This window comes from Falco rusticolus, chromosome 3 (assembly GCF_015220075.1).
Source record: "Falco rusticolus isolate bFalRus1 chromosome 3, bFalRus1.pri, whole genome shotgun sequence".
In the NCBI taxonomy this organism is placed as follows: Eukaryota; Metazoa; Chordata; class Aves; order Falconiformes; family Falconidae; genus Falco; species Falco rusticolus.
In genome coordinates, this window is record NC_051189.1 from 101,899,546 (window position 1) to 102,021,441 (window position 121,896).

The 121,896-nt window shown below is 49.0% G+C and overlaps 1 protein-coding gene across 3 annotated transcripts; it reads left to right on the forward strand.

The window, feature by feature from the left end:
• The first annotated feature begins 9,068 nt into the window (after positions 1-9,068).
• Positions 9,069-120,705, forward strand: NFATC1 (nuclear factor of activated T cells 1). Of its 3 annotated transcripts, none has more exons than XM_037381382.1 (10): positions 9,069-9,229; positions 17,926-19,024; positions 28,001-28,160; positions 52,754-52,956; positions 56,056-56,228; positions 58,565-58,705; positions 74,182-74,237; positions 75,505-75,637; positions 89,063-89,749; positions 118,136-120,705. In XM_037381382.1, exons 1-10 carry the CDS (start codon positions 9,100-9,102, stop codon positions 118,183-118,185), a joined length of 2,832 nt encoding a protein of 943 aa, XP_037237279.1. In that variant the 5' UTR covers positions 9,069-9,099; the 3' UTR covers positions 118,186-120,705. The 3 variants fall into 3 exon arrangements, with proteins under 3 accessions (XP_037237279.1, XP_037237280.1, XP_037237281.1); XM_037381383.1 differs by having other exon boundaries at positions 9,075-9,229; positions 89,063-89,442; XM_037381384.1 differs by lacking the exons at positions 89,063-89,749; positions 118,136-120,705 and adding an exon at positions 78,288-79,796 and having other exon boundaries at positions 9,075-9,229.
• The last annotated feature ends 1,191 nt before the right edge of the window (positions 120,706-121,896 follow it).

A 121,896-nucleotide genomic window follows, 5' to 3' on the forward strand; every position in this document is an offset into this window, starting at 1 on the left:
GGTGCTGGGAGTTGTGCAGTTCCATGACACTTGTAGTTTCACTGTTGCATTGGAACGTGGTTCAGAGCAGAGGAGTCGTGAGGTGCTTACTGGCATTTTTCTTGACGATGAGGAAAATGATTCTCTGGCTTGCTGAGCTGAGAGTCTCATGTTTTAACAGTTGGGACCAAGGAGTTCATCCTGAAAAACTGTTGCATGGTCTTTGAAAAGCCCTGCTCCACAATGCGTGCCAAGCAACTGCAGTGACTTAACACATTTGGTTTTCAGAGACTTGACTGAGCGATCCAAGACAGAGGTTTGACCCCGCTAATGTTTGCAAATGTGTCTTGTTCTAGTTGTTAGTGAATTTGCACTCTCACATACAACAACAGATGCAAGAGAAGAGATGGGGTTCTTCCTGAGACTTTCTGGTTCTGCATACTCATTCAGAAATCAATTTAATGCATTTTAATTGCCTATTTTTCTCCTTGGTTTTCTCTTTACAGCTACACACCAGCAAAAAATAATAAGGTAGAGTCTAGCCAGGCAGGCTGCTAATGAGGAAGCTTGACTCAAGAAGATTTTAATTTTCAGCACTTGTTCTTAAAGATACAGCTATTTCAGCAAGCAGGGATGTCACAAAACAGGAAAGCTGCCATTAGCTAATGGCACAAAGGCATCGAGCTCGTACATCATTTTGTTACATGAAGAACCAAACACATCACTGGCCAAACGATAGGAGTCTGTCAATCCATTCGGGATGCTGGTCCCCTCAGCCACATCATCCCCAGAAAGAAAACACCCATTGTGCATGAAATAGTGTGAAAGGAACATGGGGGATACAGCTCCAGCTGTGAAGAAGAAAAGGTGTATGTTAAAAGTCCAATCTCTCGCCAGTCTTTCGTCGCTCCCCTGTTAAAGAGAAACTTCTAGCTCTGCCAGGCTGATCAAAGGATTTCTCAGAACCCCCTCATCCATGGGGCAATTCTGCGGGAAACAGGATTCTGATGAGGCCCATGGCATCCCTGGGCAGCCAGAGCAGGCAGGGTTGCACAGCGTCAGGCTGGGAGGTGGGATCGAGCCAGCCCACCCTGAGGTGCCCAGAGCCCGCAGCGGGGGCAGTTCAGCTGTTTGTGCACTGCGGGCGGCCGGGGGCACCCGCGTTCACCATCTCCATCATAACCCTTCAGTTCCAACAGCACGCAGTTTCCTATTGTTTTATCTTTGAAGCTGAGAAGCTCCAAGTTTCATCCCTGTCCAAAGCCGCTGTCGTCAGAAACACTGAGCAGCTCAACGTTTGGTGAAAATAAGAGAGGAGTAGAGTATATTACTTTACACCATTGGGCTGTAGCTCATTGTTACCTTTGTTACATGAAATGTAGAGGATGCTCCTCAATACTGAATAGCTATGAGTGACCGAATAAAACCCTGGCACCTCATTTCATCACCTGGAAAATATTTCCTTTCTCCCTCAGTACCTCTCATCCCCTGGGCTGTCCAACCATGCCAAAAGTGCTGGGGAAAAGGGGAAGCCGGGATGGGTGTTTGCAGGCATCTGGCACAAGGGCCATAGTCAAAATTGCTGCTGGAGTAGTCCAAATCCTCTTCATAAAGTTTGTGAAGGTGAGCCCAGAAAAGTTTAAAGCAATGATTTTGGGTTTGCTGGACTTTAACAAGGTTACTGACTGTGCATCAGAAAATGAGGTCAGTAAAAAGTATACAAGCGTTGGAGTATCGATATTGGAAGGATAAACTTGGGTTAGAGAAGAGAGAAGTGCAATAAATAGGACTGTGCACAGGGAGAGAGCTAACAGGCTGGATCTGCCGGGGCTTGGTGCCAGGACTTGTTCTGTTTAAGAGTTTTGTACAAATGAGCCCGAGGCTGGCGCAATACTCTGGGTGTCCAGATGCGGATGACATCATGATAGGAGGGGAGGCTGCTGATAAATTTCAGGAATGCACCAGACTACAGGAGGATTTGGAGGCACTAGGGGAACAGGCTAATACAAAGGAATTCAATATTACTCAATGAAACGTTATTCATTTAGGGAGAACCAATAGCACATTTAAATGCAAGTTTAATGAACTAGAGCAGGAGGAACCTCATGAAGGAAAAGACTCAGGCTGGTGCTGAGGAGCAACCCAAGTAAATAACAGTACAGCTGCAATTTTGGAAAAAGGGCTCATGCTGCAACCAGAGGGTCCAGGACTTCACAGCAGGTCACTCATTTCATGTGGCAACCAGGGTGCTCTCGGCATCGGACTTGAGTCCCAAACGGGCCAGTCCCTGGTTATGGAGAGGGAGGCTACACAGGGCACTTCGCCGCTGCTGGACCTGCGCATGGGGATGCGGAGCCTTGGATCCGAGGGGAGATGCTGCAGTAGCATGTATCTTGGCAGGGACAGCTGAGTTTGGGCCACCTGGGCACGTGGCTGTGAGCACAGCTCAACAACCCTGCTGCCTGTGGTGTAAATCAGATGGGCCTAGGTCTCCTCTGGCTGCAGCAGGAGACGCGCTCGGGGACCAGCTAGCGGCAGAGGGGAGAGGACAAGGAGTTACAGGCGCCTGTCACTAAAGGCAGGCTTCCCAGGGGATGTAGAGCTTATGGGCTTGTCGAGTGGGAAAGGAGCCCCTTTTGCAGTAATAGAGCCCCGCGCAGCCGTTCCTAACTCCTGAGCATCCAAGGCTGAGCCGCTGGCCACTGGGCTGCCGGGTGAAGCAGCACCGCCACACCTGCAGCCAGCCCAGGCTCCATGTCCGTCCCCCTGGGTCACCACTGCCACAGAGCCTCCTGTGTCAGCTCCACTCCTGCAGGTGAAACATCAGCATCTGGAAAAAACTGCTGTGCGCTGCTGGACAATGAAGGTGCAACCCTGCGGCTCAGAGGATGGATGAGGTGGAAGCCGCCGTCCCCACAGTGTGCAGGAACCGATACCTACCAGGGTCCCGGTCTCCCGCAGACATCGTAAATCTATTTCCCTTCCCCTTCCCCGTGGAAGGGTCTGCTCTGCTGCCGGCTGGTGTCCCTGGGTACCCAACCAGCCTCTCCTTCATTCAATCCTAAGGCAAAAAACTTGTTACCACCCCCTGTAACAGCAACTGGGGAAGTCTGAAATGTAAAATATTTCTGGAGCTAAAATATATTGTCTGGTAGAAAACATTGTCACTGCTCCTTTGCAAGCCTGTCTGTGCTGCACAGGCATCAAAACTGGCCAGATCTTTAGTACTGTTCTACAAACGGAGCATTATACGTGCTCTCATTTTTTAACCACCCACCGTACCGCACATTTCACTGGTGGTGCCCAGGAAGAAACGTGGAGTATCGGTGTTTTCATTTCTGATGGTTTTGCTGTGGGAGAGGGTTGCCTGAAGCGCCTTGGTGGGACTCGGGGGTCACGCCACGGAGCTGGGGTTCAGCCTGCTGCTGGCACCCACCAAGCAGCCGTGGAGGGGAGATGCTACAGCGGCGAGGGGTCTGCCCCGAACGCCGGGCGCCTGCCTGCCTGAGATCCAGGTTTGTGCAAGGGGCAAACCTAAGAGGAAACAAAGCGGCACCAATGCAGCGTGTATCATTATGAAATTATTTCTCTGAACTAATGTCTTGGTTTAATTCAGTCGCAGCTTTCTGTATATGGGTCTGGTGTGGCTGTTTGATGTCTGTCTTGATTTTAAGAAGTCGGTGTCTGAATGGGTGACTGTAGCTCCGAAAAGGCTTAAGGTCCTTTGCCTGCAGTCCCTGGCTGCATTCCTAAATAGTCATTTAAAAAGAGTCCACTAAATCAAAAGCCAGGTAAATCAACAGAGCACTCAGCGTCGTAATGAGACCGGTTATAAGGTAAATTACAACATTATTCAAGCACACAAAATTCCTCCTCTGGCATTTGTCCTGCTAAGTGCAATGCACCTTAAAAGTGGTGAAATGATTTCTGGCAGGCTGTGAAAGAGGCTGTGTCTGGGGGATGGGAGGCTGAGCCCAGCCCCTGCCTTTGCATCGACTTCTGACTTTGGGGGGGCTTCTGGCAGCAGCTGGCCACCCCTCGGGTGTGCTCCATGCTCTGTGTGAGGTGGTCATGGGTGTGTTTGCAAAATGGTCCGATGTCGGCCGTGAACACTGGCCATGTGCTCTCTCACTTCCCAGCAAACCTTCTTACAATTTTCAAAGCAGGGGATTAGAAAGACTTTAATTAGGGACTTGGTTTGGGGGGCTTGAGACTTATAAATCTTTTGTTACAATGACTGAAATTCTGAACAGATGCTGATGCTTTTGAAGCTGCCAAGACCCAAAAGATGGGCGGGCAGACCCTAAGGAGGTGGTCGTTATTATATATATATGTTATATATAAAAGGCTACAAGGGCAAGAAGCCCAAAACAAAACAAAATTTCTGTGCGGAGCATGGGTGGCTTTTTCTGATCCGTATCTTGGATGGTGGGATTCTGTGTGTTTATTGTAAGAAAATATGTGATACTGGTAAACATCAGAGAGAGGAGTCCCCGCGACCCTGCTTTCAAAATACTTTTGTACAGACACAGCTGAAAGATTCTCATTTTGCAGGACACGGCGTGGAGAAGCAGTTGGCCTCGAGCCTTGCAAGCCTGTCTGTTGTGCCACGCTACTTGACTATATCCCCTGGTGAGGCGATAACAAAGACATTTTGGGTTGAATTAGGGGTTCTCCGAGGAATACTGTAGCTACTGTATACAAAGTTCCATGCAAACCCTCCCTCCTAGTCCGCTGAGACCCAAGGGAAAGGAGAGAAAAGCAAAACACAAGAGGGAACACATGCACTCACACGACTTAATATAATGTGAAACTAATCTAGTCAGCATGAATCAAACTCTTGGTGATTAAAACATCCTGTATAAATACCCCTCAGGTTTGGGGATGCTTTTTAAAGGATAGCACTACATTTACATGCAAGAGCTGAGGGCAGAGGGAGTATTTATAGCTTTGCTCGCAAAGATGAACAGAAGGGGTAAAAAGCAACCCAAAAGTGCCCGTTGGAGCTCGCGGTGTTTGGCTCCTTCCTGCAGCAAAGGAGCAGTGCCTGCAGCTCGGGGGCTGCGGGTGCTCCAGCAGCGGAGGGCTGCAGCCCGGCAGTATCCCAAAGTCCTGTGGTGCTGCAGCTGGGTGGCAAGAGGGAGGGAAAGCTCCTTTCCTACTCCTGCCCTCCTTCCTTCGACGGTATACAGATATTTTTTTCTTGTGATTTTTCCAGTACAAATTGCTTGCTGTCAGGGCAGTGGAAAATCCGTGGGAACCCAGAAAAGGCTGTGGCCTAAGACAGAGGCTCTGTGGCCTGCTCTGTTCCCTGCAGTGCTTCACCCCCTTCATCCCAAACTCTCTCCCCAGTCCAGCCACTTCCCATGAGGGAGAGCCGTGCCGTACCACCGCCCAGGAGCATCGCCATGCTGTACCACCTCCCAGGAGCATCTCCTCAGCCCACAGCCACACGGACAAGCTGCTTAGCCTGACCCAGGCTACACAAGCCACTGTGTGCTCTGCCTCAGCCGAGGTGGAAAGGTAGAGCGGGGCAGCTGAACTGTCCCTGGAAAATAACCTAATTACTGGCTATCCAGGGGGCTACAGGCTGGTGCCAGGGAAGGTTCCAGAGCAGCTCACCCTGAGTCCCACCATGTGGCACATGCGGGGCAGCCGGGGGATCAGGCCCAGCCAGTGTGGAGTCATGGAAGGCAGGTCCTGGTGTGACCTTCTGTGACAAGGTGACCCGCTCAGCGGATGGGGGACAGGCTGGTTGTGGTGCCTGCTGGGGCCTTAGTACTATCTGCTCCCAGGGAAGGAGCGACAGGAGCAGAGGGAACTGCCTCGAGCTGCGCCAGGGCAGGTTAGGGTGGGGGTGAGGGGACATTTCTTCCCTAGAAGGGGGTGTCAGCACCGGCACAGGCTGCCCGGGGAGGGGGCACCGGCACTGGGGTGTTTAAGAAACACGTAGATGCAGCACTCAGGGACATGGTTTGGTGGTGGGCTGGGCAGGGCTGGATTAAGGTTGGGCTTGGTGATCTCAAAGGTCTTTCCAAACTGAAATGATTCTGTGATTCTGAAAGCAGCAAGAGTGGGACGGGGAGCACCAGCTCACCCCCTTCTCCTTGCTGTGGGACACATGGATGGAGACAGACGGCCCAGGGAGCCCATACAACTCTTTGCAGCAGAGATGGACAGTGGTAGAAGAGGAGCCAGTGGAAGCACTTGCGTGGAAAGCTGGAGACGGTTGGCTGCACGGTGATGAAGGCAGGTGAGACACAGCCTGGCACAGCAATCCGTGCCAGGGGAGGACTCCTTGCCGGGGTACACATGTGCTCAGCCCTTGTGTGAACGAGGCCCCCCCAGCTCTGCCGTGAATTACCCACAAGGGGTTAGGGAGCCTCATGTCCAGTCTTGGAGCCCGAGCTGCCAGGCGATTCCCACATGGCTGAAGGGTGCCAGGGAGCGAGGCAGAGGGCTGCTCCATCGCCCCACTGCCCCGGGACTGCTGAGCTGAAGCTGAATGCACAGACCTTCCTCCTCCGTGCTGCATGCGGGAGGCTGAGGAGTCCTGGCGCATGCCTCAGACAGCGAGGGGCTGCTGCCTCTGCTCCTGCTGACCCAGTGCTGCAGGTCCAGGTTGCCCCACATGCTCCAAGACTTTATTTTTTCTGTCCTTTTCTTTTTTTTTTTCTCCATTTTTCTTCTGTGGAAAGAGTTGTAGGTTTGTGTTTGGGAAAGTCCAAATTAATTAAGACCAATTGTAGGCATAGCAATTACAGGCAGGGTTTAGGTAGTAGATGGAGGGAAGCAAAGCAATCAACGGCAGGCCGTCCGCACACCTCGGCGGCAGCACGGGAGAAAAGCCTTGGCATCTGGGAAGTGCCTTTTGAAAGTGGCCAGGGTGCATTTGCTACAATAATCCACTGAAACAACAGCCGTCTAAAAATAAGGTTGTTTTCTGTACTAAGCTCCTTTTAACTTCGTTAGTCATCACCAGCTCCCAAAATAAGCTCCGTGTAACAGTCTCTCCTAGTAGCGGCTGTAAACAAACTTGGGGAGGCGGGAGGGGAAGGGAAGGGGAGCAGCGGGCGGCCCCGGGGCGCGGGGCCGGGTCGGGGCCGGGGGGGGGGGGGGGGGGGGGGGGGGGGGGGGGGGGGGGGGGGGGTGGGCCGGGCGGGCCCCGCCCGCGCTGCGCCGCCGCCTCTGCCTGCGCCGGCTGGCGGGGCCTTGGAGCGGAGCCACGGTGGTCCGGGCAACGGCATTAAACAGGAGAAACAGACGGGGGATTCCGTCATTTCGGGGGAGCGCGGGGGGGCGGGCAGGAAAGGAGAGTCCCGCTGAGGGAGCGCGGCTGCCGCCCGCCCCGCGCCTCACCCCCGCTCCGGCGTCCCGGAAGGCGCCGGGATCCCCCCCCCCCCCCCCCCCCGCCCGTCGGGCAGCGACCCAGGCCGGGGCGGGGGGACGGACACGGGACACCCCCACCCTGCCGGTAGCGCCGAGCGCCGCCCGGGGCCGCGCCGTCGGAGGGGGGCGCTGCAGCACCACCCCGCGCCCGCCCCGCTCCGCAGCGCCCCCTGGCGGTGCCCGGCGGTGCAAGGCCGCTCCGCGCCTCTTGCGCGGGTGGCGGGCGGCGAGCTCCGCGGCCGCGGAACCCACGGCGGGGCGCCTGGGGGAGGCGTGGGGGCCGGGGCCGCCGCGGGGGAGGGGTCTGTCTTTCCCCCTCCCGATTCGGTTTTCCTTGAACGAAAAGCGCCGCCAGTGCTGGTCGGGTGCCGGTGTTTCCCCCGAGGGGCGGCCGGGTGGGCTGCGCCGCGCGGTGGGGACCGCCGCCGCCGTGATTTAGTGGAGGAGCTCGCCCCGAGGAGCCGCCGCGGCCTCCCGTTCCCCAGGGCAGGCAGGATTTCGTTTATATTGGATTTATTTCCAACCACATATGGGTGTCAGGCACTAGATTTAGATTTTTTTTTTTTTTTTTCCCCCTTCATACACCAAATATGCTCAAACCCATCCCGCCTCGCCGCATCCAACCCCCCAGGAAAGCGCAGTCCCCTGCTCCTGCCAGCGCGGGGCGGGGGTGGGGGCGCGGAGCGGGCGGGGCCGAGGGGGTCGGAGCGGCGGGGGCGCCCCCCGCCCCGCGGGCAGCCCCGCCTGTGCCGGTGTCACGGCCACGTCGGAGCCGGGACGGGGCATCCCGGAGGTGGGAGGCGGGAGAGGAGTCGCGGTGGGCTGGAAGCCTCTCCTTTCACCGCTACGGAGCGATGAGATACAACTGTGTTGCTGAGATATTTACAGGATAATAATAAATAAATAATAATAATAAAACTGGAGCGACTGAGACCGAGTCCGCCGGTCTGTTAGCAATTTAGCAGAACGGGATTTTCCTTTCCCTCGCCTGCCAGTTGATGCTCTTTTTCCAATTTCCACAGCGGGGGAAGCCTGCGATTTTTTACATAATGATTTCAGCATGCGAGCTGCCTGCCTCGCTTTTTTTTATTTATTTTATTTCCCCCTCCCCGCCTGCCCCCCCGCCTTCCCTCCGCGACCCGCCTCGCCGCGCTCCCCCGGCAGGGGGGCACCCGTCCGCCGGCTGCCGGGACCCCGCGGGCGGCGGCGGGACCGGGCTGGGCGGACAGGGGGGTCTCGTCGCTGCCGCCGGTGCCCGCCTCCCGCTGGCCGCCCGCCGTCGGCGTGGCCGGGGCCCAGCTGACATCACGGGCCGGGCGGGGAGAGGGGCCGGGAGGGGAAGGGAGGTGGGGGGGTGTTTTCCAGCTTTAAAAGGCGGCGCCGGGCGCGCAGCCCTGCGTCAGAGCGAGACTTCCCCGCTCCGCACACCCCCTCGCCCCCGGCCCCGCCTAAGGCACCGGGCGGGCGGGCAGCGCCCGCCGCCCCGTCGCGGGCAGTGCCGCCGAAGTCCCCCACGCCACCCGCCCTCCCCTCCATGCCCCGGCCCCGGGGGGGGCGGCGGCGGCGGCGAGCTCGTGTGCCTACCGGCGCGGCTCCCACGCCGGGGGCGGCGCGGCCCCGGCCTCCGGGGCGTGAAGGCGGGCGGGGGGGGGCGCGGCAGCGGGGCAGGCGGCGAGGGGCCCGACAGCGGCCCGGGGCGCGGCGCCGGGGCTCCGCCGCCCCGCCGGGTGGATGCCAAGCGCTGCCCCGCCGGCCGCCGCCGCGCCGTCGCGGGACCCAGGCAGCGGGAGAGAGGGGCCGGCGGCGGCCCCGCAGCGCGGCCCGCGCCCGCTCGGCAGCACCATGAAGGCGGCAGAGGAAGGTAACGGGCGGGCGGGCGCGTCCCCCGGGGCTCCCCCGCCGCGGCACGGAGGTTTGCCGGCGGCCGCTCACTGAGCTGGCTCCGCCGCCTGCCGCCAGGCCCGGGCCCGCTCCCGGTGGCCGGGGCAGCGCCGCAGGGGCTCGGAGGCGCCGGCGAGGACCTGGGTCGGGCCGGGGGAAAAGCCGCGGAGGAGATCGGGGATTCCCCCCCGGAGCCGGGGCTGCTCGGGGGAAGGTCGCGTTACAGCCCACAATCGCGGCCGTGCCTCGCGTGGCGGGGGCAGGAGGGACCCCCCGGGAAAGCGGCTCCGGGCAGCGCCGGGCGCCGGGCGAGGCACCGGAGCGGCCGGGCGCGTCGCGGCCGGGCTGCGGGGCTGGGCCTCGCGTGTCCCCCCGCGCCCCCGGGGCTGCCGGCCCCCGCCGCCGGCCCGGCTCCAGGCAGCCTGGCCCTGCGATTCCGGCTCTGTCCCGACTCCTTTCCATGCCCCGCAGTACCTCCGCAGTAACCAGAAGTGCGCCGAAAACACGGCGGCAAAGTTTCTAGGGAGAGGGACGGATGGTGGGCGGGGCTGGAGTAGCTGCTCGCCCGGGCTGAACTTGACCTGCCAGGAGCTGGAGCCGGGACCGGCTTCTCCTGCGCCAGTCGGGCCCCCCCCCCCCCCCCCCCCCCCCCCCCGCCGCGAGCATCGCGACCCAGCACCGCTGCGCCCCCCGGGTAAAGCCCCGCTTGCCTCTGCCCGCGCCCCGGGAGCGGGACCGGCACCGGGCATCGCCGCGGCAGGTGCGGGCCCGGGGGCAGCCCCGCTGTGCCCCGGCCCCCCGCCCGCTGCCGGGCTGCCGGGTCTCCGCGGCCGGGGGGGGTGGGGCGGGGCGGGGGGCGCCCCGGGCCGCGCATTGTGGGGGGACGTGGGGAGGAAGCGGAGGGGGGGGGGTCGCGCCCGCGTGCGCGGTGTTTATTCCGCGCGAGGGACGGGGGGCTCCTTCCGCGGGGCGGGCCGCGGCAGCTGGAGGGGCGCTCAGCGCCCATCTCCTCAGTTTGCTCGGGGCTTTGTTTTTTGGTTGTGTTTGGGTTTGTTGTTGTTTTTTTTTTGACACAGATGTTTTCACTCCGGGGGTTCATTTCACTTGACAGGATCCTGCCAGCGCGAGAGCTGCAAGCGCGGCTGTGACTGTGGCTCCGCTTTTGAAGCATGCGAGCGCCTTTTTGGATGAAAGTTAATTACGTTTTATTTAATAGCATTGGCTTGCGTGCCCTTCGCGCGCGGGGACCTCCGCGGGCTGCAGGGACGGCGCGTCCAGCGCTCGGGGCTCCAGGGGCACCAGCGCACCAACCCGCAAAACCTGCGCCCAAAGGCAGCTGATACAAAATCCGTACCGGAGCGTCTTGTCAAAAAAAAACCAAAAACCCCCCAAAAAACAAGCCCCCCCCCCCCCCTTTTATTTCTCTGGCGTTTCTGATGCCTGTGCTAAAATGTCGCCAGCCCTCGTCAATAGTTCTCTTCCATGTTGATGTATTTTGTAAGGGACTAAGAAAACGAGGCCAGCCAGAAAGTGTGACCCAATCAAGGAAACACGCAGGGGAGCCCTGCAAGGCAGGATTGCTGCCGCCAAATTAAGGTGCCCCTTGATTGCCAAACTCCGGCAATCAGAGAAAATACTTTATTTCTTGCTTAGTCGGGGAAGAAACTCTTGCAGCGTGCCCCGGTGGGAGGACCCCGCTTTTTTTTCTTTAGGTGGGAGCGAGGGGTCCTTCGGCGCGGGGACCCCGGCGGGTTAGTGCCGCGTACGAGTGAGACTCCACAAGCGGCACAGGGACGGGGTCGCCGGGGCACACCGGCCCCTTTCGCTCTCCCGTTTAATGGCACTGTTTTAACTGGATTATTCCCTGGCGCCACGCTGTTACTCTGTCCCCACGTGTGACATCGCTTCGGTTGTGCCTCTCCGCCGCATATCTCCCCCCTCCCTCCGGCGGGGTGGGGGGCGACCCACGCGGTTCAGGGCAGCGCTGGTAGTTTATGGCACTGGCAAATCAAAGCCGCCCGTAAACAAGTTCGCGGCGACGTACCCGGCTCGCAGGTACCAGATGTGGGAGAGGCAAAGGGGCGAGAACAGCAGGGCCTTGGGAGCTCCTGCTCGGCTCCCCGCCCCGGGGGGAGATGGCAGGAACCCGGCGGGGAGGGGGCCTGCGCCCCGGGGGTCGGGGCTGTCCCGCCTGCAAGCCCGGGACGGGTGGCGCGTCAGCCCGCGCCCTCGGGGCAGGGGCTGCGGGAGGCGGCCGGGCAAAGCGGGTGCTTGTCCCCGCGGCGCAGCCCCTCGCCCGGGCTGGGGGCGAGCCTGCCCCAGCATCCCGGGGAGACCACGGCCCTGAGGGGCTGGCAGCCGCGGGCGGAGTGGCTCCGCGGCTGCCAAGGCCTTTTGCGCACTCGGGTGACTCAGCCCCGGCGCTTCGGGGAGGCGGCTGCGAGCAGGAGACCGAGGGCAGCCCCACGGCGGCCACCCGACGGCTGCCTCGCCTCCGCCTCAAAGCAGACCCTATGCCCCCTCGGTGCAGAGCCCGGCCCCGCGGCGGGGCCGCCCGCTGGCAGCACCCCGGGGCCAGGGGTCCTGCGTGCCGGGGGCTGCCCCCTCGGGTCCCGGTGCACGTCGGTGCCCGCTGGCTCCTGCAAGAGACGGGACGGCAGCGCGGCTCGTCCCGGGGAGGAGCGAGGAAAGTGTAACAGGCTCTGATGGAAAAAAATGAGGTTTTCCTGGCACTTTGTAACGGAGATTTCAGCCATAAGCCTGGAAAATGGTATTCCCTGAGTTTGTAAGGGAACACCATTTCCACTGAGTTTAAAAAAACAACTTTCCTTTTGAAATCTGGCCTGGAGCTCGGGAGCCGGGGCGAGCCGAGCTGCTAGGGATCCTTTGCCTGGCGGAGATTCCAAACGTCCGTAATCTGACAGGAGTGCGTTTCAAAACAGAAACAAACTAGTTTAATGTATTTTTAAAATTGATTTTAAACGCCGCCGCGCGCCTGGCCCCCGCCACTCGGGAGCCCTTCGCAGGCGCTGCCGTTTGCTCGGCCCGGGACCTTCCCCGTGCCGGTGCAGGAGGCAGCGGGAACGCTGGGGTCCCGCCTTTTAATGCGCTTTTTTTTATAGCAGTTGGCACTAGTGGGTGCTGCAACTAAGCAAAATACATAATAAATAAACGACAGCGAAGCTCCTGCCTCGCAGAGGCGGCGCGGTGGGACCCTCGGGGGAAGCCCTTAGCGGCAGGCAGCGAAGAGGGGGACGGGCCGCTGTTACAGCCGGGCGAGCAGAGCCCCCCCAGCCCCCCCCAAGCCCCCCGGCCGAGAGCGGGAAGCGCCGCTCCTGCCCCGGAGCCCTGGGGCAGGTCGCTGCCGCCGGGCGGGAGCAGGTGAATGTCTCGCTGCCCGCGGCCTCCCCAACCCGCCCCCGCCAAGCCGGGGGTGTGTGTGGGGAGGTACTCCCCCCAGCCCGGTGCCGGGACCCCCGCCGAGGGGCGCAGTCGCGGTCCCGGAGGGGGTTTCCCGCCAGCGCGCAGGCTGCGCGTGGGGGACTGAGCCCAGACCGGTGGGGTGCGGGGCGGGGGTGTGCGTGTGCGGGGCGGTTGTTTGCATCGACCCGGAAACATCAGCAGCGGGCGGGAGGCGGATCAGAGGCGGTGGCAGCGAGATAGGCCGCCCGTCGGGGCCGGGGTCACGTTACCGCCCGCAGCCGCCGCGTCCTGCGCCGTGCCGGGGCTGCGGCAGCCCCGTGAGCCGGCCGGCAGCGGCTGTCCGGGCGCAGCGGGGGCGGCCCCGACGGGGCGGGCCTGGGGTCGCGGTGCGGAGCGTGGCGGGGGTCGCGGCGGAGCCATGACGGGTCGTGGAGGCCGAGCAGGAGTTTGATTTCGATTTCCTCTTCGAGTTCAAGCACAGCGATGAGGGCGGAGGGTGGTGGCGATGGGGCACCGGGGGGCGCTGGCGGACGGGTGTTGCGGGGATCCTCCCCCCGCACAGCCCGGTTGGAAAGGGGGGAAGGTTTTCCTCCCTGGGGGGAGGGGGGGCTGGTCCCCGCCGCAACGTGGGGGAGCGCGACCCTGCCCCTGCAGCACCCGGGTGAGCGGTGGGGGGGGAGGAGAGCGTGGACGGTGCCTCAGTTGTAAAACTTCGGGACTTTGGCGCTATGCAGACCCCTGCGCTGCCCGCTCCATGGCTGCCCCCACCTGCCCGCGGCCCCCGCGCTGCGGGGGGCGGCCCCGGCACAGCCTCAGCGCCCCGAAGCCCTGGGGGTGGCGTGGAGGTTGGGTCTTGCCCCTTACAGCGGCGGGCCAGAGCCCGCTCCTGCCCCCCTGCCAGCCCCCGGGAGCCGGAGCTAGTTAGGCTCGGGGTTTAGCTGAAGGTCACCCGTAAATAAAAATAACGGGCCTGGATTTATCCCGGGTCCACACGTTCATAACGGCGGTGTCTCGGTCAGGGCTGACTCGGTTTATGGCTTGGAACAGCCCTGGCGGTGGAAGGGGGCGGCGAGCAGGGCTGGGACCGACCCAGGGAGGGTGAGTCCACCCCGTGCTGGCCTCGGTGGCTGACTCACCAGGAGCCAGGCTGCCCGCCCCCCCGGCCCTGCTCTCCCTTCGGCTCTGAAACTGCAGCAGGTTCCCAAACCCTGGCCCGCCAAGATGCAGGTGGAGGTGCAGAGCTCCCCTTCCTGATGCTCTCCAGTTGCCCAGCTCCCTGGCACATTGGTGGTGTCCAAATAGTTGCTTGGAGCTTCTCAGATTTTAGAAAAACCTGCCGTTTGTTTAAGGTTTCACTCAGCTTTTCAGCCGAGTGTCCCAGTAGTTAGACACCTGGGAAGTGGAGGGGCCTGAGTGTGTTAAAGTGTTAAAGTCCTAATGAGAGAAGTACCTAACTCCATTAGGCAATTTTGAAACATGAATTTAAGCATGGACCTAGTCGTGGCTTTGTCTTTAGAAAGGTAAAATAGCCCTCACCTCTGCAAAGCCCCTCTGAGCTGCAGGTGGTCAGCATTCCTGCTTCAAGAATGTGAATAAAACCTGATGGTGCCCTGTGCCCGGTGCCTTGCAGGATCAGCCCATTAACAGTAGAAAGGAATAAAACCTTTGCTCTGCGAAATTAACTGGAGAAAAAAAAAATCTGAATTTTTTATGTTGTCACAAAGTGAAATGTAAGATGTGAAGGTGTGCTCGCAAATCAAGGGGTCCAGTTTCTTGTCCTAGTTACACTTAATGCAAGTGTGGATTTGCTGGAACAGAGCTGTTGCAGACCTGCGCTGCTCTATCCGATACTGGGTTGGGCTCAAGATATTAAAATACACTACTGGAAGTGACCTTGGTACTAAATGCACGTAAGCGCTGGGGGCCTCTGTGGCTCAAGGTCGTGGCAGCAGCCCCAGGTTGAAGCGTACCTGCCTCTTGTCCACGCCGTTGCTGTCAGGTAACCCGGCACAGCTGCGTTAGGCGATGCAGTTTCATGCTTTTGCACCCTCCTCTCTCCTGTCCCTCAAGACTGGCCCTAATTCCCCCTGGTGAGGAAAGCATCAGCATGTTACGAACGCTGACTCTGTATGTGTATGTGATGAATTTTGTCAGTACAGAAGTTATGGAGAAGAACGTGCTTTTCCAGAAATTATAGCTGGTGGGTTTTAGCTCACAAGCTGAGGACTGGGTCCCGTTCCTAGTTCTGGCTTCGGGGCTTTTGTATTTGGTGGGCATGCTTTCTGTGTGCTGCCTGGAAATGTAAGATACCTGAGTGTATTGGGAAGTCTTTGGATCTTGCTTCTCTCAATTTTGAGTACTGTTATGTGAGAAGTTGTATGACACAGTGTATCTCTTGGCCCTTTAAAAGGTCACTTAAAAAATACACATAATAACTCTAGAGAGACTATTACTTGCCACCTGCGTTAGGGGAACTTGTTTCTTGGAACACTTGAGGCTTTCTTTTAAATTATATATATATATATATATATATATGAATATAATTTTTTTTTAAACTGGATTCCGAAGGCTGGTCTGAGCTTTTATATTGCTCAGCCTGGGCTGCAGATCTCCAGCAGACTTTGGTGTTTGAATTTCACCCTAGTCGTGCACTAGATTTTAAGAGAACTGCTGGGCTCACAGCGCTTTTCACGCCAGTAATAATTATCCCTGTTATTTTGTTTCTTTACCTATTTATTTTTAATAAAAGACCTAAAGGCACTGATTCTACAGCCAGCGGATGCTGCTGTTGCCTCCCGCCTGTAAAGCCCACCTGGTGGGCGCGGAGCCGGGGCAGCCTGCGGAGCCCGTGGTCCCCTGCCTGGGGGGGAGCTGTCTGGCTGTGTGGTGGGGACAGACTGGAGGTGCCACCCAGCTGTGCCATGTCACCAGTGCCATCCATCTGCATGCCAGGCCAGGAGGCCGTGGAAAGGCCCGGGGGATGTATGTGGAAGTGCCTGGCCAGCGTCCTGGCAGCAGTGCAGTGCCAAGGACATCACCTTCCTCTGGAGCTGGAGGAAGCAGGGAAGGCACTGAAGCTGCCTTACCGGCACTGCTTAGACCCTTTCTCTGAGCTGATTTCTGAAACGGAGAAGATCTTACCACTGCTGTACCACTTGGTTATATTTTTTTTTCAATGCAGGTGGTGGTGGTTGTGGTGGCATAGAGCGGCCATGTGGCCCGGCAGCAACTATAGGGGACTAATTTTGGGAGGAGAGGACTGTGATCTCTCAGGCAGGTCTGCACCTCGCTGTGACCACTGCAGTCGATTACCCCTGTCAGAGTAGCACCTCTTTCCCCATAGCTCCTGCCTGCCTTGTTTGAATGGAGCGTGAAGCTGCAGCATATTTTGAATAATCCGGTTTTATTTGTGGCATGCTCCGGTGTAATTTAATGACCCTTCCTCAGTAAACGGGCGGTCTCTGAAGGCAGGCGAGAGAGTGAGTTCAAAAGGTGGTGTTGCTCATCGTTCCTGACTGTTACCTGACATGACATGCATCAGCTGGAACATCACAGAGTTGCTGTGGAACTGCGACAGCACAATAATTTTTCCTAAGTACCGTTTGCCTTGGAGTCGTTGCCAGCAAGAAAGGCGAGTGGGATCGCCGGAGGATGACACCAGAGAGGGCTGAGCTGATAAACAAAAGAAAGACAATAGCCGGCTGCGCTGCTGCGGCCAGCGTGGAGGCTCCTTTGCATTTGCAGCGCTCCCGGGAGCGGGTCGTGTTGGGAATAACAGCTGCAGTAATTAACGCAGCTTTTCCCTGTCTCCTAGGGAAGGTGGGCAAGGGGGGCGGCCGAGGGAGCTTGCCCCCCGCGAGGGGAAGGGGCAGGCTCCCCGTGCGGACCGGCTGTGGCTGGGGGGATGCAGGGTTTCCCCTCTGTCCTGCAGGGAAGTGCTGCTGCCGGAATGAACCTGGGGAAGGCGGGTGTGCTGCAAGCGCAGCGTGGGGCTGGGGGCAACCCGCAGAGCGGCGTTAGCCAGGCTCAGAGTTCAGTGGCTGTTGTCTCTGATAGAAAAGTTTTGCTGCCTTGTCTCAGTAAGGCAAGACGAGCCGGTGCAGGGGCTGCAGAGCCTCCCAGCATCAGGAGGGTGGGTGGCTCCTGCTCCCATCACAGCTCGCAGCACCAGGGGCATGCTGCTCCTGGTTGTGGGCTCCCCACGCGCAGCCCACCAGTGTCTCCGTCTGGCAATGGGAGACACGCAGGCGGCCCTGAGCTGGAGGGGCAGCGCTGAAGGAGTCCCTTCAGCAGAGTGGCAGCAAGGCGAGGCAGGGACAGTCTCCTGTGGACCAGCTTTTTGCTGCTGGTCCCCGTCGCGCAGCAGGTCTGGAGGCATGCGAAGGGCAGGTTGTTCCCCTGCGTGTGGGCAAGGAGCCCGTTGGTGCAGGTCTGTGATGTGATCTGTCACCTTCCAGGTTTCCACGCCAACCATGCAGCTCTGCTAGTGCTTTTATACACCCGGAGCTGCTCAATGGTTAGACCGTTGGCCGAGTGTGCGCTGCTGGCAGCGCTCGACGTGGCGTGCACAATAACCAGCAATTTTAGTGGAATTTCAGCTATCGCAAAGTAGTGAGACATCCATGTTTATCCTTCACCTGGCCTCTGCCAGTTGGGCTGGAGGGATAAGTGGTCCCAGAAACCAGAGCAGGTCAATAGATCCATCTTGTTCCAAAATCCTAGTTAACTGGAACCAGTTGGAAACTTGCTGTAATGGAAATTTTGGTTGTGCATAGTTTTTTTAACAGGATGCAGTTGATCGCGTTCTTTGCTTTAGTCTGCCTCCACTTTTGTTTTTCGTCTTGTGTTTTTTGTGTATTCCAACTTCTCAGGGAGGCAATTAGGCCCACTTACATAAAAGCACATCTCTCGAGCAGCACTGCAGGGTGTGAACGCTGAAGTACCGTTGTCTGAAGACTCGATTATTTGCTCTGAAGGTTTGCATAGGAAGAGTGTCCTCGAGACAAACTCAGTCTGCATACATCGCCCTCCCAAGATAGCTTGTCTTGTGCTGTTCGGCTACCAGCATTGGCAAGGATGCTGGTCCACAGCTTCTCCGCTGGCGCGGTGTGCCTGTCGGCTGGGTTGTTATGGAGAGCTGTGCTTTTGTGTGTTGTGCCATGTCCCTCCACTCCAGCGGGGTATGTTACTGAGCAAGTATATTTGTGCCGCACCTCATATCATTCTTTTTTTGTTTGTCTGTTTGTTTTCTAGAACACTATAATTATACATCTTCAAATGTAAATGCTGGCTTGCCTCTAAATGTGGCACATTCCTCATTGTCAACTCCATGTCATGGCCTTCAGGCATCAAATCCCGTCATTTCAGTTGTCCCATCAACAAATCATCCTTCTGGTTACGGAGGACACATCGATGGTGGGGCCTCCGACTACTACCTGCCACCAAACATCAGACCTAATGGAGCTCCAGCGCTAGAGAGCCCTAGAATTGAGATCACTTCTTACATGGGACTTCATCATAACAATAACCAGTTTTTCCATGATGAGGTTGAGGAGGCCATCCCAAATGCCAAGCGGTCACCTTCCACTGCCACTTTGAACTTACCGAACATCGAGGCGTACAGAGACCCGTCCTGCCTGAGTCCAGCGAGTAGCTTGTCTTCCAGAAGCTGCAACTCTGAAGCGTCTTCCTACGAGTCCAACTACTCGTATCCGTACACGTCACCCCAGACCTCCCCGTGGCAGTCGCCGTGCGTCTCTCCGAAGACCACTGACACAGAGGAGGGCTACCAGCGCAGCATGGTGGCCTGCACTCTGCTCAGTTCCCCAAGGCACTCTCCGTCAACGTCTCCCAGGACGAGCATCACAGAGGAGAACTGGCTGGGGGCTCGCAACTCCAGACCTCCTTCTCCCTGCAACAAGAGAAAGTATAGCCTCAACGGCCGGCAGACCTCCTACTCCCCGCACCACTCCCCCACACCTTCCCCACAGAACTCACCACGAGTGAGCATCACCGATGAGACGTGGCTGGGGAACACTAACCAGTACACCAGCTCCGCCATCGTTGCCGCCATCAACGCCCTCACCACCGACAGCACCATAGATATGAACGATGGGATTCCCATCAAGTCAAGGAAGACTGCCATCGACCATACCCCGTCCATGACTCTCAAAACTGAACCGGCTGGCGAGGATCACGGGACCATATCGCCAACCGCCGATTTGTCACCAGAAGATTTCTCCAGCTTTCAGCACATCAGGAAGGGAAACTTCTGCGAGCAGTACCTGTCTGTGCCACAGCATCCCTACCAGTGGGCCAAACCAAAGTCTCTGTCTCCAACATCCTACATGAGGTAAGGAACCCCAGCCTGGAGGGCAATCCTGACAGTATCTTTATTGCATGCTTTTTTCCCCTCCTTGCCCTTTCTGTCTCTGTCTCCTGCCAAATCTGCCCATCTACCCATTGCGCGTAGCCCTGTCTTGTGATGCTGCCTCCGCTGTTGCCGTGGTGTGACCACGCGTAAAGCCTGCGGGGGTTAAAGAGGCTGTTCTAGGAGCTGGCCACACGTGGGTTGTAACTGGTTATCTGCTTCCTGGGGGACGAGCCCCAGCCCTGGCAGTCTGGACATGGGGCACTCAGAAGCTTGTCAGGCAGCGAGACAGTTCGGTACCATCAGACCTCTGGCTTTACTTGAAATGGATCATCCTGTCTTAGGTTTTGTTGCAGGACAAGGAGCTGGGCTCGTTATTGTGGCTGTTACAGGGCTTTTTACATTTACGCTTTGTAGACAGTGAGTACAAATGGAATAGGAGTACGGTTCTTTTGTGCATTATTTCAGCTTTTACTTCACTACACCTGAAAGCTGCTTATCAGTTGTCCTTCCTTCCTGCCCTTGCTGGACAGTGATTTTATTTTTTCCCTCTTCCCCACTGCTTTTGTGTTGAAAGAAGAAAATCGTGTTTGTCAGCTGATCATACTTAATATACTGGTCGCATTAATTTATCGCAGGAGGACCCTGGGTAGGGAGAACTGCAGAACAGCCAGAGTCTGAGTTACATCCATTGCTTTCTGTTTTGATCTCGGTGTTGGTCTTTATTTTGAGGTCTTCTGAAGGCTGTATAGACAGAAGCACATGCTGCAGGAGGACAGTTTTGTTTTCCAGAAGTTTGCAGGCTGTGCTCAGTCGCTGGCTGTAATGGCCACCCCCTCTCCTCTTCCAGCCACTCCCACCCCCCCGAACACCTGGCCTCCTGCTTTTGCATTTTCTCAGAATGAAAGAAGTGGGCTGAAATGTTTGAGTTAGGGATGCGCGCCCTGGCTCTCAGCCTTGGCAGCCTCACTCTTCTCCAGCCAGCACCTCTCTGCTACGTACTGGCTCCCCAAACTGAGCCTGAGCAGCCCACAGCCCTTTGCGTTACAGCATGTCGTGCTGCAGTCCACTTCCTCATCATTCTCCTCCTCCTCCTCTCCGCGTTGCCCAAGCTTCTCACAGGACCCACGCTCGGTTCCACGTTGGGAAGTGTGGCAACCCCTTTGGGTCTGGCCACCTGGAGGTGGGCACTGGCTGCCTTTCAGCGCTGGGATAGAGGCTTCTAACACCGGGCGACTCTTTGGAGCCTTCCCACGTACTTCAGCAAAGCCTTCCACGTGCTCCCACTGCAGTGCTGAGCAGCCCGCGCTGGTCAGAGGGGCCGCCGGCCGGCTCCTGCGCCGGGGGGCTGCTCTTTGCCCAGCGCTTCCAGGGCACTGGTAGGACCAATCCGGCTTGTGCCCTTCAGTGGCAGCGGGGGCTGTGGGTGCTGTGCTGCTGTCCGTCGGGGGCAGCCGGCATGCCTGCGCGCTGACACAGACAACAAAGGTGAAGTGTACAAAACGGAGCCCCACTACGTTGTGTACTTAACATTTTTTTCCACTGTTTTGGTCTTGTATAAAATATGTTTCCTGGTTCACAATATGTTTCCATGTGATCTCATTAACTCGTGCTCTAGGGCAGTTGGAAGTTACTGGTGAAATGTGATTTTAAGTTATTTTACCAATCAGATACACTGACCGTGCTTCCTTCCACCGAAAATACCTCCCGTTTTATGTATATGAAAGCGCTGGGCAAGTGAGCACGGACGTCAACAGGATCACAGCCTACGCAACAGAAACTGTTATTTTAAATCTTTCCAAAAAATTTGTTAAGAATTTGTCACAACAGAGCTGGATTTTTTTCCTGTTATGTTACACATCTGTTCTATTTCAAACACAAGGGCTGGAGGGGTGGGTTCCAAAAAACAACTTGGGCTCCAAAATCTAGCCGGTCATAATGATTTTGAGATAACCAGATTTGATTACCTCCTCTGTCTCTTCCTGAATATGCGGTACAGTTTTCATCAAAAGCCAGCGTGCCTTGGAAAATCACTGACGCCTTTCCCTCCCTCTCTGGCATTCCCATCTCTTTGGGGGCAGGAGGGAGCCAGATCGGGCATACCCTCAGCCAGGTGCCGTCGCCCTTCCCAGGGTTTTGTGGCGGGCATCAGCCTGAGAGGGAAACCACTTTTTTCTGTTGTTTTAAAAATTGATTATGTTTTTCATTTGGTGTAATTAAAGCTCTACCCACTTTAGGCTTTCCAAGTCCCAGAGCAAGGGAATAACGAGTCCATAATAAGGTATAATACATAATAACGCCCGCCCTAACAGAAACACTTTCTGTTCTTTCTGTGCCTCGTGCTTCCCTCGGGTGCTTGCAAGGGCTGTGAGCCCAGCGGCTCAGCCGGGTTCTCGGGCTGCGGGCTCTGGGAGCAGGACCCCCGGGGCTGCGGGCTCTGGGAGCAGGCTGGGGCTGGCACCCCCCGGGCTGCGGGCGCGTGGCTGTGCTCCTGTGTGGGGCTTGGTGCACGGGTGCTGAGGCTGCGAGGCAGGGTGGGCGGGCAGAGCCAGGGCTGAAGCCACATGGGGTCACCCAGCTGTGCCGGGGGGTTGCCCATGGTGCTTTGGCTGCAGCCCAGGGCCTCATGCCAAACCTTTGGATACAGGAAACGAGACGGGGCAGAGATTGTCTGAGGATGCTTCAGAACGAGCCCTGAGGTAGCGATGGGGACCGTGCCTTTTCCAGACCAATAGTTCAGGATTTGTGCATTGTGCTATCTCACTCAAATGTGAGAAGCTTCTGCCTGTAGTCCTTTTATAGTTAACGTGGCAAATAGTTTCAAAAGAAGCGCTCTAGCAGGCAGTGATGGCATGAGCAGGTGATGCTGTGCTTTCCCAAGCCCTCGCTGTCCCAGTCGCGTTCCTTTCAGTGACATTCCCTGCTGCTCTGCAGTGCTGTGCAATGCAGAATCTCTCACAGGCAAAAATGCCAAAGCCGAAGTGGACGTACATGGCTGGGCTTCTGCCCTTGGGTACTGGGGCACTGTTAGTAGCTGTTTCCAAAGCTAAAATCCCATTTTTATTTTTTACCTGCTCATTAGCATGTCCCAAATCATCCTATATTACAACCAAAAGTATAGGCGCTCATGGAAGTGCTGGGTTTCTGAGTATATTACACATTTTTTAGGACTTCCTCTTTAGCCTCTGTATTTGACCAAACACAGCCTGAAATTTCCTAGAGACAGTTCCATACTCGTTGAAGAGCAATGTGTTGTACTTCTTTCAGGCATCATCAGTTTAATCCAGGAAGTATGTTGGCCTGTAACACTTGAGTTTTCATTAAATGTAGTGTTTTGTAGGGGAGGGGGAAGAGAAATGGTGGGGTTTCTTGGTTGGACGTATGGCATGTATGAGGTCTACCACACCAAAAAGGAGCTTCCAGAAATAGACACCCAGCTCCAGGTGGCTTATAAAAGCCCCCTACTGTATCTTCTTGTACAGTTTATATTTTTAACCGTTGAAAGCCACATTTTATTTAGCTGGAGTCTCTTTTTCAACCTCAAAAATATACCTGTATGTCCTTGACCTCACAGGCACAGGGTCATGCCGTTTTGCAGAGGGAGGCTGCAGTGAGGGCTGGGTACCAGTCTGCCCGCTGCCAGAGCACGTTTGGCTTTTATCTGCATCACTGGGCTAGTTTAGTTTTTGTGGATTTTTTGGATTCCACTTTTGTGACTGTGACAGTATTAAACCCAAGCATGCAAAAATTGTCCACTGAGGCCCCAAACCATATGATTTCCTTAAACATCATGATTTTAAAATGTCACATGTGTTTTTCCTTCTTTCTTTTGATTTGTGGACCTTTGTTGCCCTTTTTACATTTTTTAAAATTTTTTTTACATAGATGTTTTGTTCCAGATCATGAGATAGGGGGTCGCCTTACTTGGGAGAAGCTGAGTTTCTCGATAAACTGGGACTTTCTGAAGATGGGAAAGGGCACCAGCTATCTTAAGAAGACATGGTCCCCCGTGCAGCAGCACCGGATTTGCTGACCTGCGCATTCATGGCCAACTTGCGTGTTTATGGCAAGCCAGAGGAAGTCCCTCAGACAAAGCAAAGGCAGGGCTGTCTGGGCAAGACCCAGTGAAGTGGGGACTGGTGGCTGTGTGTCGGTGACCATCTCCTGGGGCTCATTAGTATTAATTGAGGGGCAGGGAGAGCAGGCAGGGCAGAGCCCACAATGCCTCTGTTCTTTTCCTCTCTCTTGCCATATTCGTGGGGATGGGGGTATTTAGATGCTTTAACAAGTCGGGTTTGCCCCCACGTAGCAATTGATTAATTGGTTGCATTAATTGATTAATTGATTGCATTAGGTTGCTGCACCATAGGGCTGAAGACTGCTTGGAAGCCTGTCTGAATGAACTGATTTTTTGTTGGTTGGTTTGCTTGTTTGATGTAATCCTCCCCACGCTTTCTCCTGCCTGTTTTTCAGTTCATTCAAACACCCCTGTGAGCATCTTATTAATGGCCTTCCTTCACCAGCTTGTTTTAGCACCATGTGATTCTAAATTCAGAACGAGCAGAAATGCGCTGCCAGCCACTTGTTATCTCCATTCCCCCAGCAATAGTTTCTTGTTCTTTCTCTAAGCCAACAGATGCAAAACTTCCCATGCAAATCGATCTCTGAATGTGAGATTGTAGGACAGTAGTATTGTCTGGGCGTATGACGACAGCGCTCATTCTCAGACTGCAGCATGAGGAAATCCAGTGCCACATGCACTCCACGGAGGAGCTACTTGCTCCGCATGCCAGCAAAGCCCAGCCAAGTCTGGGGTGGGACGCAGCATCTATTTTAACAGCTCGCAGCCGGATTGCTCAATTGTCAGACAGGAAATTAAAAAAAAAAAAAAAGAAAAAAGAGAGAAAAAATCTACCCGCGTTAACTCATAGGTGAAATATAAAGTGGGTATGTCTTTCTGACCACCGTCAAGTTGGTGGACATATAGGCATCACCGTTGTTTTCTCACTTTTCCAGAAAACACCCAAAGGTCTTTAACAGGCATCCGCTTCAATGTGAGACATGGGTAATAAATAATAAATTGTAACCATATTTGCATTTGGTGCACAGTTGGAGCAGGGGCAAGCTGGCAGCCTGGCAAAAGTTTCAGCAGCCCTGTGGTTTCTCTAGTTTATGTTTTTGTTTCTGAAGGAACACTCCCTGTTAGAGAAAATGGGTCGAGTGCAGGGCACTGAGCCTCAGCCATGCTCCTGCCGAGTCCCTTGCTTTGCTCTGGGTGCTGAGCCACGCTTGCCAGCCGGCTTTCCCAGGGTGGCAGAGCCGCTGGCTGGGTCGTGCCCCCCGCCACGGACTAGCCCCCGCATGGGGCTGGCGAGCCCTCCGACGCCTGTCGCACAGCAGCCTAGGTAAGGCCAAAGATGCTCGCATGCCTCTTTTTTCAAGTGGCCTTGGGCATCTAGTAGCTTAGAAAATGTAATGGTAATTTAATTCCCGATTGCATAGCAGCCATGTGAAAATGGGGCTTAAACACCTTTGCAAAGGTCAGTAGAAGTTTTTGGCTTTGTTTCCTCGCTGTCTTTATTCCAGTGTGCTGCTTAGTATCTTTCCTTTTTGCTTTCTGTAACTTGATAAATCTCTCTGCTAAAGGCAGAAGTCAGCCAGACTGGATAATCTGTTTTTGATTTAATCATACTCTGTATCTGGTGGATGCAAAATAAATCACTATTCATCTGTATTGTAATCTGATTTATGTAGGACCCAGTTGCATTGAGCAAGTTTTCTGCAGCCCAGCACCGGGTTTTGCAAAGCCACCTCGCCGCAGCGTCCCTCTGCGTGGCGTTCGGGGGGCGACAGTTAGATTTATTGCAGCGTGGAAAGGCATGGGACAGGTTTTCAGCTGGTGGAAAGTTGGATCCGAGGGGAATGCGGCAGCGCGTGCTGGCCAGGCATCCTGCGCCAAGACCTTCCCTTTCTCCTCTTGACCCTGTGGAGGGGCTCTGCTCCCCTCCCCGTGGCGCTGCCTGGGTGAGGTGCTTTGGGCCTTTTCAAGTTGATAAGGCTTGTTTGCAGCTACCAGATTTTATTTTACCACTACACCATTCGCTTGGTGACTTTTTCCTTTAACCATGTTTAGCCACAGGAAATTAAATGCACGATGAAGATAACCTAACATAGGAAATAGCTCTGACAGCCCCAGCCCATGACACTGTTAAAGGCATCACTCGGCTTCCTTTATCAGGAAAACTGCCATTAATTGTCAATTTATAATCGGGCAGGTGGTATTTTGGAATTTCAACAATAGATTGCAGGCTAGCAGCAAACTATATTTTTGTTTTCGGGCTTTATTTGAGAACATGAATTGTACAACTTAATTATATTGACATTTTCAGGTGCTGATTTGAAGGGGGGGTTTGTGGGTTTTTTTCTTTGTTTTTTTAAAGAGATGTAATTAGTTTTGGAGCTATTACTTACTTCCACGCATCTTAAAACAAATCCTTCTTCACCTGAGGGCTACCTGCTGCCAGTCAGAGTTGTCCTTTTTAATTAAGTGTTAAAAATTTCTAATCTGATGGATGTTGTGTCCTCAGAAAAAAAGAAGATCCAGCAAGTGAGAATTTACTTGAAACTAGAAACATCTGTTTAAAAATGTGTGCTGATCATCACCAGGAGAGACACAGCTGTTTTGCTCTTCTGTCTGTCATTTATCATTAGTCAAATGTGGCTTATCCAGAATTTTGGGTTTTTTTCCAGACATTTTCAAATTAAAGTATGTGTACCTAGTGTGGTAGGCAGAGTAGCGGCTATATACAGTGGTTGAGAGCCTGTAATTTTTTGCCATCACCTTGCGCTTTGTACGAGCGTCTAGCAGTGGAAGACTTTCTCCTCACCCCCGGGATGGGCCCTGGCCGCTCTGGGGGAGCAGCGTGCGCAGGAGCTGGGAAGGTGCAGCGTCCTTGGAGCTCCTGTGCTTGGTGGGGGGGCAGCCAGGTTCAGGATTTGTGCTTGGCAGGGTCTTGCCTCTGCAGAGGGTGCCCCACGGGCTGCTGCTGGGCCCAGATGTTCGTGGAGCCCTCACAGAGGAGCATCTTTCTGTTGGCCAGGCTTCCGTCTGGGCTGAGCTGGGAACTGTGTGGATACTTTCTCCCCCTCTGTTATTTGTGAGGTTGCTCCCTGTCCTGAGGGCTGGAGAGCAGAACGGCTGGAGGTTTGGATCAAGCTGGGCTCGGGTATCAGGAGTGCCCACGCAGGGCGGGTGGTCCTGTCCGCACCCAGGGCAAGGACTTGGTGGCTTCAGCTGAGCCCTGTAATGCACGTAGTGCGTGTCTGTAGGCGTTCAAATCACGTGGCTCAAACTTAAAAGCAGCGAAGAAAGATAGTGTAGAGAAACACAGCACCGTCTGAAGTCCCACCGGTGTATGTGCACTGATGCACTAGCAGATGCATGTTAGATATGCTGGTGATAATGGGCTGGATAAGCACTAAAAAAAATAAATAAGGGAAAAGCAAAATAAAAGCCAGTGGAAGTGGTTAAAGTCTCTGTCCTGCAGTGGGCGGCAGCAGGGACGCTTTGGGGGATGTGAGGGCTGCGTGCCTGAGGAGCTGCGAGCACATGGGTCACTGGGGTGGCAAATGGAGTGCTCAGTCTGCAGCTGGATGTGTGCTTGCAATGCGTGGCCAGCGCGGAAGCTCCTCTGCATCCTTTCCCCCCGCCGGCTCATGTGGGCTGTGATGTAGCAGGGGCACGGGGGTCCCCCAGGGCCAGCCCCCACCAGGCTCGTCAGCCTTCCAGCTCCCTCACCGCTGCTGCGGCCGGAGGAGCCCTCTCGCTGTGGCAGGTAGCCCTGCTCCGTGGGACGGGGACTGGGATTTGCTGTTCGCTGGGCATCTTCTCCGGGGTGGTGGAGAGAGGATGAAGTTTGGTGTAGGGAGGCAGGGTAGCATGTGGGGTTGTGCTGCGTAGTTCTTTGTCAAGGCTCCTGAAGGGCACCTGGTGCGGAGAGTTCGCCAAAGGGAAGAATATATGCTGAACATGAAATCAGTGTTTTCATTGTGAAGCTTTTTGCTTCAATTTCAAGATCAATACATTTGTCTCAGGCCTGCTGTTTCTACGGTGCTTGTTTGCCTCTTTTTTTTATTTTTTTTTCAACCCAAAGCATCGACTTGGCGTTCCTCACAGCCAAGCTCTCCTGACTATTTCCTAGACTGGTTTTACACTGGAGTTGGGTTTCTAAGAGTGACACTTTCCCCACCATTGCATGATGTCAACCCTGCTTGCTTTTGCAGTGGTAATGAGTCCATAATATTTCAGTTAATTGAAGACTCAATACGGGGCCAGAAGAGTGAGCTGGGTTTCCTTCGGGCTTGTGCGTCACCGTTGGTAGGACTTGTGAGTTCTGACCTCAGAGCTTGCTCCCTTGTGTGCATGGACCAGAATGAGATTGGCTTCACTTTGAGACCCTCTGACGTGTTTTCTGTTGGGAAGGAAGCTGGAAACGGCTTTTTTTCTTCTTTCCACCCCCTGCAAACTGAGCAGATTTGTTGAAATCCATTAGATTCATTAAATGTAGAACCCCTCCAGAGCTGGTTTGGCATTCACTTTCACAGCAGTGAAAGCAGTAGGTTCCTCTGCATCTTCCTGCCTACCTTTTTTTTTCTCTTTGGTTCAAGAATCAATATATTAAGATCTTTGTAAGCTGTGTCTTAACATTTTTCCATTTTGGTTACAAATTGGGTAGCATCTGGGCCACCAGCTATTCTTGACCTGTAAATCTTCATAAAATAACCATTGCCTTCTAAATTACTTATGTTGTGGCATTACCCATATTGATGAAATTTTAAATGTAAGATGGTGAAGGATGAACTGCGAAGCACGGTCTCTAAAGTAATAGTGCTGGATGCTTGTGGTTTGTGATAGTGTACTTGATGTTAATTTTTAATATGTTTTCTTTTCCATTATAGCCCATCCCTGCCTGCCCTTGATTGGCAGCTGCCATCTCACTCAGGACCTTATGAACTGCGTATTGAAGTGCAGCCGAAATCCCACCACCGAGCTCATTATGAGACAGAAGGCAGTCGAGGGGCTGTGAAGGCATCTGCGGGGGGCCACCCTATCGTGCAGGTACCAAAACTTGTAACGAGCAGCACAGGTTGTTTGTCTTGGTGCGCTGCTGTGCACACCTTTTCTTCTCCAAAACTGAGAAGCGATGGGAGGTTTTTCCTGTCCTCAAAGATTCCTGCGCCTTAAAGTGTGTTTTAAATGGGGTGGACCAAGCCTTCGTTAAAAGCAAGGTGAGAGCATCTACTCGCTTTCGGCAGCATGAGTACAGTGCAGGCGGGGTGCTGCTCCGTCAGTGTGCAGCTCCACAAGCGTTCAGCTGGCAGGCGGTGACTGGGGACCTATCTGTGCAGCTGGATTCCAGGCATGCACTGTATGCTGAGATCAGCTGGGGACGTGCCTCAGTACATTTAGTCCTGAACTTGCGGTTGGGTCTCATCAGAGCTGCGAACACATGTTGGAGGGCAGAGCTGTAGCAGTAGTGTGGAACTATGTTGCTGGTCTGGATGTTGCAGCGAGTGCTGAGCTTTTGAATTTCTTCTGTTTAGTCCCTTAAACGCTTCCAGCCACCCTGGAAAGCCTCTGAGGTCTGAATCTAGTTTCATGAGTTCTACCAAACTCTTCAGTTACTGCATATAAAGCATTTAATTTAATAACACTGTAAACTGACCCTTAATTCATTTATATGACTAGTCTCATTCATTTTTAAAGGACCCTTCGCAGGGGTAGGAAGAACAAGATTTCATTGTTTAACACACACACAAAGAGAAAAATAGTGGGAGAGAGCCAGCTGTGCCTGTCCCTCCCTAGCTGCTCCTTTCTCCCCCAGAAGTTAAAATGTCCAGTGCCTTCTGGCAGGGCTGTGACCTGCTGTGCAGCAGGGCCCGCGTTGGACCCTGGCCGGTGGCCACGGACCCCCGGCTGTCAGGGGGGCAGGGGCTGCCACCGTGCTGGCGCTGCCTGGCTTTATGCTGCAGCTTTTCCTGCAGGAGCAGCGGCTTGGCGAGGGAGCGGGCGCGGGAGGCAATGTGCAGGGAGGCGATGTGCAGACCGCGTGTGTAGGGCTCAGGGGCACGTGTGTTTATTTGGTGTAAAACCCTGTTAGCAAACACAGTGTTTTGAAGGAGTGATGCGAGTCAGAGATGATGCCGGGCAGGGACTGCGCCTGAAGAATGTGTGCGCTGCTGCTGCTGCTGCTGCTGCTGCTGTGGCAGCTGGGAAAGGAAAGTGAAGGGAGTTGTCAGCAGCAAACACAGTTCGCTCTTTAGCTCTGCCAAAACTCATCAGTGACATAGGATTATGAAGTGATCTGCTGAAAGACGAAAGGTTTTAGCAGAACATTTGTAAGTGATATTAAAGAGGAGTTTGTGGCAGACACGCTTGATGACAATTAATACCTACGCTCTTTGTGGCTTTGATGCAAGGAAATGTAAATGGGGAGGCATCAATTCGCAGCGGCCAGCCTGGTGTTTAAAGTTTCCTACGTGCTTTTTGAAAAGACTGAATGTGATGCCAACATTTAATTGGACTAAATGTGTCCAGACATTTCCCCTCTCATCCCCTGTCCTGGTCTGTTGGGAGGGAGCGTGCTGCTTCCAAACACAAACAAGTGTCAGAAGAGAGGAGAGGAAACTGCGGAAGGGCATGGAGGGAGAGGGGAGGAAGCAGCCAGTCCTAGCCCTGTCAGATGGCTCTACCGGTTTAATAAGGATTAATGCATTTTTCAGTCCTTTCATTACAACCTGAACACTCTTTCTCCAAAAAGAACAGAAACATAAAAAGGGCCAGAAGAGGCTTCTCCACACTGCATTGCCATCCCGGCTTGAGTTATCTGTTTGAGGAAATACTTTAAGGCTTCTGGCTTAGACCAGAGTTGGGTGGATGGATGAACAGTACTTCCAGAAAGAAAGAACTTATAAATACTTTTTATGAGAGAAGTAGTAAGCACTTACACACAAAGAAGGACTTAAAAAACAAAAATGCAAGGAGGAGGAGGAAATCTAGGGAGTAACTTCTGATAAACTGGTGACTGACAAAAGCTGCAGTCTGCATCTGTACATCGATGTGTGTCCAGATGTTGCAGGTGTTTGGGCTGGGTTAGATTCAGTTCACTCTGTTACACAGAAGGGAGCTCAGGCTTCAGAGTTCACACTTGGGTGTAAGCTCAACCAGTATCTGAGTGTGTTCAGCTGAGAGATTTCAGATCAAGCTTTTCCCTCTGATATTTCCTGCTGTTTTCAGTGATGCTGACTCAGAAAAGCCCCTCATAAAACTGCTCTGACCTCTCGCACTGCCCTTGTGTGTTACTCTTTTGCCCTCTGTGGGCAGTCAGAGCTTTCTTATGTCACTGCTTTGGGGGAGTCTGCTTAAATTCTGCTTTTGTTAAAGCTCTCCACCTTTACCTTGGGCAAAAGGAGAATGTGGAAGAGGTCTCTTCCTCCCTCCTCTGTTTCAAACCCCCTCTCACTCGCATCCTGCTTTCCAAACCAGGAGATTTTCTCACGCTGATACCTCCACATATCTGTGCAGCATGCTAAGGCAGAGGAGAAGTAAATCCAGAAAGCATCCACTGCTCAGGGCACAGTTCCCCAGGGCACAGTTCCCCAGCAAAACTGCCGGGAGGTTGCTTTCCCTGCAGCCAGAGTGTGTTTATCTTTTTTTTCCAAGCAACATTAGCTTCCTTGGTGCTGCTCCATCTCTTCTTGTAGGAGGTGGAACATCTGAGAATCAAAGGTTTCAGAGGCGAGCGTGCTGGACGAGGTGGCACAGGAGGACAGGAGTGTGGTGTGTCCCACCTTTTGGGTGTGACATGAAGCCCAGTGTTAGGAGAAAAATTGGGAGACCCCTTTTTTCCTTGGTTCTGGTGGCTCCCCCAGGCTGGTAACTTTTCTCTGGAGCTGGAGAGGGCCCCATGTGGGAGCTTTGCACTGGGGCTGGGCAGCGTGCTGAACACCCGCCAGTGCCTGCGATGACTCTTTTCTCCCAGACTGAGCCAGGGAAGGGCTGAGCATGGCTGGCTGCCAGGGGTTCATGCCGACCCCCCGAGGGGCGAGCCTGGCAGGTGCTGGCAGCTGCCTGCGGTACCAGAGCCTTGCCCCAGCCCGGTGCTGGAAGGCACCGCTCGCTCCTTATCATCTCGCTGTCATCTGCCCAGAGCTTGCTCATGGAGGCTCCTGCCGGCTGTCCTGGGCGTCTTTCATCCACCAGGATTTCCTATGGATTTCCTTCTGTGGGGTGGCTGCCCTGTCCCTTCTGCGCTTTGGAACGATACAGTTTTGGGTGCTTCAAGTTGTCTGTGAAGGCTAATGAGCCCGATAATGCAATATTCCCCTCTCTCACATTGCGCCATTGCCTGTTTGGGTGTTGGGCTGCCGTGGCAGCCCGAAGCTATTGCCGTTCTCGATTGCTAAACGTTTTGAGAGTGGGCTGAGCCGGCACACCTAGCCAGCTGAAAGTGCTGCAGCAGACTGGCAAGCCAGCGGTGCCAGGGAGCGATGCTGGTGAGCTCATGGCTGGCACCGGCTCATACCCCTTAGCCGGGGGAAGTATTTTGCCGGTTGTCGTTGCCTTCGGTGAGTGCAGGCTGGGTCCTTCCCTCCCTGAGTCAGAGCAGGGCTGCTGCCCCAGCTGGTATCAGGCGCGACGAGGCTGCTGGCTGTGCCAGGTGAGGGTGAAACTGGGGACCACTTTGGGGAGCAAAATCATGGTTCGTAGCATCCTGCTGGCACCTCTGCACTTGCAGGAGCTCACGACTCAGGTGAGGTTTTCTCTAAATGAAGCAAGATGAAGTCAGTGGTGGCTTCAGGAACCCCACAGGGTTAGATAGCTACAGCCATATTTTAAGTGAGGTGAATTTAATTCAAGGGGTTTACATCCAGAATGCCTTAAAAACGTCCTCTGGACCTATCTCCCATTCCTCATTCAGAGCATGGCGGTGAGGAGTTGCTCAGGATGGGGTTTACATTCCAGCCAGTGATGGCTCTGTGTCAGCTGCAGGTAAGTAATCTGGCAGATAAAAGTTTGGGCTCCCTGGGGAGGGATGGCACCAGATTATAAATATATGGTCTATAGATATTCTAATTAATAACTCATCTTTGGAATAAGTCAAACACGTTGGCTGCCTGAGATGGAATTTTTACAAGCAGGGTGCGGTGTATCTGTGAGATAAAATCCAAGTACTCAAGAATGTTTAATTAAAGGGTATGATGTACTCCCATGGAAGACTGGACTAAATGGTGAAAGAAAATATTCAAATGCACAGAACAGTCTAGTAAGCACTTTCAAGAGTCATGATGATTATTCAGTTTTTTGACACAAAATATGCCAGGAATTTTCTTCAAGATCATGCTTGATGTGAGGTAGATAAATTGGTTAGAAAAAGGGAAGAAAAGGAGTTGTAGGGGTTTTCCTTTTTTATCTAGGTAATGGGGACTAAGCAGAATTTTTTTCCCTCTTGGAAAAAATAAGTTAACATCGATGAGACAGTGAGTGCTGCCTTGCCTTCCCCTGTACCGCCTTGCCACGAGGTGGTGGAGGCTGTGCACGGCTGGTGTGCTCCAATGCAGAACTTGATCTGAGCCTGTGAGCAGATGCATAGTCTGAACCCCCTCATTTTACAGGCAAAGCACAATAATTTGGCTGCTGATTTGCATTGTCAAAATGTTGTCTGTGCCAGGAGACTTGCTCACAGGAGCTGGCTGTGTTGTTCCTCAACAAGATCTCCAGTAGGCACTTTGGGTCTGATTTTCAAGGGCCTTGAGGCATACGTTGGGATTTTTAAATCCCCTTATGACTAACAAGTGTTGAAGCCTCCCCTAAAGCAATTGCTGCCTCAGTGGTTTTGTACCTTTCCGCATCAAGATAATGAGGCAGCAGCATGCCCCTGGGCTGTTTGTGCACCCCGGTAACACACTCCACGCGTTACTGTTTGCTTGCCATGGGTCAGCTGGTTTTGTTGCGTTTGGATAATGAGCTCAAGTAGCCCAGGTCCAGGTGGTGGCCACCGCAGGTATCTGTCAGAGCCCTTTCATCTGCCAGACCCAGGAGCCATGAATACCTTTTGCGAACCCCTCAGGGAATAGAAAGCCTTGCTGATCAAACCATGGTACATGGAGGGGGGCAGCAGTCAGTCCAGCGAGCTGCAGATGCTGTCAGCTGGGGGCTGGGTGTGTGTGCCCCCGGTCCCACGTGGCACCTCTCGTGCACCCGGCTTCGGAAATGTCACTGGGCTTGTGCTGTTACACAGCAGGCAGGATGGGAAGGAGAGAGAAATGCAGAGCTAAAGGCAAAGACTGGAAAGAAGTTGTTCACCACTGATGCCAGGGAGGAGATAACGGGATAAGGAAGCCGAGAGAAAGGCTCTTCCAGACAGAGTGGGGCGAGCCCTTCACAGCACTGCTCTGGTGCTGCACAGCAAGAGTGAGCCCCTGGTTAATTTAATGAAGTACAGGGTATGAGACTAATCATATCCTTGCAGTGAGTGTGTAAGTGCTTTTCTTGGTAGGGGTACCACAGTGCTGCCACCATTGTTGGGGGCGTCAAGGGAGTTGGGAAGAAAACAGTCCCTGGTGGGTCCAGCTCATGGCCATCTGACCGGGAGGAGTGGATGTGGAAAAAATCTTGTTAGTGGCTTTCCCCTTCCCCCTCTGGGTCTATCGCCAGAGAAGAGGGCATATTCTCGTGAGTAAGCAGTGATTCAACTCATCATGCCACCATAGACTTCCTCTCTGTGCTGCTCTTGACTTCTTTGTAGAAGACAGCATCACCCCTTTATCCAGATGGAAATACAATCCTTTCTTATGGTGAGGATATAAAGACATTGGCAAGCACCTGTTAGCCAGGTTGCAATTAATAGCACAAAGCCATGCAACCATACAACAAACCAGACAGGGAGCCTATGTTTTATAGCCTTGTTTTAGACAGCCGGTACTTCTTAAGAATAAATCTAACCTGAATGGCTTTCTCACTTCTTGCATCTGTATAGTTAAAGCTAACCTCAAACTGGCAGACAGATAATCAAAAGTGAAAAGTAGAATGATTTGGCAGATGTTTTAAGGCTGCTATTGCTTCTCTAAATCCAACAAATGGAAGAAAGCCCACTGAAAGCTTTCTATCATGGTTTTTCATCATTAGAGGATCGTGTTTTGGGAAGGGGGGAGTTTCTCTCTTTTGTGTTTCACATGAAGCCGGTCCTGCAGGGTAGGCGCAGCCATAGGGTGGCTTATGGCCCCCTGGGAAGGGCAGAGCCCAGGAGGGCACTGCGCTGGGAAGTGTGCTGCTGTCAGCCGGTAAAGGTTTCACAACCCTGAAAACGCAATTTCAGCTCTGATTTCTGAGCGGTCCTGGGGACAGGCCTCTGCTGTTCGGTGCAACAGCCCCTTCCAAAGGCAAAGCAAATTTTCCCGCACCCAGCGCTGGGGGGATGATCTCTGCTCTCCTTCAAACTGATCCCTTGCCCACGCTCAGCCTGACCGACGTGATGCACATCCCGGCTGTTGGCATGCCAAGGTGTTCAAGCTTTCCAGCCTGAAGGATTTAGCCCCACATCCTGGCTTTGCCAGCGGTTTGGGCTCACTGGCTGCTGGCAAAGCATAAGTTAGTGGTGGCCTTGTGGGAGGAGGGGATGGAAAGTGGTCCCACTCCTCCGCTGTCTCTGTCTCCGTTCCCTTGGGAAAGGGGGTGATGGTATCAGCTCCTGGTTTTCCTCTTCCTTGGCGTCTCCCGGTTTCCTTTCTGCCTCATACTTTGTGACAAGGGAGTCAGTGGCATTGCTCTCGCTGTGTGGGGTGTCTTCTAGCCGTCCTCTGGTGGTGGCTGATAAGGCAAAGAGCTTCTAGGTTAGACCTAGGAAGGAAGGAGATGAGTCATCCTTATCTCTAGCACTGCTCGCAGAGCCGTCCTTTCTGCCTCCCTGGGCAGGCTGGTTTTGGTGGTCAGCAGCACACGCACCCGGCGTGGTGGCAAGCAGCATGATGGAAGGCTCTGCAAGACCAAGGCAGAACATGAATGCAGTAGCCTTTCTTCTCTTACTCCTCATTTACTTTGTCCTTGGGTCTCACACTGCATCCTTTCACTTGGTGAATTTTTTGCAGTGTGGACAGGGTTTTTCCTGCACATTGTCTGAAAGGGCGATTGATTGTTGTTTTAGAAGCATACCTCAAAAACGTGTATCACTACTTTCTGGGGACGAATCAGGACTCATCCGTGACTGTTTGAGTGCTGTGCTGCTTTTTGTCCTGTGCATCCCTTATGGCACCTACTTAATAATTGCATCACTCCTGCTAAAAGTTGCAGATGCCCTGTCTCTTGCTCTGTTTGAGTTTTATTTCTAGAAGCTGGCATTCCCCTCTCCTGCCAGCGGTCAGGTCCCAGGCAACATAAGAAAAATCTTCCTTGCCTTGGTTTTTTCTACATACCTAAATAAAGTGTGAGTGTGTCTGTACGCCTGGGGAGTATCCGTCAGTGGGTGGTGCTCAATGAAGGTGGAAAGAAAGAAATTAATATAATAGGCAGGTGAAATAAATAGGTGATTTCTTTGCAGCGGTGTGCTAGGAAGATACCTGCATGAGCTGCAGCAGCCAGGCAAAGAGGTGTTTGTGGTACTGCTGGTGAGGCTGCTGCAAATGTGCTTACGGAGCTAAATGTTCCCAGTTCCTTCCTTTACACACGCTGTCAAGATCTGCTAGAGCTCAGGAGCCTGTCGAGTGATCTGTTCACTCTTACATTTCTTCTTTAAAAAAAGAAAGAAATGGTTCAGCTTGATACAAGAAGAGAAAAGCAACAGCCAGTGAGATTCTGGAGAGGTTTGGCACATTTGAAAGTTTTTTAAATGGTCATAATGTAAAAACAAAAATTGCCAATTGCTTAATGCATGTTCTAATAGGTCTTTGTCTTTTGGGAATGTTATTCGAATGCCCGAGCTGTTCGTGTTAAAAAACGGCCCCTGCATCTGCATGGTGATTGCTTTCTCACAAGGCCAGTTGATTTTTCCCCAGTAATCTGTGGTGGAAGCACCTTCCACTGAAGATGCTTGCAGCAGGGGGAACACCTAGAAGTGATGAGAGTCTCAGAGTCCGCAGGCCAGAGTCCTGCAGACCTCTCTGAGCTTCACCAGCTCTTCTTCTGCCCTCCCTGTACCAAGAGGGAGCTGCAGACGCTTCTGGTTAGCCAAAAGAGGCTACCGGTAGTGCTACAAATGGGTACCTGCTTTTCTAAGGGAATTTACAACATGGGTAGATCTTTTGTGTGCCCCAAATTACCAGACCTCAGTTACAAAAAAAAAAACCCCAAACCCAACAAACAACCAAAAAAACCCCAAACCCAACCACATTCAAAGCAGTACTGGGATATTCCTGGGGTCAATCGGCTTAGCCTGCTTAATTCAAGCACATGCTTAGGAGTTTGCTGACTCTTAATCAGTTTAGCTGTTTTTAAGAAAATAAGACTGTGGATGGGTAAGATCTTGAGGACTGGGTTTAAAACAATTTTACAGGGAGGTTCAGATGATACGTGAGGCTGTGGTCTAGGCGTGAACCACGGTTGTTACTTGACTTAGTTTTGGTGGCAGTTGAGAAGACCTACACCAAAGTTACCAATCAGCAAATCTGCTCCAGACTTGTCAGATTATTGCACGTTGACATGCGCCCAAAAGCTGAAATGAAACACAGTTAAAATTAAAATGCAGCCTTACCAAAAGCCAGATGCTTCATTACGAGCTGAGCTAACCTACCTGCCAAATACTGCTAACCTGCATGAGGCAGGTGATTAATTTTTTACAAGTCTGCTTTCGTAACTAGACATCTGTCCTCTATTCCTAAAACTAATATCTCAGGGCAAACGATATTTTTTTTCTTCTGGGTACTCCAAATTACATAAAACTTATATATCATGAAAATTATATTGTGTGCATTCAGTATGAAGGTATAAGGGGGGGTGGGGCAGTTCGTATTTCAGATTGCTTTCACACCAACGTAACTCCATTGGAATAATTTCTGGTTTTATACTTTCTTATTTTTATATGTAAGAAGAGTAAAAAAATCACATCCATAATGTACCTTGTAACCTGGAATGTCAGTATATGTGGTTATAATATAGATTTTCCATTTTAATCAGTCATTGTTCCAAATAACAGGCTGAATCAGTGGAAAATGTGGTGTCAAATTACTCAGTTGCTCTCTCAAAGTACGTTGCAGCTTTCATTATGAGCAGGGGTTTATACTTTCTTTCCTTGTGAAGAATAGCTCGAGATATTCTCTGATACGTGCCGTGAAAAGGAGATGATCCATTACAGCATCTGCTATATACATACACATAAGCAAACTACGTTGCTTGCTGTTGGTGCAGCAAAGTCAAATAAACTTTCTCCTCCCTCCACATGTTTAAGAAATAATTTAGCAAGAGTTGCATATTTTCACCGAAACAGTTGAAACATGCTAGTGATCAATTTACTTGCGCATGGTAAAAATAATACAGGTTGCAGACAGATTTGTAACACAGTTTTTAAACACCTGTTTTTAATGTTTCAGTACCCAATAAAGCGGAGGAACTCCTGCTCTTGGTTTGCACGCAGACATTCTGTGCGCTGGGGTTTAGAAGCCTGCTGCCCGGGTTCCAGATGCAGCCCTGGTGGAGCAGTCAGCAGCCCCTGCGGGCACCGCGTGGGTACGGTGTCGAGAGCTCCTCGGCACTTCGGTTACAGACACCAAAGTGCCCCTCAATGAGTTTTGCTCTTTGACATGATGCTACAGCCAGACAGGCGTCCTGGCAAAAACCCATCGTCCTCACCAGAAAGCGAGCTCCCCCCTTGCCGCTTGCAGGGAACGCCCCTCGTGTGAAAATACTGCTGGGCCAGTCCTGTGGAGAGTAAGGGAAAGGACGTGAAAGAGATTGAGCAAAGTGATCCATTAACAGAGCACTTAAGTGATCCTTACATTTTCGTAAAGTGGGATTAATTGTTGAACATGTGCTTTAAGTTTTCTACCAAGTAAGGGTACATGGATCAACTGGCAATTAATCATGTAACTTGCTGTTGCTTGGGTTACTCAGTGGCAAAATCTGGGCTAAGACATCTCTCCCCGCCGTGCACGGGCGTTATGAGAGGTTGTGTCACACGCGGGCGTGTGGGCTGCCAGCTGCCCGAGAGAGCACGAGAAAGGGAAGCAAGCGGCAGAATCTGCGCTCTGTTCCTGCAGAGCTCTTCGCTGCCTTTCAGGAGATCCATTAAGCTTTCCCTCGTAAAAATCAGATGCACTTTGGGTATCGGTTGTAGTGGCTCGTATGCCGCTGCTTCCTTCTGATGGTTTTCTGGTGAATGCTGTTAACGGGATCCTCCTTTGCCCCTGTCTGTGCCTTTGGTCCCTTTGATTTTGGGATCCCTTGGGATGATGGCATCTTCTTTTTGCTCTGCCACCATTACTCCTGCCCACATCTAACAGGCATGAAGCCCCCATGTTTCTGAAGCTTTTACTGGATGTCTCAAGAGCAAGTCGGGCGTAATGATGCTAGAGCCAAGCTTCCCATCGCTGTCCAAAATCTGCCCATTACTTTCCTCTGTCTTTAGGCAGACCATACCTTTCTTCACGCCATTTAAGTCTGTAAGTTAGCCTGGTTGCTGAAGTGTGCTATATTTAGCTGTCCCTGTGCCTGTATCAAAATAGCAGTATCAGCGTATCATACGTGCCCTGCTCAGGACATGGATGCGCCCATTCTGCTGTACCTAATAAGCCACACGTTGCTGTCCCCTGGGCTGTCTGCCTGTGGCAGGGCAGTGGCTAGCATTCGGGATGCCCACAGCATGCTGCGGCGGTGCAAACAGAAATAGCCAGAAGGGAGTGGGTCGAAAGGGAGATCACGTCTGGGTTCTGGAGAGCTGCTGGGAGCTGAGCTGTGCTTGCAGCCTGGGTATGGTTCAGGCACACGGGGCTTAGTCCCAAGTTTTCGACCCCCTGCTAGCATCTTCACCTGAGCACTGCAGGGAGAGAGACCTGAGCCTGACCGAGGTGGTTGCGACATGTCGGGATTAAGAAACTGGAGCAGGGGTGCTTGCGGGGGCCAGGACTGCCAGTGCCGTGGCTCTGCTGCTTGTGCGCACTGGGATGCAGCGCTTTGGTTGTGAGCACGTGGTGCAGGAGGGATGCGAGTGCCTGTCTCCAATGAGCCCGACTGTTGCCAAAGCCAGGACCGTGCTGGATGCAGCCAGGGGGCGAGGGTACGGGTGCTGCGTGGTGGGGGGGCCGAGGTCCCACCGCCACCCCCTGTCCTGTGGATCCTGGCCTGGCGTGTTGTTGTTATGATTGCTATGGAAATAATTTCAATGTGTTTTGTAGTTCTGAGATGCTGTGTCTTGCATTGTTTGGCTGGAAAGCTGCTTGACTGGTTTTAGAGGGTGGCTGTACGTGCACAAACACTAGCTGATTTTTTTTGTGGTGGAAAGTAGGAGATTCACAGCATGGTTTTAATTAGAATCGCTCATTTAGTCTTTCACTGCAGTGTGTTCTTTAGTTGAAAGATAATTTAATTTTCTTTGTTTTGGAAGATTTCCGTGCTTGTCTGTGTGAAATGTCTTTATTTACTGTGCCTCATTGTGCTTTGTGCATAGCTTTGACTGTGAGGAGAGTCAAACCCGAACACTTCCCTAGGCTGTATTATTTTTCACCTGCTGTGGCTTTTAATACAGTCTCACTGCTATACATGTACGGAGTGCCTGCGTTCCAGGAGAAAAAACACCGGAGAAAATTGGCAAAGCCTGCAGGGTTAGATTTAGCCGTTAAACACTCATTGACTTGAAGAGGAATAGCACGCCTAAGAGTTGTGAAATGCCAAAGAAGTGTAACTGGTATGGGGTGGGTTGGCTTTTTGTCTCTGAGAAGTCTGCAGAAGCAAACAAAGGCAAAATGAAAAAAAAAAAATATGCTGTTGCTCTTTGCAGAACTCTCTATCAGGATCCTGTAACACCCCCTGTGCTACGGGGAGTATTTGGTGTGGCTGAAACACAGTGCAGCACAGAGCTGCTGTGTTCATACGTGTAACGAAATTTAGGTAATGTTTGTCATCTTAGAGTAGAAAAAAAAAGCTACATAAGGTATGTATGTCTTTCCCCATATATGCAGGAATTCACAAAATGGCTTGGAATGTGCAGCTTTTTTTAGAAAAAAGATATAGACAGCCTTTATTCATCAGTAATCCATAATAATCCTGCAATAATTTTCCCAGTGACTTTCAAATTAATTTTCAACCACTTCTCTTGCAGTGGTGTTATTTTCTTTACGTGGGCCTTATGTCTCGGTGCTTTTATTCTGCAGTAATGTAATATTCCTCAATATAGACACAAATATTGTTACCGAACATAGGTTGTAGAGTGTTATGGACTACGGAATGGCTTACAGTTACAGATTATTACACAAACTCCACCCACAGCTGCAAACATCAGCTTCCAGGGACAAACAAATCTAGACCACAACTTGCAGGCACATGTGCTAGCAGCGTCGAGGTACACAAGTAATCTCAAGCACATGTCCTGAACACATCAAAGCCCCATTTTCTAATCCCTCCCGGTTGTGAGGAAAACCTTAAAATATGCGAACTGCCGTGGCCCTGCTGCTGGCTGCAGGCGCCCTCGCTGGGGTGGCGGCGGACTGGGGCGGTTGTGCAAGGAGCAAGGCGGCACGGTGGCGGTGCTGGCGCAGGCTGTGGCTCTGCGGGATGCTGGTGTCGGTGAAGGTGCTGACGCTCTCAGCCCAGGTAGATGGTGTATGGGTAGTTACTGTAATCACAGGGCAGCATTAACTGAGAAGCCTGGCCCGAATAGCAGATGCTTTTAGGAAAACCATCTGATGAGTAAAAGCATTATTCTGTTCCTCCAGTCTTGACTAAAGTAAATAAAATAAAGAAAAATATGATGAAATTTGCCCTTTAGCCTCTCGTATCTCCAGTTGTTAGCAAATGCACTTTTCCCTCTTTGTAGCAGAAAAGCATGTAATACGTGTTCAAATTTAATATAAAAATGAACGTTAGCAGCAATAGTGCTCGGGGCTGTATTTTTGTTGTGATTGCAACATGCACCCCAGTTTTGACGCAACAGCAAGGCCACTGAAAATGCACGTGGTGCTGCTGCAAGATTGCCCGTGTGCTGCAGAGCTGAGGTTGGGCCGGGGGGGTTGCTGCAGTCTTTGCACGCGAATGAGTTGCCCCTTGCTGCACCGCTGTGCTGGGGGAAGGGAGGGACATCAGCTGCGTCTCAGGCATGGGCAGGGAGGCTGGAGGTCTCCATCTTCCAGCTGCAACCACCTGCTGCCCGCCCTGCGTTGTTGGGTGCGAGGTACCTGAAGTCAGGGTGGAGAAGCTGAAGCACTGAAGCTCAGCAGTGCTGGAGCTGAGCCTGCCCTTCCCTGCTGAGCGAGCAAAGGGCTGCAGAGCAGCCATCTGAGCGGGTGGTCCCGTAGCCCTGCGGTGGAAGCCGTAGGTGACCGCCCAAAGTGCGTGCTGGTCGTGGGACACCCCGCGCTGGAGCGTGGCCTGGGCTGGCACAGGGGCACGTCTGCGTTTGGGCTGCTTTGGCTAACCGTAGGTGGCTGCAGGTGAGCTCATTGCCTCAGTTTCTCTCTGTAATCAGGGGAAGGCTTGTTGGTGTAGGGTTCAGGGAGCTATTAATTTTGCCTTGATGTGAACTTCTGAAGCAGCCCAGGCAGGTCACACCTTCAGAGTGCACGCCTTGCTGTGCTGGCTGCGAAGGCAGTCAAAGTGACTAGACCCTGTTGTTGTCCAGCCTGTGCATGTTAAAGTTAGGTGGCGTGAATCACCTCGCTTTTCCCTGTTTCTTTTTGACTTGATGTGTTGTGTGTAATTACGCGTAGCTGGGCCCAGCAGGCTTTAAGATCCTACCGGTTTGCCAGGACCGAGGTTTACTTCTTAGGTTAGACACCCTGGCAGGGCGTGAGTGTGGCAGGAGGAGCAGTGCCTGCTAAAGCTCTGCTGTGCCTACTGCTGGCTGGGGGCTTGACATGTGCCAGAGCCTTTGTGTCTGAGGTCAGCAGGTCGATAGAGCTGCTGTCTTGGTTTGTGTGCAAAAACACAGGGCCTGGCCACCAGCACTCACCGTACCTCCCTTCAAAGGAGAAGGTGCTGCCCTCAGCATCCTCCTTGCATCCTGCTGCGGCAACTGCAGCAAGGTGTCGTCCGTTTGCAGCAGCGGATTAAGCTGCTCCGTAAAGCTCTTACTGGCAAGTTCTGCCATTAACATTTGCAACATGTTATTTGGCTGTCTTGCTAGCTTTAAGCAGGGCTGTGGTATTAGCTTGTCAGTATTTGGATGAAATTCTAGTGCAACAGCTGTTGCTAAAGAATGTTACTCAACATGACAATGTTTAGAATGATCAATTGAAAATAGTCTGTATATGTTGAGAAAGTTTATCTAAGAGACTTTTGTGCTTCTTTTATTTACTTGTGGTTGGAGATCACAGGCCTTTCAGTTCACTTTAGTCCCTGTGGCCTGCTGGGCAGAGCTGCTGCGTTATGTGTGTTGGTCAGAGCCTGCTCTGTTGCATCCTTTGATTTTTTATTTTGGTAAAAAAAGTGATGTCAACCAGTGGCATCACCATTGCCCTCAAACAGTTTACAGTGTGGAATCCAATCTCGCTGGATTTTTCACAGTTTAGTCAGACTGCCTTGGAGGTCAAAACCTTGAAGCTGAGCTATAAGATATACCTGACCTATTTTTATGGCTGCAGTAAGATGTTTCCGTGGCAGGCACGCTCTCAGATAAAACTGCAGCGTAATCGGAGCTGTAGGACCAGGTGGATCAAAGGTGGCTTGTGGAAGGAGAGTAGGACTAGAAGTGTATAGTGACCTGGCAAAATGCACTGCCCTTCTCTGCTCCCAGGCAGGAGTCACAAACAGCCTCTTTATGAATCTTGTGCATGTGGCGACAACACTTTTTTGGAGTTGGGATGCAGAACCTGTCTTGAGGGATATACACATGCAGACAGCGCTCTTCTGACTCCAAAGAGTGAGGGGGTTGCATTAAGCTGCTTTACTCCCCAAGGAACACGGGTGTAAATCATGTGAGGATTGGAACCAGAGCGCTGCATTTTCCATCGTGAAGAAAGAGTTACCCGGCCACATGGCACAGTTACTGGCTTTTATTTTATAAGAAGGCTGAAGCCCAAATTGATTAAACATAGAGCAGGCTGGAAATATGTAAAAACTTGTTATGAAATTTTCTCTGCTCTAATCAAGTCATGTATCCATGATGAAGCAAAAGCTATCTGGCAGAGCTGGAGACGGGAACTCGATCAGCCTATGCCCCACTCACTGCTCCTTCAGCTGTGAAGCCATCCTTGCTCTGCACTTTTATAAAATGTCTTGAAATGCTCTCCTTCTTCAATTAGTTTCTGCATTAAAAAAAAAAACACCAAAAAGCGGACAGAGTTACCAGGAAATTTGGAAGCCATCGGTATTCATGTGACTTGCAGAAGCAGTGAGGAGGTTTATTTCAGCTCTCCCGCCAGCCTCCCTCCCCGCTCCCTCCATTCCCCAAAGGCAGAAGGCAGGCAGGGTTTGACTCATGGGCTGCCTATTATAACAAGTCCCACTTGGGATGTTGGGCTCTGTAGCGTGCTAGTGCACTATGTGCTTTGTCTGCCTCTATCACTGAGTTTTCAGTTCCTGCTCTGTGCTGTGGCCTTTGACTCCGATGGCTAATTAAATAGCAAGACGTCTTACATAAGACTTTTTTTTTGTCTTTTTAAAGGAGTTCTTGGCAAATCCAAGAAATTAAGAATTGGAAGTATATTTATAGTAATTTTTGTGGCAACAGAACAGTAAGTCCAATTTTCATGTTATGAATATGGCTCAGTATTTATAGCTCTCCAAATATTTACAGAGATAAAGCCTTTAAACATAGCCCCAGCTTTCTGTCTTCAGTAGCAGTTGAAATAAATGTCGTTTGGATAGGAGTTAAAATTTCAGGGGAAAGCAACCATTTCTGGTCTAATACCGCCTCACTGGTGTTGCTGAACCCCAGATGTGTTCTGCCTGGGCTGTGTTGCCCCCGTCCCGTGCAAGCCCGCGCAGATCTCAGTGTGCAGGAGCGGCCCGCCAGGAGCCTTGGCCTGGAGCAGACAGCCCCAGCGGAGCTGGGCGCCCCGCTGCTCTCGGCTCTGCAGGGGCGGCGTTCCAAGTGCCGCAGATCGTGCCACGCTGGCGGGCCACCGAGTGACAGCACGGCGCTCGGGCCTGGGGGTGCCTGACGTCTGGGGGAGCCGCCGGTGGGCACGGGCAGCAGGGCTGAGCGGCATCAGTGAGGGCATCGCGCCCGTCCTGCTGGCGCTGACGGCACCTGGCACACGCCTGAGCATCCCGGCCTGTGCTCAGCCACAAATGGGAGCGTGCTGGATGCAGGCGATGTGTCAGCGGCATGACGAAAGGCAGGTTCGCAAGTACAAGCTTGCCTGGGGTATCTGCTTGAGAATATGTAATAAATTCCTGTTGCAGTGCTCCGGTGATTTATTTTTTTTTTAACTGTTACATGGCTGTGGGTGTGACTGTCCAAACTGACAGCTGTTACAGATGCTGAGGGCAAATGTTTGAGTGGCAGCTGAGTAGATCGAGGGGTTGGGTAGTTCAGGGAGGGCACTAGTGCACTGGACTTACCCCCAGACCCAGAATTTTAATCGTGGTTTCCAGAGCCCCTCTCTCCGTTGCCAGCCTCCATTTACTTAATGCAATTTAAAGCCTCCCTGTGCTTCAGCTTTGTTCTGCTCAGGATCGCACCCAGCTGCAGGTGCGCGCGAGCTGCCGGGGGCAACCCTGAAGGCTCTCACACAGTGGCCATGCAGTAGGGCAAGCTGTCCGGGGGAGCAGCTCTCCTCCCCTGCGACAGCCAAAGGAAAAGGTCTGCATTTAAGTGGCCTGCCTGGCATGGGTGTCCTCTGCATCCCTCCGCGGGGAGCAGCTCTCTGCAGCCCTGTCCCACGGGGAGCTTTGGGAGTGATGGTGGGGAGGGGGCTGGCTGCCAGGCTGGGGAGCGTGGGGAGGCAGCAGGGGTTAGGGGAAGGACGTCTCTTCAGTCTTCTGCTAGAAGATGGCATGAGAGCAGTAATGACTTCCCGGTGTCCCAGTGAATAAGGTGCCCAGGACCTACACGTTCATTCTCCTTTTCTGATGGGCATCCCTCTTGTGAGTCTGACAGTTTCAGGAGCGGTGTGACTTGGGCTGGTTTCTAGGTACGTGTATTTTTGAGGAGGAAAATCCTTCCTAGAAATAGGGACCAGCGTCTTGCGGCTGTTTAGACAAGGAGATTGCATGGTTGTGCTGAGAGCCAGCAGCCACGAAGCCTGTTTTTCCCTGGATAGAAACCGAAATTACTTGTGAGCCAGTGACTGAGTGTACAGCATTCTATTACATTAAGATTAATAATTCCTCGCAGCGTATTTGCAGCTGGAAGTTTTATATAGATCTTTATTCATCATGATGTGAACAGCTGCTCTTTTGCTGCACTGTTGAATTAAAGTCCAAGTGGCAGCACTAGAAAGTGCCACATAAAACACACTCCTGCTGTTTTCCATTCACTCTTCCTGTCCAGCTCTCACCCTCTGCCCAAGCTTAGCCCTTTGCAGGAGCAAGCCATCTTATTTTTATTTGTGGACTGACTACACTTGGATCTTAAAACAGAGTTTGAGTGAATCCAAGGAAAATTAGTTTTAGAAAGGAAAAATAAATCTTGAAAGCAGCACAAAAAAACCCCTGTAGGAATTCCTGTTACATTTTTACTTGAAGTAAGTGAAGGACTAAGGGGCAGTAGCATGTATATTAAGTCAGAAAGGGCATAAATTAGACACTTTTATTGGTTAACTGTGTCAGATAAAGTTCAGCAGAAGCTGCAGAAGAGAAGAGGGTCACCTCAGCTCCTAAGGAGGTGTTTTATTTTCTGGGTTTATTTATTTATTTGTTTAATTATTTCTTAGTCTGAAGTCTGTCTGCTCTGCTGCATCTCGAGTAAGATGCTCCTCTTTTTTTGTTTTTGGTTTGTGCTCTCACAAGAGAACAGAGTGTACAGGAGCATCCCAGTGGGCCAAGTTTAGCACCTTCATTTTGACTCCATGCCAACAAGGAGTCTGGGCCTGAGCTTTGCACCTCATCCGAAAACTGGAAGGGGTACTGCTCAGGACGATGTGCCTCTCTCAGCCCCAGGTATGCTGTGCTGCAGCAGCCTGCATCCTTCTGGGTGGCCAGAAACCTAAAAAGCGCGAAGGGCATGTGTGTGGTACGGCAGCGGCTGAAGCACGTGCACCTGCAGAGCGTGATGCTGAAGGTGGAGAGAAATGGCTCAAAAGAAGCGGGGATGATGCGCACCGCTGTGGTGAGTGGGTGCTGCAGCGGTCTGCAGATACTGCATGCCTGGCTGTGTCTGCAGTGCCAGGGCTGCTCTGTGTCCCTCAGCGGGGGGTTGCCGGACCTGGAGCCCACCCTGTAGCGCAGGGGCAGCTGCCTGCTGGCTCCCTGCAGCTGCCCTGGCCCGCAGCGGGGGCGCCCGGCTTCCCCCTCCAGCAGGGGGGCCTGAGTCCCTGTTAGTCAGCGAGCCACCGCGCGTGGCACTGGGTGCTAAGCCCTTTGGTTTGGGGGAGGAGGCTGAGTGGAGAGCATCTACAGCCACCTGCCATGGGCACCTGAGATGTGTGTTTTCCTGAAGCCTCCCCTAGCAAAGGAGTTTGGAGCCAAAAAGGGGCAGAACAGGTGGAGGGAATTTTGCAATGAGGAAGGCAGCCTTTTTGCATCTTTTCCACCAGCGCCATAGGCTGCTGGCTCCCTCAGCCTTCAGTGGGAGGCTCTGGGTGTCAGCCGGGGGCACGGAGGCAGGTGAAGGTCGGGCGAGATCTCTGCGGTGCACACCAGAACAGATGCCCAGACTCCTGACTTCGCCCTCGGTGCCTTCGCTTCACATCACAGTCATTGCTTGCAAGACCAGCTTTTCCCTCTTCCCATTTAAGCCCATGGTGCGATGGCTTACGTCTTCTAGTGCTTCTCCATGGTAGCTGAAAGTACATTCTTTTTCTTAAAAATCAGATTGATGACCCTATTTTTATGTGTGCTTGGTGCTCGCAGCTGAAATCAATACCCAAAATGTTTGTGTATTTTCTTTGTAGTTCAAATAGTTTGATGTTCAATTTGGTTTTTAAAAAAATCAGGATGCTGAGCACTTGCTGATGCTACTTTTTGAGGCTGTATATTTGGTACTTTTTCAAGATGTGACAATTTGTTTCATTTTATCATTCACTTGTGCAGTTACAAAAAAGACCTGCTGCTTGAGAAAGTTCGCAATCAAGCGATTTAGCATGTCGCTCCCAGAGCTCTGGCTGAGAGAGGAGAGCAGCAATCACTTCATAAATTTCACTGTTTTATAGATTTTATCCTGTTTGACCTTTTTGAAAGCATTGGAATTATGTTCAAAACACTGATGGGAAAAAAAGGGACGGAAGCCCCCTTTCCCCAGACTGGGTGTTTAGTCTCACTTATGATTCTCTCCAGACCGACTCCGGGTGTTCCCTGAGCAGGTCTCAGAGTGCAGGTGGGATGGATGGATGTGTAAGGCAATGCTGAGCGTAAGCGCTGCGGTACCTGCTGCAGGCAGCGTGGCCATCCCTTACATGGTTGGATAAGAAAATGTCAATGTTGTCCTTACTATTTTTAGAGGCATAAGTGGGTGTATTTACTTGTTGCCTTTATTGTGTACTGAACGTACAAAGAACAGGCACACGTGTTTGTAGATGCATGGCTGATAGGGATGTTACCTGTGGAATTTTTGGGCACATCCTTATCATTAAGGATGCAACCCCCAGTAGCTTGCTGCCTGGCTTAGAGGGTCAATGTGAAGCCCCTGGTCATGCCCCACTTTGGTATTTGTGGGAGCTCTGCCCTGAGCGCCCTGCGCGGGGCTGAGCCCTAAATCAGCCGCTGCGGTCATTTCATGTATTTACAGAGTCAGAGTGTGAAGGAGTGGACTGCTGTTGGGTGTTTGCAGCCTTTTCCCAGAGCTCCCAAGGAGTGCGCTGAAAAGCTGTTCTGTGGGGCAGTTCCCTTTTTTCCTGGCGGCACGGGTGGGTGTGCAGGGTGTACCTGGCTGGGGGGTCCCGTCGGAACGGGGCCATGCTTTCGGTGGCCTCCCGGAGCCTCTCCAGGCACAGAGGGCTCCCTGTTATGACAGGTAGCTTTCTGAGCATTTAAACAGATACTTCGGCATGCCAAAAGCATAAAGCGCTTGGAAGGGAGCACACAGAATATTTCAACCATGTTTCTTAAAATAAATGCCGTGGCTTAAATAATAGAGGTTTTCTCACAGACTCTAGAATAACCACTGATGCTGAAATAGCATTTGAGTTATTGGACGTGACATTTGCAAAAATTCCTCAAAATTCAGTAACTATAGTGAGGTTTGGGGAGGTTTTGCTTTTTTTCACTAACGCTGGTGTTAAAAGCTCCTCACCTCCTTCTGCTCATCGTTTTTCAAGTCTGTTTAATTCCCATTGCCAGATTTCATAGATGTGCACCGGGCACACAGTTGGGATCCAGGCAGGCTGGGTGCGCTCATGTCTGGGATAAACCTCAGGTTATCGTTGCTGTAGGACTGAATCAGGCAGTACCTTGCAGTCGCTGTGGGCTGTGAGGGATGATGCAGACCGTTCCTCTTGCAATTTGCTGGCCGCCGGAGGAAGATGCCTGGCATTCAGCGCCGCGACACCTGGACGGGCAGAAACATTGAGCCCTGACGCACAGCGCTCGGCGCTCTCCCCGGGGAGAGGCTGGGGTTTGCTTTGGCACCCGGCGCCGAGATGAGCGGCAGTCTGCTGCTGAGAATCAAGACGTGCTGGTGGGAGAGGGCGTTGTGAAAGCGATGACGGAGAGGTGTAGGAATCCCAGGGAAAGCTTGGTGCGGTGGAGCAGTCGCCCAGCTGGTGCAGCCTTTCCCTTGCTCTTGCGTAAGATGATGTAGGGTGACAAAGAGCTTAACTGTGATCGGTCCTGTTTGGCTGTTAATTACCAGTAACTGCATCGCTTCTGATAGAGTTAGGGGAGTATAAAACAGGCCCACAGTTAAGTCTGATTTTGATCTTAGCAGCTTCAGACAATATAAATGCAAATATCATTTGAGACCAGTTCAGACATTTTCAGCAGTGTTGCTCAGAGGGAAAAAGAGCAGAGTAGTCAGTGGTCGGTCAGAACGAGAGAATTATGACCTACTTTCATTTCAAAACCCAAAAACACAGACCACAGAGGCCTTATCTGCATACCTAAGTTTTGCATGCATCTGCTTTTGCACTAAACCGTGTGACTGCTGTATCCTCACCTTTTTTTGGGAAGGAAAACTCATTCAAAAACATTGTGCACCTGATCCGGATTTGCAGCTAAGTCCTTTTGCACTTTCACAGCAGGGGAAAGTACAGCTCTTTCCACTTGCATCTACATATTGCCAAGCAAAGCATGCTTGGTAGGGAAGGCATATCCTTTATTATGAATGCTGTAGCTGAGAGCAGCCTTTGTCACCTGTGCTCAGCCGCTGAGTCATTAAGAGAAGAGCTTTGGACTGTGTTACACAGAGAAAAAGATAAAAATAGGGTGTCTGACGCATGCATCCCATGTTGCACGCCAGGAAACAGAATCGTTATACCACTGAGTACAGTATTCCAGAGCATGTTTGGAAAATATGCATGGATGTGAACGTGCAAGATCTTTCCTCACCAAGAAAAACACTCAGTCCCCTTTTCCCCCCGTCCCCTTTTACATCTGTCCTGTTGGATATTCCCTTTACCTGTTGATAAATCTGTCAGCCGGCAGTACAGCAGCTCTGCCTTCCCTGCCACCGCTCCCCTCGTTGCCATGCTGAGCGACATGATGGTAATGCTATGCTCCTGTATTTTGAGGGAGCCGCAGAATCTTCTTGCTGCGCCCAGCTGAGGGTAAGCAAAACGTTTCCCATTCTCCAGACACCTACAGCATGCTGAAAACTCCCAGAGCTCCACGCTGTCTGTCACAGAAATCGTGCGTGGGGTGCATGATCTAAAATTAGTCACCCAGTATGTGCCCCTTTAAATGTTAATCCTTGCATCATTTTCTTTTATTGCTTCTGTTGGCATACATGATTATATGACATAATACAAAAGTAAATAATGTGATGCAATGGGTAAAATGCAAAGGGAAATACATATTGGAGATCAGGCACCTCCTACGGCAGAATGCGGCATGAAGCTTCCAGTATGACGTGAGTGCGGATTTTGCCTGTTTTGAGGGCAGCAAAATCAACTGTATAGTGATTACATTAGTCTTTCTGGACGTTTTTGAGAATTCCCAGCTCCAGAAAACACGTTTGTTCAGTGCTGGAGCCACTACTTGTCCTCAGGTGCCGCAGTAGCTTCTGGGCAGTGGGTAAGTGTGGGGTAATGGACCCAAAGCAGAGCCCAGCATGGCTTTGCGACAGGGCCTTTAAAAAAATCCAAGCATAAATTAGTCTAAAGATCACAAACTTAAAAAACTAATGCAACACGTGCATCTGAGATCTTATTATTTATTTTCCAGCATGTGAATGCTTCTCGGGGGAGGGCAGGTGCGTGAAGCCGAGGCCTTTGGGTGTTTGGTGGCCTCCTGGTAGGAACCCGTGGGAAAAGCACAAGCCAAGACTTGGCAGGAGTTTGCGAGATACAACAGCAGCCAAGTTCAGGTTTAATGATAAAGCCTGAAATAGCAGAATCCAATGCAAGACCAACATTTTTTGTCCCCTTTGCCCGGATTCAGTAAAACATATGGGTACCTCAGTGTGTGATTTTGCTTTTGCTGAATTGAGGTTTGAGTTACTCGCTAGTCTATTTTTACCTTTTAAGCGGCCTTGTAATTCAATATGTGTTTGTTTTAATTTTACACTCTCTATAAAAAGCACCATCCATGACGAGTTGGAGAAGTGACCGCTGATAACGCGTAGACGTTTACCCGGCTGGTGTGTCACACTGCCTTATTTTCCCCCTGCAAACCTGCGTGCCACTCGATCAAAGCTGCCCCGCAGTACCCGTCACCTTGGCTGTGCCACTGTGGGATCAGCCCGGGCTGAATCCAGGTCACTCTGCCAGCCCCGCTGGTGCGTGCCTGGGCTGTCAGGTGTGGGGATGGGACAGCAAGGAATAGGATGGGGACTTCCCCGTGGCCACCAGCCGTTCTGGGAGCTTCCATTGGCGATGGGAGATATGCCTGGGCACAGCGTCCTTCCTCGCTCATGCCTCAGTCACCATGGTACCTGAATCACGGCCTCAGGCATTCCTGTTGCCGTCATTGTGTTCGGTAGCACTGGGAAGGCTCCGTGCCTGTGTTGGCACTCACCAGAATTTGGCAGAGCTCATGGAGCAAAAGTGACTAGAGGTCTTTTCTCTTAATAGCATTCCTGGGTAAAATACCCTGGGGAGATAGGCCTTACGTTATGATGAAGCCACCAATTACTTTTTAAGATTTAAGGAGAGTGAAGGCAAGCAAAACACAATCATCAACAACATTTGATACAGATGTGTCCACTCGCTTTCAGCTTTGCTTTGCTTTGAACTTGCGTGCACCATAAATAAAAAGTGTTGCTTCTTACTAAATTAAGGCCAGTGGTCTAATTTTGATCTGTCAGGTTTAGTGGCGGTGGGTGACTTGTTGCCAAACCCACCTGAACCGTTCGATTAGGAACCTAAACCTACGACAGAGCATGCTGGCTTCCTCTGTGCATCTCCTGGGAGCCATCATCACCTTGCCACGCTCCTCTCTTGGCAGGGGCAGCACCCTCCCCTCCTTGGGACCAGGCGTCGCAGCTGACTGCTGCAAGGTCACTATTTTTGTAAGACTCGTTTCCCAGCGTCGGGCAGCAGCGTTAAGCTGAGGTTGGAGCCGTCCCCAGGCAGCTCCACCCGTGGTCTCCTTCGCACCACCGTGAAACCGGAGTAGCTTCTTCAGGAGGGGGTGGGGATGAGGTCAGGCTCTGCTCCGGCTTCGGCCCCCGCCGGCGGCAGAAATAACTCTTGTCATCAGAGCGGTCACTGTAATGTGGATGAGGTTCAAGTCAGGCCCAGTAGCTTCAATGAGATTTTTGTGCGATTATAACAAGAATTTGACACACATGGTGAGCTACTCGCCGTGTATATGTGATCTGTTCCCATGCTGTCCCAGGAGGTATTTACCAGCATAAAAATCACTTAATGAGGGGATGTGTGAGGAGCAGCAGCCTGTGGCTGCACGAGGGACGATCCGGGAGGCTCAGGGATAGGTGGGTTGTGTCCTGCCCACTGGCAAACCCCGTCTGTTTTTGCCACCCTCGGTACTGGGAGGGAACATTGGCTTCATTGTGTTTTTTTGCGAAACGCCGCAGCAGAATTTATGCAGAGCTTTCTGTGGAGGTAGCGGGAGCACTCCAAAGCTCGCCCCATCTAAAGTGCCTCAGGTCCTTTAGGATAATGAGACATTTTCTGAGTGCACCTTTTTATTGTACCAATATTATGTTACAGGAAAAATGGAAGGGGGAAACTTAACACATAGCACCTGTCGCAAGTTCTCTCCTTGAATTAGGCTCTCCTGCTTATAAAAATTTAATTGATTCCTAGCAGTTTATGTGCATGGTGCTCAGTGGGCGTTTTCTGTTCTCTTGCCAGCTACACGGTTACTTAGAAAGCGAGCCACTCACGCTACAGCTGTTCATTGGGACTGCAGACGACCGCCTGCTGCGACCCCATGCTTTCTACCAGGTTCACCGAATCACTGGGAAGACCGTTTCCACCACCAGCCACGAAACGATACTTTCCAACACCAAAGTCCTGGAAATTCCACTTCTGCCAGAGAACAACATGAGAGCAATGTAAGACCCAAGCATCCTAGCAGTTTCCTCTTGGTTGCCTCGCTTGATTTCTTCTGCGTTGGGTTTTGTTTGTACACAATTTTCCTAGCATTTTTTTTTTCCAATTCTCTCTGTAATAGTAGGTTTTCACATCTTTGCCAGGACAAATTGCCCCTCATCAGCTTAACAGCAAAATGAACTTCACAAATATTTATGACAACTGATTGCTTTCATTCTAGAGTTTCAGCCAACGTGCTTATTTGCTATTTAAAATAAGTATCTCAGTTACCAAGCTGTAAATATCTCCTACCTCAGCTCCTGCATTTAGTTTCTAAATATGACACCTCTTGCTCCTATATGCACTAGCACAAGGAACAGGGCCTATTAAAATTTATCTTTGGATGTCAAAGGAAACTCGTAGAGAGCATTTCCAAATACCCGAGTGGTTTTTTGAGACAAATAAAACTACTCTTATTTCTTACGTAATAAAAATCAGCATTTTTCATGGCATTTGTTTAGAAGCAAAGCTTCTAGAATGAAGAGGAAGAGTAAAGGTGATACACCTTACAGGTTGGAGTTACTAAAGTGGGGTATATTTAGTCCTATGCAGGGAAGCAGGCATGGACGTCTTAGGATCTCTGGATTAGTAGAGTCTGAGTGACGATGAAGTGCCCCATAGGTCCATTACACACAGGTGAATTTCATTACAGGATTGTATATAAGGGCTCAAATATCCCCCTCTGTCATATCATGGCATATGCGAGACCCTCTGCATTATTTAATCCCATTCTCTCTGCCCCACTCGTTGAAGTGATCCTAGCCCTTATCAGAGTCCTCTCCCCCTTGGTTCAAATCACCCTGACCCTTACCCAGGTGTCTGCCTTGGGAGGAATCTGTGTGCTGGTGTGCACGTACAGCCCCCGGCGTGCGTGTCAGTGCGAACATGTCGTATTTATATAGAGACGCACGCACCTTAGTGTGTATGTATAGGGAGACAGAAAGATAAGCGGGTAGGCAGATGGAAGGCAAGCAAACAACACTGGAAAATCCCAGGGAGCTTACTAAAATCACAGTTTCGCTCCTTGTTATTCATAGAGTTTTCTGTGCCTTAATGAAGTGGGAAGCGGTACCAGGCACCTGAAGCCCTGCTGCATGCGCCGGTTATTAGAGGCTGGTTTGCAGTGTCATGTACAACATGCCCCGGAGTGCCTCATGTAAATAGAAGAGCCAGAATGCGTTTAGCTGCGTTGCCAGCTGGGCTGAGGGCAATGGCTCCAGACCTGAGGACCTCTGTCACTGCATTGTGTTAAAAGCCATGGCGAGTCTCAAAATTATTGCCCCCCTGCGCTGCCTGCGGCAGGCTGGCACGGCTTCACTGAGGTTATTGGGATTTTACCAGTCCGTACCCACGCGGTGCTTATTTGGCCCTCTGTTTATCCAGGTTGAATCACGTTTTTGGCCATCTAGGAACGTTGTTACTGTTTCAATCATCTTTCTCCCTAGAATAAAGGTAGTCACACAGTTTGGGAGCCAAGCTGAATATTTTCATGACGTGTGCCAGATTGTAGTAGAGCGCTCTCAAGAACCACAAACAATGCTTTGGCATATATCAGCCTTCCACATCAGGAGTCTAAAACCTCAAGTAGCGCTAACAATGAATTGGAATTTGGAGCCAAGGTCTTTTCTCACACATACTTTGTGTATTCAGGCCTTGATTCAGTGAAACACTGAAGCTCATCTGCATGTTTAGACTTTTGCACATTTACCTGCTCCTGTTGACTTAAGATTTTAATGTCCATGACCTTCCAAGCCTGAGTTTAAATGCTGTTTCTTCTCTGAACTTCACTGGCTCTGAACTAATTGTCGTTAAGCACTTTGAATTTATTTTACGAGTGTTGCTGTAAGAGGGACAGCATTGAGAAACACAATGTTTCTTCCATACCTTATGGATCTTTGTGTAGAATTTTGACATGGGTACAAATGTTTCATATTTCTTATGACTTCCCCAGCTAATATGTGTTGTTGAGAAGCTTTTGTACTTCCATTAGTTTCTTTGGTTGTATCAGCAAGGGCCTCTTTGTTATTCTGAAATCCATACTTCAGAAAAAATGCAGATCAGGACAGTGCTGCCATAGTTCTTGTTTGCACTTTGCTTCAGAACAGAGCTTCAAAGGTCTGGGGCAGGAATTAAACTCTTTGAGTGCAAAATAAAATTAAACTATGCATATTCAGCGTAATAAAATGCATGCCAGAGACCAGTATCCAGAAGAAATTGCCGTGTAGGCTTTGTAGTTGTGGCCAAAGCGGAGGTATTCTTGCAGTGGCTTTTTGAGCACGTATGTTTATATATCTTTTGTTCTGGGAACTTGCTCTGAAATTTGCTTTGACAAAAATCCTGATTTGTAAACCCGTCCAGGAGAAAACCAATGTTAAAGAAAAAGGAGAGAGAGGTTAGAAATAGTAGTAGTTCTGTCTGATGAAAAGTGTGTTTTTCCGTGATGTTGGAGGGAGGACTCTGAGTTTAGGTTTCTTTCATGCAGAGCTTCAGCTCAACGCTCAGCTTGAGAGTATTTCCAACTCATTCAATTCCAAACATGCTGACAGTAGAACTGACCTCAGGGAAAGCTGTGCTCATGAATAAGCATTTTCAGGACTGTGCCCTGGAATAAAAATCATGTCAGATTTTTCTCCAAATTATTTGTAACAGGCAAAATCATAAGTAACCCTCATTCTGGGTTAGTAACACTTGCCACGGTACTGTCTCATCCCATTGACGTTTCTAGTCTCGCTGTTTCTTCAGGCTTGGGTTAATCTGTAAGTACCATCCTTACAGGATGTGTTGGGGAGGAAGGATCTTCTAGATTTTCTTCCTCTGGGAACTGAAGTAATGTCCTAAATTTGTGTGCTCAACAGCAGCTGTTAGCTACAGATAGCCCCAATTCAGCTACTTGTGGATACAAGCACTACGCTTAACAAAGTCTGCTGAGCTCAGCCTGGTCATTGGGTCATGTCCGACTCAGATTTTTAAGAAGGATGTACAGGAGAGAGGGAAGATGCCGCATGGTCATGTCTTCCTGAGGTCTGCTTGAAACGGACTGCTCTGTGTTTCCTTTTGGATAGCATCGACTGTGCCGGGATATTAAAGCTCCGAAACTCTGACATCGAATTGCGCAAGGGAGAGACAGACATCGGTCGCAAGAACACACGCGTGCGGCTGGTCTTCAGGGTTCACATCCCACAGGCCAACGGCAGGACCCTCTCCTTGCAAGTAGCCTCCAACCCCATTGAGTGCTGTAAGTAGCAACATCCTTCTTGCGCTGGGTATTGTGCCACTGATGTGCTATACATTGGTTTTGCTTTGCCTTCTAGTCAGTGAACCTTAATTTGCTTTCCAAAAGCAGGTGGTTTATACTGAAGACAAAATATCCATGTCTTAGAAAAAATGTGTAGCTGCGTGCATTGATTTCTATAGGAAAGATTGTGCTTAAAACAGAATTGGAGTAATAGTAGACCTGGGAATGACAAGGGAGGGTTTGGGTTTTTTTTTTTTGGCTACTCCCTGTCATACAGGTAGCTGCTGTAGGAGTTTTCGAAAACAGCTATCATGTCCTATTCACCCTCTGTCTCTCCGTCGTAAAGCAAAAACCAGCAAACAAAACCCCAAACCCTTTGATGAGGACCTAGCAGTGTACTAGAGCTGCCACACTGGCACAAGCTCCCTGCGGCTTCAGAAAGCCTCCAGAAACCAGGTTTCCGCACTGGGGTCTCTTTGATTGAACAGGCTGAGTTTTATCAGATACACCGGGGCACCCTCCAAAGGCTGCATCATTCTTGCTCCGTGAGCCTCCTCAGCCTCCCACACACAAAACCAAGCCTGTTTGCTTCACGGAGCTTTAACGCTCCAGCCTAAGTGGTGGAAATGGAATTTCAGCCTAACTTCCAATGCTAATTCGGTCATCTGGGTGGACTGAAACAGTTTTTTAATGTTTTGTTGGATTCCACAAAGTGGATCTGTCTGATGCTGACAGGGTAGGGAGTAACTTACAATCCAGCAGGTATGTGGGTGTTGAGCTGCGGGGGTGGGGAGCAGCGAGGATGGGGAGGAAGGCTTGACCATCCCTAGCTCTGTGCATGCTGGAGGGTTGTGTCTACGCTTGTCCCTGCGTCATTGCCGGCTGGAGTCTGCACAGTGTGGCTGGCAGGTCCCTGAGCGTGTCAGCATTCGATCTCTTGGTGGCACGGTGCTGTATCAGGGATCAGTAGTTGGGAGGGTGCAGGAGGGAGCATCCCTGCATTCCTCCTGCAAAGGCAGTGTCACTGGCTCCAGACCGGTGACACCGCTCCACCCTCCCACTAGGGCAGTCCGAGCGCAGGAGAGGCAGAAGCTGTAGGAAGGGGCAGTGCTGTTGCTTCCCTCCTTCCCTGCCTGTCATTTAAATAGACGGACGAGCGTTGGCAGTGGGCAGGGCGTTAGGTTAAGGTAAGCCTGTGATACTGATGAAGAATAGCAGAGCCTTCTTACCTACAGCAGGTAGACTGGCATAAAGCCTGGTCTCCTGTCCAGGAGATATGAATGGGATGAATAATTTCCCCGTTGTTTCTTATTCAAGGGCAAGTTCTAGGCTAACAGGCGAAACAGAAAGTGTGAGGAGTCATGGTTTCATCCCACTCCTACTGAAGTTGACTAGGGCTTTTCAGCTGCTATATAGCAGGATAAGGCACAATTTGAATGCATCCCGAACTGGTCTGTGCAAAGGTGCCGAGCTCAGGAAGCCACTAAATATGAAGCCAACTGGATCTGTGTCAGTGAACTGCAGTTTTGAGGGTTGTGTAATGAGCAGAAGTGTGGTACGTGCATCCTGAAAGGAGCGGAAAACAGGAGAAAAAATAAGTGCTAGTGCTATTTCCAGTGCAGAATGTGAAATCAGCTGGTGCCAAAAACTTTGTGCATCTCTTAGAGCGTGTGACACCAGGAGGAACCATGTAATCTGGAGAAAATGTCACATCATCCCTTGAAGCACAGCCACACTCACTCCGTGTCCCAGTTGGGGGGTATAAAATATGTGCCATGAGAACACCGGATTCTGTTTGCATGGGTCCCCTTGTGCTTTGGCACTGGGGTGTGGGTGGAGGGGCATGCTGTAAGTGCTTCTGCTGTGCCACGAGGCCCATGGCTGCTGCAGGACACTTTCCAGAACTGACAATACAGTACAGTGACTGGAACAGAGTTTGGACATGGATGGTTGTCTTGTCATGTGTGCCTTGTAAGCACACAGCATATATGTTATAGATAGCAGAAAAATTTAAAATAAACGAGTTTCAAGGAAAACACACTTTTGGATCCAGTGCAGCTCAAGCAGAGTTTTGAACAGCTTGTTCTCTGTGAGCCTTTCAGCTCCATGCTGCTGTGTTTGATAACCCTGTTGTTTACAGTCAAGGCGCTTGAAAACCAACCATGTTTCCTGCAAACCTTCTGACCTTTCTCTATTTCTATATCAAACTCACCTTATCTAATGAGGGTAAGAGTTAAGTTATTCACTAATGCAGTATTTACTTCTTTGTGTGTATGTGTGTTTGTGGTTGCACTTTTTTTTTTTTTTTTCTGTCTATCTTCCTTATAACTCTGCAGCTCAAAGATCTGCCCAAGAACTGCCTCTGGTGGAGAAGCAAAGTACTGACAGCTTTCCTGTTATTGGAGGGAAAAAAATGATACTGACCGGCCATAACTTTCTGCAAGACTCCAAAGTCATCTTTGTGGAGAAAGCACCAGGTATGTCTTTTCAATCTAGACTCCGGTCTGCCTTTTTTCCCCTGTTTTAAAATCTCTGCCAAATGATGAAAGCGTAAATGCGGTAATGACATTTTCTTCTGCATGTAATCTGTTTTCCATGTCAGCGGGCAAAGCTGTGAAAGTGATCTGAGCCGTGCCTGACGCTGAGGTTTGGCGCTGTGGCAGGTGTAGTTACAGGTAGACAATAGTGGCATTGAAAGACAACGTTTGGCATTTGTGCTTGTAACAAACGTGGCTGTGTGGGGCAGGAGCTGTGAAAGGGGGTTGAAGCCTCTGCTGGCATGTCCCGGTAAAACCTGCAAGGTGGTGCATCTTGTTAGACTTCTCTGTAGTCTGTGGAGGCAGTAGGGCTGGTGGGACGGGCGTGTGTACCTGTGCCACCTCTGTCTTGGTGGCATCGCCAGGCACCGCCTGCGTTTGAGGGATATGTTTCTGGTTTACACTGAGGATCGAATGGGACCGCTCTGTCACCCGGCACAGCTCCTGCAGTGTTTTGGTGATGGGACCAGTCCTCCTGGGGAAGGTCCAGGACCAGGCTGGAGCAGGGCGAGCAGTGCAGAGTGGGTGCTGGGGTGGGGAAGGGAGGTGCCTGCAGGAGCGGTGGGATGTCTGCTGGGTGGCGGGTCACCGAGTGACAATGCACCCGTAACATGTGCAAATGCCCCTGCGGGAAGAGGTGCTGGGAGCGGCGCTGTGAGTCAAAGTCAGGCTTTGAAACGAGATCGTGAAGGGTAGTTTTGAGCCTTGTTTTGGAAAGGGTTTCCGTGGCGCTGGCACAGGCCATGGATTCCTCAGCTGCCAGCTACCCCCCCCCCCCCCCCCCTTGAACTTTAAACAGTCTTGGGCCTCCAGCTTTGACACTGCGCCGTTTAACCCTCTGTGCCCACGGGGTTCCCATGCCGTGCTCCCAGCCAGGGCACCACGGGTGGCACAGGGTGCTGGGACAAGGCAAGTGACAGTGGGGCAAGCAGAGTAGGCTTTAAAGGCAAAGACATCCAAGTCTCCAGACTCAGGGGAAGAGCAAACTTCCCTGAAGTTCCCTGGTAGAGTCCTGTGTTGGTGAGGTTTAAGTCACCAAAAGTGCATGTGGGGTGGGGGTAATGCCCTGGCTGCTCGGCGGGAGCCAGTCAGTGCCATTCCCGTGACCCCCAAGTGCTGCACTGCACGCGGTCGGGCTGTGGCCACAAGATGAGCAGAAAGCACCCTTTTTGTTTCTTAAGTAAGTTTTAAAAAAAGAGGAAAAAATGTGGTATTGCAATTTAGAAAAAATGACCTCTGCTCGCTGCATAGTGTGACAGGAGGGAGGAATGTGACTGTCTACATTCAAATTTCCTTTGCTGCACAGAAGTGGGTTAGTGTGACACGTCAGGAGCAAAGTCCTTGATCTGTCTCATTACAGGAGGGAAATCGCATTAAGGGGTGCTGTCCTTCATACTTATTTTCTCCCCTTTTCCTTTATTGAGTTGGACAAATTGGGAAGTACCATGTCCCAAAGGGTTACGATGGTGATGCTACTCGCCCAGCAGCAGTACCACAGCGTAGATCGGGACACGGTCCCCCTTAGCGTTAAGTACGCCAGAAGCAGGATGCTCGCTGTGTAGCCCTGAATTACGAAAGTGCAGAACAGGGCCAGCCTTGTACTTCTTATCCAGGCAGATACCTCCCTGGAGCAAAAGGAATTTGAGGCTGCACAAAGACAGCCTATAGACAGAAAATCATTTATGTAAGCAACATTTTTTAAACATTGTGAGAGATGAAGGAGTGTACTGCTGCACACCGGGTATGCTGAGGAGGATGAAAATGGTCAGGCGGCCTTGCCTGTCACCCTGAAAAACTCCTGTGGTGAGCTTCTTGGGTGCATGTGCTGGTGGGACCGACCAGTGCAGGAGTGTCCTCCTACATGAAAGCGCTACCAGGGATCCCCCTGCACCCTCCCCCTGGCACGGGGTCAGGGTGGCACCGCGGGCATCAGGCAGGGAGCTGCTGCCATTGAAGAGTAGTCAGGATCCTCAGGTCGGCATTGAAGGCAGTGATCCGAAGCTGCCCTGCTTGGTCTGGCAGCGCCGCGGCGGGGCTGTGCAGTGGCCAGTGGCCGGGCAGTGCTGCCCGGGGGAGGCAGCTGCAGCGGGAGCCTGGCAGCTCGGGAGTGCTGAGCATCTCCGGGAGCGGCAGCCGCGTTGCTGGAATGGTGCGGGAAAAGCGAAGCTCGGGCTGAGCTGGGCTGGGCTGGGCTGGGCTGAGGGGCCTGTGGGATTCTGTGGCCGGTTGCGGGCTGTTTTACCTGACGAGCTCCGTGCAGTGGCACAGACGAGCGCGGTGCATCATCGCCGTCGTGGCAGGCTGCTCCGGTCCCGTTTCTGAGTCGAGTCGCTGTATTTAACGCAGACAAACAGGCATTACCAGCCTTCGCTTGTGTAAATTGGTGCGGTGTCATCTGTGAAAGTAGGTTGGGAGAGGGAACACCGGCACAGTTCCTCTTTCTCTTAGGAAGCTGGTTATGAACTTCTGTGATTAGCTGGAGAAGTTCATTAGTTTTGCTGCTGTTACTGCTTTTGTTTTTGAATTTGAATGTTAATCATGTTCCCAGTGGGTAGCAGCCAAACACAGCTATTACAAAGCAATAGATCACAGGGATTGCTGCACTTATAAAGAGAACGTATCTTTTATATCAACTTTTAATATTTTACTACATGAGCTCATCCCTTCAGCCCTCACTCAGGCAGAGTCCCCAGGCTGGGAGGCAGTCTCCGGGAGCTCATCTAATTCATGCTAGTCTGCATACTTAATTGGTTAACGCAAAGAGTTTCAGAACACTTTTTGTTTGCCTTTTATTTTTTCATCCCCTTCTGTCTGAATAATTTCTTTAAGTCTGCCAAGTGCATTGTGGTCCACTGAATGTTTTTCCAAGCATGAGTCTCAAGCTCTCGTCTTCAGGGCTAGCCCTCAGCTGTTGTAGTCTCTGGAGGAATGGCATTATCCTGGCCTCCCTGCGTGGGGAGTCAGTCTGAGCAGTGACTCATACGAGAGGGAATCCCTGAAGAATGATCAAATCAATCCTTCAGCAGGGGAGGCAGCAGCTCTGTGCTCAGCTTAACCCGTTCCTGGCTGCTTTAGATGAAACAGAGCAAAACACACTTCGCAGTCCTGGGATGCCGCATCTCGCAGAGGAGGCAGTGGAGGGATGAAGGCAGGGCACCCTGAGGAGACCATGGGAGGAGCACTGTGAGGACCTCCTCTGTGAGGAGAAGCCCTCCTGGTGTGGTCCAGCGCTGGGGCAGAAGGCACCCCTTTGGATAAATAATGAGTCTGTTCAGAAGTGGACTAAAATTTGCTCAAGCCTTTTACAGTACCATAAAAAAGTTCTCATGTGTTGAAATGAGTCCTTATTTTACGGGATTTTGGTCAATGTTTTATTGCTTGCACATCAGACCGTATTTTCCAGTGATGAATGATGATATAAAATGACCGTCCAAGAAACCTAGTGGTAGTAAAACTGTGTGTGCTGAATGTGCTTTGAGCAGTTCACTCTCAGAATTTCATCAGACTCAGAGTCCCATAATGACTTTGTCTCTTACAAATTACAATAATAATTGTTTTTATTATTTTTCACTTTCTGCCTCTCTTCATAGTCACACTTTCCCTGGTTTCAGAAGGGTCTTGTGAGCCTGCGTGTTGTGACTGTTGGGTGCTAGGTTTAGGATGTCCAGTAGCAATCTGGTTTTTGTCAGAAGAATTAGTACTTTGTAAAATATAAAAAAGTCTGCAACTTACAAGCAAGGGCCCTTGGTGTCTGTATGCTGGCATTCACTTCGAAGGCAAAGTGTGCATTGTCATTACAGAAGCAGGTGAAATGTAGCTGATGTTTGTTGGCTCTGGGAGGGGGTGTCTGACTAGGAGGGACAAGATCCTTCCTAACACGCACATCTGCAAGAATTATCCTAAAAGACACTGGTTTTATTTAGTTACCTTTAAAAAACTTTTTATTTCAATTCTAGATTATAAATGTACCAGGCAACAAAAATCTTGAGGGAAGTTCAGAAAGCGCAGAGGTGTTTGGAGAGTATATTTTAAGGACTATATATCCATCAGCTGCCTTTTTTTGGTAACAACTTCTGCAAACACTGTGTATTTGTTTTCCAAGCTAGTGTTTTGAAGGTAATGAACACAAAGCAGCACAAAAGCCTAACAGAAATGGCCAGACTGCTGGCTTCTAGTGTATCAGATTATGATTAGTAATTTATAGAAATGAATTGCAGTGGAAAAATCCTAGTTTCTCTTCACTTGGTTCACAAAATGTTTCCTGTAATTGATGAGTGAAAGTTCACTGATGAAACTCAAAGCCAATATCCCAAGCACCAGAACGCGGGAGAGCTAGGGATATAGTCTCCCTGGCACGCTCTAGGAAGTTGCAGAGTGGCCCGGGATGTTTCGGGATTTAGAAGGAGTGTCATGCTAAGATCTGAAAGAGTTAATCTACCCCAAAAATCCCTCCTTGCTCAGAAATCGCTCCTTGCTCCTGTAGCTAGAACAATTTTGGCACTGGAACTAGCTCAAGTATTTCTGCACTTCACGGATTTGGCCAAGTCTAGACATACCTAAGAGATCAGGTTAAACTGACTGAAATCTGCATTATTAGGGAGTTGCAATCTATGGGAAGGAATGGATATGTGGTGTATTATTGCTAATTATCATTCAGTTGAGTTTCCACTAGTTAAGTTAGAGCTCCAGCCCCTTTTCTTTGGTTTTGTGCTTAGTGACCGGAGCTCAAGGCAAGAGTTTTAAAGAGCGAAAAGGCAGAAATGTGTCACCCAACTTCACTACAGGGTTAGTCTCTCAAATAACACTGACTTTGAAATTTTGATTCTGGGCTGTTAATGCCGAGGGCCGTTTTGTCCTGGTCCAAGGCCCACATCCGAGCTTCCTTGGGACAGGCATCCCTCCCTGGAGATGCAGCACTCTGTGACAGACATTAATAGAGCTCACAATTTGTAGTGCTGTTATCTCCGAGTAACTCCAGGCTTGCAGACTTCAGTGCTTTTGAACCTGTTGTTAATTACTCAGACTGCAAACCAACAGTGATCCTAGCACCTACATGCCCTGTAACCTAATTGCATAACACCCTCAGCTGTTGTGCCCAAAGCCTTTGAAACTCAAGTTCCTGAAAGACAAAGAATTAAACAGCACCTAAGCAACAATTCCTCCAGGGATTTTTCCCTTTTTGATTATTTTCAAAGAATCCAAATAGTTTTTCAGATTTAGCTATTGCTTTTAACTGTTCATTCTGCTGTTTGTTTTCATTTTGTTAAATGGATTTTTCTGTCAAAACTGTTCCTCTTCCCTGCTGGAACAGGTTTTGCTCTTAGAACATGAAGGCGCTGACGTGGCATGGTAATAGTTATACTAGAACAGATGAAAGATAGCTGGGTGAAATCACCAAATTTTTTGGTGTATATGCCAAAGGAAATCATGCTTTTCTGTAAGGATTTCAGATGGGAAAACTTACAGTTTGCCTCCCATTAGGCATGCAGTCAAGGCTGGTCAGCCGCATGTTTGCACAAGGTAAATGTGATATGGAAAAGAAGGAAGCTGGATGAATTTAAGTGTCCACTCAAGCATTTCACAAGTCTTTTTGTTCCTCTCAAATTTCACTGTCTCTGGCAAAGATTAGAACCACTCAGTTGCTGCTTTAAGGTAAAAATGTCAGTCAGAGAACTTCAGTTCTGTTTCCCGTATGTTCTGTGAGCAAAAGTTGCTTTGTACGGCAGGTGACTCCAGTGCAGTGTTTCAGCTGCGGGAGAACTTACAAAAAGTTCTGGAAAATGATATTTTGACGAACCATTTGCGTGGCATGTGGACGGAACGGATGTGCTGGGGAAGCGTGTGGGCTTTTTGGTTTGACTCAGCTACTCTTTGGAACTCAGGGTTTGGAGTCTGTTTTGACGTGATGTGATGTGATGGGGAGACGGGTGACCTGAGTCTTGGCAGAGCTCCATTTGGTAAAAGATCTTACATTCTCAGAGATCTTTCCATTTATCTTTCCATTGCCAGTAGCAGTCACAGTTTGGGGGGCAGCTGGCCAAAAAGGGGTCATGTTTCACGCTGGTAATCAGAATGTAGCTCACATAATAAATAAGCCAGTGGCAAAACTCCCTTTCCCCCTCTAGTCAGATGGATAGATACTACATAATTTTGTCTTTATCTGTCTGTTTATCCAAGTTCAGGACGCACATTCCAGTTGGCAGTGAGCAGTTGCACGCTGACTCATGTGCAGTGAGGTTAAAAATTCTGGAAACTAGATAAACTGGAAACTTCAAAGGCATACAAGTTGGGAGCATGCAGTTCACGTGAAGGTCACTTGAACCTATTTCCTAGAGATGTATTGATAGCTGAAGGGGGGTTTGGCCACTGCCCAGAAATAGATATCCTTGGGCAAATAGTGTCATCAAATGAAGGAGTCATTTGATGGTGGAACCCTTTCACGCGCACCCAGGAGCAGTGATGTAGCTTGTAGGAAATGTCAGCACGTGTCAGTTTTTCCTGGCTGTTTAGTCTGGGGAATGGTGAAGACAGAGCGGGACAGCAGCCATACGCATGAGGTGGTATTGGTGGCAGCAAGCCTCATCCAGGGTGTTGCTCTTACGGTGAAGAACGAGATCAATCAATCAGAGATACTTACTGTGGACGACAAGAGAAAGAAGGAATGACCATATGGTCTCCAGTTAAAAGTCACTTGTCTGAGTAATCCTGTAAATTTGTAATTATTACAGAAACTGTGACTGGGTGCTTGGAGTTTATTCTTTCCTGTCTTTTTCCAGACTGAGTGGCTTCAAGCAGCTGTATCTGTGCAATCAAAACTTTGTCTCTGAACTTTTATAACTAGCCCAAGATTCCAGATAGTTTTTACTGTTACGGTTCCAGCAGGGCCCTCTGTCCAAACACACAGGAATTCACAGCCCTTACCAGAAGGCTGAGAGTGTGATGCCAACAGAAGTCCGTGCCTGAAGACAGGAGAGGAAGGGAGTGCGGTGGGTTGGCCTTGGCTGGCTGCCAGGTGCCCACCAAGCCACTCGCTCACAGCCCCTCAGCAGGGCAGGGGGGAGAAAATCAGATGGAAAAGCTTCAGTGGTCAAGGTAAAGACAGGGAGATGCCAGTTACTGCCACAGGCAAAGCGGGCTCCACTTGGAGGAAGTAATTTATTGCCAATTAAAAATAGAGTAGGACAGTGAGAAACAGAGGCAAAAATAAAACACACCTTTACCCTCTCCTCCCATCCCAAGCTCAACTTCACTCCTTCATTCCCAACTTCTCCCTCCTCCCCTCAGCTGGTGCAGGGGGACGGGGAGCAGGGGCTGCGGTTCCAGCGTTACTCCCTCCCATGGGAGGCAGTCCTTTGTGAACTGCGCCAGTGTCAGTCCTCTCCATGGGGTTCAGTCCTTCAGGAACAGGCTGCTCCATCAGGGGTCCCTCATGGCCACAGTTCCTGCCAGAAACACCTCCTCCTGCGCGGGCTCCTCTGCACAGACCACAGCACCAGCCAGGAGCCCACTGGGCCAGCCCGCCTCACCATGGTCTTCTCCAGGGGCTGCTGGGGAGCCTCTGCTCCGGCACCTGGAGCCTCCTCTGCACCCTTCTGCACTGACCTGCCGCTCTGTCACATATCGTCACTCCGCTCCCACAGCTGCTGCGCAGCGCTCTTTACTCCTTCTTAAATGTGTTGTCAGAGAGGTGCCACCAGCTTTGGCCAGTGGCAGGTCCAACTTGGAGCCAGCTGGAGCTGACTGTGTGACGTGGGGCAGCTTCTGGCATCTCACAGAGGCCACCCCTGCAGCCCCACCACTGCCAAAACCTTATGATATAAGGGGATACCTCCAAAGTACTCAGTTTTGGGGAGCAATTGCTTACATCTTTCAGGAAAGCACAGCTCATCGTCTCCTGTTACTTCCCTGACATCACTAAGAGTTGGTTCATGGCGCAGGTGGGCATCTTTCAGGAAAGTGAGGAGAGATGAGGGGAGAGGAACATGTTCCTTTTAGGTCTGTTGAGGGAGTAAGATTACACCTTCAAAAGTCCAATGACATTGAAGAGAGGAACAGAGAGATAAGAGATGTCCAAAGTGTGCCTGGTTGTGGGGAAGCTGATGTCAAGGCAGATAATCAGAGGCGAGGAGGAGGGATCTCTAAGATTGAGCCTGGCCATCTTGGAAAAAAGAAACAAGAAAAGGGGCGTGATGGGGACAACGAGATGGAAAGGATGAAAATGCCATTCAAAAGCTTACTGTTTAGACTCTGCTGAAAAGTCAGGAGGGGTTGCCATACTGGGATGTCTCTGGAAGATGAGAAGTTGTGGCTATGTAGATAAAATGAAGAGTTTGTGTCTTAAAAAATAATCAGGAAGGAAGAATTGGAAGCATTTGGATCAAACTTGCGTCTTAAGATGAGAAAGAAGTAGGAGTAGCTACAGTACAGGTGGTGGTGTTGGCATCAAGCACAGAAGTAGTAGAGGAAAAGAATTGTTCATGGAAGGAAAATTTGGAACTGGGTTTAAACTGGCTGTGAGGTTTGTTTCTCCAATAGTCTCTGAGAAAATATGAAACAGATTAGACTGAAAAAGATGGACCAGGAATATTTTACTCAGTTTCAGCTGTGAAGTCACAGGTTCAGCCTACAAGAGGTTCCCAGAGGGAAGTGAGATTGGTAAGACAAGGAGATGACCATATGAGTGGAACCAAGAACAGAGTGAAGTATTGTCATGACTGCTGGTGAGTGGCTCTGCTGGGTGTGCTTGGATGAGGCTGCCTGCTCTAGAGGGGTGTTGCAGGGATGTCAGACTGAAGTTTTACTTGGAAGGTGAGTGTCCTAGACCTGGAATTACTGAGAGTTATTAAATAAAACCCTCAGACCAACGGTAATTTGAATAGGGGGAGATGCCAGAGAGCACAAATTGCATAACCAGCTTCCATTCTGCTGAAAATAGGATCTGGCACATCATTCCAATGGTTTTGGCTCAAAATGAACCCCCATCAGTTGTCAGCACAGTGCCTCCTTTTAATTACCTGGGCTAAAATTACAGTTCATTTGCAAACACTTGAACTCAGGATAGTTAAGTCTGTTAGACGTACTGTGGTAAAAGCTGCTCAGAAGACTCACCGTTCAGACAAAGTGTGTCCCTCGCCTTTTGGCTTGCCCAGCCGAGCAGCCAGCAAGGAAGCACGCATCTGGCACAGGTGCCAAAGTACTATATGATACAGTTTCTACTGGATTTTTATCACCTGGTTGATGCATGGCTCTTTTATTGTTAATGTGAGGTGAAAAAGAGAGAAAATAACTGAGAACAGCACACGCGTGACAGGCGCGCCTAAGTCTACATGATATTAACCTCAGTACTCCAAAAACATTAGCTGAAGGAGCAGACAAAATCCATATGCTGCAAAAGTGCTGATGAGGAGGCACAAACAAATGCAGCAGCTTTGATGTGGAAATAACACGTAGGTCAGTTATGCGTGAGCCCTGCCGTGCGTGGCCGGCTACGTGCAGGGCTCGAGGAGGTCTCTGTAGCAGGACGGTGGGCTGTGAGGGGGCCAGGGGAATGGCTGGAGGTCTTCCTGGCAAGAAGGAGGGAAATCCTGTAGGCAAAAATCAGACCAGCCGTGTGGTCTCTTAGCAAAAGTCATGGAAGAGCAGAGGGGAAATCCAGCAGCCAGAGAGGCAGGTGGGGAGGAGGTGCGGGGCACTCCCACGGCCGGGGGGCATCCTGCTCCTGACAGAGCCCTCAGAAATGGCAGATCTCAGGATGGCGAAGTGCCACAGAGGCTGTCGAAAGAAAGGTCCCAGCCGCTACATTGCAGGCACTTACTCCTCACTCCCTCCACATTTCTGGTTGTTTTCTTGCTCTTTTCCTGCCCCATCTCCCCTATGCATCCCCTGGCAGACTGCTTGGCTGGTGCTGGTTCACCATTATAGCCCATCCCTTGTAAAAGTCTTTAAAACATACACTGGTGTGTAAACATGGGCATAGGCTTCCACAGAATAGATTATTATTTGTCTTGCTGGTACCCAGCTGGGGAGATGTTCACAGCAAAGACGCCCACAAGACCAACCTAGGAGGGTGCCCCGGTTCCTGGTGGCACCCCTGGCTTTGAAAGGCTGCTGCCCCTGGAGAGAAATGGGGCACTAGCACACCCATGCCCATGCACATCATCTGCACGTCTGCACATCTGCACATCTGCACGTCTGCACCATCTGCACATCTGCTGGTGGGTGACACAGTGCCTGTGGGTCGTGCCCGGCGCTGGTGTGGGGAGTGCTCTCCTCCAAGCCACAGACCTGCCTCCTCGCCGCTTTTGTTGCCATGCCAGGCGCAGACCTGGCCCAATTTGCCCTTCATCTGGAAGCTGATAGCATCTGTGCAGGGCTGGATGACTCTGAAGTCTGAATGACAAGGCTTTGCCTTGGCCTTCATCCTCTCCTCTGGCTCGGATCCCATCCTTGCCATCCATTCACAGCCCAGTCATCGCAGCACTGCAAGTGTACTTCCAGGGAAAAGGGGCTGGGGTGCAAATTGAAAACTTGCAAATCCTTCATCCCTAAGGGATTTGAGTGTGCACTAACAGGGCTGCATAGGGAGGTAGGCAGCCTTTGCAGAGCACCTCAAAATGATGCTGCATAATCACTCAGCATTGCATCTGTGCCCTGCTTGTTGCGGATGTGTTGAAGTAATCTGGGATGTCATATAGGCGTTATTGATTAGGGTAATCTCACAAGATATTAATCAAGTAGTGGGTTGCTTTGGGAGGGTAGAGCTAGTTTCACCATCTTACTTGCAATATATGAATATAAATACAGATTTACTGTCCAGCCAGTGCAGTCAGACTGTTGAGCTGCAGGCTGGAAGGGTATATAATGTACACTGTGTACAGGCAGTGAAATCCTAGATAACATCTATTCTTCTCATATCTCAAGCGAACACAGGACTGCTAAAGAATATAGAATGTTTTAACCTCCTGTAGTAAAATGAAATCGCTTAAATGTATCTGAACGCTCCCGTTATGCCCGTTTCATGGAGGCAAGGTTTGAGTGGTTGCCAGATGTTGTACCCTCCTGAGTTCCTAGGCTTGTGGGGTCTTTTTGGTACCATATATTCTTTCCTCTTTCTGTCATCCATCGGTCTATAAGGGACGTTACACTGGTGGTTTGACATCTGTGAACCCCTGGCACTGTGCTTGCAGTGTTCCCTGGGGTGTGGAGGTGAAAGCAGCCCTGCAGACCCTGGGGGATCTGTCCTGATGGACAGTGAGGGGAGGGAGGTTAGTAGAAAAATGTCTTTGGAAGGTCTTTAGAGTCCTTTGCATTGCTCTTCCCTGAAGAAAATCCATACGTTGTGATCCACTAGGCTTTCTGCATGAGTAACCAATGCCGCTAGATTTATACAACCCCTTTTTAGGGCTGCTTCTGTGTTAAAGCAGGCCTCTACAGTGCCTTTTTATGTGGAAATCTTGTAGCTGGGTGTGGTGGGGAAGCCGTTCAGTGACTCATACTGCAGGGAATTCCCTGATGAATTAGAGTATTTTTACTTCTGGACTTGTGTGCAGTTTCCTCCAGCACCGGAGCGAGCGGCTGATAAGAGCAGACTACAAAGGCCCATTCACTGCTCAGCCGCCGCACGTTAAAACAGGGTGTTTATGCTTCGCAAAGCTGAAAATCCACCCCACAGAACGTGGGAGCTTCACGGTATTTTTGTCATGAACAATCCCAGGTGCTCCGAGTGTCACCACCCCAAAAAGACTGAAGGGCTGAAGCGGCTGGTGGCGAAGCGCACCCGAAGCAGGGGGGGCTATAAATAGCAGCGCCCAGGCTGTAAATGTCAGCCTGCCTGGCAAACCTGGTGGCTTCAGCCGGCAACAGTGCCGGGGGCCACCTGTCCGTGCAGCGCAGGCACAGAGCCGGAGCACAGCGGGGCTCCTGGCTGCCCCGGCACCGCTGCATCCTGCACTGCCAAGGACGAGGAGGAAGAGGCAGAGGAGGGATTCAAGGGTCCCTCTTCCAGCCCTTGGCACAGGTCCCCAGGCGAAGCGGTGGCTTGGTCGGGTTGACCGCTGCTGCTGGTGCTGGCACCAGGGGAGTAGGGCACTCCGCTGGGGAGAAGCCCTTGCAGTTCTGCATGTGGATGTTTTGGTTTTATTTTTTGTAAAAAAAAAAGGCAACAAAACCCAACCCACAAAATAAAAGAAACCCAGGGTAATATCTTGACACAACTTTTCAGCTATATAAAGGGATGGCTTTCTGTTCAAAATATTAGACTATAAATCTTCAAAACACCAAAATAAAGCCAGGCATTTGGTTTGGAGAAGACACTTCTAACTTACAACTTGGTAAAAGTAAATAGCGAAATGAAAGGGAGTGAAATAAGACCTTTGGAAAAGCCGTTTTCTCCCTTTTCCTCCCTGCCGCCTCCTCTCCTTCCTCTCCTTCCTCCATCTCCCGCCCTCCCCCCCCCAGCCCCCTAACAACTACCCATTTGGGTACGGTAATTCCAGAGAGTAAACTTTAACGGGAATGCCTGAAATGTGTCTGCTTCAGCTTTGTGTTATGTCTGTAATTTGAATTATTTGCATTTTGGAAAGGTATAAATTGCTCTGGTGTACTTGGGTTGGCGGGGGGCCAGGAGGGAGTTGCCTCGGGCCCGGACGGGGCAGGCTGCTGCAGATGTGGCAGGCGTACAATGGAAACTTTTGTGGTCGAGCAGCCCTCACTCCTCCAGCGCACGCTGATGGGAGGTGGCATCCCGCCTGCTCGCCGGGGTCCCGGCGTATGGGCACTGTGGGCAAAACCGTTTTCTCTGGCGTAGGCAGATTGTCTTGATGCTTCCGGCTCCCACAAGCCGTTCTGGAGCCATTATTCCTTCTTCTCGAGCTTTTTTTGTATTTTATTTTTTTTAATTTCAGCTGAACTGTATAAACCTGCAAAACATGTTTACTGTAAGAGGTTGACGTAGTGGTCTAAGGTTTTCCTCCTGGAGCTGGTCCCAGTCCGTGGGCGTTGAGATTTCCCTCTTGGTTCACCAGACGTAATATGAGGAATTGTCTTTTTCTTTTTTTTTTTTTCTGTCTTTTCTTCATAACAACTTTTCCTCCCTGTGTTTTTGTTAAATGAAATGTCACTAGCTGTTAATGAGTTGTCTATCCCCTACTTCTTCCCTCTCCTTTCCTTCCCCTCAGTCGCAGAGCAGCGATGGTCTGGACAGTCTCAAGGGAATTTCTTGGAGCGAAACCCGTATTGTTCTTACTAGCTTCCAAAGATGAGCCACAGCTCAGGATTTTCGTTTTCCTAATAGTTTAGATTACAGCATTTAAAATATTTCTGAACAAACTCTCTTTGTCATCATAAAAATTTCAAAAGCGCATAAAGGCAGTGCTGCGTGAAGTAATTGAAAGATTAGCTAGAGATGGAGTCGTTTTGAATTTTACTGAAGTATCGGCAGGAAATAAAAACCAGAAACCTGAATCAGATCATTCGTCTTGCAAAGCAGAAATTAAACATAGCAAAAAACCTGAACTTCTGGTAATCCGTTTACAAAGGCAAATTGAACACATGTTAACTACTAGTCTGGATGTCTGTAGAGTTAAAAAAAACCCAAACCCATGAACAATCCCCTTACAAAGGAGTTCCTAGGCTTTGCAAAAAAGTGTTGGCATTGTGTTACTTCTACAACCGATTGATTGAATTAATTGGGAGGCGGAGGGTGTTGTGGTGCTGCAGGGTCTGTGTGGGGAGGGGGCTGGAGATAAAGGAGCTGCTCCCCAGCGAGGGCTGAGCCCTGGCTCGCCAGATTCCAGTCAGGTTTTTTCTGCTGACAGCTCGGGGGAAGCATCTGTTGGATAAATTGTGAAGTGATCTCCAGTCCTCCAGAGAAGTCTGCTTCAATTCTGGCACTCTTGAAAGGCATCGTTAAGGAGACTCGAGCACGGTCTGGCTGCTCCTTCTCTCCCCCCAGCCGAATGTGGCAATACCAATTAAAGGAATTCCTTTTCCAGCGTCACAATTTAAAATGCAGGAAGAAACAAAGGGTAGATCTGCTAATTGTTTCCTACAGAAAGATCTGCCAAATCCGCTGTGCTATTTGTGCTGCAGCCTTCACGTTGCACTTCTTTCCATACGTTAAAATGAAAGGATTTTTGGACGTTAAAACAATCGCCAGGGCTAGTCCCTCAGCAGCATTCCTTTCACAGTAGGACAGCTGTACACAAAAATATTATTTACAGACATTTGTAATAAATCAGGCAGTTCTAAATGCGTCACCTCCATCCTGGCCATGAAAGTGAGGAGAGAAGAAAAAGTGCATTCACTCTTTTACCTTGCTCAGAGCTGTTTTTCTAAGGCAGGCCCAAGTCTATGTGATGAAGTTCAAAATAACTAATATTTGCGTTTGCATGTCCCGATGCTGCAATATATGTGCAAAGGAGATGGTGCAAAGCCGCGCTTTCCCATTCATTCCGGTGGCACCTGACAGTGCTGGGACTCAGGCAGCCGCGCATGTCCCCGCCGCCCAGCTTGGACAGCAGTCTGCTCGTGGCCTTCCGTACACACTTGTGTTTTTCTAGGTCTGCAGAATGGAAACCTTACATTTTGTATTTGTTTCCTGATTTCTTTGCTGTTGAGTTTTGAAGCCACAAGGAAGAAAAAAAAAACAAACCAACAACCCCGTTACTGACCAGTGCCTTCTGTATCAGTGAGGCACAGGAAAAATGACCAGACAAACCCAGTTTCTTCCAAAAGGCAGATCCCCAGAGAAACTGGTAGCTGTTGCTGAAATCTGTGTTTGCTTGAAAACAGAAATACAGTAAATTAGGGGGATCCAATGCACCAGTAGAGGCAGCTCCAGAAGTGGGACCGCCGCAGCTCAGTGAAACCAGCTTTAAAGAGGAGTCAGAGGCTGTTTCCCAGCCCATGGCTTCGCCTTTTATCCCAGCAGCAGAATTACAGCAAGCCAGACGAGGAGTGTATTGAAAGGAAATACTGCATGGCAGAGGAGCTTCCTTAATGCTGCTGGTTTGGTTTTGTTTAATATTAATGTTGAATGTGACTTACTGCATAGGTGGCGATCAAAAGGCCTCATAGAGAGCAGTGGTTTCGTCTGAAAGTTTGGGAAATTGGGGTGTGTGGCGGTTGCGTATTTTGTCCAAGCTAGTGGCAGAATAAGCACCCAGTGGCTTTTCCCCGTCGCAGTACAGTGTGCTCTGGATTGTGGTTCACCCCTTCAAAAAATCTAAGTGGTTTCCCATCACAGGTGACCCAGGTGGCCTCCTGGCTGGGCAGCGTGGGGGCAGTGCCTTCTAAGAGCTGGTTTTCATATAGGTGTTGCCCCTTCAAAGAGATTTTTTTTTGCAGAAGTCATTCTTTTGTTGGCTTAGGAGAGGAAAAAAGGATGGAACTAGATATCTTTTTCTTTTGTCTTTTAGATGGTCACCATGTGTGGGAAATGGAAGCCAAAACCGACAAAGAAATGTGCAAGCCAGTAAGTCTGCCTTAAATATTTTAACATCAAGATGAAAAATATATATTGCCTTCTCCAGCAGTGTTACTAAAGAGGGATTTCCAAGGCTTTGGCACTGAAACAGAACAAGTACTTAGGCCTCCCCTCCTGGAAATCTTTCTTTAATGGGAGCATGGGGTAAAAAGCCTTCGCTGGAAGCTATCCTGAAAGTAGGAGAGACCATTTGGAAAATATTTTTTCATTGTCCAGGATGGGCCAGCCCCGTCTGCTCATCTTCTGTCTTGCTGGGTCAGTTTTTCCTCTGCTCCCAAAGCAATTTCTGATCATTTTCCTTGGCTTTCGTCTACTTTCAGCAGAAGAAATGTGAGTCCCCTCACAGGAGCTCAGCCCCACAGTTGGAGAAGTGTGGCTCCCTCAGCAACAACTCTAAGTGGGAAATATGGCCACTGTTCCACCTCCACAGGAATATGCAACAGTTTGTTAGCTGCAAACCTGCTGGAGACATGCAGGCAAACAATTTAAAGACCTCAGCTGAATGCAGGCCAATGCTAAGAGAAGCGTTCCCTCTCATTCTTTCAAAAAGTGCCAAGGGACAGTTTGATGGTCATAGCAGATTTCGCTCTGCATTTGTGTAAGCTGATGCCTGAGCAGCTAAGTCGTTCCTTAGCCCCGTGCTGGAGCATTTGGTTTCTGACAGTGGAAGATCCTCTACACGCTCTCCAGCCCTTCTTCCTGTAGCACGAGATGTTCTTGCAAGATCTCCCATCCACAGAAACCAGCATGCTTAAAACTTGCAGAGTTTAACATTTCACTGTGGAAAATGGAAATACTTGAATAATTGTATGCCTGTCTGAATTCTCCTTTCAAAGGAGGTCCTGCTAGGGTGGGATATACTGGGCACAACCTGCCAGATGAGCTGGCCTTTCTCCTGCTGAGTTAGAGAACACAATTTGATTGTGGTGCCACGTTCTTGTCAGAGGCAGGAGGCATACAGCCTTGTCCATATGCGGTATTGTCTTTGCTGTCCAAGGGGAAGAGGTGAGGGCTAGTGATTCTGTAAAGACCTGAGCCAGGCTAAAATCTTGTTTCACTTCTTCTGGAGTCCTTGGTTCAGAGACGGAGGACGGCAGGGGCTATCCCTGCCCGCGAAGCCCACCAGCTCCCCTGTAGAGAGCGCGTTCCTCCATGTGAGCCCGGGTACCTCCTTCTCGGGGTTAACACATGAATACTGGTGTATAGCTTGACTGCCTTAGTCGTGCCTTGACTTTCTGATTTATTGCTTTTGCAGAATTCATTGGTGGTGGAGATTCCACCTTTCCGCAATCAGAGAATTACCAGCCCTGTTCAGGTCAACTTCTATGTCTGCAACGGAAAGAGAAAGAGAAGCCAGTACCAGCTTTTCACCTATCTTCCTGCTAATGGTAACAAAATATATTCCTTCTCTCTGCTAGTAAAAATGGGAGATAAGATGATTACTTAGAAAGATAGATGGCTCTGGTAATTCTTCAATAACCCGAGTAATTTGGAGGTATACCTGGTGCTGTAAAATGAGAGCGAGAATCAAACCATGAGAGCTGCTTTTCTCTCTGCTGCCCACACAAGAGACCTTCCTCACAGATTATTTTCTTTTGTATTGGTGGCAGAGACCTGTTGGAACAAAGACTTTTTTCTGCTTTGGGGACTGGAAAGCCCTAGCAGAAACCCAACACGTGTAGCCACAAATCATGGCCGCACAGAGCCTTCGTGGCCCCGGAGGTTGCGTTGCATTTGAGTGATGCTGCTGAATGTGCACGGCAGCATTGTGAGCGTGGGGGGGCTTGAAGCTGGAGGTGCTGTGGGGATTCTCCTTCCAGGCATCCTGTACCTGGCTGTCTGCTGTCTCGCAGGGGGTGAAAACAGCCCTCCAGACTGCTGCTGCTGCTGCTGGTGACGATGCAAAGCACCGTGGGGGTGGGGGGCGGAGTGCTCCATACAGAGCACTGCATGGGTAGGAAATGTTCAGTAACACGTGCCGGGTTTTATTAGAAGCTTGTATTGGTGGCTGTGAAGTGACAATAAAGTCACTCACACTAGCTGAATTCCAAGCAGGCTTGTATGAATATTCTGATAGCAAGTAAATTTAAATATTTTTTTTTTATTTGAAATAGACATTTTTCTGAGAGTACTTTTTTGGGGGAAAGTAGGAAAAAAGGGTGTTGTTGGTGGTGGTGTTTTGGAAGGAAGAGGAACTGGAAAACTGATTAGGTTCATGCTTGTTTGTAGACTTTCCAAGTGAAAATAGTCCATCTCAGGAAAATTCCCACAAAGCAATGCTTGAGTCATGTCACATGACTTGAAGAGACCTGCCAACTTTTTGCAGGTGAAATCCCATAAAATACACATTTGGAATTTCACCCCATTAGCTTGCATGCACTCCAGACTTCTATCAGGACTTTAATTTAAAATGAAAGTACAGGAAACCTGAGATGGGCAACTGACTGCTCATGGCGTATGTGCTGCATAGCTCTGCTTCACCCAGGCGGCCCACTGAGGCAGCCTTCGCCCCCAGTGGGTATGTCTGAGGGTATTTAAAGGCTGTTCGTCTCTTAAATTGGGGGTGGGGTGGGGTGGGGGGGTGAAGAAAAAGAGTTGTTATTCTCTTGCACAGCACTTTTCAGCAACAAATCTTTTGTAGGGGCCGACAGGTACTGCCTTGCCACCCAAGTATTTCACATACATGCCTGGTAACTGCTGTTTATTAAGCAGCATCTTTCCTTTCCTGCTCTGACATAGGCCTTTTCTTACCATTTTATTCCAAACCACGAGAATAACATTCACTGCTGCAAAGTTGGTTTGTGCTACCATCGTTCTCAGTTGGAAACATTTGATGTTTCGTTTGATGTGAAGAGATGGGAATCTCTTGCCTAGTGACAGGCAACAGAGAACCAGCCTAGGCTTTATTCTGCAAAGACATCTTTAATTATGGTAATAGCTGAAAACATCGGGAATCTTGTTTAGTCTGCTGTACTGATTTAAATTCATGTGAAAACTTTTTGTTAAAGCATAGGGAAACCTGAAAGAAAAATGTACTACCAGGGTAGGGTAAAGGGAAGCAGATATTCACAGCAAATATACCTTCCCCCCATTCCTGTTTGGTTCTCCACTCACATTCTCTTAATATATATGTCTATGTGCCTACAGGTAATTGAAAAATACCTTATGTTCTTTGCTAACTCATAACAGTAGTAAAAGTGCACTTCTGAAATCATCAGATTTAATAGTATAGTATGTTTTTGTTATGCCTGTGTTGTAGCTGTAAATTTTTGCCCTTATGTTGCTGCTGGTGGCTGTTTCCATCGTGCCTTCCAAAGGTAGGTACGACCACTTTGGCTACGTAGTCAGAAACCGTGCACAGTAACTGAACTCATCATTTACTCTGCTGTATTTCTAGGAGTCATTTTAGGATGTTCTGCTTATTTTGATTTCAGACACAACATTCTTTTAATGTTTCGAGACATTGCAGAAACCCAAAATTTAGTTCATGAAGCAAAAAATGCTTGAGTCAGCAACCATTCTGTGATCAGTGTAAAAAAATGTAATGGTGATGAGCACTATTTTGGTCCAGGTAATGCTTTGTCTCTTCTTTAAACAAATCCCTCAAACACAGAAGGTGTAGGATTTTGACAAGCAAGTGTCAGAGTGATTGTCAAGTGTAAGATGTGGTTTTGCACAAATCACATGGTATCCTGTAAGCTGCTTCTCCTTCCGTGCTTCAGGATGAGCCCAAATGCTAAGATTTCAGTGCCCACCATCATTTTGCAGGTATTTCTGCATGAGGGATCTTTTAAAAGCCACATGGCGCATGTTAGACATATATTTTACAGCTCAACTGGACTGTGACAAAGCAAAATAGGGGATATGGGCTAAAGCCTAACACTGTGAGCCCACCGGCCATGCTCCTGGGCTGGTGTGGGCACACAGAGATGGTGTGACCAGCAGGAGAGCCCTGGGCTCGTTGTGCAGCTCCCATCCCCACTGCAGAGCAATACTTGGGTATTTTTCCTGTAGCTCCTGTTTCTCCTCATTCCCTAGGGGAAAACAGCCACTGGATCCAGGGACACATGGCCTCACTCATCCCACCTCCCGTGGATGGTCCTATAGCGTCTCCATGGAGTTCAGCTCTGTGACAGGCAGCCAGCACCAGCTGCCCTCTCCAGCAGAGTTACGGTTTCGCCACCGTAAGGCTTTCCCGTGCTGCGGAGATGTGGCAGGATGGTACTTGTCCTCTGCGTTAGCTCAAGTGCTTTGAGGAGCAGGGCCTGACTTGGTGAAGATGAGTTCCTGCCTCTGAAAAAAAAAATGCTGTAAAAATGAAAGTCTTACTGCTCTGTAAATGAAAAATCTAAATAACAAAACAAAACAGAAAGTAGGGGCTTCACAAATGAGAGCCAAGGTCTGGAAAACGGGCTTGCTTAAGTTTTTGGCTTGGGACAGATTGTAAACCTAAGTGTTCGTAATCCACTTTTAATTGAGGTTTTGATTTACTGTTCTGCTGAATTTAGGCAGTCCCCGAATCCTGTATTAGCCTATATTGCACAGAAATGACTGTAATGTCAGGTTTTTTAGTATTCCTTCAATATTATACATCACTGAGCAATTGCATATCAGTTTTGTCCTGGAGCCTGCAGGCTGTAGGCTCTTGAGACTCCTCCGCAGACATGCCTGGCACAGAAATGTAAGTGGTTTCCATACTGTTCTGGCACAGGCGAATTCCCGCAGCTTATGTGGTAAGTACTAATGCGTTTTGCATTGCCACATCCCATCAGAATGAGAGGGGGAAGGCCCAGGACTGGCGCAGGACGCTGAACTCAGGAGCCTGAGCAAAGCACAGTGAGGAGACGCTTGGAGGACATGAGGCTTTAAAGTCCCTCCCCTGCTGCAGCTCGGTGCTCTGCAGCTCTGTCCTGTGCAGCGGCACGGTTTGGAAAGCTGTCGGTGAGCCCTGCATTTGTAACCCTACCCTCTAGAAAAACGCTTGGATTTCATTGCTGTTTATGACTGCGCATCATTTTGCTTCTACGAATTTATTATAGCATTGGCCCATGTATGCGTTTCAAACAGAAGGAGTAGTCAACTGAAATCGCCAGACATAAGCGGTAGTGTTTGGGGTGTAAACTAATCTGGAGAGGCTGAAGAAGCACGTGAGCAACCAGACGTGTATGCTGTGGTTCCAAATGCTGTGCTTTCATCTGCTAAGAAAGCTGAAGGAGTTCTCCAGCTCAGAAGACTTTAAACAACACACTAAGTGATAAGGGTTAGATCTCTGTTTATTCAGATTTCTTTTAAGTAGGTACATCAGAAATAGAGGAAACGTGTTGAAGAACTTATTTTTCGCAGACAGGAATGAATGCTCTCTGTGATTTCTGTTATCTAATGAATGTTGATACCAAGAACAGTGAACGTAGAAAAGTTTTTCTTTGAATTTTATTTAGACGAGTAGTGATGTTTGACTAAGCAAAGACAGGCTAGTTTGTCTAGGAAATATTTAATAAGAACTGGCATGAAAAATACACTTTTGCAAAGAGTTGATAAGCATTTTCAGTTTCTGTTTCTGTCAGGCTTCTTGTCAAAGCATTATTAAAAAATCATTTCACTACTACTAGTACTTGTTAAACTGGTGTTGTTATGCTGGGCAACTTTTATTTTGAGATGCGATGCGCCGGATTTTGGAGTGTGCAGCCTTCGCTCGCAGAGCCAGCTTTTCTGCAGCTGCTTTGCCTCATTCAGGCACCAGCACAAGCACCCGTGGTGCCGAGCTCTGGAAACCCGGCCACCTAGACAGGCGACCTGGGGGGTGGAGGTCCTTTGTGGGTATGGAGCTGCGCTGAGAGCCTGCCTGTGGTGACGCGGTGTGCCTCGGTATGGTTGTCCACAGCTCTCGGTGTGCCTGTGAATGGGGTGAGCAGTGCCCAGTGCTTGCTGCTGTCAGCATCCTTCCCCACTTGCCGCCTCTGCTCTAGAACTACCACCCGCCTGCCCTGCAGGTGGGTACCATCCGCAGTTCCTAGTGATGGCGCTGAGCGGCCATGCCTCAGTTTCGCCTCTGCTCCTCTGCCCACAGCTCACTTCCCAAGCTAAAAGGTGACGCCAGCTGCCTTAGCAGAACACAGTGCAGTGAGGATGCAAAGCGGTGCTGCTCTGATGTGACAGAGCACAGCTTGTGCTGATCCATCGCCTGACACCTCTTGCTTCTTGAGTATTTGTTGACTTTTCATGCTTGAGGCTGGCAAAAATATTAGCCTGGCTGTGTCTGCAAAATTACTAGCCTGGCTGTGTCTGCAAAATGGTGTTGATGTGGAGGGCGGTGGAGGGAGCAGGGCCAAATTCGGTGCCTGGGTTGCAAAGGGACCCTAAGCTGTGGCATACGTGGAGTGGCTGTGGCAGTGCCATGGCAGGCGGCATCTCAGCGACCCCGTGCACCTGGGGAGCCCAAGGAGGGGGCAGGGAAGTCAGTAGGTCAGTGCTGTGTTCCTGGGGCCGTATGCGAGGGGACCTGGAGCCTCAGACCTGCTGGAAGTGTTTCCGTCCAGCCCAGGGAGCAGCCGGGCTGCTGTGAAGCCGGCACGGCAGAGGGCTGGGCCACAGGAGGGACATGGGGGAAGGTCAGCCCCAGGGGATTTTATTCTAGGTGAAAATTCATGGTTGCTCATTTTTACACTGTACACCATTACGGTGTACTTAGTTTTGGCTGCTAGGTGGTTATTGTTCCTTCTGACATTTAACAGACTAACAAAAAGCAGGCGAGGTTTTGTTGGAGTCCTGTTTTTATTTAAGAAGATCACAAAATTCATCATCACCAGGCACATCAGCCCCTCTGCTGCCTTCCAGCAGCCACGCGAGCTCTGAGGTGGAGCGGAGGAGACAGGCGTTACGCCCTTGGGTGCTTTTGCTCCCTGTTGCTGGGTCCCCACTAGAGCTGCCCGTGCTTGGCCCGGGTGACATCCCATATCAGCCAGAGCCCAGCTAGCTGTGTCTGACCTGCAGATGCAGGTGCTTGGGTCTTTAGAGGCGAAACTCCAGCTCGCTATGCAGTGCTGCATCTTCATCTGGAGGGCCAGGAAGGAGCGTGACCTGTGTGATGTCCCTGTCACAGGCAGAGGTGGTCAGGCACTATATAGCAGCCCCTGGCCATGTCTGATCATCAGACTCCATTGCAGCAGCACTAGTCAACCATAATGATTAACTTCCAGTGCATAAAGTTGTCTTTTGGCAGTCTTTTTCAAATATTCCCCTTCAGGTGACAAAACCCAGGCTGTAGTTTTGGTCACCGACCCCCCCTGCCTGAGCGTTTTGAGGGCTCCCCCCTTTACTTCCCAGTGATTTCACATGCACATGTCAGCCAGCATGGGGCTTTAGCATCTTCCAATTAGCTTAAAAGCCAAAAGGTAAAACTTGCGTGAGGGAGAGCGGGGTTTAGAATTACATGGGCTGGATTACAGGAGATGCTTATTTTTGTTCTCCTCAAGTGGCTGATCACCATAATTAATCTAGCCCAGTGATTGATCCTAAAGGGGACACGGTGGTGGTGGCTTCTGGAGGTGAGATGGCGAGTGGGGGTTTGTGGTGCCGCCGGTGGCAGGCACCGCATCCATCTCTGAAGACAAAGACCATGTTGGAGCTGGCATGGCTGAGATCAGCTGGGTCCAGACCCCTCTCTGGGGGGACCTGGGGTAGGACTGGCTTAGTAAGGATGCCCTCCTGCCAGCCCGTCCTTGCAGAGATTCCCGCAGGACTGCCAGGGATGAGGAGCGTCGGGCTGCCCCCATGCTCCAGTCCCACAGTCCCCACAGTCCTGTTCTCCCCTTGGTGGGAGAGCAGGAGTAAAATCAGTGCTGGTGGTGTGATGTTGTCCCGCATCATCAAAAAAGGCATCACCTCAGTGAATTTTCACGTGTCTGACAGGACAGGGAGAGCCTGGGGCAGCGCAGCCCGGGCGCTGTGCACAGCTGAGCCTCCAGCTCAAGGCAGCCGTGGAGCCAGGCGCTGCGCCGTGGGGGCAGCAGTGGAGCAGCTCAGGCAGGCATGCCACAAGACTTGGTTTATCCTTTTCAATGTTGTAGGACTTAAAAAAGTTTTATGATGGAAAATTAATCATGCCTTTAAAGAATTTTGCCCTTTTCTTTTGGAGGAAAGGTAACACCTATTTTCTGTGCTAACACAACCCAAACGCCCTCCCACCTGCCTTCCCCTCCCCCCCAGCCACCTGCACAGGGTATGCACCAAGCTACCACAGATAATCTTCTGTCTGATAAATATGCGTTGAATAACCTAATAGTTTAACAGCTGTTGAAAAGCATTTAGTAAATGAGTTAGCTGGAAAGCACTTTCTAATCAGGTAATGGCACTGTCCGAGGTTATAGGCTGAGGTGTGTGCGCAAGGCTTCCATTGACCTGGGTGCTGCTCCTGCGTATCTGATCCCATAGAAGTACATCCACATAAACCCGGGGGGGCAGGCAGGCATGGCTAGGGTCGCCCTCCCGAGGAGCAGTACCAGCGGCAGTGGACCGGCAAGGGAGGGTGAGCGGGTTCAGGTGCTCATGTTAGATAAAAGCCGCAGTTGCACATGCCCACTGCCGGCAGCTGCTTGGCAGCACGAGGCTCCCTTGGTTTTGGTGTCACCATGCTCTGGTTTTATTAACTACAAAGCAAAGACTTGATAGTAGCTTTGCCTTTAAATAATGTTTTGGTTGAATTGGTGCCTAGGGAAAAACACCCGCCTCACAGCCAGCCTCCGCAAGGGCCCCTGTAGTGGCCGTCACCATGACTGTCTCATGAGATCCCCAGGGCTGCTTGCCTGTCCCTTGCCACGGAGGTTGCCACTGCTTCAGCTGCGTTGGCAGGTTGTTTCGGAAAGTTCTGCTCGGCTGCTGCTTCTCTGGTGTTACCAAACAGGGGGGTTATAGCTCCCGAGGGCAGCCAGCCCATGGCCTCTCCCCAGCACCAGAGCGCTCCAGAGGCAGAACGAGGGGTGAGGTCCTCGCTCCGCTCAAGCCTGCTGGCTCCGGACGATGCTGCGGCAGTGGCCAGGATTTTCTCTTTGCCTGAACCCAGAGTGGCCGAGCTGTGCCGGAGATGCGCCCGCATCCTGGTGCTGCCCCTGGCCGGCCAGCAGCAGCTGGGATGAGCTGCGCAGCATCCCCGGCAGGAGCGCCTGGCCGCGGGGGAGGGGGTGCGCTGCCTGGTGCAAAACGGGCTGACGGGGGGGATTTCAGAGACACAAACAGCATTTCAGAGCTCGGCTCAGTAATGGAGACATAGCCATCTCACTCCTCAACCCTCTGAAACTCTCATCCCAAATTCTTACCAATTAGGAACATTCAGTCCAGAAGTCGAAGAAATGTGTGTGTGCGCACACGATGAAAAAAGTAGTGTTTTGATTTTCATATGCTAACCGAAATCTGCATGCCGGTGCCAGGGAACTACATCATAGTCTGCACCATGAAAGGTGGCTATTTTGTTTGATAGGTTCAATCAAACTTAAGGGTAAAATAAATATATTATAGTGCCATAAATGTCTGCATTGATAATACTACATGGAAATAGGAACTTGTTAGTTTAATGTTAATCAGGACAAACATCTGTTTAATTTATATGATTATATTTTCTCAGTTCATGTATTTTAATAGCACCCCCCAAAAAAGTTTAAAAACCCATCTGGATTGCTAAAGTGTAAAAGCAAACAGACTTTTTAGAATTGTCAAAAAATACATATAATTTATATTTAAGCACTTTCTGACTCCCTTTACAGAATGTGCATGATTTATTATTTTTCTTCAAGGTTTGATATATTAACTTTTTACCTGCTAGAAAGGCCTTTCATTCCAACATGGGCTCGCAGGACTGGCAGGACTGTTTCTCCCCGCTCAGCCGGCACAGAAGGACCATTGTCCCCTGCCTGCGCCGTGGTGTGATGTCAGAGCCCTGGGCTCTCTGAGTCACGAGCTGTGATTTATAGCCAGGGCTGCTGCCAACGCACAGTTCTCAGAACTTCGTATTAAATTAGATGACATAATGACATGAGTCCAGAGGCTAAGGAGGCATCATCGAACCATTGAAAACCAATTAGCACAGATTAAGTTGCTTATCAGACTGATGTGGAACTGTGAGCTCTGTCATATTTTAATATTCAAAATCAGGGACTTTTTCAATATTGTCTGTCGGCCGACCTAAGGCACTGTGAAGTAACAAGGGTTTAAAAATTCCCCATACAAACTGAACTTGAATTCATTTTTTCTTTTTTACAGCAAGGGCCTGATTCTTCAGCAGATTATGGTCTCTTAAAGGAGTAACATTACTTTTGAGTGTTGATCATATGTAAAAACTCCATCATCTCTTCTGTTTACAACTGCACAAATTCTGGCTTCGTTGTTTCAGTTTATTATTGGCAAATCTCGGTGTATGACAAATTCAGCCACAATTTTTCATTCTAGCCAGCTGAGAGTCTGCAAGACTGGGTGTTAGCACCACGGAGCACTTCTGAGACAGAACACTTGTTGCCATTTGATATGGCTCTGCTGAATTTGCAAAATGGTCCGGTTTCTGCTGAAAGTGCTTGCAGACTGAACAGCTGTAGAGCTTTCCAGTTAATTGCCAGTCCAGGCCTGCTTATGACTACAAGCATCTCTTTCAACTGGTGGGTTTTTACTAACTCATTTAAGATTTGAAATATTTGAGCTAGAAGTTAGTCAGGCTAAAACTGTTCTCTGCTAAATATTAATCCTGAGAAAATTAACTGTACTGTCTGCATCACGTCGCATCTCCCTGTGTGACATACTGGCTTGTGCAAGTGAGTGCCGGTGGAAATGGGTGTGTGTCGTGGCAGCTAGCTTACTGTGCCTCCACAGGGGTGTATTTGACGATGAAACTCCTTTTTCTAGCTCGGGTCTGTAAAGATTTGCAGTTAAGCGTGAGTCAGTAGGTAACACTAGTCCACAGCTGGCAGGTGATCAGCCCAGGCCGCACTGGAGGAACCCGCTGGGTTCCTGCCCAGGAGAATGTGGTGGCAGTGGGCACGTAAGTTTTGTGTCCTCAGCTGCTCTGAGTCCGCTGCAGCTGCTCGCCCCAGCCCCCCAAGCTGGTGGGTAGGGTGTGTTAGGAACTGGGAGCCTTACTACGTGCAGGTATTTTAAGCTGTTTGGGTAAGGCCATGAGCACGGTGGTGGTGAGTGGGTACTGGTGGGTACCAGTGGGTGCTGGTACAGGCTGTCCCTGCCCCGGGTTTGGAAGGTGTGCCTGGAAATGGCCACGGCTCCTGCCCCGGGCTCTCTGCAGTCCTTTGCAAAGTGGAAGTGAACAGGTGCTCTTTTCAAGAAAGAATATAAGGTGATTTACACCAATTTTTGACACACTCAAAGTATTTTCAGAAGGACCTGGAGGTCAGACCCACAGGTAGTTTGAGTTTGGAAATACAAACATTGGCAAAGATTTTTGGCCTTTGTGACTCCATTTGGTGAACTTCCATAGGCTGGGGAGAAGCAGATACAGGATGGAGTGTCATGAACAGACTGTTTACTGGTGTGATGTAGCAGTCTGTGGTGTATCTGTCCTCTGCGAGTCAAGCAATACAGTTACTCGTGTAAAATACAAAAGCTGAGTTCTCACCAGAAAGGGAAGTGTTAATGTCTTACGTTTCTGCTGACATGCTCAGCTTTGCAGGTCTGACTCCAGGTTATCTGGGTCATTGGTAACGGTTTCTCTAGGGAAAAATAAAAATCAAAATCTGAGTTTCCTTCTCCAAACTGGTACCCTGTGAAGACACACTTTTTTAAAGGGGAGTGAGCGGCTGCCATCCCAGCCGGCAAAGATCTGTACGGTCACCCCACACAGGGTTAAGTGTCTGTACAAGTGGCAGAGCACTGAAAAGTCAGGTACCAGTCCCTTCACCATTTCAGCATCGATACTTTCTGTGTCTTTCAGTTCAGTGTGATACCTGTTGTATCGATGAGATTAGCATACAAACGAAACCTGTGATACTTAGCAAGGGGAGACTCTTTTACTGTGTTGAAAAAACACATTAAAAAAGATAAGGAGGCAATTCAGTTGAACAAGTTCAGGCATCTGTAAGCCTAAGTGCAGGTAGTATCTGTCCATTTAAAGACGGTTTGTTTCACATTACATGAAATAGCTGATGCTTGGGGGTATCAGTTCAGAGCGATACGAGGGGACAAGGTAAACTGATGTCAGATGAAATGGAGGCCCTACTTAATCTCATCTCCCTCCTTCTGCTTCCCCTCTGGCTGCCAACCTGCCATCAGCAAACAAGCTACTGTGGCTTACCCTGACTGCTCTTGTAATTAAAACCAGTCTCTTATTTTCCCTCTGAACTCTGAATTCACGGGCAGCCAGGAGTGTCCTTGGTTGCTGTCACCATGTCCAAGAGCTTTTTTTGACCAACAGGTCTGGAATAGAGTCACTTCCACCCATCAGTCCTTCACCCAGTGCAGAGCAGGACTTACTGGTTACCCTGCGTTGGCTGTGGCAGGTGTATTTCAGTGTAGCAGCATACGCAAACAGATTCCCAGTGTTCATGGCCACTAATACAGACCCCACAGCATTGCTTTTGTAAAGAAAAAATTCAAAGTGACATGACAAAAAAGAGCCTGGTAACCCTAGTAGCAAGGGTGTGCCACAGAAGAGCTACAGTGAACAGTCAGCCTGAGGCTGGGAACCTGCCGCCTTTAAAGCCCGCAGCCTGCCTGCCACCGGGGCTATAACCCTTCCCTAGGTTGTAACAAGTCAGACAACTCCAGGGTTTATTGGAGTTGAATTGCCAGTGGTTGAGCTTGGAATTATTTAGCACAGGTGTTTCTATAACAGTGATATATTGGGAAAATTCAGTGTTCAACAACCATCGTATTTCCAGCTGTGCTGTGGTTAGTGCTAGTACAGTGAACCTAATATAAAACATGTGAGAATATTTGCTAGCTCAGGAACTTGTTAAAGGTATTTTCTTACAATATCTGAGCTGCTATGTTTATCTAGGTGCATTTCTTTGGTCTTGCATTTTCATAAAGGGTGTGATATTGGTTTTATAAAGCTGTCACTGAACCTGGAATCTGCTTCTCTGCAACCAAGTGCGTTACTAGCCCTGCTAGGCAGCGCGCAGCACACGAGCAGGTGAAAATAAGATTATGAGAAATCCAATGACAGTCCATTATCCTTAGCACATTTGTCTCTAGCAGCACCTGTGCATCTGTTACATATAGAGACATGTTTTTACTAGGGGTGCTAGAAGTCTTGAAACAAGTGTTGCAAGCATCTATATGTAAAAGAACATAAAAGGAGCAAAGTTAACAGGAGGCTAGGGGACTGTAAAACAAGGGTAGTGAAGTACATTCACCAGCAGCAAAATTTGTGAGTGTTAAAAGAGGTTTTATATGTACACATGTACACATGTGCATTTTTAGGGGTTCAAAAGACTTGTACATGAACATAGTAAATGGCTGGAGAACATATGTTGTAAACCACATGCAAATAAAAAGTACAGGGACACTCGGGCAACACGCCTGCACTCTGAGTTGAGTTGTGCAAAGACATTTCATTAATAACTTTGTATCACAATGGGCTGGTTATTTTAATATTCTGAAAGATACTCTCTAGTGTCACCCTAAATTTCCAACAGCACCTTCAAGAGATGGCTGTTCCTGTGGATCTCTAAAAAGAGATCCTCTAAAAAGGGGAAGAAGATAAATGCCACTGTGCATCTATACTCAATCATTGTATGCATTAGAGTTTTATCTGGCTAAAAAAAAATAAAAATCATCTACAGACCACCTTGGCCCTATTATTTATACTTTTCCTGATAGATAAAGTGGGTGTCTTTTATCTATGCAATGCCTGTGTTGTAGGAGGAGCAGCAAAGGCATCTCTCTCCAATTTGAGAGAGAAAGATGATGTGAAAAAGCCACTTTGGTTGGAGGAACGATCTCTTCTTTGATTTGAGAAAACATCTCTACCTTTGTCATGACCGAGTTGATGCTCAGAGGCATTGTGGACATATAGACAGTCATTCTGTCCGCGTGACGGTGGTGTGTGGGGACACAGCGTGACAGCTCGGTTAGAACCTCTTTGGGAACGGTGGGTAGAGCAAGCAGAGGTCTAGAATGGGCGTCAGTTTTTCTTGGTAGCCAGAGACTGAGTTAACATTTTGTTAGGAGCTGGCATTAGCAGTTTGGATCCAACTTGGAATCACTGAGAGTTGGATGCCGCCTCTTTAATATTTTACACCCACTGGCTGGTTAGTAAGATTAAACGTAATCATGTAAAAACTAACCAAATCAAATCCCACTCTTTCAAAAATACCCTCATAATTGAAAACTTCTTCTACATAGTAGTTTGTCATGTATCTTTGCAATTTTGCTCTCACGGAACTTTGAAAGCCCCATCTCTACCTTATTATGCTGCAGTTTACTCAATGTGCAGACATTTATCAAATGGGCCATCAGTAGCCGTAGAAATGCAGTAGTATATCCAAGTTAAAATTCTTGCTTTGATTACTACAAATCCATGGAGCCCTTGGGTCCAGAGCTTCCACTGAAGCACAGCTATTTGCAAATAGATTTTTATAGCACATTAGTGCTGGAGGAGAGTCCAAAGAAAATAGTCCTTTTCAATATTAGAACCAGCTGTGACTTTCTTGTGCTGATGACTCATTCATTTTTTTTTATAGGGTGGGAGAACTAGGCAAAAGACACACAAAGTCTTATTCAAGACGTTGTTTGTTTTGCAAAGGGTATCCTAGCCACAAGCCAACTTGATCATACCAATACGCAACTCATGTTTATTTAAAACTTTTTTCTTTTAACAGTTCCAATTATAAAAACAGAACCCACAGATGACTATGAGCCTGCTCAAACCTGTGGACCAATGAACCAAGGCTTAAACCCTCTCTCTAAACCATACTACAGCCAGCAGATCATGATGCCCCCCGACCCTGGTTCATGCCTCGTGGCTGGCTTTGCCTCCTGTCAGCAGAGAAACACCGTGATGTCACCCTCTCCCAACGCAAGCCCCAAGCTGCACGACCTTTCGTCCTCTCCTTACAAGTGCATCCCCAACCCGGGCCACAGTCACCTCGGACTTCAGCAGCCCGCTGGAGGTGTCCCCACCATTCAGGAAGTGCCAAGGTCTATAGTTGTGCACCCAAGCTCCCCCGAGCAATCATCTCACATCATGCTGCAGCCGCAGGTGAGTCAACATCTGAGCAGTAGCTGTCCCCTTGGTTATCAACAAACACTCTATCCCAACAGTCCCTCTTCTCCAGTTCCATCTGTTACCCAAGAGCCAACCTATTTGCAGTCCTGCAGTCCAACTCACTCATCCATAATGGGTCAACAGCAGCAGCAACTGCCGAAGGTTCACAGAAATGAGTCTCCAACAACCCAACCACTGTCATTGCCAGAGTTGCATGAGGAAAGTAATCATAATTTGGCCCCTATTCCTGTAACGATCAAGCGAGAACCTGAGGAATTGGACCAGATGTACCTGGATGATGGTAAGTCTTCCGCAGCATAGGTTTGCATTCAGCCATGTTGCTATGTCAGTAAGTTCCCTTAACCCTCTCCTCCTTTTGAACCCTGGTGGAAAAAATTTTGATTAACAGCCTGGTGGAATGGTGCAGACTTTTGCTTGGATTGTCTCTATATGGGGAAGGGCTCTTCAATTTTGTTTGCGATAATGAAACTGTATTATCTGAGCATTAGATGCTGTTAGCGACCACAGAGCTAGCTGCATGACCGATAGCTATGTCGCAATAAGTTTAACTGTATGGTCTTGGCTTGTGCCCATGCCAGTGACCTGTGGAACTGCAGTGAAAACATATTTAACATTGTCCCATCCATAATACAGCGAAATGTCCGATGTGCAAATCTGTTCACTGGAACTAAATGATAAACTGCTCTACCTCAGTTGAGAAGGTTCAAATTAAAAAAGGAGGCACATCTTTCAGTGTAACTTCTCAGTTTGGTGGCATCTGACATTGCGACTACTTTTTCTTCCATTCTTACTGTAGCCTTGCTGCTGCTTTTTTTTTCTTTTGTAAGATTCTGTATGTATATGTATTCTACACGCACCGCTGAAAAGTTAAAATGCTGTGATGAACTTGTCAGACTAGTTTCCAAAGATTTATTAGTTGAACGTAATAAAAGGGATAATCTGGAATTTGATTATGTGACCTCACTGAACTGTGATTTAGCACTTGCTGCTAAGTATCCCAGTAGTATTCTGGACCCTCACCTTAATGCAGTACGTGAGTTCCCTTCCAATAGCCACATAATTTTATATAACATACCATGCTATTTGAAGAATGCCTTTGAAACGGCTGCATTGAAAGCAGTTGGTGCCAAGGAACATCTGAATGTGATTGTCTTTCAGGGAGAATTTAAAGACAATTCATCGCACTGTTTTTAAGAAAAGGACATTTAGTCATTCTATTTTAAACAGCATGATGCTTGCTGAATTAGGATTACAAATGAATGTTTTGGAGCTGGAGTAGCATAGCAGCCTTTTGCTTTTTGACTCTAGGAAAATAATTTTTCTTAACAGAAGTTATTATTGGTTACATGATAGACAGGTCTAAGGAATTTTTCCTAATCAGGAGTTCAGTTCACTGAAGGTTTGCATAACACATCTTTTGTGACAAGGCTTTCGTCATACAGCTTGCCTTTTTGCCACATAGCTATGTTGTACAGAGCAAAATTTCAACAAAACGAGCAGGAAATGTGCACAAATGAAAACAGAAAGCCATGCCCAAATTTTGCTTTTGGAAGAAACCAGAAGTTATCTATGGAAGGAAGAGAATACAAATAAAATCTAGTCTATAGCTGTCTTTCATAGAAAAGCACAAGAAATGGGTTCTGCCTTACCCCTCCAAAATCCAGGCACGGCTTCTCTGATGGCCCTGCGGAAGCTGCCCTGGCTGGTCCCAGCCGGAGAGACGGGACTGCAGCTCGGGGCGAAGGGGCAGCTCCAGTCATGCCTACTTCAGGTTTGTCCTGGAGGAGCGGCGGAACCTGCTACCATGTGGTCTGAGAGAGAGATTTCAAGTTTTTTCAGCAGTGCTCATTCTCTCTGACAAAGCATAAATAGTTTAGTCTTTACCTCCGTCTCTCTTCCATCCCCTCTTCTGGACACGCAGTCCTCTGACAGAGAATCCAAAGTAGTTGTAGAAGCCACCATGTACATCCTGTCTTGGTCAAATACCCCCGTCCCGTGCTCCCCTATTAGTTAGGAAGGGCGGCATCGGGGCTGCCTCGCGCAGTCTCAAGGGTGGTTTGGCCACCACGGTGACTGCCTGGAAGCCACCAGTAGCTCCTGTGTGTCCCAGTAGGTGCTTTTCACCCAGACCTACACTGGAAAGACAAAGCACTCCGTGCAGGCAATGCCTTTGAGCCTGGTGCCGTTCTGTTCCGACCTCTGGCCCTAGCTGTGGAACAAGGGGGAATGGGTTTTGCAGAGTGGCTTGTAAGGAATAGGAGCAACTCATTTTTCACGTGCTTGATTTTTTTTTGGAGTAGGAGTTTTTAAGCCATCACCATTGTTTCTTGTTAGTATGGTATCCATCATGAAGTGTTTTCCTTGTTGGAGGGTTGGGTGGGATACCTGTGTTGTATGGCCATATTCTGAAATTCTGAGAGCCGGAATGTCAAATCATACCCATGAGTAAGGAAGTTACTCTTTTATATATATATACAGATTGCGGCTTTACCTCTTTATAATTTGTTGTCTCACTGATTCAGTTCCGATCCCTTCAGGCAGCATGATCAAAACGTTTTTCAGTATTTTTTCAATTTTTGTACCTATGTACATGAAAGCCAGAGAGGGTTCAGCTGTGCTTGACTGCTTCCCTTGCCTGCTCCTCTAAGTATACCAGCTCCTTCCCTCATCCCTCAAGTAATTTAAAAGTAACAAAATATTTTAATGACATTAATATTTAAACTGTCAAAGCTTCACTCCATTGAAGAAGTGTATCTTCAAGGTGTCTTCTAGCTATTGAATACCTGCAGTTACTTGAAAGTGCTTAGGAAACATGGTGTAGGCACCTGACATTCTCCTGTAACTACCACACAAATAAAGTATCTAACCAGTTTATGCCACGTTGTATTTGGTAAAATTCTGGTCGCTTGTCTACCACTTTGGGGAGGTTTGATTTATGTATCTAATATATGTAAAGCAATCTTGGACCAGGTATAAACAGAATTTTTTTGGTTTCAGCTTATGGGATCAAAGCAATATTCATTCCTTTTGGTCTGGAGTATATCCAAATATAGACCATCTATACTGCAGAGTATAGATGGAAAAAAACAGTCAGTGAGTTTATATAAATATATATCCTGTATATGACATTTTTCTGTGTCTATAATGGTGGGCAGCTGAAGCGATATAAAGGGAGAACCTGAAGAGACTTCCATTTTGGCAAATAAGTTTTGGTCTTGGCAATCTTGTTTTAAATCAAAATCTACAGTAGCCACCTGGGCTACTCATTAAATGTGCTGTCCGTTTCAGTATGTGAATATATGATTCAACATGTAGAATGTATTTAAAACTCACCCCGTAAAGTGATACCTGATATATTATGGCTATGCTCCTGATATTGAAAGGTATCTGGCTTGTATACCAGCGCTGGTTTCAAGTAATTCTGAGCTCAGCCTCCTAACAAAGGTTATGGCTGACTCCCTTTGCTGCTTTCACGGCAAGAGTTGATTAAAAGCAGTTGAAATGCGACGCTGACGCCTGGTTTGGAAGCCTGGAAGCCCGTGGTCCTCTGCAGTGGGAGGGGGCTGTCTCCTGCCGTCCCGCTAGGAGCCCTTGCAGGACCTGGCAGGGTGCTGGGGGACCCCAGCAGCCCCTGCAGGGCCCATGACGGTGGGGGTGACATGACATTCCCTGTTCAGATCTAACCCGGGGGGGAGTGTGGGGTGGTGGAACTCGCGGACAATCCTTAGCCAGGCAGGCTTGAGCGACCTCTTCGGTACAAGTCCAGGCAGTAATTGCTTTTAAGAGAAAAACTTTTGCCTGGGGATTGATGAGTCTGATGTGCTGTACAGCTTTTGAGGCATGAAGTGGAGTTTTGCCTGATGAGGTGGCCAGCCTGGGGAAGCTACAAGCCGGTGAGAACTCTTCCTGGCCCCTTGCACCAGTTGTTCTCCCAAGGGGATGTGAAAATGTACCTAATTTGTATCTCACTTTTGAATGTGCCCCTCTCTCTGGCCCTCTGACTGAGACCTGCGTCAAAAGCTGTGCTAGTCTGCTCTTGAACTAATCCTGCTTCTTTTCTGTTGACCGGGGCAGGCTCAGATAATTTTTCCAAATTTTGACTGCTTTACTTAGTGGTAGAAGGAACCCCAAGCCAGAGGTGGCGGAGTGTGAGTTCACACAGCTTTCGGATATTCAGGTAGCTGGGAACTAGCCAGGCTCACAACGGGAGATGCTGGAGGTGACTTGAAACCACCTTCCTCATCCCTGTTCCCATTTCCCTTTCCTGGACCTAGTGTAGCCTGGGTGGAACACAGAACTGAGCTCCAAGCCTTTCATTTCACCAGGATGGAGAGAGTTCAGTTAGGCATGCTAATGCCAAGAGACATTTTTCAGTTTGTAAGTGGCACTCCCACAAGCTATTAATTTTTTACCTGCAGCAGAATGACACTCAGTTGTGAAATTATTTCCTGCCGTTAGAAACATCAAAGCAAGTACTTTTCATTACAGATGAAGCTATTTCAAACAGGCAAGGGGGAAACACATTGGTACCAACAGGAAAAAAAGTACGACACGTGCTCTCAGCAGATTTCGAGGTGTATTGTGCACACTGAGATCCCATTTGTTGTATTAATGCACAGAGCTTTACAAAAGCAGTTTTTCACTGAAAGCAAAGCAGCATCCTGGAGGATTCTTTCCTCAAGATGTGCCTGAGTACCAAAACTGAAGAAGAGCTCGGCTTCTTCGAGTTCTGCATGAGCTCTGATCTGAGCTTTTAAGATGCGGCCCCAGCCACGTTGAAGTCGGCAGTACGCTCCTTCTGCCGGCAGCAGGGCCAGGGTTCCACCCGCCGCTGAAAGAACTCTTTTCCAGAACGCCCCGAGTCCTGTGTAGGAGCCAGAACTGGAATAACAATATCGGAAAGACAGATCTCTTGTCTGAATTTTGTATATTAATTCCACCTCCTCCTCTCCACACGGACACTTTCATAAAGGTCCCTATCCTGATCTCAGCTTGATTGGATCCATAAATCTTTGTGTAGTAAGATGAAAATACGTAGGCCGTAAACAAAGGTATCTGATGTTTAGATACGTGGCTAACAGAAAGTATCAGAAACACATCATCATCTTTTTTAAAACAAGGAGGCTTTTGTTCTTGTGATTGTCTTTGCACAGCTGTGAGTTTTATAGCACCGTGCCAATGAATGCACTCATTGCAACTTTTATTTTACTCTGAAAAGGTAAATTGGGAGCATTAAGCCCCCAATAAGTATGTAAAAGTGGCGAAACCACAGGTAAAGTGTTACTGAAAGCTGCAGCCCTGCCAGCCATTTCATTTTAAACATGGCTCTTTTAAAAATAACTTTTGCAGTAAAAGCTGTAACTCCTGGATGTAATATGAGCTATTGCTAATGTCATTCCCATGAATTGCTTACAGTGTTGAACTGTTAGATGTCTGACAAGTCCATATATCTCCTATAGAGTATATATGAATGTTTTTTTGCCTCTAAACCATATGTTCTTTTTTCACTCCTCTATATTCTTCAAATGCACGTGGTTTGGTGATATAGTTTATTTGAACAGGAACCGTAGCAGACAGAATTATTCTTTTGCTGAAATGTATCCTTTTTCATACATCTCAGCTTCGTGATTAAAGTGATCGGGTCTTGAGGCATTAAGTTTAGTCTGCTGCTGCCACAATTATGCCTTTGAAAACTCCTGAGTGCACTCGGTGATTTCCAGTAGTCCAGATGTCATTAGAACAACACGCAGGTAGTCTGCAAAGCCCAGTAACACTGTCTACACTTTGGTCTGGCTTGGGCGAGCTTTTCCCTCCCTCCCTCTTGGCCAAGCCTCGCAGCGCTGGGAGAAAACAAATAGCTTTCCTCATGGAAAGTTTTACTTAATCTGGCGTGGTGCCTGCGCCTAGACCCTCCTCATCTCTAATGATGATTGAAAGCGTACATGCTACTGTGATAAAACATGCTGAGTCGTTAGTGTTCAGGGCTGGGGCTGCGTGCGATGAGTAAGGGAGGGCTTGAAGCAATGCGTTCCAGTCGGACTGTCGGTGGACTGGCACGTCTGGGTCTGGGGGGTTTCCTGGTACACGAAGCGGGATCAGGTTTTGCCGTTCCTAGTGGGTTTGCTGAATTGGGCATCCCTGGGGGCCTGCAAGTAGAAGCCCCCACAGAGCAGCTGGCCAAAGTGGGCGCGCTCCTGCTTCTCTCCGGTCCCAGGCGTGCGGCTGCCCGTGGAGCAGAGCTGCCTGCCTCTGTGCGGCAGCGTGCCGTGAATTTGAGCAGCAAACTCTGCTTTCTTCTAACATCAGTTAGCTTTCCAGGGAGATCCTTGAGTCTCAGGCTTTCAAGGAAGTGTCCAGTCCCTTCAGCGAAGTCCTGAGTGCCTCCACGCTCGTTCGGTGCTGGCAGACGCTGGCGGAGGCAGGCTGAGTGATGGGAAAGCTGCAGAAAAGCATCAGGCAGCGCTCTGCAATGTTTCGATACTCAAGAGTATTTTTAGTGTTGAAAACCCAGTGTTCGCTCGATGCGCACCTGCACGTGCACCATTGCAGTAAACCCCGCCGGAGCCCCGCCGCACCCCCTGCTCTCCACCGAGACGGCCCGCAGGGGCTCTGCAGTGGGCTGGGGAAGTCGCTTCTCACCCTGTGCCTGACTCTTCTCCTATTTCCATAGCAATGGCTGTCGGCATTGCTGTTTCGAATGGTAAAGGTTTTGTGGGTTATTTTCTGTAAGTTTTCCTTGGCGACTGGGGGAGCAGAAGTTGCTATATCTGAGCCTGGGTAACATTTACATCTGCTTTTAAGCCTGGAGGAGTGCCAAGGAAAATACGTGGCTTGCAGAAGCGCAAGCTTCATGAGAGAGCTTTGTTCCAATGCAATTCGTTTTAGGAATATGTTGTTTGTCTCAGCCGTTCCTGCAGAGCTGTGCAGTGTTAGCTGGTCAGGTGTGGCCTCGTGGCTTACACACAGCCTGTGTGCCCTCGTGTCCTCAACCTGCCCTGGCAGAACGCTTCTGGGGAAGTTGTTGCAGAAACCTCCCTCTTCTCCGGGGCGCGGAGTGCCACAGGGACCCCTGCTGCGTCCCGGCGGAGCTGGGCTGGAGCGAGCTGCCAGCTCAGGCCAGCAAACACATACGTGTCGGAGGAAGCGCTCTCATGAGCAAACTCCCCGGCTCCACATACGGTGCGCTGGGCCAGGCGCTAGCAAGCCGCGGTTGCTGCTAGATCGCAGAGCAGTGGAGGGCTTGCCTCTGCTCCCACTTAAGTCAATAACACCGTTCCCTTTGGGTTCGTTGGGAACAGGACCAAGCCTATGGCTGGTAGTTAAAAAGCATAATGGCTGCATTCATTGAAATCTGGTCGCTGATAGACAGGCAGAGAGGGAGTTTTTCCCTAGCAGATTTCGGCATGGCACGGCTGATTGCTTCATCTGCGTCTGCCGGCTGGCCGGGGGGCTTGGTCCCGGCCCTGATAGTGGCCTGAGCACCGCTGTCGGGAGTGGGCTGCTTGATAACCTGGCTCCTGGCCTTTCCTCCTCTCTGAGGAACTAGTGCTGATTGCGTCCAAGGGGGGCACAGGCTTCACACAACAACCTTATCTCCAGATGGGGAGGAAGCTTATGAAAAAAAGCAGACCCTCAAAATGTTCCCCTCCTCCTCTGTCACCGAGGAAGCCTGCGAAGTCTGGACATTGAAAATGCCTGGAAACAATCAGTGAGGAAAAAAATACAGTAGGAAAACCGTAGTCCCATTCCTCGTTGGCCAGCCTGGCTGGGTTTGTCTGCAGACCAGGGGGCTGGCCCACCCTCTGCCACCCTTACAGGCTCCATGTTGTCTCCCACATGTGGTCTCCCACATTTTCACGCTGCGAAGACTACTGCCTGGCAAATACCAGAACGCGAAGTGAGATGGTGCTGCAAAGGCGTCGAAATTCCCAAGATGCCTTGTCCCTGGGCACATGAGTTGCAGTATGAGTGCTTGGACAGGCTTGAAGAGCAGTGCTGCGGGCTATCAGGGTCTGCAATTAGTGGAGCAAGTTCTTTGGCCCTTACACGGTTACAGCTCATGTTATCCAAGCATCACATGCGCACAAGGACATTGCTCCCTTACCTTGCCTTTGCACAAATAAGCATGATTTTTCTACTGAATTTTGGCCCTCCTGCAGCCATGTGAGAGTGCAGAAAACAAGATTTGACTGTTTATGTCTGTGCTGTCCAGATTGCTCTGGATGATAGATTTCTGTGGGAGCTAGGGCTGAGGATTTGTTCCATTTCATAACTCTTGTCATATCTTTGGGGTTGCAGAACAGGTATTGTAGTAGATATTACGAATCAATTTTGATACCCTGGGACCAGCAGTCACTTCTTTTTCTAGTGCTTCAGGGAAAATACGTGTTTCATTGCCACCTCATATACAAAATCTTCTGCAAATTACTTAAGAAATAGAAAGAAATGCTATTTTGGGTCACAAGAGAAGCTTCCAAAAATAGAAACCTGAAGAATGTTTATTTTAACTTTTATTTCAATCCTGTATATGTAGATCCATACACACATAAAGTATGTGTGTGCATATATGTGTGTGCACACTACACAGACATGTATGTAATGAGCTGTAAGATAGCGTGCTAATTCTTTTGCTTCTTTGAAGTTGTGGTGGTGGAGAGTGATGTAAGTCTCTTCCACCCATGACTGACTTATCTGAAAATCCTGCAGGTGCCTGTTGAGTAAAACCTTTTAGAAATATGTGGTCAGGTGGAGAAGCCCATCTTGCGGACCTTCTGTTGTGCACCATTAGTTTTGGAACTGACATGCCTGTTGCAGCTCTGAAATGTGGCTCCATGCTGCCGTGTGCCTCTGAGCTGCAGTTGCTGCTGCTGAATGTCTTGCAGGCATCTAAGGTTTTGCTATCCGGCTACTCTTTTGGAAGACTGAAACAACTGGTAATGATGATCTCTTCGCTATTAGTTGGCTTTTTTTTCTTTCCCCTGTGATAACTCTGTGTTTATCATGCTCCAGGCTGTGCTTGGACTCAGCTATTCACTTGAGGGCTTTCACCTTGGAGCATCTACCCAAGCTATTAACAGCTTCTCTAGGCATCTTCTCCATACAGTGGTATGTCTTGGGGTCAGAAGTACTGGGAGGTTCAACTGTTCTCCATCTAAAATGACTATGTGTGAAATTGTCATATAGAAAGAGGTTAGCAGAGAAACTGGTCCTATTTTTTTTCAGTTTTGCACACTCTTGTTGACAACGAAAAAAATAATATTGTTGAATCAACTGCAGGCAGACTACGCTTTGTGCGTCAGCAGACAAACACGGTGGCAGCGGCTGCTTCAGAGAACTTTCCAGGGATTCTCCCACTGTTTCCTTGAAACCCAGACTGGACTTTACAGGCCAGGCAAGCACCGCTACACTCTGTTGAAACCCTGGACTTGCAATGGGATGTGCTGTGTCAAATTGCCCGTCAGGAACCTGCTGCACCTCCATCAGGCACACAGTGCTGTAGTTAGAGTGAAAGAAGGCTTGAGAAAAAGAGAAATGAGAGAAAAGTTAAATATAACATCCCCATAAAAAAAAAAGATGAGCAAAGATGAATTTTGGAAGTAGAGGGGAAAGGCTGAGCGTGGGTGTGAGAGAGAGGATTCTGTCTAAAACTGGAACGGTACAAATGAGTAGTGATAGCCCAGGATTTGACTGCTGTGGAAAAGTGTATCTAAATAATACCTTACTTTGCCCCAAAATAATTTAAGTATAGAGAAAAATCAGAGGAGGTGATGAAATAAGCAACATGCTCATTAAACATACGTAGCTGAGGAGAGCGTGGGTCTGAGCTGAAGCGGGAGGAGCTTGTGCGTGTGGCTCTGCAACGCGATGGCAGCACTGTGGGGAGGTGGGAGGCTGGAGTGGCCCAGCGCCGCTGGGGCAGGAGCCTGGGACGACCCTGGGAGTTCCTTTGCTGTAATGCCAAGTTGTCTAAAGAGCGAGGAAAGGGCTGCGGTGCTGCTGCTGGGTGGAGAGAGCTCCTGTAGGGAGCCCAAAACAGCCCAGGAGCACGGCAGAAAGCAAGGGGGTGGGATGTGCGCTTTGGGGAAATGCAGTCACGTCACTTGGACGGAGTGAGAAAGGTTTGTATCCGTTTGAAGACTTCTTTTGTAGTGCAACAGGGCATTCAACAAAAGTGACAAAGATCAGAAAGCATTATCCATTGGCTCTTCCCCACTCAGAAACTACCCAGAAGAAAATACTGCTAGGAGGAGTAGAAGTGATCAGCCTTTGACAAGGCGGAGGAGGATTTGTAAAAGCTCATTCTCAAGGTTACACGATTGAAGAATAAAACAGGAAATCCCCTTACTTTGCAACTTTCAAAAGATGGCATTCAAATTACATTTAGGATATGATCCAAATGCCATGAAAAATTTTTCCATCAACTTCAATGGATGTTCTAAAACAGGATGTGTTAAATCAGGGGAAATAATAACAGAGTCGCAAGTAAATTAACAGAAGATTCACAACACATGATGAATCACTGTATTAAAGAATCAATTAGAGTCAGCTATTTAAATAAAGGCAGAGTAGTAGCAGAAAAAAAATTGAACTAGAAACAAATGAGAACATCTGCTGAAGTTTCCAAAGTTATATTTAACATTAACTTGGGAAAAGCACCTGGGCTGAATGGTGTCTCATCAAAGATTTGTGTTTCCAGACCAAAATCACTCTGATACTTTAAACCAAAATAAAAAAATATCTTCTGCTCAACCAAAAGAGAAAATTCCTCTCTAAACCCTTCCCTACGGCTGAATTTTGTTATGGGAAGTATCACCATCTTACACCAGAGAAGCAACCAAATGCACACGCTTCTGTACGAGCCGGTTGTGTGTTTGGTGAGATCCAGCACCGGGGCTGCTGCCCTGCTGGCTGCTGCACCCAAGCCACAGCTCCTGCCCCACTGAACCAGTTTACTGGAACAGGGCCTGCCCTTGCATGGCAGTACAATTAGCTAAGGGTGGGCTGGACTTTATTAAATGCAAAGAATATTTCGGATTCAAGCACTCAGCACAGAGGAGAGTATGAAAGGCGAGCAGGCTTTTGGTAGGGATGCCAGATTTCCTTCCAAGAAATTACAAATGGATGGGCCATTTCTTTGGTTGTGAATATTCAGGGGGGGGGAAAAAGAGCTTTTGAGATTCAAGTTTGACACTAAGTTTACTGTCTCTTTTAATGTTAGTCAGGAAGGTGGTAGGAGACAGGACTGCCTGTGCCAGATCGTATGGATGTGACCCTAAAGACGTTTGGTCAGCCAGCCGTATACCTGCTGCTGCAGAGGCTATATTTAGGGTTTCTCTGATGATGAAATCTAGATTTCTGCAACGACCAACGTAATTTCTCTGCTGTCAGTTTAGACGTTGTTTCAGGGAGGAGCTGGCAGATGCATGTGATGCTGGATGGGGCTGTATCATGCTTTTCGTTGTGCACGGTCCCCTGAGCAACGCTGGCCACCGCCTCCCCCCCTGCCTATTTTCTGAAAAATGTTGGTGTTCAGAAAGTTGTCTGAAAGCAGATTTAAATTTCATGTGAGAAACTTCCATTGAGGGGAACCACCACGTCAGGGGGAAAACCCCACACCTTGAGACACTGAAATGATTGCAAGAATTCTTCTTTAAGATGTCTAAGTAGGAATCTTTCTCATAACATGGAAAAGACGTCTGGATTTTACATGGCTGCTGCCAAATGAAAATCTTAAGGGTGGGAGGATTTACCTTTGGTTATTCCTGATGGAGACACCTAGAGTAAATCAGCATAGACCCACCTAGGTGTAGTGCAGCCGCACTGGTTCCTGCCTACTCAGCCCCCAGACCTGGTTATTTAAGCACGTGTGTACTCGCTGCGGGGACAGTTCTTCTAGTTACAGCCTTACTCGAGATTACCCCACTTTTAAGTACAAACAGACATTTCTGTGTACCTTTTCTTTTCCTTTACAGACTTTTATTTATATTATGTATCTGTATCTCACATGCCAATGGAAACCAGGAAAGGAAATTAATTTGTATGAATGGACTTCATAAATTTCATGATTTACTAGTAATGAAGTCCTGGTTTGCAGGATGAGAAATAATTGGGCTTTTCCAAAATATCTTAATCCTTGGCTATGATTAGTGGCATAAAATGAACCATTCTTTCCTATGTGTTGAAGTCCAAGTTGTGCTCCATGTAGCTATGTGATATTCTTTCCAGTCTCATGTCAGTAAATAATTGCAGTGCTGCTCTTTAGTCTGTCTCTGACCTTCGCTACGCTTGCCTTTCTTGAACAAAAGCTGAGAATTGCGACAGACTGATCCCCTTCTGTGATCTGATTTAGTCTAGTGTAAAAGGAAAGTTCATTAATCCTACTCCCAAATTCCTTAACCAGTTTACCATGCATGTGCTACTCCATAAGCATATGTAATACAGCGCAGCCATAACAGTGCTTAAAGCAGGATTAGGCAAAACTTCACGTTTTCTAACTGCTTCTACTTTCGTAGAAATACAAATTCACTTTCTTTCTATCGTCTAGGGTGAATTATATTTTTTTTTTGTAAAAAAATTATTTTAACTAGTTTAGGGTTTATGAGTTTAGGCTAGAATATTGTCTAGTCTGTCTCAACTTGGCCACTTTATGTAATTCTAGTTGTTATTACCGGAATGTGAACCAAAGATGATTCGTGTTTTAAGGAGGCTCTTTTGGGGATGGGAAGAACCAAGTAGCTTAATATCTACTCATTTTAACAATTAAAAACTGGCAGCTGAGCTGTGTACTCAAGCAAGGATTTTTGGGCTGAGAGAAATGTTTTAGAATCTAGAAAAGAAAAACCACATGCTGCTAAACCCTGCGGATGGTTTTCCACTGTTCCCTAGGAAGTGGGCAGGGCTCTGGGAGCAAGCCGTGCCGCATGCAGCACCACTGGGGCCAGCACGCAGCAGTGAACACAGAGATGGGGTTGTCCTCTCTCAGTGGTAGGAACCAGAAGTCAACCTGCTGGCATCAGAGCAGTTGTGTATGCTTCAGAATTCGGGCAAGGAAGAGAAGGGATCCACTTGCCTTTTTTGCATATCAACAGTGAAACATTTCCAATAATCTTAAGGTATAATGAGCAAAACAGGGTGTTTACAATGCAGTGCCTGATTCTCTCCTGCCAAGCCATCAGACTTGCGCCTTGTGCATTTGTAGACCACCTTTACCTATCTGCCTGTGTTTAATAATAACTTGATGCAAAGCCCACTGAAGTGACTCGGGATTCTTCTGTAGACTTCTGTGCTCTTTGGATGAGGCTCCAACTCAGCATCATGAGAGCCTATCACTTAATGCTCTTGAAACAAGTCCTATGTTAAAAACAAAAAAAAGGCATGAAAATCTCTTCATACTGGGTGAAAATTTAAGGGCCCACAAGTTGATAGCTCCCCAGAGTTGGTAGTTCCCAGCACAAGTTCTAGTTCCCAAAGTAGCTGTAAAAGATTATGTTGCATTAATATGTACAGCTTTGCGACACATGCAATAATCTGAAATACTGTCCTATTGCACATGTAGGGTGACTGTGTCGCAGGGCTGTGAGAGCCCTTGCTTTGGTTGTTTGGGCGTGCTGGCGGCTAAGGCAGTGTTTGTGTTGGTTACAAGGTCGAAGCCAGGGGGACCTCATGGAGCCCTACGTCCATGTGCATTGAGAGGTAGATATTTTGTGTGAAGGCACTGTGCCTGCTACTGTCCCCCTTTATGCCAGTGGGAAGGAGAAACATCTCTCCTGGAGCAGTTGTGCAGGTGTGTGAGGTCCCTCTGTGCCATTTTGGAGGTCTCTTGAGTTGCTGCACTCTGTCGTGTGGTCTATAACGGGACAATGACAGTGGTATACCATGCATTTTCTCCATGGAAAACGGGATACTTTCAAGAATTTTCCATTTCTCAGAAGCTGGGATGTCGTGGTGCTTCTTTCTTGTGCAGCGCTTTCTGTTGCAGCTTGCCGTAGATAGCCATGACAAAGAGAAAGCATGAAAGCTTCTGGGGTAGAACATTCATCCTCACTTATCTGGCCCTCGGAGACATTAGCTAATCAAGGCACGATACTCCATACAATAGGACAAGTGCTGTAAAGCTACCTCTGTTATCCCAGCAAATGTGAAGACTTATCATTCCCATGGCCATTTTACAGGATTTGTTTTCTTCTGACAACAACATCCACAGCCTACGGTGCTATCAGCTTCAACAATGAATCTGATGCTGACTCTGTGTTATCTGCTCCCTAATATACTGTCCTTTTTTTTCTTTTTTTTTTTTTTGTTCCCCCCCTTCTTTCCCACCCCATTTGTGAGAATTTGTCCCCTGGAGCTCTTCTCTATCAGGCCCCTGCAGCTGCTGTTATTTTAGATATGGCAGGAAGTAGGTACCGGAAAACAGCGAGAGCTCGCAGTGCTCAGAAAAATCTAGAAATTCCTCTGATTTACCCCAGGCTCTGGCTCCAATCAAAGCTGGTTGCAAGAAAAAAAAAAACCAAAACCAACGGAGGGGGGGTAGTGTCAGCGGGGGGAAAGGCCCAAGCAGCCAGCTGTGTCAGCAGCGGGTGTCAGGAAGGGGAGCTTCAGCCACCACCGCCCGCAGGGTGCGGGGATGCTCGAGGTCGGGCGAGCCCAGCAGCATTCGGCTGGGAGCAGCCCCACGGCACCCTGCCTCACCAGCCATGGGAAGCCCCTCTCGCCTCCCCCGGGACATGCGTCTCCTAAACCCATCCCTTCGTAACGCTCTCGCCGCTCGTGCCCGTGTGCCTGAAGCAGAGGAGCTCACCTGGGGCTCCAGGAACACTTGCAGCAGCACTTAGCAAAGGGCGCCGGCCAAAGGCACTGGTGGAAAGCCACTAGGGCAAGAAACTTACATCACTACTACTACTACTATTATTATTATTATTACTACCACTATTATTATTATTGTTATAATTTTACAGCTCAGCCGGGATACTTCTTCATCTGCTAAGCAAAGACATTTTTAGCCACTTTGAATACCTTTTAAATCAAGCTGACTCTGGAGATGACTTCTAAAAGAAAAGGGAAAAAAAAAGGAAAAAGAATAAACACCTCTGAACCTTTCAGTTCAGCAAGTGGTTTAGAAAAAAGGCACCACCACCCCCATATACAAAGGCACAGAAAAGATACTACCTTTAGAACTGGTTTTAATAAAGAAATCATGCTCTTTGACACAGCAGATAAGGAGGAAGATGTCCACCCACAGATATCTCACACCATTAGCGATCTAGTTAACATCTGTAAATGTTTTAGGGAAAGAAATTACACTTTGAGACATTTCTTTTTTAATTACAGGCTCCAGATGAGATTTGTTAGAGCAGGGAAATGTATCCCATAGCGACTGATGTCAATAGCAAGCAGTCCCTAAAGCCAGCCAGGATTGGGAAAGCCATGCTGTTTGCTGCTCTTGGCACTGCTCCCTGCTTTCACAATGTCAAACTTAGAACCGCCTTTATATGCACTTTCCATTTTTTTTTTCCACAGTAGCTGTTGCCAGCAAGCTGTAAACTACCGTATATCACTCAGATTTAAGAACCTAAACTTTAAAACAAATTAAACTCTTGTTGACATTGTAATAAAAATCAGAATCGAACTGAACAGCTCAGTAAAACTGCACTTCAATTATTTTATGGATTTAAGATTGTTTTCTAGGATTCCCAGACTCCCAATACAGCAAAGTTATTTCCTCTTGGCAGATGTCTGAAAAAAAAATTCATTGAATGGATAAAATTATGTGGCAGACACTAAAGGGAGGAAACGGTGTCTCCCCAGCACCTGTAAATATTTGCTCTGTGTCTTGACCAGAAGAGCCTTTCGTCCGTACTTTGAAAAAAAAAAGAAAAGAAAAGAAAAAAGAAAGTCAAGGTATTTATTTTGTGAGTTTTTAAGAAAATAGAATTTTTGTCTGTCAAAACCCAGTTCCTAACTCTTATGTGTTTGTGTGGTTTTGAACGAAAACAGCAAATACGGGTCTGACCCACCCTTGGGAACCCCGTCCAAGTGCAGGTAAATGCATGCAGCACATGGGTGCTCCCAGCGCTGGCCTCTGCTAATCTTTCATCTCCCTGCTTAGCAGTTAACGTTGGGTATTCTTTTTATAATTATTTTTTTCTTTTCCCCCCGTTCTGTAAAATGGAAACAGAGGTTTCCATCTGATTAATTGCCAGGTTTCCATTCTTCATACTGTTTCCTCTCAAAACAGTTTGGAATGAAAGTATTTCAGAAATGTGTGTAGACGGAAGCTACTGGAGATAATAATTTGTTTCATGTTGATGTGTTTTACAAAAGGTGTGGTGCCCGAGGAAGGCTGCTGTGTGGAGCAAATAGCAATCTGCCAGCGCAGCCTTCCACCCAAACCTTTGTTGCACTTCACTTTTTTTTCCTTCATTGCATCCATGAGATGTCCTTTATGTCCCTAAGGCCCCAGCCTGAAAAGCCCCACGTTCCCAGGATCTTCAGCGAGCGCTGACCCTTGCTGGGCTGCTCCTGTCACAAGGGTGCTGCTGAAGCAATCTTCAGCCAGATGTTGCACATCCGCATGCCCACAGCTGGGTCCCGGGGTCTGTGTGTTCTGGCTGAGCTGCCCGGGGAGCGGGAGCCGCCTGTACCCCCGAGCAGCGTGTCACTGCGTGGGTTTCCCAAAGCCGCTCTGTTCCGGGATCCATGCGTTCACCTCCTGATCTCAGCTGGCTGACTTGACCTAACCGAATCTCATGTAAGCAGCCAGTTCTCTTCACTGTAGCATTAATAAATTTTTTAAAGCCACTTCTGAGTTACTGTTAAAGTTCTTCCACTCATTTTGTTGCCTGGAGCACCTCTCCAAGCGCAGGCCAAATTCCTGCTGGAGTTTGGCTGTGCTGCCAGCTCGCAGCCTGGGCTGTGCAAGCTCCCTGTCATTCCTCAGCCATGGAGAAGCGAGGGCTTTGGAGTCCAAGTACTCAAAAGAGGCAGAAAAGAAGTCTGTCGCACATTGCGAGTGGTTGTTTGGAAAGTGTAATGCAAACATTTTGAATGAAATTTCAGGTCCTTAAGTGTGCTTGAGAGACGAGTGTTGTATGCCTGTGCTTCTCAAGTGCCGTTTTCCTAGCTCCCCAGTGCTGGCCGCAGGTTTGCTGAGCTTCGTTCTTGGGGCAGAATAAATTTCCTCTCTAGTGGAGAGCACTGGGCTTCAGCACAGTTCTTGCATCAAGCGCTGAGCTGCACAGGGGAAGGTTTCGTCTTCCTTGGGAGTCCGGCTGTGATTCTTACTGAATTTTTACAGCCGTATCTGGTGTTTTTTCTGTTGACATTGCTCTGTCGGTCCAACATAAGGAGCCATTCTGCAGCTTAACACAGCATGTGGGAGAGGAGGAAAGACGAAAAGACATTTTGCCATGTTTTCAGCTTTGTCGCACTGGGACCATGTACAAATATGAGTATTCTTGCAGCTGCTCTCATTTGAGGCGCTTGCTATAGACGGTTTTAGTATCCGAGGAGCCCTGGAGTCCCAGCAACCGTCTGGACGTGGTGGTTTTCACAGCTATGTCTTCTGTGCTGGGGAGGAGAGCGCCTGATAACACCCACGGATGGCTTCCCACTGCAGCCCAGCTTGCATGGATACGGCTCCAGTGTGGCGCCCCAACATCAGCCTTTGGATCAAACCTTCCCAGCCAAACTGGATTGGAGTTTTGTCGTAAAAAGTTCTTTACCAAGCCGTGGTGCGAAACCAGTGGAAGAGCGTCATTAACCGCTGCCAGTGCTCTTCTCCAAGGAGCCACGGCAGGGAAGTCGCATGGTCCTTTTTGACCAGCAGCGCTCTTCAGCAGCAGATGCTGCTGTGGTTAAAACAAAATCCTGTGGCATCACGTCCAGCTCGCATTATGGTGGTGACCAAGTCATCATGCCACAAGCAAATCTATCACATGATAATTTGCCTGCATCATTTTTTTTGCAGGCTGTTTGCAGCCACCCATGCAGGGTCCCAGAACCAGCCCTGCTTCTGTGCCCAGTGCTGAAGGCTAGCGGCCGTGTTCCTGAGGGTTGGAACCTAAGGATTTCCGCCAGTTAGCACAAGCTTTCCCCGCCTGGCCCCTAGCAGGCTCATGGGTGGGTATCTTTCCCCTTATCAAACACATTAAAAATTGTTACAGCCCCACCCAGCCTTTCTCTTCCCTCGAGCAGCGTGTGTCCGCTCACTGAGTCATCCATGGCCGTCATTTTATCTGTCTGAGCAAAAACCCTGGGAATGAGGGGCTGGCAGCCAAAGCTCAGCCTTCACCAGAGCCGTGGTGGGAGCATGGCCCAGCAGTGGCTGCCCCCCAAAGCAGCACAGGCGCATCATGTATGGCACACGCAGCAGTGTCCGGGTGCTGTCGCTGCCTCGGTGCCCTCTTCGCTGGGTGATGGGGGTAATGGCACTGATCTTTGCTGGTTAGCACGTGCTTTGAGGTTTGCTGGTGGAAATGGCTGTAAAGGAGAGAGGTGTTGATGATGATGATGATGATAACAGGGTGAATGGGGTCCATTTAGAAAAAAACCAAAAAAACCCTCCTTGCTCAGGAAAAGATCAGATTGACCCTATTTTAGCCTGTCTCCAGAACACTTCTGGTGTTGAGGCCCAATGTTACCAAAACCCGTCAGACTTGGAGGCTGGTTGAGTGGAGAAAGAGCCAAGTTTCTTGGTTGTTCTCAACCACAGAAAGAAAAGGGCACTCACCAAATACCCCGGTGTGACCCAAGGTGCTTCTTTCTTCTTTCTTCCATTCATTGTTTCTTTGCTTTATTTGGTATGCTGAGGTGCACATGAGGTGGTTTCTTACGAACAGCAGTGCAAGGTGGCTCATTTTGGAGGATTCCAGATAATCACTAGGGGCCACACTGCTGTTACATAAAGTCAATTAAAGAGCATACGTGCACATCCCATTGATTTGATTTAGAACTAACAAAAGCTTCAGTAGTATGCAATTACAAGAAGCTTAATGACCCCTTTATATTGAATGCAACTTCTGTGGCAGCTAATATGCTTTGATGAATTGCTCATTATGTGCAATGTTGGAAACGCTTCTGAAAAGATTAATAATTGTATAATCGATAGAGAAATTCAGTCGTATTTGGCTTTTTTAAAATGCTGAAATCAGTAAGTCGTAGAGATTATGGATCCTCTCTTGTTCACTGTTTTCCTCCTGTACTGACAGGATTATTATTTTTTTTCTAAAGCTAATCTGTCACTTTTCCACCACACGGAGAAACTCCTCCTGGTGTTACGGGGGAAGGTACACACAACTACTCTTTGAGCCCCTGTCTGTGCAGGGTGATTCTGTACACTAGTAGATTATGGACAACCTGCTGGTTTTAAATTGCTGGCTTTCAGTCTAGCAGTAGTTTAAGTTTCATCACGTGGCTTGAGAGAACTTGCAAAATAAAGATATAGATTTTTCATCATTTGCCTGATAATTTAATATTAGCTGAACTATTTGTGTTATGCCTCTCTCATCTGATAACTAAAATAATGACTTTTTAATTTCTTCCTATTGCCATGTGAGGTCCCAAAGGCTGGTGCCAACTGCTGGCAGAAATGCCCAGTGCTGGGCTGGATGCACACGCATGGGTTGCCCCTTCAGCAGGGCAGGAGGTCCCCAGGTGGCAGCCTGCATGGGTGGGCTCTGAGCATCGCAGCGTGGGCCAACCCACTCCCCTTCTCCCACTCACAGCCTGTAAGCTTTGGGAGCTGCCAGCCCTTGGGGCTGTCAAGGGGGCTTCAGCCTTGCTCTTCTAGCAGTGGGATGCTTTGGGAGCCTCGTGTCTCGGGGGTTGCCTGCGCCCCAGCTGACTGCTGGTGGTGAGGTGCAGCAAACCTCTCAGAACTATCTGAGTAAAAAGGAAAAAAAGGAAGTTTCGTTCCTGTTACATTCAGAGTTTAATAAACACTGCCAGAGTTGTCTGGAGGCTAAAAACCAGGTAAATCAGAATTGCTTAAAATTTATTTCGAATTTGAATCCGCTGTCGTCATACTTCAGGGCGTGATTCGTGAGTTTTGAATGCCGGGGTCTGACAGCACTATTTTACTTCTGGGTGCTAAACTGGAAAGTAAAACCGATCCCCAGGATCAGTCTGCATTACTGTATTTCTTAGGGCAGGGGCAGGTTTTGGTTGTCTTTAGCAGAGCGGTGCAGGCTCTTCCTTATTCCTTCCTGAGTGGTGCCCAGAAAGCGTCCACCGGCCTTGGGTTTTGGCTGCCTTAGGTAGCGTTTGCGCAGTCCTCCTGTCGTGTGGAAATTCTGTGTAAAACATAAAACATGTCTGTTTTGTTTCCCTTACAGATGCTCTTAGGAACGTAAACACATAATTTTGGTTAAAGTGTGGTTTATTTGTCTGTTGCCCAGCCCTGCCCTCACACGCGCGTGTCAAACATGGCTCACATCACACCGCAGCAGATCCCAGAGCCTCCGCGCTGCCGGGACCCCAGCTGCTCCAGGCAAGCTTGGCCGGTCTGAGGGTCACTGAAAATTCCTGTTGACTCTCTGATTCTTTGGTATAAAAGCTAAGCCAGGCTGAGTGCAGCCATCCTCAGGCCGAGAGGAAAAACAAACCAGAGTTTAGACCCCAGTATGCTGGGAATCACTGCGGCTCTGCTGATTCCTGAGCTAATTCCCAGCAGCCGGGGAATTCACCCCTAAGTGTTTGCAGAGCAAGAGATGCAGGGCGTTTCCAGTGTTGCACATGGGAGGGATGACAAAAAAAATCCAGACCCGGGAGTTTTGGTGCGATAGGATGGGACTCATTTAGTCTGGGCACCTAGTCAAAAGCCCCAGTTAAATTATTGCCACACGTTGCTGTCATCGCACCGCAGCGAGGAACCTTTCCCATTAGCCCTCCGCAGCGCAGCCGCCGTGGGGGATCCCACATTATTTGGAGCTGTTGGGCTAAATAAAGTGGAAGGTAGAGCAGGTAGAAAGTGCCACCAGGGTAATGGCTGTCACGCACAACAACGCCATCCATCGTGCCAAGGCGACGTCTGTATGGGAGGATCGTGTTTTATTAAAGCCTGCTACTTGTTGTCACTCGCTCACTCCACTGTCCTGTTCGCTGTCTCCAAAAATAGCATGCCCTGTGGTGGTGGCTTATTATGGTTAAACAGATAAAAATAAGTTTAAGGTTTAAATGCATCCAGGACACCTGAGGTAATACAAGATCTGACTTCTTTATGGAACGTGTGAAGTTATACTTTCCATTGCTTCACAAGACTTGTTTTGTTTGGTTTTTAATTCAGTAAGCTTCAATGTGATCTATAGTTTCGCATTACAGGCTGGCACCTCAGGAATTTGTACCACTATTTTCTGATTTTTTCTTATTATTCACAGGACAGTACTTACTAGCTTTGAAAAAAGAACTTCTCTGAGACAGCCCTATCTATTTTCAGTGATTTGTTTGTTACAGCTTTCATATGTCAGAGAGGAGTGCTGCTTATTAGTAGTGAGGAAGTAGGTACCCTGATAAAAACTGCAAGATTTTACTCATGTGATGGAGGTCATACCAGGAGCTGCATTTCTTTACTCGCTGTGTATGTGTCTATATTTAGTGTTTTCTCTCTTTAAATAAAATCTGTACGTGGAGATAAGGGAAAGCATTTTTTCCTCCTGTATTTCTGCTTCTTCTGCATTTATTTGTGACTTTGAATTCCTCTTCAGTGATGCTAATGTGTGGCATTTCATCTGAAATGAAGGGCATGCGAGAGCACAGGAGCCCGATGGAGCAAGATGTGGCATCACCAGTGGAAAAATCCAAGGGCAGTAATTACAGACAGCAAAGTGAACGTCATGCTACGAAGCACTCTACAAGGTAGCGTGGTGTCAGCGTCAGACTTGTGAACTCACTCCAGAGTTATGTTTCCCTGCCCTGTTCATGTGCTGAGTAGTGACGGTGTGGTCAGAACTACCCAGCGGAGAGGGAGACACAGTCCCCACTCCGTACCATTTGTAAGCAGTGAGCTGTGCCTGACCCGGGAAACAGCGCGCTGAGGGGTACCTCCACGCTCTGGAATGAGGGATGTGGAGAGATCCCTCCCCTGGATATCACTGTGGTTGCACCAACATAAGGCTTGACCTGAGCTCGTGGATTCTGCTGGAAGGCAAAAATGATGAGCCAAACTGAGGCAGGTTTGCTTTCAGGACTGCTGCTCTTTTCTGGAGATTGCTCGACTTTGATACCTATGCAGTCTGACTGCTGTCAAACACAGTCCAAACGTGGTGTCCAAACATGGCACCACATTGCTTGGGCAGCTACACCCACCTGAAAGGTGAAGCATTATTGTCAGGACACAGCAGGATCCAGGCATAGTTTCACACAGGCTTTTCACCCATGTAGCTTGAAAGATGCAGTTGGTATTACTTGTATTTTCCATGACATGTGCACCAGTCAGAGCAGGTTGCTTTTGTTCCTTTCCATCGAGAGAGCATCTGAGCCTCCTGCTTTGGTTCTGCTCTGTGGTAGAGACGATGGTCCCCAGTGCCTGCAGGTGGACATGATGTAACAAGCAAAAGTTGGTTACTTGGCTGTGGAAAAAACCTTGATGTGACCCTGAAGCCCTAGATGCCTGGGAACATGCTGTGTGGCTCTTCCTGTTGGTAAGGAAACCAAAAAGCATCCTGAAGGGACCAAACTAGTGCCAACACTGTGTACACAGGAACAGGGGCAGGTACATGTCCAGTGAGTCACAAGGTGCCAGCTCTGTGGAAAACCTCTCAGTGCCCTTTTGCTTCAACTCTATCACACCCCTCACCTGTGTATTAAAAACTAAAAACAAAACCCCAAAAAAAGTAGAGTGGAGAGCCACAAAGCTCGCTTGTGAGAGAGAAGCACACAGTTGGAAGGGGGTGCAAGTAAAAGCAGCTCATGGCTCCGCTGCTCGGCGTCCTCGTACAAGCCTTTCTCCGCTGCTGCCGAAGCGGGCTGAAGTCAGTGGAAGGACGGTTGTCGCCGTGCGCAGCCTGTGGTGCCATGTGTGAAGAGGCACTGGCTTAACCCGGAGCCGTGGTGGCACTGCTGACAAAGTGAACGGAGACGGGATACATTTTCAAAGCGCCATCCCTCCCTCCCAAAACCGTAGACTCGGCTTTTGGTAACGGTGGGTTTGACTGTGGCTCTCAGCTCACCTTCCATCTTTCAGACTGCTGGGAACATTTGCCTTCAGGAGCGTGAAGCCTCCCAGACTCTGGTATCTGTAGCCCCTGAGGCTCCCCTGGCAGGCAGCGCGCTGACCATGCCACCTCCCCGCGCCGCTGACCTTGGGACCTCGTTGAGCTGCGCGGGGCCGGTGTCTGGGCTGGAAGGCAGGACTTGGTCTCAGAAGGGCAGGTGTTTCGTTAACAGAAGGCCACAGTGTTATCCGTATTAGTAGTCAGATACAAGGAGAGCAGAAATCTGCAGAAATGTGAAGTTTTGCCAGTTGATGGAATCCACGTACAGCCACCAAATGTTAAAAATATTCCATTTCCTATGAAGTTCACGTCTATATATGGAACCCACATTTGTTCAGATAGATCTGGTTGTCCTGTTCTGTGCAGGAACCCAAACTGTTGCATCGGTAAGACACTGATTTTGCTAATTAGCAAAGCAAAAATTTCCATTGCAAGGGCATTTTAAAGCAAAATTAAATACAAGAAGAAAAAAACTCCTTATTAAACTAAAATGTGGTGTAACAGCTCACCACATCCTGCTGCCGTGGCATCTGCTGTTTAGCAAAGGAAAGGTTCCTCTTTCAGATGCCTTGACAGGTAGAGAGGTCACGTGTTACCTGCATTTCTCAGCACTATTAGTTTTTTGACTTTCTGTCAGTGGAAAAGCTGAACATGACAATGGAAAGTATCAGTTTGGGGAAGGCATTGTGGGGAACTGTAGGTGTTAGCTATGAAAGCGACAGTGCCACCCTCCCCAAAGCCAGCAGAAAAACAATGAAAAAAATCTGATGACAAAGGTGCTGTAAACCATTGTGCTCAGCTGTTTAATCTGATAGGGATCAACCTGTTGCTCTAAGGGAAGAGCTGTGCTAATCTAGGCACTGAAAATTAAACAACTTGCGTGATGTTCCAGATCTGCTGCTAAGCTGTATGTAGGACCTCGGGCAAGCCAGGTAGTTTCTTGGGTCTTTTCTGTCCTGTCTATAAAATTGGACTTTTTGAGTACTCAGGTTATGTTGTTTTAAAAATGCATGTAAAGCCTTTGCAACCTTTCTGTGAAAAATGTTGTGCTCCATCAAAACACAGCTACTCCTGGAATGGTGCTACAGACATGAAAGGACACATATCCAGGCAGCAGCGGAATCAAAGACCAGCATTTGCTTCAGGAATGAAGCTCAAACCCCAGCCAAAATACTGAATACTGCTGTTCTGTGGCGCTCAGACAATCCCCTTGTAGTAACCGGTTTGTAAGCCAAAACTTGAGCATTCAAGACAGCAACCACCTGACTTTTCTCAAGTATATAATAAATATTTTGTTACAAAGGTGAGAACTAGGAGGAAAATACCTGTTACTTTCTCTGCAAGCAGTGTATCCCACCTCTCTGAGGAGTTCTGCTGTGATCCTACAGGACCTGGTGGAGCCCTGAGAATAACAAGGGGAAGGAGTGTGATGGACAGCAAGGGAGATGGTGAACAGGGAACAGTCAGGTTGTTCACATGATGCATGAATGAAATTATCAGGAAACAAATTTAAAACACAAAAAATAAGAAGTACTTTTCTGCCATAACGTCCTTAAACTGTTGTACCTGTTGCTGCAGGAAATCGTGAAGGCCAAAGCAGGTTCAGAAGGTTCTTAGAAGACTTCATGGGACAAAATACATCAAAGTTCACTAGAAACAAGGATGCATACCTCCTCTTGCTCACGAAGCCCTCTGGCAAACTAATGATATCCTAGAGAAAGCATCCCCGGAGGTGTGCCTGGTTCCTACGCTCCTTCCAAAGAAATGGCCACTGGCTGTTGTGGCAGATGCGACACTGGCATGGATGGACATACGGGATGCTTCAGCAGGGCCGTACTTCAGTCACATAATTTTTGATTGATGGGAAGGACAATCTTAGTTCAATCTACAACAAGAAAATTTGATGTTTTCTTGCCAAAAGAAAAAAACCACCACAGTTGTGGGTCGAACAAAACATTCCAAAACATTACATTTGTTCCAAACTAAAACATTGCCTAACATGCAACAAAAATGTTAATGTTTTTTAGTATTAAAAGAACCAAATTTTCCAGAAATTTGCAATAAGAAATGTTGATGCTAAAGACATTTGTAACTATTTGAGAAACGTGATCTGTATTTTCATGTCACTTTGACTGGACCAAAACTACATTCTCCCCCCGCCCCCCAACAAGCTTTCCCTCAACATCCGTCTCTCAGACCTGGAGGGCGAGAGGAGAGTCTTCATGGGAGCGCTGGATGGTGCGGCTGGAGGTAGCGGGGAGCATCCTTCCAGCCAAAGCCAGTAAGCGTCACCCAGTGCAGCCCTCAGGTGCGTGCAGCCTGGATTCCCCTGTTCCCACCTGCCGGAGGGTTTTCCTCCCTGCCAGGGTGCCAGGGCAGGCAGCGCAGGAAAGCCCGTGCCCAGCACTTCCCCTTTCAGCTTGGTCTTCAGTGCTGTCTGCTGGCGGCCGACCTCTACAAGACCGACCACTTTGCTGGATCATGTATTGCCCCACCTGGGCCACCTGTGTGCAACTCTGTCCTTCTCTGTAGGTTTTCCCACTGCGTTATTGGGAATTTTTTTTATTATTTTTGATGCTGCAGTGGGTGAAGGGGAACAAGCGACAGTGAAACAAAACAAAACCTGTGCCGAAGCCACTCCATCCTTGGGCCACCGTGGGGGAGAGGGATGCTGAACGTCCTCCTGGTGGTTTTGGCCCTGTTTGATTGTGAGATCCAGGGGCAATGGATGTGCATTGGTTGAGGTTCAGTTGTCTCCCAAATCCACACTGACATTGCCCTGGTGACTGCAGTTGAACATCTGTCAGATGCTGGTACACGAGGACACCAGCCTTGACTGCCACTCATCCAAGCAGCAGAAGCCCGCTTCTGTTAAGAAATTAACCTGTAATAAAAATGAGCAATAAAGCTGAAAGTCTACTCTGTATCCTGTTGGAGATGGTAACAAAAGGCTAAGTAATTTCATCTGGGGACAGGTTGGCTTGGCTGCTGAGAGCTGGAGAGGGTTTGGCCAAAGGACTGTGGTGGTCCCATGGGCTAAGCCAAGGCAGGTGGTCTCCCAGCTGAAAGAAGTCACTCTGTCTCATGGGTAGACCACATGTCCTGCAGCACTCGAGTGATGGAGGATTCAGCTGAGGGTACCCAGTGTGGCTGGAAAGGGAAGCTCTGAGCGCCTAATCCAATTTTGGAGATGGACCTTTGGCTCTTAGAACCTCATGTCATCAAATACTTTTTTTAAAAATAGCTTCTGAAATACTTTTACTAAACGCTTTAATAGGGGAAAGCATGGGCTGTTGGGCTGGGGGATGTTACTTCTTAAAGTTTTGCTGAATGAATCGAGTAAGAGTAGCTCAGCACGTGCTATAGCATCCGTCTGAGATTCAAGATACCTGACTGAGATGGGGAGCTCCTTGGTGTTTCCACCTCCCTGTCCTTGTCTGTGAAATACTGGTGATACTTAGGTTCACATTTTACAGAAGGGCTGTGAATATTTATTATTTAATGTTTCTAAGCACAAACTAGCTGTACAAAGACCAAAGATAGCCTTGAGTAGTATCTCTAATTTTACTTGATATAACAGAATCTTTGAGGGAGGGTTAGTGAAACGAAGACACTGGCTGGCCCAGGTGGGGATTTGCTTTTGTTGTTGTGCTCACCACCAAGATACCACCGTGTGTTTTTGCTGCACACCCAGCGTTGCTTTGAGAAGCTTATCAAAGAAGCAATCTTTACGAATGCAGCATGGACAGATCATCCCAAGCAGAAGTGCTCTGCTTGCATTCTAGTCAGAGACTCAGTCCCGAAAGCTGCCAGAGCCTTGCAGCTTGTGAGTGGGGTGGCACTGTGGGCAGTGCTGGAGTTGCAGGACAGCCTGTGCCACACAGCAGGGCTTGCTGCTGCCATTTGTTTCTGCTGTTCAGTAATTTTGAAGATGAACTCCACAGCACTCTCAAGAGAAAGAACTGCTTTGTCTTCACATCTCATTTCCATACCGCCCTTAGCTTGCTGCCACAAATAGGTAGTTACAAGCACAACTGATATTTCCTTTCTGAAGTACGGTGTGCGTATCCATTGGCAGAAGTGGTTTTCAGTGGCCAGGACCTGTGACACAAATCCTGACTGATACATGTGCTGCAATTACTAAACAGGCAATAGGTCTGCAGAAAAAAAAAAAAAAAAAAAGAAAGAAAAGAGAAAAAAAAAGCCAACCAAAAAAACCCAAACCCTACTAATTGCTTCAGGAAGTTGGCTTTAGACAGGTTTGGTCTTTTCCAGTAAACAGGTTTTGTTATCTGAATGGTTGTGAACAGCAGCCCATGAGGAAGGGGAAACATGGGCTTTTCCGTGGTCCTTCCATGACGTGGGCATGTGTTTCCCACTCCCAGCAAAGTCGGGGAAACTCTGGAGTGGCGATAGCCCTAGTGATGGCATTTCGTCTATCTTCATGTAAATCAGGTGGTGGCAGTGGCTGTAGGGAGGCGGGTGGAAGTCGGAGGGATGCTGTGTAGGCCAGCGTGGATGGCCTTTGCCAGGCTCACTCATTTCCTGTCCATCTGCCAAAAATCACAAGCTGATAAACGGCCGTAATTGTAGTGTGGGAAACTGTATTGCTTGATCATCTGCAGGGGAGGGGGAGAAGAGTGAAAGACGGCTCGTGAATAAAGAAAACAGCACTTTTATCAGTGGAGATGCAGTCTGACCAGCCGATGCCGAGATAGTGGACCTTGTTTATTCTTTCCTCTTGACTCTTGCCAAGGGTTTGAACTGGCCTGTCGCTCCCACCTGCCCATCTGGGCAGGAGCGAAGGCTGCATGTCCGCCTGTGCCGGTCACCACGGGAGGAGGTGCCTGTTCACACGCACTATAAGCTCCAGGGAATGGGCAAGCACACAGCAGTTTCTTCTCTTCTTCTTTTTCTTTCTCCCTGCTGTCATCCCACAGTGGAAAAAACCAGCACGTGAAGCTGCATTCTGTGTAGGCATTGCACCTGCACGTACCCAGGTTCGGTGGCGGGCAGCTCTCTGCCATCAGTAATTGCCAGGGGTGACATACTTTTCAAACGGCTCTTTTTATGGAAGGGGTAGATTATTCTAAGATTTCCTGCGGTTCTTTTTGCTTTACATTTCCGAGATGGTTCAAGAGCAAATGAAATGTTTTATCTGTAATTCATTTGAAATGTTAAATATGTTTGATGCAATTGAGGATCCAGGATGCTGTTGTTCATGTGATGCCTGGTTTTACACAGTATTTAGCATGTCGATAACCTTGGTTAATCCTGCTGTTTTGCACTGTGATCAGCCTGTACAAGCTACCTTGTGATGTTACGCTTACTGTCCAGAGTTGTACTGACGCTGTCAAGGAGTGGATGCAAGTTTGGGGGGGCTGTGGACTGAAGAGACCCTCCTGCAGCAATGGGATGCTAATCAGTGCCTTTTCTCTTGTCTTCTTTCTTTGCAGTAAATGAAATTATAAGGAATGACCTTTCCAGTACCAATGTCCATTCATAGCTTTCAATACGGACCTAGTATGAACCCCCTCCTCACTTTTGACTTGGCTGGCGTGTCAGCCCAAGTAGAGAGATACCGAATAAACTGAAGACATTGCCTGGTACCACACTCTGATCTTCCACCTTACTGAATGTCAGGAACTGAAGATTTACCTCTTGCTTACAAAGAAGTAGCTCCTCAACTTCAGCTGATGAAACAGCTCCTTTAAAGAAAATCATCTCAACAGAAAGAGGAGAGAGGACGCTCCGAGACGGCGCATTTCATGGGACAAAACTAGGAAACTCAGCAAAATCTGAGTGCTTCTTCCCAGTGCTAATCTTTTTTTGGCATGGCACCGCTGGAATACAGCCCTGGAAGTGCCTTATTTTACCAGGTTGTGGCATCAGGGCATTTTTAATAAGCTTTGAATTTGCTACCATTAAAGTGTTGGTAGGTGCAGAAACTATAGAGCTTGCCTTCTGGAGAGTGATATTGGAAAAAAGCATAGGACTCTGCAGCAAAGTAGGGGTAGCCATCCCTACTCCAGCAGGGATGAATTCCAGAATTTCTTCAGCTTTTCCTCTGCTGTAATGTACAGCCTATTGCCTTATTCTCAGTGCATTTCAAAAGACTCCTGATTTGTCATCATCTCAGCTTTCTTTTGCATATTGTCTTTATTACGTGCTAATGAATCATAGGATTGTTAGTAGTAGCATGTTAAGATTTTGATTTTAATCCAGCTTCAGTCATAGCACAAGTGAGTTGAATAGCACAAAATAAAAAAGGTTGATGGACAAAAAATTGAAATCTATCTTTTACATGATAGATGAATGTGTATGCATGTACATACATACTAGTATATATGCATATATTTATATATGACAAATAATATAGATGATTGCCTAGTGAGGGCACTGAATTTAGCAATAATTTCAATTTCTGAGAATGCATTTCAGATCCACAACAAGTATTTCAGCTACTTCTTTTGAGGGTTTGTTGCACCTGAAGCAGGTATGCATTTTCTTTCCTCATGCAGTTAAGCAAGCACTTTAGATAGGCAAGAAGGATGCATACAAGATACATGTTATTTACCAAATGACAAAATATGAGTTATAGTAACTGTAAATACCATTATGGAAGAGTGTAAAATATTTGTTCAGTTATAATGTTATTATTCCGCAGAAGCCTTATAACTCTCTGCTACATGTATGAAGAAGAATATTACCAAAAAACCGCAAGGGTTTAATATGCAGCGCTGTATAGTGTGTTTTCAGATTAGCTAATGTTTCTGGAGCTACAGGTAGGCATGTAGTGTAGCCTTTAACATTGTATTTTTTACAATCAACCGCTTATTATATAACTAGCAACAACTTATTATTTCATATAACCAAAAAGATAAAAACAAAACTACAATAAAATAGCATGACTTAAATTAACAATGTTTAACATTAATATTGTGCCTTAGGAATCTGTGCCCCCTCCTGGAAATAGCGCTGAACTACTCCCGTGCTGGGGTGGCTCCACCTCATGCAGTGGCGAGGAACAGGTTTCACAAGGTGAAATCCTCCGAAGCGTTTTAAAACATTATTCTGTATAATTATGTCTTACTTTCTTTAGAAAAAAAAAAATGAAAGCCATATTTGTCACATTTGCACATTACTGTGAAGACATGAGAATATAATATGGCTATCTGTACATAATATGCTGTTATCGGTCCTTATAATGGTCTGTTATTCTTCAGCTGTTTAATCCCAGTTATTTACCCTGTATTTAGCGTTGTAGACATTGCATGAAATATTTCTTATAGACTGCCATATGAAAAGTTAAAAAGCTTGACAGATGTCAGCTTGACTTGTAGCTAGAAAATAGATCCAATAAAGCAAAATGTTTTGCTGGAAGCTAGTCTTAGAGTGGTTCATTTTATGTTACCTTGACAAATCTTCTTTTCTGATATAAAATAAGCATTTTTACTTTATATACATATATATATGAATATATATCTCCATCTCTTCTATTTGAAGCTGTTTGCATCCTGCTGCATCCTGCTAATGTAACCATCTTTGTATGGAAGTAAAGTCTCTTGTCAACAGACTATTCTTCATTTTCCCCCTGCATTTAAAGATGTTGCTGCCAAGGAGAGAAAATGATATATGATATAATTCTCAGATTTTATTATCTCAGTATTTCAGAAATGTCAACAGAGTGTGCATGGAGGAATCTCTGGTTATGCCAAAGCATTTTCTTATTCATATACATAAATACCTTGGGTGAGGCTTTTACGATACAGGACGATACACACACACACACAGAGGTGCACCCTCCACATGTTCCTATTTCAGCAGTAATTTTAGCAAGGTTTTCAACTGTATGAGTTGGATATGTTGCACCTCCTTTATCCTTATTTTTATTTTCCTTCTCTAAGCTATTTTGGAAAAAAACAACCAACCAACCAACCAAACCTGTTTACTTTTAAGCCTGGATAATGGAAGATTAAGCATCTCTTGTATATGTATTCATAAAATAAAAATGAAAGCAGAAATATTTCCTGTATGAGACTGCTATCTTGTTTTTGTACGTGTGTTATGGTTGTTGCTGTCAGTTTATGAAAATGGTTTTCATCAACCCTTTTGGGAAACAAAGCAAAACCAAAAAGCCACAATGCTCTGAACTTACAGCATAGTCCTTATAGGTCTGTGCAGAAAAGCTTTTGTCAGGGGTGATTCTGATGGTTAAAAAGAGCCTTCTGGATGGATTTTAGGCAGTGAAACAAACTACCTTATTAACCATGCAACAAAGTACTTGCATCTGTTTATATTGCTTGGACAAAAGCTTCTTTTGCTCTTCCTGGAACTATTTCTGAAACTAGTGGGTTCTAAGGGTAGGCTTTGCATCCGTGGCCTTCGGGGTCGGTACCAGAGCCATTTGTGTTGGGCTGGAGGCGAGCGGAGGGCTGCCCACAGGCTGCGGGAGGGGCTGGCTTCCCACAACTGCCTGGGGGCGATGGATCCCACCTGTACAATGGGTCCTACCCCCTGAATCCCCACCGCTGCTCTGCTGCGAAGGAGAAGGGTGACAGGAGGGTGCCAGCTCAGTCAGATCTGGGCTGAGCACAGGCCCAGGTCTCTAGTCACCCCATCAGGTGGGGCATTCGTTGGCACCAACATGTGACACACTTGATGGCACAGATCATACAGGAACACTGGGAAAACCTGAGCTGCTTCGAATTTTCTAGACCAAAGCCAGGTTGCGAAGTACCTAAGCCCAACAGCACACCTACCACAGCCCTCCAGGTTTAGGTAGGCATTGAAACACCTTTCAAAACTCCTCAAGAAGCGACACAAGTATGCATTTAAGCCTTTGTTGAATGAAGACCTTTCTCTGCCTTGGGTTTGTCTTCCTGCAAGTACAGGGTGACACAGCCTGCTCTGTCACACCTGGCTTCCCTGGGGCTGCTCCCAAATCCCACACGAGGTGCGGAGAGGCAGATGTTCGTTGAAGCCCAAGTACAGCACGGCTCCTGCGAGGTGACCGGTTAGCATGTTCTTCCTCCACTGCCCTGTCCAGAGGGTGGAAATAGTGATATTGACACCTCACATGACAGCGTGAGCCATGCTGTTGATGAGGTTCCTGGAAAAAGGAAAACACTAAAAACTCAGTCACAAGTTCCCTGCGCCTCCCGGAGACGGTGGCATCGCTTGGTACTGATGCAAAACGGCTGGTCACGAACTGAAT

Excerpts from the sequence above, each read along its gene's own strand:
- NFATC1 (XM_037381382.1), top strand. The coding sequence starts at position 9,100 with ATGCCAAGCGCTGCCCCGCCGGCCGCCGCCGCGCCGTCGCGGGACCCA. Across the intron at positions 28,161-52,753 it reads GGGGCCACCCTATCGTGCAG|CTACACGGTTACTTAGAAAG; the intron begins GTACCAAAACTT and ends TTCTCTTGCCAG. Across the intron at positions 74,238-75,504 it reads ACAAAGAAATGTGCAAGCCA|AATTCATTGGTGGTGGAGAT; the intron begins GTAAGTCTGCCT and ends TTGCTTTTGCAG.